This window comes from Ursus maritimus, unplaced genomic scaffold (assembly GCF_017311325.1).
Source record: "Ursus maritimus isolate PB19 unplaced genomic scaffold, ASM1731132v1 scaffold_2, whole genome shotgun sequence".
Classification (NCBI taxonomy): domain Eukaryota; kingdom Metazoa; phylum Chordata; class Mammalia; order Carnivora; family Ursidae; genus Ursus; species Ursus maritimus.
This window is the reverse complement of record NW_024424452.1, coordinates 76,577,411-76,704,718: the sequence shown is the minus strand read 5'-3', so window position 1 is coordinate 76,704,718 and position 127,308 is coordinate 76,577,411. Positions and strand designations below refer to the sequence as shown.

Sequence of the window (127,308 nt, the reverse complement as noted above, 5' to 3'; positions counted from 1 at the left end):
CCCCCCCCCGTGCCGTGCCCCTGGCCCCTGTGCTTCACCCCCCGAGGCAGCCCGATGACAGGTGCCCCACCAGCCTACCCAGGTGCCTCCCAGCTGTCTCCTGTCCCACGCCTCCCTGCCATGGGGGCCTGCCCTTTTATCGGCAGCCTCAGAAACCCGCCCCCATCACCACTACAGAGCTTAACCTTTGCATCTCGTTGTCCACATCTAGTCTGTCCTTCCCCCAACAGAGGTGGTTTGAACACACACCCACCGAGACCTGACTGCATCTCCAGACAGCGACTGACAGCTGAATCAGCTGCTGCCTCGCCGTCGTCTAACCCGTGAGTGCCCTATCCTTGCACACCTCACTGTTCACCTATCAGGGTTACTTGACAGGATGTCAGCCCTGGGCCTGGCACTCCTCCTCGGGCTCTGATCCTCTAAGCGGGGGTGGGGGTGGATTCCAGTGAAGGGAACAAAGGTCCCTTCACCTTGCAGCTCTGAATTCACTCGTCTCGCAGCTCCGCGCCTTCCTCATTGCTACACGCCAAGTACTTCTCTCACACCAGCATCCTGACGTGTGCACCCGCGCGCGTGACCTCCCACGCAGATCTGCTCCTCTCCCTGCGCTCGGTTAACCGACCCAACCACGCAGCGCGGGGGGCGGGGAGGCTGGAGAGGGCTTGCAGGGCAGAAAGACACCGACGACCCACAGATGACTGTGGTCGCTCACGCAGCTCGGTCTTCCCAGCACTCCTTGGGCTGGTTCTTTTCCAGCTGCAGCTCCGCGGAGCGAGGGGGCTGCTGAGGAAGTGGTCAGAGGGCGCGGAGAGCACTTCCTTTCACACAAGGCCTCAGGGCCAGAAGCAAAGCGTCATCACATCTCCTTCCAAAAATCTCTCCTCCCCGCATCCCCTTTCTCTAGTTTACGGGCACATTGCGTTGTCCATTTTTTCACATTCTCCTACACCCCTGTGCCGGTTTCCGTCCTGGTGGGGGATCCCTGCGTTCACGGTCAGGGAGTTGGGACTGGGGTGCCTCTTAGCACTTGGCTATGTGTTCGTGCGCTTATTCCCTCTGCATCCACCGTGCGCCCCGCGCCGGGCATGCACCCTGCCCTTGGCCTCCACGCAGGGTGGCCATCCAGGGTAACCAGCTGGAAATCTGAGACGAAAGACCTACCCAGATGCACTGAGTGTCTCGGCTGGCAGCCTATCACTTCCCCAAAGAAACTATCTCAGAGCAACTAAATATTACAAGTGTTACAGTCAGAGGTTTCTTGTGCCCAGATGTCTCCTTGCCTGCCTCATGCTCTCCACGCTTCTGGCGTGCAAGGGGCGTCTGCTTGCAGTTGGCGGTGAGCAGCTTCATGCACAAGGTCCGTGCACACCGGGTAGTTGGTTGACTGCGTCCCAAGACACAAAGTCTGGTCCACACTGAAGTTATCCACCTCCTAAGTCACATCTCTCATCCTGAAAGAAAGGCAGACGTTATTGTCACCCATAGTCTTCTTTGAATCAGACAGGAAGACTCTTTCTTTCATTCAATCCGTACGGTGCCTAAGTTCTGCCACCGCCAAACATGGGGAAGGTACCACCCACATTATTACGGATGAAGCGTCAGCTAGCGATCGGCTACTACAAAGGGAACGGACTATACTAGAGAGAAGGCATCCTGCCCAAAACCTAACACTAAAGACGAGAAAACAGAGACCCAGGGAACAAATGAATTAGTCAGGCTCACTCGGGTTGCGAGTGGCAGAGCCAGGGCCAAAACCCCCATTCTCCTGACATCAGTCAAGGCCAGCTGTGTCCCGCAGCAGGCTGGAAGCACCCTGACCTCCCCAGAGAGAGGGCTCAAACCCCATGACATTTTTGTTCAGTTCAGACAAAATGTGATGTTCTTTTGTCCCCAAGATAATTGGTTTTAGCAAATTTGTCCCCATCTAAAAGTAGAGATTGTGCCTCTTGATTGCTTCACTGGACTAGAAATAGTGAGATGGTATTTGCCCTCTTGGGGATTGTCCTCCACAAGAAAACAGCCTACTTTCTGAAAACAAAACAAAACAAAACAGACAACCACCCCTCTTAAAACCCAGGTCCTATATGGACCAGAGGGGAGTGAGGATGGGGGGCCCATTTGAAGAGCCCAACCCTTACAGCTTAGATCGAGAGACACAAGTGTTTCTATATGAACACTTACACGTGGAGAGGGTACCGAAATCCTCATCCGTGACTGCACTTGTCCACTGAAGTGGAAACTCGCCCTGTCACCCCTGCCCCATTGGCAGTAACAACAGTCCAATTTTCTTTGGTGGATCACCTGCCCTCCCTCTCTGTCTACGTGGTTCAGTCACAGCTAATCCCACCTGGATACCCTCCTGCTTAATCAGGAAAACCATGAGTCCTGGGGCGCCTGGGTGGCTCAGTCGTTAAGCATCTGCCTTCAGCCCAGGGCATGATCCCAGGGTCCTGGGATCGAGCCCCGCATCAGGCTCCCTACCCCACTGGGAGCCTGCTTCTTCCTCTCCCACTCCCCCTGTTTGTGTTCCCTCTCTCACTGGCTGTGTCTCTCTCTGTCAAATAAATAAATAAAATCTTTAAAAAAAAAAAGGAAAAGAAAAGAAAAGAAAAGAAAAGAAAAAAGAAAACCACAAGTCCTGCTGGCCGCAGTAATTGGAGCTGAGAGATGGGCAAAGACAGATACTTGGTGACATCCTTTGACTCCATCAGGGCCTTAATCTTGGAGTTCTACCCCTACATTTTATAAATTGTGGAAGCTATAACATTTTCTTTTCTTTTCTTTTTTTCCTCCCTCCCTCCCTTCCTTTCTTTTTCTCTCTTTCTTTTTCTTTCTTTCTTTCTTTCTTTCTTTTCTTTCTTTCTTGAGTATAAGCCTGTTTGAGTTGGATTTCTGTCACTTGCAACCAAAAGAGACCCAATGAACCCACAGTAAAGACACTGAGTCAGAGCTCAAGGAGAATGAGAGCTTCAGTAAAGGGCATTGACAACCTTTTGGGCCCCTGGCCTGAGTCCTGTGGCTCCTGAGAAAAGGAAAGGTTAACCCCACCCAAACGGGGGTGGGGCCCTAAGGAGGTGCCCTGGTGCCAGAGCAGAGCTCACCAAGACAACAGAGCTCATCCTGAGCTGACATCTAGTCCTCCACCCACCTGACTTTCCAGTGAGATTCAATGTGAGAATATGAAACAGCTTTTGATGAGGTTTTGCCTCCTCTGACTCCCACAGGGCTTTCCAGGTCCTCGGAATATAATTTTTAATTTAAAGGCACCCAAAGACGCCAATTTCGGGTTCACCACCAGCCACATTTTTTTCTCTTGCTGAAACCCAAGCTTCCTCTGTTTATAATAGACATCTGATCCAAAGTCCTTCTTTCTCCGTGACTGCTGTCCGTCCCTGCGTTCACCTGGCATAAACAGGGAGGACAACAGTTCTTCAACAAAAGCACAGTATTAGACCTTCACAACTTACTGCACGTCCTACTATTTGAGTAGATGCTTTGATTTCTTGCTGCCTTTCCTGGTTCATTTCCTGCTAATCATCAGTCCTCCCTTCCTATCTGGAGTTGGAGAGAGGGGGCAAGTTACAGACTCATGCGCCACCACAAAGCCAGGAGCTAACCAGTCATTCTCCCAACTTCCATTGAGCATCAGGCCCTGCAGACCACTGTGGGGATACAACGGAGCCTAAGATATCCCCGCTCCTCAACGATTCTACCCAGCAAACCATCAGCGGGGATCTTATTTGTAGCTCCTCGATTACAACATGGCTGCAAAATTATGGGCAGGCTAAAGACACAACGCATTTCTGAAGCTCATGCTGTGCTGCGTGCTCTACCAACCTGACCTGATCCCCTCCAAACCCGTGTACAGCATCCGGCAGCTCCATTCCCACAACGTGACCAGCACGGGCTGTCAGTCACCAGGAGTGGGCAAGGGAAAGGGGCGAACGTCGGTATCCTTGGTTCTCCCCTCCATCCTCGAACTCCTGGCGCCGAGCTCTGCGCTGCCCCCATCAGGGAGGCAGAGAGCAGGCCAGTCCTCGTGCAGGTCGCCCAGTCAGAAAGATGGCACTAAAGCAGAAGAGTCTCCATGGGACAGTCACTGCAATGCAAGACCAAGGGTGACAAGCACTCCGGGTGCCTCCAAATTAGTACCGGGAGAAAAGTCCTATTTGGAGTGAGTTTGGGGGAACGGACAGAAAGGGGGCTTGAAGAATCAGCTCCTCTTGTTTATTTTAGCTTTATGTTTAAAAACACACAAGCATAGGAAAAAAGCTGGCAAACAATTCATGAGAAGTTGTAATCAGGTTTGCGAGGGACTCTCCACTGCTCAGTGTGCTCAGAGGCCCCTAGGGAACTGTCCCTGAGCCACAGCGCCATGGTCCTCCTCCTCCAGGCCACCGCCAGGGCTGCTCCTGGGCGCCCTTCCCCACAGACGCCCCTGGGGCACACGCTCCCCAGCAGCCCGGGCCTTCCTCTCCCCACGCGGCTCCGAGCCCAGTCACTCTCTTTTGGGGAGGCTCTGACACAGCCTGAAAGTCAGGATTTCCAGAGATGAGACACATCAGAGGCTGCTGTGCCCACGGCCCTGTGAGGGCTGGGCTGAGAGCTCGAGCGTTCCGAGCGCAGTGGAACATGTGTGTCCCGCCCGCCAGCGAAAGACATCCAGCCCTCACCTTGTTCCATGCGGCGGCCACGCGGGCAGGCGCAGAGGGAGCCCCAGCCCCGGGTCTTCTAGAAAACCGAGCCAGTGTCCAGGCACACTCGCCGGTGTCCTGAGAATCTGAGCCAAAGGAGACTTTTCACCACTGGAAACTCAGGCAGCAGGAGCCAGATGGAGGAAGCACCGCAAACATGAAGTCAGAGATACGGGTCTGAGATGGGGCTGTGCCGGGAGCAGCTTCTGGCGTTTGATGTTTGTTGATCGTAAATCCGCATCCTGTTTGCCTCAGTGGCCTAGCGTAAGTACACTTGGGTTCAGTCTGTACACACAGGAGATACGTTTTTCATCTCATGCGTGTGAATGTGTGCATGACTATGCAAACACGAACTGCAGCTCTAAATCTATGAGTTGCAAATAGAATGAGTACATCAGTGTCTTCTCGCCACCAGGTGAAGTTTGGCTCCCTGACTCACTGATAATATAAGACAATATTTCACACTCATTAATAACGTGCCCCTAAACCAAAGGACGTAAACGATGACCTTTAGCTTCGTTTCCCAAGTAACCACAAGCACAGTTCTGTGCTTGGACAGCAGAGGGAAGCACTTTTCTTACTGGAAAGGGAAAGAAGAAAACAGGTGGGGAGCCTTTCTCTCCCACCCAGCAGCTTCCTCCCTTAAGATCTTCACAAAGAGGACGGTCCATTGAGCAACAAAGATTTATAGAAAATTTAAGGAGATACAGAAGCCCTCAATTTATTGTTATCTGGTGAGAGTTACCAAAAAGTAATACTAGCTTAACAAAGAGTTATAACCTCACAGTAAGAGTAGGCACAAGTGCCTTGGGAGCCAGGAGGAGGGTCACCAACCTTACGGGGCAGAATGCAGGGTCAAAGAAAATATTGCAAGATTGTGAGGCCCACACTGAGCCTCCAGGGATAGGTAGGTAGGAAGCAGCTGGGCTGCAAGGGAGGGAGAGTCGTTCAAGGCAGACGGAAGAGCACGACAAAGAAGGCATGTCTGGCAACCTGCCACGCTAGAGCTCAGCCTACTTTATTCTTCTCACTGACACTCAGTGCCATCTCACGTTTTATACGTTTATGTGTGTATCAGCTTTCTCTGCCACCTGGAATATCAGTCCCCAGAGGGCAGTGACTCTGTTTTGTTCTCTGCTATATTCCCAGCATCTAGAACTTGCTTAGCATTTAGTATGGATCAATAAATCTTGGTGAATGTATGGATGTGGGAGAGGAGTGAAAAATGAAGCTGGGAAGTCAGGTAAGGTGGCCCCCACAATCACAAGGGCCTTGCATGCTGTTCCTGTGAGTGTGAACATGACCTTGGAGATCCAGCACAGTGTTTAAAACCAGGAAGCCCACAGACCAAACACATGAGTGTTTTGTTGGACCTATAGCATGTTTTTAAAATTATATATTAATTATATATATTAATTATATATATATAATTATAAAATATATATGGCTTCCCTTAAAATGCAGTGATTTGGGGCCTGAAGTCTTGCAAGACAAAGTTGGTAGTGCTGATAGCAGGTGGTCCTTTAATAAGGCCTGTGCTCCAAAGGATACAAACATAGAAGGGGCACCTGCACCCCAATGTTTATAGCAGCAATGTCCACATGAGCCAAAATGTAGAAAGAGCCCAGGTGTCCAACAACAGATGAATGGATAAAGAAGATGTGGTATATTTATACAATGGGATATTATTCAGCCATCAGAGAGAATGAAATCTTGCCATTTGCAATGATGTGGATGGAACTGGGGGTATTATGCTAAGTGAAATAAGTCAATCAGACAAAGACAAATACCATATGATTTCACTCATATGTGGAATTTAAGAAACAAAACAGATGAACATCAAGAAAGGGAAGGAAAAGTAAAATAGGATGAAAACAAAGAGGGAGACAAACCAGAAGACACTCAACTACAGGAAACAAACTGAGGGCTGCTGGAGGGGAGGTGGGTGAGGGGATGGGGTAACTGGATGATGGGCATTAAGAAGGTTACATGATGTAATGAGCACTGGGTGTTGTATGCAACTGATGAATCACTAAATTCTACCTCTGAAACTAATAAAAATAAATAAAAATAAAAATAAAACATCAGGCCTGTGCTCTCCAGTTCCCCTCAGGCTCCTCCAGTGGCACATGTCTTGCATCAGGCCTTCCTTCCTCACCTGTCACCTGCCTGCTCCATTGAGATACATGGGTTTCAACTACTGGCCTAGGTTCAGAATGTCTGGTTTAAAAATCCCACCATGATAGTGAGTCTCCAAAATAATCCCCCAATATTATTTATGTATTTACTTCCTCCACAGTGAACCCGAGCTGGTCCTATGAAGCTAATAGAGTGTGAGGGAAGTGACACTGTGTGACCCCCGAGGCCACTTCATAAGAAGCCAGTCACCACATAAGAAGTCTGGCCACCCCAAGTCTGACCACCACCTCATGCCGTGAGGAACCCTAAACTAACAATGTGGAGAAGCAGTATAGACAGAACGATGGCTGGACAGTCGCCAAGTGTTCTAGCCCTCCCCTCTGAGATGCCAGACCTGTGAAAGCCATCTGGGACACCCAGGCCAGCCACCACCCACCATCCACAGCCACACGAGAAACTCCAAGAGAGAGCCATCTAGCTGAGCCCACTCAACCCACAGAACCACGACAAACAACAACAAATTATTTTAAGCCACCATGTTTAGGGTGGCGTGTTACACAGCAATAAACAGCCACATGCCCGCATCACCACTTACTAGGAATGTGGCATCGGGCATGTTATTTAGCATCATTAAGCCTCAATTTCTTCAACTTTAAAATAATGGCGATAATAGTACTAACTTCAGAGTTTTTTTAAATTCAAATTAGACCATGAATGGAATGTACTTAGCTTTAAAGCTGGCACATCTTAGGTGCTTGATAAATGCTAATCATTATGTTGTTGTAGTTGTCATTATGATTGTTGTTGAAGTCTCTGTAGCGGGTAGTTATCTCTCAAAACTGGCGTGCCACAAAGGGAGCAGAGGCAGGGAAGGTGCCGACGGACCCGGGCAGGTAGGGTGTCCACGCCGAAGAGAGTGTGGTGCATATATCTGGATATCCCAAACTCTGAAACACTAGGCGGTTGGCTATTTACTTCATTTTTGTGTCTATATTAAGGATTCTGGTAACTCCTATCAAATCACAGTTGATTAATTCAAAACCCACTCAAAAATATTGAGCACTGACTCTATGTCAGGCACTGTTCTAGGTGATCTGGGGATAGAGCAGTGAACAAAACAGATAAGACCCCTGTCCTCAGGGAACTTCTTTCTAGTGTTGAGGAACAAATATCAAACAAATAAGAAGTAAAATATGTATTTCCCTTAGTAAAATACAAAGGGAAAAATAAGTAAGGGTGATAATGAGTGTGGCCTGGAAGAAACTGGGTTGTAATTGTTAGCAAGTAGGTCAAAGAAGGCCTCCCTGGACATGGTGAAGGTGAAGGACAATACTGGGGTGGGGAGGGACCATCATACAGAAGGATCCAAACGTTAAAAAAAAAAAAAAAAAAAAAAAAAGCTAGGGCTCATATTGTTACATCTGATGATCATTAATCACGCTGGTGGATATATACGTTTTCTCCCAATGATTCCGCAAGGCAAATGTTATCCTTAATTAGTCACTTTTTTATCCTACTGCGCTATATATCTTTTTAAGCTACTTTAACTTCTTTTTTGGAACAAGGGAAGATGATGTATTGGTCAGGTTAAGTTAGTAACAAACAATCCCCAAGTCACATTAGCTTAACACAATAATAGTGTATTTCTTGGTCACGAAGGTCCCTAGTGGCTGGACTCCACAGGCCTTCATTCAGGGACCCCGCCCACTGAGCACAGCAGCCATGTTGCCAATCACTGCAGCAGGGAGGAGGGAAGACGGAAAATTGACACCCGCTCTTAAATGCTGGAAGACCCAAGTCACTACTTCTCTCCTATTTCATTGACCAGAGCAGGTCATGTGTGTGTGTGTGTGTGTGTGTGTGTGTGTGTGTGTGTGATTATACTAAGTGCCTAAAAGTAAAAGGAAAGAGCTGTTAATGAATACTTTAATATCTCCCATAGATGGACCCATGGAGAGATAGAAATGATAGATGATAGTAATGATAAATAATAGAGAGAGAGAGAGGGAAAGAAAGTAAATAAAAGGAAACCGAGTCTTAGAAATGCTCAGCAATTTGCCTAAGGTCAAGCAGCGTGCAAATAGCCAAGACAAGATCAGAACCCAGATTCATTTGAATTTCAAATTGGCCCCAGTGAGACTGCTCGGAATCTATGGCACTGAACGGAGTTCTTTGATATCCTGTCAGATGTTAGCAACGGAATGTGCCTTTCTGAGTGGGTGTTAAGTTTCTCTCTGAATTTTGTTTTCATGAAGCACAATTTGAGAACCTCTGCTCTTTTTCCAGCAAATCTTAAAAAGTATCCTTATTCAACTATCACCACAAAGGACCTCAGTCAGCTCAGCAAACACTACTGTTTCATGGGATCTGAGTTTGAGAATCAGCAAGGTGAAAATCTCACTCCGGGATATTTCCCAAAACCAGCAACCAATTCTCCCGTTCTCCAGACACCGAGTTGGTGTTCCACAAGTGATTTCAATTCTGACACTAACTTTCCAGAGTTAGTGCAGACCTCACAGCCTAATGGCTCAGCCCGGCAAGACGGGCCCCCACTTCCGCTAGGGCCTACGGCTACCTCAAGGTGGGTCACTGAATGAGCTTGTTTGCATTCCGCTTCGTGGTTGCTGTGGGCCTTTTTGCCTTGCTCGGGATTCCAGGGCTCCAGCCTGTTGCCTAAAAGTGACCTCGACAGTGGGTGCGTGGGTTCTCTGACATCTTCCACTGGTTGAGCTGTGGAGATTGGTATATGTGTGTATAATACAGGCCTGCAGTTCCTCTTTCAAACTGGGAAGTTTTCAAAACTCACTTGGCAGTGAGCCCTAAATTGAATTCATTTGGTGACAGTATTTGACCTCAATGGTCATGAGGTTAAGAGTCTTTATAGAGAGTTTTTTTTTCTCTACTAGTGTGAATATTCATGGAACTGTCAAAATGTGAATTTTGATCATGTCAACCTAAAATTGTCAGGCGGCAATAATTAGGAGTGTTTATTTTGCCTCAAAATACTGCAATTTGGAGTACACAGAATTGGGAAGCAGCCCTCACAGTGACTTTTAGGGAGCAAAAGTCAAAGGGTTTTTAAAGCAAAAAGGGAATGCTTGCATACATTGTTTATAAAGATTTTTTGATTGGTGCTGGTGGCAGAAAGCTAACTTTGACGTGACTGGTTGCTAAGGCTGTCACTAAGCAAAGTCTCTTACCACAGCAAGTTGCAAGTGTTCGGGCTGAGTCCTGGTAATTTCTGAGGTTTGGCCCAGTTCAAATGTTCATGGTTCCACCTCCGTTGTAAAACCACTTGACATAAGTGACCCCGTTTCATTTCACCATTCACAACCAAATATTAGTTTGATCATGGAAAGCTGGTCCAGATTGGGGTATTACGTCATAGCAAGAGAGGTACTGTGTTATCTTTGTAAAATAGAAGCATTTAAAAATTTTGAAGCACATTCGGCCCCCATGATTTGAATCAGAAACGATGGCCCAGATTGTCATCTGTCCTGCTAATAAAACTGTCCAAGAACTGTGCCAGTTGAACCAGTCTGGAGCCAGTATTCTCCCCCTTGTAGGGCTGTCTTTTCTTACCCCCTCCCCCCAAGGCCGAGACAAGGGGGGGTTATCCTACCTGCTCTCCCTTATCAGTCAACGATGTTGCTGACATCCTTCTCTCTTATTTATCTTCCTCTAGGGGAAAAAAGAGGTCCTTGTAATTCTCTGTTGCAGTTTTACAAGCTCCGCCTCATGGTTTCCTCTTTCTGTTGGTCTCTCATTTAATAAGCATCCTTGTTTGTGCCATTCTTCTCTGTCCCTGCAGACAGCCTCCTGCCCCACAGGCTCTCTTTGTATCTGAACCAGTGGAGAAGGAAGGGTCTCCGCAGATGGTGTCTTCCCATTTCTTCCTCACAAGAGTAATCTGTGATTTATTGCCAGCATTTTTTAAACAGCCAGATGGAAAGGGTTCTGACGTGACTTTTCCCGTGTCCTTCGGATCCGTCTTTAGAGAGATGCGACACAGCATCGAAGGGAGGTTTCACCCCTCTCTTCCCCTGCCCCCCCAACCCTGCTTGCCCCCTACGATGGAAGGACTTCAAGCACGCTGTATCACACTCAAGGTTTTAGGAATGACAGAGCCCTCGTAAAGGGATGAAAGTCAAAGACCCCTAGACAAAAAAGAGCAAACTCAGCATCTTGCATAGAGTTTCAGGTTTCTCAGGTACCCTCTGCCAGGCCCAGATTAAGAACTTCCATCCTGACCAGGGATTCTCAAAGGCTAGGGGCCCTGGGAGGTCCCTCCGATCGCTGGGCAGGGAGGTTCAAGTTCTGCACCACGCTGCCTCCCACTCTGAGACACACACCCGGCACCACCAGCTGAAAACATTTTGAATAACAAGAAACAGATCCCACGTGTGTCTTCAGTCTTGCATTATTCAAGAAAAATAATCCCTCCAGGTGGTTTACCTCTTTGATGTGAAATCTTTTTGCTGTAAAGGAGAGTCATTATAGAAGATGGAAATTCTCCTGAGATAAATTTACCTGATCGGGATTGACCCTGTCGTTGACTCGGACTTCTGAACTCAATCTCCTTGGTCATTTGTGTCCTTAGTTTCTTGCATGCTGGTAACTATTTAAAAACTAAGTTTTTCTCTTGTATTTACTTTGGAATTTTTTTCTCTGTCCTCTATGGAGAAAGGCAATGAAGAAAATGAGAAGTGACTCACTTTTCTCCGTCCCTTGCCTAAAAGAGATTTAAAATACCTACAGCGCCCAAAGATTTTGGAAACAGAAGTTAATTCAGTTGATTTGCCCAGAGTAGAACCAATAAGGACCCGTAGGGGTCCACAACCACAGCCCAAGCCTCCGTCCTTCATCCCAGTCAACCACCCTCTCAGACATGAGTCCACGGTCACAAGGACTAGACGATACTTTGGAGGCCCCACATCTACTAATTAATCTCCAAGAGCAGAAAGCTCATGATGGTGCTTAGTCATGGCATCGTCATATGGTAAGAGAAAGCCAAGAGGAGATATAAGAATCCGGTGACCTTTACTCTGGGAAAGAAACTGAAATCCATCTGGTCAATGACCAGCTGTGACTACGAAGCTTGTTGCACCCTATGCCTCTGGGCTTTTTAGGGCTCTTTCTGGAAGAAAGACCCTCCTGATGCCCGGTCCTAACTCCTACTCTTCCTGACAATGTCCCGCACCCCTGCTTCCCTGGCCTGGTAAACTCCGACTCACTTCACAACACAGCTCAAAAGGCAATTTCTCTGTGAGATGTGCCTTGCTCAGGCAGAATTAAACCCTCCTCGTCCCTACGGATGTCCATCACGGCACCGCTAGGTACTAACTATGATATTATATTGATGGCCGTAAGTTTGCACTCCTTTGTCTACTCTGCGCGTAGACCATGAAGCTCCTGAGATTAGGAACTCTGCTTTTTCCATGGAACAGAACACGTAAAATAGCTCTGCCTGGAGCATTTGCAATTTGTTCTTGGGGAAGCTTTGTAACTGCAAAGTCACCCAAATGAAGATGTTTCCAACTGAGATCTTAACTGGGAGTACTTTAGCTAGGATTTTGGGGTGAACTATGCATCTCTTTTGGCCTTCCTCTAGGACTTCAGTTTCTCAGGAACGTCACAGTTGTAGTAAGGAGGAGTCGACACAAGCCAATGGTTGTCATTAGACTATTATGATTAATGTGAAATAGGGTACGAGTAGAGAGAGGACAGTGGTTAGAACTCAGTTTCTAAATGTGCATTTGACGGTCTTTGTCTGAAAGGTATGGGTTGTTGTTTTTGGAAGGCACATGTGCGTGCACAAGCATGTGGGTGAGTGTGTGTGTGCACGTGCGTGTGAAAACACACGTGAACTTGTCCAAGCTGTGCCCTGGGAGATGGGAGCAGAACCAGCCCAAGGCAGGAGGCCAACTAGGTTTGACCTGCTCTTCTTCTCAGCCACACCTGGAAGAATACAGAACAAGACCTGGCACAGCTCAGTGGCTGCTGGACGGGGCCTGCTGGCCCCCCTGCCACCACTGCCACCACAAGGGTCTCTGGATGTGAGAACGCTTTATTGGACTGTGAAGATTTTAAAGGACTGGGTTGCGATACTCGGGAAAATTTTGAAATGGGTCGGGCAAAGATCTTCTTTTAGGCCCCTTTGAACTCAGGGTTATAAATGAGTTACTAGTAGGTAAGAGTTGAGAAAGAGCCCCAGGACCTCTAAAACACATGATGAAAGTCAGCAAATGACAGATTTGGGGGAAATTAGTCCATCTAATCCCCAGTTAACGCAGGTACCGGTTTGGGAGTTTGTGTGTCTGTAATCGCTCTTACAAAAGGTAGGAAATACATTAGCAAATAATGCTCCTCAGTAGAAATCTTGAGAACAAGGAATCATTCCCCTAAATTTCATTGTCTTTTAGTATGTGACTCCCCTTTCACAAATACTGCAGAATGGAAATACAAACCACAGCCACTTCTCCAAGACAGGTTGACAATTTGTCATAAATAACAGTTCGTGAATCAATTCAGTCACCACAGGCTCGACTACAGGCTTGGACTCTGCTCCTGATAACATCCAAAGAAGCTCACTAACCTTTACCATCAAATAACCAGAGGAGAGCGCTCTAATCTGTGCTATAGTGAACATCAAAAACACTCTAAGATGTCCAGTGTTATTTATTTGATAGAACGATAATTAGGCAAATCAGCGGTGTGACAGAGTGAGGCTTGGATAGGCCACAGGGCCCTTGGTAAATATTTCAGGTATTTCTGAGCGACTCAATGAGCTCGGTGGCTCTGGGTTACAGAGACAAACCGACCAGAGCTAATGAAGCCTGGGTGGGGCTCACACAATACGTGTGATGGGTGTTCTGGGGCAGTGGGGGGAGTCTTGGGGGAGAAGGAGAGCCACAGCTTCCGTTCTCTGCTAGTCATTGTTATTTTTAAAGCAGAGCCTCTTTGATGTGAGGTACGTTAGCATTTCATGGTCCTTCAATATTCTTTTTCATGTGGGGACTTTGAGTCATTTTTATACTTCCTCTTTTAAAGTTCCTTAAACCCCAATAAATACGAATACCGATTGCCTGCTCTTGGAGAAAACAGACTTTCTTTACCACTGATATAAATACTATTCATTTCTCCTCATTGCTCCCTGGTTCTTGGAATTGGACTGTGTACTTCCTGACCCCTTAAGGTTAAGGGCTGTGGCAGCCCCTGCCTAACCAATCATGTTCATAAAATATTTAGTTTACCTCATTGAACAAAACACCTCTTTGAAAGAAGGAGTCACGTATTCTTATCTGATAACTACATGCTAACATATTCTTGGCATATTTTTTTCTAAATTGGACCTTTCTCTTAAAGAACTTACTTCAGGCTCCCAATTCCTTGGAGTAAATCAAAAAAATTTTTAAACTGAGTTATAATTGACATATAACATTATATTAGTTTCAGGTGTACAGCATGATGATTTGATGTTTGTATGCTTGCAAATGATCACCATGATAAGTCAAATTAATGTCACCTTACATAGTTACAATAAATCAAAAATTTTACAATTTTTCCATTAAGAAATTTGGTATTCATAATTTTTTCAAAGAGTATTACAGATTTGTTCCCCCCAAGAACTATTGCAAAACATAACCTTGGAACTTCTATGATAACTACTTTAGTTATCATAACATTTTTTTTTTAAGCAACACTGATAGGACAGATACGAAATGCAACATTCTGTCCCAAATAGGTATAGTTAATGCATTTCTGAGTCTTCAGTCTCACCAGGCTGTGAGTACAAAATAAGGACTCTACAGGACAGGTCCAACCAGCCTAAGGCCAGAAAGTGGTGCTTCTGTAAGTTCCTCAGAGGGCTCTTGGGCATTCTCAGGTAGTGTCCCCCATGTCTCCACCAGGAGGCGTTACAGCTTGGTGGTTAAGAGCCTAGGTTTTAAAGACAATTATATAGTTTCACTCATTTATGGAACATAAGAAATAGCAGGGAGATCAGTAGGAGAAGGAAGGGAAGAATGAAGGGGGATAAACAGAAGGGGGAATGAACCATGAGAGACTGTGGACTCTGGGAAACAAACTGAGGGCTTCAGAGAGGAGGGGGGTGAGGGATTGGGATAGGCCGGTGATGGGTATTAAGGAGGGCACGTATTGCATGGTGCACTGGGTATTATACGCAAATAATGAATCATGGAACATTGCAACAAAAACTAAGGATGTACTGTATGGTGACTATCATAATATAATAAAAAATTATTATAAAAAAATAAGGTCCTACAGATAGACGGGCTTAAATTCCTGCTCTCCTACTTACTAACTTTGTGACCTCTCTGTGCCTCGGTTTCTTCATTATAAAACCACACATTAACAGTACTTATATAGATTGTTAAACAAGAGGATATGTCTACAGTGCTTTAGCGTGGTGTTGGCACCTAGTGAGAGGAGCCTCTATGAGATGGGACGCTTTCGGCGTAACACAAATATGTAACACATAACCAGTTGAGAATGGCTTAAACATGAGAAGGATTTATTATCTCATTTAATAAGGAGTCCCAAGGTAGGGTGGCTCCAGGATTGGTTGATTCAGTGGCTTATTTCCAGAATTTCACCACTTATCCATACCTAAACTAGTCACCAGTGAGGTGAATGGCTTTACCATGATTGACTTACACTGACGAAGATTTACACCTGATCTAGGAATATGATCACCTCCCCCAGGAGTATGTGGCCCTGAAGATGGGCGAAGAAGGAGCACAAAAGACTGGTGACCGAGTCCTACCTAGAAAATTAGAAAGTGCAGAGACTGGCTTGCTGAGTACTCTGATGGTTTGAACAAGGAGTCTGCAAGCTGTTGGGACTGAGCAGCATTCCCAGGGGTTATGGCTGAGGATGCATGTTTTCAGAGACAAAATATGTACCACACATGACAGTCATCTGGCAGGGGTTGGATTGGTGGGACTCCGGTGGGACTGAGAAGAATTGTTAGAGTTCGGGTGTGAGGGGGAATGAGCTAGAATAGGAGATGGTGGTCAGAAGCTAGATGCTTAAAGTTGGTATTAAAGATTATGGATATTGGTAGTGACAGAAACTAGGATTTAATCATTGAAATAAGTGGCTGATATAAGCTGGAGATCAAGATCTTTGGAGAAAGAAGGGAAGGAACTGAGAAACTAGAAAAAAATAATGTAAGGTTGACATTAAAATCCTCAAGAATTGTGACAGAGGCATTACTGGAATGACAGGGACCCAGGAATGAAGATGAGAGAGGACAAGAGAAAACAGGGGTTTGTTTGCAATAGGGAGAAATAGTGGATGGTATGGTTTGTTGATAGAAGATTCAGAAAGTGAGTTTTAGGGCATGGAAGATTAAGGGGACCACCTATCTAGTCTCTCTCTAGGCCGTGCGGTGTGAAGGGTGGAGGAGAAAGTCAACCTCCTGGAAAGGGATTCAAGGGAAGTAGTTTTGACTAGAACAAGGAGGTGAAAGGAAGGTTGAAACAAGTTAAAGATTTAGGGAATTTTATTGACGATTGATTTTGAGTTCCAGAGGGCACGACGGAAGTGATTAGGAATGGTGAGGGAATATGGAAGAATATTCCAGAAGGAAGACTGTGAAAGCCACACAGAGCTTCTTGCAGTGATAAAATTAACAGGAGTCAAGGGCATATGAAATTTGCCTTACTGGTTTTGAGAAAGAAAGTTGTGTCAAGGCTTTATACTGAAGGGTAGAAACAGGGGACAAGATCTTCCCAGGAGTCCTGCAGTGACTTAGTGACCCTTGTGATGAAAGCACTGAGGGTCTTACTCTGAGCACATTGAACTTAAAGCTCCCTGCTGACCTTGCTAGTGGTGGTGTAGACACTGAGGCTGGAGAGAATAGTCCTACACCACGCATGAGCTCCTTTCTTGACCTGCTGGTAGATGCTCAGACACCAGGGATGAGACCTAACTCTGAGCGTCCAGACATTAATAGCTAACACTGAGTGCAGCATATGCTAGATACAGGACAGTTTTACATGATCCTCAGAATGAGCCTCTGAAATAGGTGTTATACCTGTTTACCGATGAAAAATCTGACGCTTAATGAGATTGTGACTGATTGTGATTTGCCCAATGTCATTGTCAGTAAGAGATGGAGAGCAAATATGAACCAGGCAGTCTGATTTGAAAACACCTGCTCTTAAATTGTATGGTACACCATCTACCTGCGGAACTTTTTAAACCATCCTGGGTTTAAAACTTGCTTTTTATCCCTTATTCATTTAAAAATCACAAATGCAGTATTTACTCAAAGAAAACAAAAGCACTAATTGGAAAAGATACATGTACCCCTATATTAATCGCATTATCTACACAAAGATATGCAAGCAACCTAAGTGTCTATCAATATAGATGAATGGACCAAGATGTGAGATAAATATACACACACACAATATGAATATATATACAATTACACACACACATAATGTAATATCAGCCATAAAAAAAGAATGAGATCTTGCCATTTGCCACAACATGGATAGGTACCTAGAGGGTATTATACTAAGTGAAATAAGTCAGACAAAGACAAATATCTAAAAAACAAAACAAATAAGAGAAACACACAAATAAAGACCCATAAATAAAGAAAACACACTGATGGTTGCCAGGAGGGAGGGGAGTGAGGAATAGGCAAAATGGGTGAAAGGGAGTGGAAGGTCAGGCTTCCAGTTACAGAATAAGTCACAGTGATGAAAAGTACAGCATAGGGAATATAGTCAATGGCAATGGTATTATAATGGCGTTGTTCAGTGACACACTACGCTTATGGTGAATATAGTCTAACATATAGATTTGTCCAATCACTATGTTGCACACCTGAAACCGATATAACATTGTATGTCAACTATACCAATAAAAAAGGGGAAAAATGATAAAAATCACGAATGCTTGTTTGCTTAGACTTACCACTTTACGTATTATAACATCAGGCATTTGGTGGGCTTTAATATGTGCTTTATAAAAAAAAAAAATGCAACACAAAGTTGGTAGTCCAGGGTGTATGACCTTACAATTCCAAGTGAAGAACTCTGTTGCAAACAAATATTCTAAAGATTAATCTTTAGTAATAAAGTGGAGTATAATGTAGAGGTCATGAATACATTCTCCTATAGGATAAATTTTTTTAATGTCTTAATGTTAAATAAATGGATATTTGTGGGTTGGGGTAAAATTTAATGACAGTATCAACACATCACTAGAAAAGCTGTCAGTGCCCAGTTCAGTAGCCCATATGCTAAAGCTGGAATGATTCAAAGAAAATATGCATGGGCTCTTACACAAGAAAAATATGCAAAGTCATAAAGCAGTATGTATTTAAAGAACCTAAATAAACAATACAACCAAATGAAACTTGACTGGACACTGGACACCCCCCCCCCAAAAAAAAGTGTATGTATGGGGACAACTGGAGAAATCTGACTATGGACTGTGTATTAGATTATGGAATTAACATTTTTTTAAATTTTATTTATTTGACAGAGAAAGAGAGAAAGCACAAGCAGGGAGAGTGGCAGGCAAAGGGAGAAGCTCCCCGCTGAGCAGGGAGCCCGATGTGGGGCTCAATGCCAGAACCCTGGGATCATGACCTGGGCTGAAGACAGACGCTTAACCAACTGAGCCACCCAGGTGCCCCTGGAATTATTAACTTTTTTTAGGTGTGATATTAACTAGTATTGTGGCTACGTAGGTAAATGACCTTATTCTTAGAAAACACATGCTTCCAGGACCAGGGGGATTTATTCCTGGGATGCAAGGGTGGTGCAACATTCTTAAATCAATCAGTGTGATAGAGCACATTAATAAAAGAAAAAAATCATATGATCCTCTCAGCTGATGCAGAAAAAGCATTTGACAAAATAAAGCATCCTTTCTTGGTTAAAACTCTTCAAAGTATAAGGATAGAGGGAACACACCTCAATAACATAAAAGCCATCTATGAAAAGCCCACAGCAAGTATCATTCTCATTGGGAGAGCTTTTCCCTTCAAGTCAGGAATGTGACAGGGATGCCCACTCTCACCACTATTGTTCAACACAGTATCAGAAGTCCTAACCTCAGCAATCAGACAACAAAAAGAAATAAAAGGTATTCAAATTGGCAAAGAAAAAGTCAAACTCTCTCTCTTCCCAGATGACATGATACTTTGTGGAAAACCCAAAAGACTCCACCCCAAAATTGCTAAAACGCACACAGCAATTCAGCAATATGGCAGGATACAGAATCAACGCACAGAAATCAGTTGCATCTCTACACACTAACAATGTGACTTAAGAAAGACAAATGAAGGAGTCGATCCCATTTACAATTGCGCCAAAAGCCATAAGATACCTAGGAATAAACCTAACCAAAGAGGTAAAGGATCTCTACTCTAGAAACCTCAAAACAGAACACTTATGAAAGAAATTGAGGAAGATACCAAGAGATGGAAGAACATTCCATGCTCGTGCATCGGAAGAATAAACATCGTTAAAATGTCTATGCTGCCCAGAGCAATCTACACGTTCAATGCCATCCATATCAAAATACCACTGAAATTTTTCACAGAGCTGGAACAAAACAATCCTAAAATTTGTATGGAACCAGAAAAGACCCTGAATAGCCAGGGGAATGCTGAAAACAAAACAAAACAAAACCCAAAGCTGAGGGCATCACAATGCCTTTACTTCAAGCTCTATTACAAAGCTGTGATCATCAAGACAGCATGGTACTGGCACAAAAACAGACACATAGACCAATGGAACAGAATAGAGAACCCAGAAATGGACCCTCAACTCTATGGTCAACTAATCTTCGACAAAGCAGGAAAGAATATCCAATGGAAAAAAGTCTCTTCAACAAATGGTGTTGGGAAAATTGGACAGCTATATACAGAAGAATGAAACTGGACCATTTTCTTACACCATACACAAAGATAAACTCAAAATAGATGAAAGACCTAAATGTGAGACAGGAATCCATCAAAATCCCAGAGAACATAGGTAGTAATCTCTTCAACCTCAATCACAGCAACTTCTTCCAAGACACATCTCCAAAGGCAAGGGAAACAAAAGCAAAAATGAACTGTTGGGACTTCATCAAGATAAAAAGCTTCTGTACAGCAAAGGAAACAGTCAACAAAATGAAGAAGCAACCCACGGAGTGGGAGAAGATATTTGCAAATGACATATCAGATAAAGGGCTAGAATCCAAGACCTATAAAGAACTTCTCAAACTCAATACCCAAAAGACAAATAATCCAGTCAAGAAATGGGCAGAAGGCATCAACAGACACTTCTCTAAAGAAGACATACAAATGGCCAATAGACACATGAAAAGATGCTCCGTATCACTTGCCATCAGGGAAATACAAATCAAAACCACAACGAGATACAACCTTACACCAGTTAGAATGGCTAAAGTGAACAAGACAGGGAACAACAAATGTTGGCGAGGATGTGGAAAAAGGGGAACCTGTTGGTTCTTACACTGTTGGTGGGAATGTAAGCTGGTACAGCCATTCTGGAAAACAGTATGGAGGTTCCTCAAGACTTTAAAAATAGAGCTACCCTATGACCCAGCAATTGCACTACTGGGTATTTACCCCAAGATACAGATGTAGTGAAAAGAAAGGGCACCTGTACCCCAATGTTCATAGCAGCAATGTCCACAATAGCAAAACTGTGGAAGGAGCCATGATGCCCTTCAACAGATGAATGGATAAGATGTGGTTCATATATACAATGGAACATTACTCAGCCATCAGAAAGGATGAATACCTACCATTTGTATCAACATGGATGGAACTGGAGGGTATTATCCTAAGTGAAATGAGTCAGTCAGAGAAAGACAATTATCATACAGTTTCACTCATATGTGGAATATAAGGAATAGTGCAGAGGACCACAGGGGAAGGGAGGGAAAACTGAATGGGAAGAAATCAGAGAGGGAGACAAACCATGAGAGTCTCTGGACTCTGTGGGGGGATGGGGTAACTGGGTGACGGGCATGAAGGAGGACACGTAATCTGATGAGCACTGGGTGTTAGGCAACTAATGAACCACTGAACACTACATCAAAAACTAATGATGTACTATATGTTGGCTAATTGAATTTAAATTAAAAAAAGAAAGAAAGAAAGGGAAAGAAAGAAAGAGAAAGAAAGGGAAAGAAAGAAAGAGAGAAAGAAAGGGAAAGAAAGAAAGAAAAAGAAAGAAAGGGAAAGAAAGAAAAAGAAAGAGAAAGAGAAAGAAAGGGAAAGAAAGAAAGAGAGAGAGAGAAAGAAAGAAAGGGAAAGAAAACACATACTAAAAAATACATAGTATTTAGGGGTGAAGGGTCTTCATGTCCCAACTAACTTTCAAATGGTTCACCCAAAAGAATGTGTGTATTGTGCATGTATGTATGCAAATAGACACGCACACACAGAAAAAAAAAAAACAAAAACTAAAAATGTTAACTGCTGAAATTGGGTCCAGTGCACAGATATTCAACTGAAATTTTTCAAATTAAAAAGCTGGGGAAAAGCATGAGGTTTTTAATAAATTTAATAAATGCAGATTTTTTAAAAAGCAGTATTTCTAAACTGTGATTATTCCATTTGCCATGATCTAATGTAGATTTGCTCAAGTAGGTTAACAAATACCTATTCCGTATTTCATGTATGTAAGCTTATATATTCAACTTGGGAACACCTCTAAAACTGGGAAATTAGTAAGTGGTAAAAGCAGCACACCAACCAGAGACAAGAGCTGAGAAGGCTGCCGCCGAGGAGCAAACAGGCCTTGGAGGGGCGGGGGCAGTGGCAGGCAGTAGAGATCTCCTGTTTTCCCGTATAAGGCTTATTAAAAAGCTATTTAATTCCTCAAATTATAATATGTGTAACACAGTATTTTTAAAAATCCAGTTAAAAGAACCGTTTTACTTGGCATCTTTGCTCTTACGATCCCTCAGTTTCCTTTTATTTTATGCTGTTTTAGTCCTTATCGTTAGAAGAAAGAAAACGAGGCTATCAAGCAACACTGAAAGCCTGTTTCGTATACATGGCTTTGCTTCTTCCCAGGCACAAATCTACAATTGGCAAGGACTTTTTTTTTCTACTCATGTAAGTATAATCTCAGAGAGGAAAAATAAACCCTAAATGGTAAAATGTTATGCTCTGGCTAGATGTGTAAAAGTTGAAAAGTAAATTATAAAAAGCATTACTCTATTTAGATGTGGGAAAACTTAAAAATTAGTAGTCCTCAAGATGATACCTGATAAGAGGAAAACACATGCATGTTTTCTACTAAGTAAAGATCAAAAACTCTCATTTTAGTGTTTGAAATGGTGAAATTATGACTGTATAGGGACAAAATGTTTATGTGTAAGTTCAGTCAGTTTAGAGTTGGCCGAAATGTGATCAATTATGTAATGAGATGTTGCCGTATTTAGTTTTTAAAGTGACAAAAACTTCACTCTAGGTTCCGAGTAATAGATTTGTAAGTTCTCCCTCAAAGAACAGAAGAGCCAGTAATTAATAAAGACAAGTGTTCAGATTTATTTGGAAATTCACAGTTTCTAATGGCACTACAGCTCCGTAGTTACATACTGAAAGTCATCTTTCCACAACACCGGGTGCTGCACGCAGATCGGGTAACTTCCCGCTCGCCCTCTGCTCTCATCTGGACCTCTTTTCAATGAGTTTCTATACAATCAGGCCCTCTTGCTCTGAATGGCTAATTGTACAGACTGGAAAAAAATTTAAATCATCTAAAACATACTGTTAACCTAAAAGCAGCAACTTAAACAAACAAAAAAGGCTTTAAATAGGTCACATTACAAACAATACCCCCAGAAAGGTATTAGAAAAGTTTAAAAAACAGTTATTACTAAAAGTGCTCAATAAGTTATAACTTAAATCTTACAACACAAAATGGTCAATTCTCTCCCTTTCAAAAAGAAACTTCCCACTTTCACGCATTACTGTACAAACACACACTAAGAAATCATTTTATTCAAATAGTCGCTGCCAATTATTTTTAAAGAAAACAGAAGACAAAATAAGGACAGACACATTGACATCACATGTATACCTCTGCACATTTGTAGCCAGGACAAAGCAAACATCAAGGAATAATGATCCCTTTAGACTTGACCAATTAGACAAGGCTTGACAAACTCACTAGCTGGTTCCATGCATATGTACATAGGCAGCGGTTTTATCATATGAGACCTGGACTCATTTGACAAACCTTCAAATATTCTATTTGTGGTAACAGGAAACAATTACCTGAAAGTCTGGAGGATTAGTGCTTATTGTGAATGTTTAAAATGTAGCTAACGAAAACCCTTACAATGATTAAATGTGTTTAAAAGGTGAATTTATAAAAAATGTATTTGCAAATACCAGTCATTTGCAAGAAAAAATCTTGTAGGCTTTTTTCTCTTTGAGTTAGTAACTAGAGAAAAACGAGTGTGAATAAGTTAAATGAAAATATCAGTATCGCCATTTACCTAAAAGAACAGACAAAAATTCCAGCCAGTTTTTGTTTCAAGTGAGTTTGCTACACAGAGGTCTATTTGGCAAGTCTGCAGGATCTTTACACTGTCGGAACCTCATTACCGAACTTCAGGTGCAGATCACCTTAAAGCCTTGTAGTGTTTGCAGCTTCAAAAAACTAACAAAGTTATAAAAGAAATCAAATGACAGAAAAAGTTCTCCCTCCTCTTCCAGTGGCATTATAAATAGACAAAAGGCACATAAATATGGGAAGGTGCAAGAAATAGGAACAAGGCTAAAGGAAGAGGTTTAGGCTCCCATTCCTATCCCACCCAAAGGAACTGGGCTTCCGAATTACATTTGTCCCAGTAATTAATCTGTGAAAAAACATCTTTATAAAATGTCTACCATTGTCCTTGTAGGAAGTGATCAGCCTTGTAAAACTGCAGCTCATTAACCAAGATTGACACAATCCCACCTACTTTTTTAAAAAGGCAGAAACCATAATTTCTGAATACTTTTCCCATTAATATTTTCTCCCTCCCCCAAACCCTTCAAATACCACAGACTGTTCTTCAAAGAACAACAAAAAGTCTCCAGTATGAAAAGTTCTATTCATTTTAGATATGTCCCGAGACCGCTGTGACACCAAATGTTCCCACGGTGATCTCTTTGTTTCCTTTGATTATGTCATGCAGGCTCGGCAATGATCCTGACTTAGTCTGTATTAGAGTTTTTATCAATTTTCCTTGGTCTTGGACTTTAGATCGCCTTCGTTTTAAAGCCCTCTTCTCAGTTTTTGTCTTTTGGGACTGTCCATTGCACAGACTTGTGCAAGCTGAAATGCCACAAAAGTAAGACTCTTCTGACTGTGACGATGTTTCTGAGCTTCCTTCAGACGGAGGTCCCTTGTAGGAAGAGTGATAAACTTCTCCCATATTAGAAAAATCTCTCTGGTTCATAAAGGGCTTCTTTCCTTTTAGGTCTCCATTGGCTACAGGGTGCAATGGATCTGCTGGCTTTATGGTTTCAATTTTTTCAGTTTTGTACTTGCAGCGTTTCTTCTATAACAAATTTTAAAACAAGGTAGTGATGAGACCTCCAACCGTTACCTCATCAAAACAGCTAGAGAGCTGAGCTATTGGAGGAAAGTGCCAACTCCCGGCGAAAAGTAAAACAGTATTATGAACAGCATAACACACTGCTATGTTCTGTATAGATATTACCATTACCTTCTCATTCTGTAAATGCTACGCAATCAAACTCTTTACTTAGCTGCCATCTCTGAAAATAGATTTAGGGGGTGATAACATCTGAGTACTTACTAAGCACCAGGTATAATACTAGTTGCTTTCATGTGTACTTTACTTACTGAGACGTGAGTATTTTATCTCTGGTTACTAAATGAGAAAACCAAGGTCCAGAGGTCTGGTTCTCCGCCCAAGTTACAACACAGTAAGTGGCCAGGCTGGGATTGAATCCTGGGCTATTTGGCTCTAAAAGTCCAAGTTCTTTCACCTAGAGATCATTATCTCTAGTCAAAATGAGTACAACTTACTTAGAGGCAAAATGGAAAAGGCGCAGGCTTTGTAACCAAAAAGCCTAAGTATATTTTGAGTTTTACCACTGATTTAATGGATCATTCAAAGATGACATAAACCCTCTGAGTTTCAGTTTTTTCATATCAACTTGGGGATACTACCACCTCCAGGCTGCTGTGAGGAATACAGGAATAGCACACACACGCGCTGATACTCAATAAATAAGGACTACTAGCCAGGGGTCAGCAAATCTTTTCTGTAAAGGGCTGGGCAATAAATGTTTTAGGGTTTGCAGGTCACATACTGTCTCTCTTGCATATTCTTTTTGATTTTACAACCCTTTAAAGATGGCTCCAGGCTCATACAAAACAGGCTACAGGCCAGATACAGCCTGTGGGTCACAGTTTCTTGACCTCTGTAACATTTATTTATATCATTACTACGACTGGAAATAAACAGTACGTTTAAGGAGCACTTAAAGATCCTATCAAACCTTCCACCTAGTTCCTCATCTTCTATCACATAACACACCAATACACTTAAATAGAATCAAAATATTACCTTTTTTTCTGGAGAGAACTTGAGGGGTTCTACGATGTACAAATCACTTGGGTCTACTATAAGTAAGAGAAAATATAAAGTAGATGTGAAATGTGAAGATTATGCTATGATAAACACTATTAAAATATTATGCATTGTCCCTTAGTGATTATTTACCTAACAGATCCAATGAATTTATAATTATACCAGATTAAGCATATATTTACGCATTTTAAATTAGTGAAAAGCGACAAGGTGGGAGACTATAACATTCTTATTTTGGGCTTTATTGGTCTCCTTCAAATAATTTCCGTAAGTTTTTAACTGACAGCTAGCCATCAGCTAACACAGTAAGGCTCCTTCTCTGGGCCCAGCCCTACCCTCTTACCTGATGAGAAGGATACCACCACCAGGTAAGCTAATAACAAACCTGTAAATCACTTCAGTATTTCCCTAAAAGACTAAGCTACACTGTGTCACGAATGTGGGTTAATTATGTGCAACAAGCAGTTGTGACCAGGTACAAATGCCAGTTAAAGGAACATACACATAAAAAAGAGATTTAAGAAGTCTTTTCTAATTGTATTTTACTGGGACCGAAACTATGAACGCCAAAACCTAAAAACAGCTTGAACATGCAATATAAATGACAAAGTAATAATGAATAAACACTTCTGGCAAGGTGAGTAAATCAGAAATATTCCCTTTAGGTTTCTAAGATTTCATTACTTTTAGCACATTAAAGACAGCTGTATACCACTCCCACACTGACAAGATAAATGTCTTGACATTTTGACTGACAAGATAAATGAGATTTCAGTCCTACTGAATCCATTAAAAGTAAACAATATGTGGTCTGACACAGCCAGAAGTTTATAAGCTACAAAATTCACTATGAAACTTCATATACTGCAAATAGTTTACTAATAACATGATTCAACCAATTATACTTTGTTTACATTATGTCCTAGAAATCTGTTGAGAAAGTCATCAAATATATAAAAATATCTAAACATTCCTCTAAATAGCCATTTCTAACAGGTTACTAATCTCACTCAGATTGATTTAAAAAAAAAAAAAAAGACATTCTAGGAATGGTTAACTGTTATTCAGATCACCCTCCATACTGAAAGCAACTAAATATGGATTTAACCAGTTACGAAACAACACATGTTGGCAAGGATGTGGAGAAAGGGGAACCCTCTTACACTGTTGGTGGGAATGCAAGCTGGTGCAGCCACTCTGGAAAAACAGTATGCAGGTCCCTCAAAAAGTTAAAAATAGAGCTACCCTACAACGCAGCAAGTGCACTACAAGGTATTTACCTCAACAATACAAATGCAGTGATCCAAAGGGGCAACCATACCCCAATGTTCATAGCAGCAATGTCCACAATAGCCAAACTATGGAAAGAGCCCAGATGTCCATCAACAGATGAATGGATAAAGAAGATGTGGTGTATACACACACACACACACACACACACACACACACACACACATTATGAAATACTACTCAGCCATCAAAAATGAAATCTTGCCATTTGCAACAATGTGGATGGAACTAGAGGGTATTATGCTAAGCGAAATAAGTCAATTAGAGAAAGACAATTATTATATGATCTCACTCATATATGGAATTTAAGAAACAAAACAGAGGAGCATAGGGGAAGGGAGGGGAAGATAAAACAAGAAGAAACCAGAGAGTAAAACAAACCATAAGAGACTCTTAATCATAGGAAACAAACTGAGGGTTGCTGGAGGGGTAGGGATGGGGGGATGGGGTAATTGGGTGATGGACATTAAGGAGGACACGTGCTGTGATAAGCAATGGGTATTAGATAAGACTAGTGAACCACCTCTACCTCTGAACTCTACCTTTGAAATTAATAATACACTATATGCTAATTAATTGAATTTTTAAAAATCACTAAAAGCACTGAAGAGCAGCCAAGATTAAGTAGGTAATCTCTAGACCATATCTGAAGTAAAAGTAGGAAGCCAGACAGTGAAGTGGAACACAAGTCATTTTTGTCCTCACAGCATTTGCCAATGCACGAGTATGTGAACTTTAGCTCTGATGGTATCAAGAGAATGAGTCAGAAATAAAATCCCCAGACCCACCCAAAGACACCCTCACTCTCCCCACTGTAAGCTAGGACTCTAAAGAACTATCCTCAGAGAAAGAATTAACCCATGCAATGCAGAGACTTACAGTCCAAATTCCCATCATCTGGTGGTCCAACTAACCTCATGCCACTAACATGAAATATTCCTGAATATAAAGCAAACACAATTTTTTTCTGGAATAAGGACCTACCTTCTAGCTCTCTAATTATCCCTACAAATAATTTTTCAAAGGGAAAGACCAACACACAATGGTAACCAAGCACAGAAAGACACAAGGCATCTTGAGCAAGAGCCTGCAGACATAATGAACAGATTCACAAAGACTTAAGATATTAAAATTATCAAACATAAGATTACAAAGACAGTTATACTTACTATGTTTAAATAAAAAACAAGCTTGAAAATATCTGCAGGAAACATAAAAAAAAAAAAAGGGACCTAGATGTTTGAAAAAATACTAAAAACAACTCCTAGAAATAGAAAATATAATAACCAACATTAAAAACTCAATGGAAGAGGGGCGCCTGGGTGGCACAGCGGTTAAGCGTCTGCCTTCGGCTCAGGGCGTGATCCCGGCGTTACGGGATCGAGCCCCACATCAGGCTCTTCCGCTATGAGCCTGCTTCTTCCTCTCCCACTCCCCCTGCTTGTGTTCCCTCTCTCGCTGGCTGTCTCTATCTCTGTCGAATAAATAAATAAATAAAATCTTTAAAAAAAAAAAAACTCAATGGAAGAATTTAACAGCAGACTACAAATAGCTGAAGAATGTATGGTCTGGAAAAGAGTTCAGAGGAAATCCCTAAATATAGCACAGAAAGGCAAAAAGAATGGAAATAAGAAGAGTTTAGGGGGATAAAGTGAGAACGATGGTAACAACGAGGTAGAGAGAATGTTTTTGGGGAAAAAATAATGGTTAAGAATTTTCCAATATTGATAAAAGATACCAACTGAGAGCTTCAAAGAGCCCAACAAATTTAAACAGGAATAAAGAAAAAAAGATAATGTTTCAGCATGAAGGGAAGTAATGGCAAATGGAAAGTCTCAGAAAGCAGACCTGAAGAATTGAGAAATTGGTATATATGTGGATAAATGTAAATGAACATTAGTGTAAAAAAATAGTAATAATATACCTTGTTGAATTACAACTAGGCAAAAAAATAGAATTTAAATACACCAAACAGTAACATATAAGTCAAGTTGGGGATAAAAGATCTTGGTACTTATCCAAGAAAAGGAAAAAGTATTGATTAACTTCAGACTTCGAAAAGTATTTATAAATTCTAAAGTACGAGAACATGTCAAAAACACACAACTTCTAATGACAGAAAAAGAGAAGAAGCTCTTCCTAGCTCCAACAAAAAATCTCTTTAGGAAAGGGAGAAAAAAATATAAAGAGGTAACAGGTAAAAGATATGTGAATACCTTTATGCCAATAAATTTTAACATTTGGATGGAATGGAAAAACTCATGGAAATTTTTAATTTAAAGTGACAAAAAAATCAGGTTCCTATAACCAAAACTCCTCTTACAAAGACAACTCTGGACCTATGTGACTAATAATTCAAAAAAGAAATAATTATAATCTTAAACTCTTCCTGAGAACTGAAAATAAGAGCGCACTGCCCATCTGATTTTATAAACCTTACACACCAAAACCCAACAGTGTGAGAAATAAAAAAACTACATGGTAACCTTATTCATGAACAATAGGTAGCAGAATTCCTAGAGTATCAAACAGAATTATGTGAAAACAACAATATGCACACAAAACATACACATATAAAAATATATCATGACCAACTTGTATTTATTAAGACTCTAGAAAATCGATTAGTATAATTCATTTTAACAACAGATTAGAAATGATCATCTTAAAAGAAGCTAAAAAAAGTATTTGGTAAAATAAAACATTCATGGCGGAGAGGAATTATTAGTAAACTGAGAGGAACTTCCTTAGATAATGGGTATCTACAGAACATCTACGACAAATATAATACTTAACACTAAAAGTTTTCCCTTTAAGAATGGGAACAAGACAAAGGTGCCTATCAGGTACTTCTATTCAACACTGCTAAAACGTAGCCACTGCAGTTAGGGAAACAAAGGAAATAAAATCTATAAGGATCGGAAAGGAAGAAACACAATTGTCTTTACTCTCAAAAAGTGTGCCTGTATTCATAGAAGCTGCCACTCTGTCCTAACAACAAGTAAAAAGCTAAAAAACTGAAGAATCAACTCTTCTTTTAGATCCTTCATAGTGAGGTCACAAGGCAAACTACTGTTCCCAAACTCAAAAGACAGGCAGATACAGAGAATCACAAATTACCTGGGCAGAAACCTCTGTGGGAACCAGTGCCCGTGTAGGAAAACCTGAACCATTAATTGATAAATTGCTGGATGCTCAGTGTGGATAAATCTGTAAGTTAAAAAGTCCAAGGAGGACAGCCAGTCCGAGGGGAGCATCCACGCTTTTATGAGTTTTACCTCCAGGAGCTCTACCAGGTTCTCACCATTTTGAAATATTCCAAAGTATTCTGTTCTTCTTAACAAGGCCTGACTTCAGAAGAACTATTTTAGTAGAGCTGCACCTGCTGGTGTTCTATCGGAGACTAACCTAAGGGAAAGGGGAAACCTGAGCAGCATGGGTGAAGTTTACAGTCCAGGGACAAAGGCCTACCAAAAGACTGAGACCTAATTACAAGAGTCCAGAACACTTCCTCTACCACCACACCTCACCACTACATTATGAAAGGTTTGTTTACTGCAGTTCCTTTAACCAAGTACATCATGTCCCACCTTTCAACAAAAAATTACAAGGCATTTTTTTAAAAAAGCAAAGAACACAGTTCGAAGAGACTAAACAAGTATAAGAACCAGAGTTAGATGACAAGAATGGTGGAATTGTCAGACCAGAATTTTTTTAAAATTATGATTAATATGCTAAGGGCTTTAATGTAAAAAAGTAGACAACATGCAAGAACAGATGGATAACATAGGCAGAAAAGTTCTTAATGAAGGATAAAAAAGAAACGCTAGAGCAAACACAGTAACAAAAATGAAGAATGTCTTTGATGGGTTCACTGGTAGACTAGACACAGCTAATCAAAGAATCACTGAGCTTTATGACAGGACAACAGAACTTCTGAAATTAAAAAGCAAGAGAAAAAAGAAAAAACTGCAGAACAGAATATCCAAACAGTGCAGGTCAACTGCAAAATGTATAACTTATGAGTAATGAGAATACCAGAAGGAAAGAACGAGAGAAAGGAGCAAAAGAAATATTTGCAGTAATAATCAATGAGAATTTCCCCAAATTAATGTCAGACACCAAACCATAGATCTAGGAAGCTCAGAGAACACAAAGCAGGATAAATGCCCAAAATACTACAGCTAGGCATATCATATACAAACTTCAAAAAAAAAAAAAATCAAAGATACAGAGAAACTCTTGAAAAAGAAGAAAAACACAGCTTACCTAAAGAAAAGCAAAGACAAGTTACATCTGACTTCTCAGAAATCATGCAAACAAGATAGTGGAGTAAATTATTTAAAGTATTAAGAGAAAAAACACACTAATCTAGAATTCTGTATCCTACAAAATTATCCTTCTCAGACAAGCAAAAAATTGAGGGAAATTTTGCCAGGAAACCTGCCTTGCAAGAAATGTTAAAAGTAGTTATTCGGAAAATTGGAAAACAATACAGGTCAGAAACAGAGATCTACATAAAGAAAGGAACACACACACACACACACACACCCCTACACACGCACGCTTATGCAGAAGTAAAGTGAATGACAGCAATGATAAGGGATGGATAGAAAAAATTAGAAATATTTTGTTATTACAAAATAGCTGTACTACCCATGAAGTGGTACAGTGTTACCTGAAAGTGGATTTGGACTAGTTGTATATGTATATTGCAAAGTCTAGGGCAACCACTAGAAAAAGTAAAAGAACAACATATGCTATGAAAGGAGAAAATATGGAATTATACACATGCTGAATTAAAAGTACAAAAGGCAGAAAAAAGTACAAAAGACAAAATTGGAACAAAGAGCAAGGGCAACAAATACATAAACAATAACAAACAGTAAATATTAATCCAACTATATCAACAATCACCTTAAACCTCAATGGTCTAAATATACCAATTTAAAGACAAAGATTTTACAAGTGGATCAAAACACATGACTCAACCAGGTGTTGTTTGTTTACAAGAAACCTGCTTTAATTTTTTAAAAAAATTATATAGTGTTATATTAGTTTCAGGTGTATAGTATAATGATTCAACAGCTCTATACATTACTCAGTGCTCATCAAGGTAAGTGTACTCTTAATCCCCTTTGCCTATTTCACTCACTCATCCCCCACCCATCTCCCCTCTAGAGGCAGCCATCAGTTAGTTCTGTGTATTTAAAAGTCTGTCTCTTTGGTCTTCCTCTGTCTGATTTATTTCACTTAGCATTATACTCTCCAGGTCCATTCATGTTGTTGCAAATGACCAGACCTCATTCTTTCTTAAGACTTTGTATACACACACACACACATCTTACTCCATTCATCTATGGATGGACATTTGAGTTTGTTTCCATATCTTGACAATTGTAAATAATGCTGCAATAAACACAGAGGTGCATGTATCTTTTTGAATTAATGTTTTCGTTTTCTTTGGGTAAACAGCCAGTAATGGAATTACTGGATCATATAGTAATTCTATTTTTAATTTTTTTGAGGAACCTCCCTACTGTTTTCCCCAATGGCTACACCAGTTTGCATTCCCACCAACATGCATGAGGTTCTTTTTTCTCCATATCCTAACACTTGTTGTTTCTTGGGTTTTTGATTTTAGCCATTCTGACAGGTGTGAGGTGGTTATCTCATTATGGTTTTGATTTGCATTTCCTTGATGATTAGTGATGTTAAGCATCTTTTCATGTGTCTGTTGGCTATCTGTATGTCTTCTCTGGAAAAATGTCTATTCAGGGTCTCTGCCCACTTTTAATTGGATTATTTGGGTTTTTTTGGTGTTGAGTTTTGTAAGTTCTCTATATATTTTGGATATTAACTCCTTATCAGATAGATCATTTGCAAATATCTTCTCACATTCAGTAGGTTGCCTTGTCATTTTGTTATGGTTTCCATCGCTGTACAAAAGCTTTTTATTTTGGCATAGTCCCAATAGTTTAATTTTGCTTTTGTTTCCTTTGCCTAAGGAGATATATCTAGAAAATATATCTAGAAAAATGTTTCTATGGTCAATGTCAAAGAAATTACTACCTATTTTTTTCTAGGAGTTTTATGGTTCCAGATCTCACATTTAGATCTTTAATCCATTTTCAGGGTTTTTTTTTTTTGTGTGTGTATGGTGTAAGAAAGTAGTCCAGTTTCATTCTTTTGTAGGTAGTTGTCTGGTTTTCCCAGCACCACTTCTTGAAGAGACTGTGTCTTCCCCACTGTATATTCCTGCCTCCTCTGTCATATATTAAATGACCATACAGGCATGGCTTTATTTCTCGGCTCTCTACTCTGTTCCACCAATCTGTCTATTTTTGTGCCAGTACCACATTGTTTTGATTACTATGGCTTTGTAGTATATCTTGAAATCTGGGATTGTGATACCTTCAGCTTTGTTCTTTTCCAAGATTGCTTTGGCTATTTGGGATCTTTGTGGTTCTGTACAAATTTTAGTATTATTTGTTCCAGTTTTGTGAAACATGTTGGTATTTTGATCGGGATTGCATTAAATCTATAGATTGCTTTGGGTAGTATGGACATTTTAACAATATTGGTTCTTCTAATGCATCAGCATGGACTATCTCTCCATTTGTTTGCCACCTTCGATTTCTTTCATCGGTGTTTTTTAGTTTTTAGAGTACAGGTCTTTCACCTTCTTGGTTAGGTTTATCCCTAGGTATTTTATTATTTTTGGTGCAGTTGTAAATGGGATTATTTTTGCAAGAAACCCACTTTAAATATAGATTAAAAGTACAGGGATAAAGAAAGATATACCATGCTAACACAAATCAAAAGAAAACAGGATTAGGTATATTAATTTCAGACAGAGCAGATTTCAGAACAAAGAAATTATCGGGGATAAAGAGGAGCATTTCATAATGATAAGAGGTCAATACTTCAAGAAGATATAACAATCCTTAGGGTGTATGTGCCTCACAACTAAGTCAAAATATCTGAGGCAAAAATTGATAGTACTGCAAAAAGGAAGGAACACATGAATCCATTATTATGGCTGGAGGCTTATAATGCCCCTCTATCAGAAATGGATAGATCCAACGAGCAATCAATAAGCACACAGCTAACCTCAACAGTACCAAAATCTACTGTATTTCTATATACCATCAATAAACACACACGCGCGTGCACACACGCACACATGCCCGAGATACCATTTACAACAGCCATCAAAAAATATTCTAGGAATAAAGCTCCCAAAAGTTTGACCTTTTTGGAGTAAACAGAGATATGCTATATCCTTCCCAAATTGATATGCAGTCAATGTGATCTCAAATTTTGTTTTTGATGAAACATTTAAAAGATGATTCTAAATTTATATGGAAACATGAAAAGCCAATAATGGCCAAGAAACCTGAAACAACTGAAAATTCATATAAAATTTTACATTGGAATTCCTACCTAACAACCAAACAAAAAAAATAAATAAATAAATTCCAGGTAGATTAAAGACCTAAAAATAAAAACTGAAGTAAACATTTAAAAGAAAATATAAGAGAATATTATCCATAAACTTGGAGCAAAAAAATTCTGTTTAAACAGGAGATAAAAAGCACTAACCATATGGGAGAAAATTTATATGTTTGATTACTCTAACATTAAGAGGAGCTTCTCTTATTTAAAAAACTCTATATAAAACACAAGTTTCAGAGCGAAATAATATATCTGCAACATGATTAATGACTAGGATCGAAACCTTAAAAATAATTATAAACCAGTACAAAAGAGATAAACAACCCAACAGAAGAACAGGCAAAAACCTTAAAATTGCCCAGGAAAGTCAAATGACTAAAAGGCGTAAGTAAAGATGTTCAACTTCATTAGTAAGCTGATTATTGGTTTCATTTATCTGGTTAGATAAATGAAAATTACAACTTTACTGAGGTTAATGAACACTTTAAAACCTGAGAATCCTAAGTGTTTGTTGGCAAGAATGCAGAATAATAGAAATTCTCACAGCACTGGTGGGAGCACAAACTGTTTTATGACCACTTTGGAAAAGCCTGCCGTTATCTGATGACTTGCATCTGCAAGCATACTACCAACCCAGCAGTTTTACATCTAGGTAATACTCCTAGAGAAATTCATACAACTATGTTCCAGTACACAAACGAATGTTTACAACAGCATTACACAGCCTCAAATTCTAAGCAACAGAATGGATAAACACACTGTGAATTAGCTACTGAAATAGTATACAATATTGAGATGGGATGCAATCATGTATATGAATCTCCCAACAGAATGTTGAAGAAGACAAAAAAGTTTACATGTGGTATGATTCTATTTATCAAAAACTCAAAATCAGGCAAAACTTATATTATACTGTGAGGAATCCAAACAACGATGGTAAAACTATTAAGAAAATCAAGAATATGATTATTTCAAAAGCCAAGATAGCTACCTCTGGGAGAAGCAATACCAAGAGTGCTGATCTTATTCTCCTTGATCTCAATGTTAGTTACACAGGCATTCACTTTATAATTACTTTCCAAGTTGTACATTTTAGTTTTATGCATTTGTGTTTTTGTTTCCCTTATATTTCACAGTAAAAATGTGTTGCAAAAATAAAAACAATTTTGGTCCACCTGGTTTGTCAACAAAAGTGAGAGTTGCAAATCAAAGTATAAACCTGATGAAAAGAGAGGAGGACACTAAGAGAAGAAAACTTATAATGAATTAATATAGTTACAACATGGATTATCTAAGCCCCACTATTACCTCAAATACTTAGCAGGCAAGAGATTATGTAATTTGTCAATTTTGTATTAATTCATATCAACTTTGTACAAAGTCCTAGCTTTATATAAAAATAAGACATGGAGCATTACAACCAGGCCACAGAAAAATGACTGTAAGAGACTACTATGAAAAACTGTACTCCAAAAAATTGGAAACCTAGAAGAAATGGATAAACTCCTAACAACACACATCAAGAATGAATCACGAAGAAAGAGAAAATATCAACATACCAATAACAAGTAAGGAGACTGAACCAATAATCAAAACCTCTCAACAAAGAAAAGCCCCAAACTAGACAACTCCATCAAAGAATTCTACCAAACATTTAAAGGAAGAATTAACACCAATTCCTGAAACTCTTCCAAAAATTTGGAGAGGGAACACCTCCAAGCTCATTCTATATAGCCAGAATTATCCTGATACCAAAGCCAGGCAAAGGCACTACAGAAAAACTACAGACCAATATCCCTAATGAATACTGATAAAAAAATCTTCAACGAAATATGAGCAAAGCAAATTTGATAGCACATTAACAGGATATTGCACAATGACCAACTGAGATTTATTTCTAGAATAACAAGGATGAGTCAGCATATGAACATCAATCGACGTAATATACGTTAAAAGAATGAAGGACAAAAACCACATGATCATCCCAACTGATGTAAAAAAAGCATATGACAAGATCAACACCTTTTCATGATAAAAATACTCAATAAATTAGGAACAGAAGGAAACTTCAACATTATATTAAAGGCCATTTATGAAAAAGCTAGCTAACATAATAATGATGAAAGACTGAAACCTTTTCCTCTAAGATCAGGAGCAAGGCAAGGATGTCAGCTCTCATCACTTCTGCTCAACTTAGTAGTGGAAGTCCTAGCCAGAGCAATTAGGCAAGAAAAGGAAATAAAAGGCATCCAAACTGGACAAAAGGGGGGCGCCTGGGTGGCTCAGTCAGTTAAGCGTCATACTGCTGATTTCGGCTCAGGTGATGATCTCAGGGTTGTGGGACTGAGCCCTGTGCTGGGTTCTGTGTTAGGTGTAGAGCCTGCTTGGGATTCTCTCTCTCTCTCCCTCTCCCTCTGCCCAACCCCCCCACCACCGCTGGACAAAAGGAGTAAAATTATCTCTGTTCAGAGATGACATGGATCTTATATGTAGAAAACCCTGAGAATTGCACACAAAAACTGTTAATGGATTCAGCAAAGTTGCAGGATACAAAATCAAAGCACGAAAAACCAGCTGCACTTCTGTACTTTCAACAATGAACAATCCAAAATGAAAATTAAGAAAACAATTCCACTTACAATAGTATCAAAAATAATAAAATACTTAGGGATAAGCCTAAGAAAGTTGTATACGAACAAATAAAAAAAGAAGACACAAATGGGAACACATCTCATGTTCATGACTGGAACACTTATTGTTAAGATGTCCATACTACCAAAATGATATACAGATCCAGCACAATCCTTATCAAAATCCCAACAATATATTTTGTTGAAATAGAAAAACATATCCTAAAATTTATATCGATTCTCAAGGGACCTCAAATAGGTCAAACCATTTTTAAAAAGAATAATAAAGTTTGAGGACTCACACTGATTTCAGAACATGTCACAAAGCTATAGACATCAAAACAGCGCAGTCCTGGGATGCTTGGGTGGCATAGTCGGTTAAACACATCAATCCTGGTGTCGGGCTCTACGCTCAGCATGGAGTCTGCTTAAGACTCTCTCTCCCTATCCCTTTGTCCCTTCCTGCCACTATCTCTCTAATAAATTAATTCAGCTTAAAAACAAAACAAGATAAAACAGTGTGGTACTGGAGTGCCTGGGTGGCACAGTTAGTTAAGTGTCCAATTCTTGGTTTCAGCTCAGGTCGTGATCTCAGAGTTGCTCCGCACTGAGCAGAGTTTGCTTAAGCTTCTCTCTCCCTCTCCCTCTCCCCTGCCCCACCGTTTTCTCTCTCTCTCAAATAAATAAATATAAACAAAACAAAACAAAACAGCGTGGTACTAGCATAAAGGCTGGTAAGTAGACCAATGGAATAAAGGACCCAGAAATAAACTCTCATACATACAGTCAAATAATCTTCAACAAAAGTAATAAGACCAGTCAATGAGGAAAAACAGTTTCTTCAACAAATAGCCCTGGGAAAACTTGATATCAACATGCAAAAGAATGAAGCTGAACCCTACCTTACACAATATACAAAAGTTAACTCGAAATGGATTAAAGACCTAAATGTAAGATGTAAAACTATAAAATTTCTACAAGAAAACATAGGGGAAACTTCATGACATTGGAGAAATTAACAACAACAATGAATATTAAATAAAAAAATTTTAAATTGGGCAAAGAACATTTCTCCAAACACGATTTACAAATGTCCCCAAAGCAGAAGAAAAGATGCTCAACATCACTATGTCAAGAGCCAGAGGTCGAAACAGTGGCTATCCCGGGAGGGGATGGACAGTGATTAAAAGAGCACAAGAAAGTTGCAGTGATGCTGCATAATGTTCTCTACCTCAGCCTGGGTGTTGGTCACACAGGTGTGTTCATTTGGTTTATGAAAATTCATCAAGCTTTACATACCACAATTACATTTTCTTACACATAACAATTAAAAATTCTGCTATAAAAGAAAATCAGCCAAGAGAAGAAAAGAAAGAAAAAAGCAGGAAGAAAGAAGAGATTTACTAGTCCTACATAAGCACACATGTAATGGGTTAACTTTGTGAAGCTTTGTGATAACAGTAAACCAGAGATGCTCAGCAGTGATTGCTCGAATGATTTAATGAACTGAAACATGCTGCTGTTAACTAAATCCTAAAGAAATTGAGAAGCTAATAATTAAGAAAGCAATCCTAATTGAAATATACAATTAACTTGGTTACTTTAATACTGCTATAAAGTAAGTCTCTTAGTAAGCGCTAATTATAAAAGAACTGATATAGAAAAATAGCCACTCAGTACAAATTCATTCTTTTAAATTTAAGTATTCATTGAGTGTTAGACAGTGAAATGCTATTATAGACCCTGGCCTGTAAAAAAGAGATAGACTAGATTTTTTTTTTTCCCCAGAAAGTGCCTCGCAGTCCTAAACTAGAGACAAAACGGGTCCTACCTGTATAAGAAGAGGAGGCAGAAAAGCACAGGACGCTATGGGAGCACATTCAGGTTTTCCAAATCTGTTGAACTTTCTCAAACATCCCTTTCTAAAAAGAAATACTTCTAAACAGGAGCATGTGCAAACAAAGCTACCAATGGCTAATTAAACTAAGCCCCCCTTCCCCACAAGGGGAAAGCCCCCAAAGTGGCTTTGACATAGCACAAACACAAAGGTTACTTATACCCATTATTCCATTACAGATGGTTTCGAACACAACACTGACGTTATGCTTATGCCAGAAGTAAGCTAGATTCGTATTTATATATATATATATTACACAAAAACTACCTTCTTTGCCAGTTAACTGTAGAGATTTGGATCTGATGAGTGGGAATGAAGTTCTCCTTTTCAAATTCATATCATCATAGGAAGAGAAACACCTAAAACATGAAGAAAAATCAACACTGGGCACAATGAGAAAACTACATATAATTTACTCTGCAGTTGGGGCTTGATGGAAGCTACTGAGAATTGAACATGCCACAGAATACTAATCTCTAATTAACACTCCAGTTATTGCTATTACATGAAAAAAAAATTAAGGCTCGTTCTCTAAAAGGTCTATATTAAAAGACCTATTATCTTCCCCCTTTGAATTCCACATTCAAGCATCCACAACCAAAATATTTCAAGGGTTTATGCATTTCCTATTAATGTTTTCTTTATTCCAGTCTACAGAACCTTCCAGATACAGGACTATCTTGCTAGTTCCAATGATGTTTTAACACTGCAATTTTAAGATATCATATGGGGAAAAGAAATTATGTAAGTATTCCCTTATTTAGTCAAATTTCTCAAAAATATAAAAAAAAAGTAGTAAAAAATGTGAAATAAAATGCTGATACTACCTTTTAGGGCTTGGATATTGATTACTTTTAGGAAGTTTAGAAATATAATCTCCATCAAATTGAGAGGTGTTTCGACAGCGCTGCATACAAAGCATCAGTCCCAAGACAACACAGAGAACCAAAGATATGACAAGATAGCTTTGTCGATCTGACACCTGAGAGGAGAAAAGGATTTAATTATTATATGTTTTATATATTACAGTAATATTAAATATTATATTATATTTTGTTATTATCATTTAAAAATTACATTAGGAAAAATACAGTGGGATATAAAATTCAAAGGGACAGATCATTTTAAACATTTTTTAATGTGTTTCAAAACCATAAAATGCAGGGCAAGGTCTTAGAAAATGTACTACTGAGGTAATGTCTTACTCTTCTTTTCCTCCCCGCAAATCTTTGAACATTTTCAAACCTATGGAAAACTTTTTAAAAATAGCAATGAACATATTCATGCCTTTCACCTATGTTTACTGATACTTAACATTTTGCCACATTTGCTGTGTTTTTCCATCTGTACTCTCTCCTACTTGGGGAGAAAAAAAAAAATCTTGCTCCTGCCTAGTCTTTGCCATCTTGTAATACTGAACCACGAATCACCCAGTTATTTAAGCCAAAAACATGAGGGTCTTAGTTCCTCATCCCACACATCCCATCTTTCATCAAGGCTGTCTTTCTCTTAAATATTTCCTGAATTCAACAACTCCACACTGTTCTCGACTTCTAAAGCCCTAGTCCAAACCAACACCACCTCACCCAGGCTACTGCAACTACATCCTGAATGGTCTCCTCCCAACTTCTGCTTTTGCTGTTCCCTAAGAGGCAATTCTCCACAGAGCAACAAATGGGGTTTCTCCAAGTATTATCAGTGAGATGACCCCTGCCATTCTTAATTCTTTCTAATGAGTTGCAATGATTAGAATAAAATTCAAACTCTAAATTGCCTATAAAGGCCTACATGACCAGTCCCCACCACACCCTGAAGGTACTTACCCTACTTCCCCTCATTCTTTTTTTTTTTTTTTTTAATTTTATTTATTTATTTGACAGAGAGAGACAGCCAGCGAGACAGGGAACACAAGCAGGGGGAGTGGGAGAGGAAGAAGCAGGCTCCCAGTGGAGAAGCCAGATGTGGGGCTTGATCCCAGAACGCCGGGACCACACCCCGAGCCGAAGGCAGATGCTTAACGACTGCGCCACCCAGGTGCCCCACCTTCCTTCCCCTTATTCTGCTCCAGCCATGCCAACTTTCTTTCTGCCCTCACAGATATTACACTGTTTCTAATTGTGGATCCTTTGCCCTAGTGCTGCTATTAACAGGTTTGTTCTGACCCTAGGTTCCTTGTGGCTGCTCTCCTCTTGAGCACTCATGTTCTAATGCCACTGCCTCAAATAATCCTTCCAAAATCACTCTAGCTAAAGGAGCAACCCATACCACACCACTCCACACAATTTCATTTTCTGTCCCACTGTCCTTCACATATATTTACTGTATGTATTCCCTCTCTCCCCTAGAAGAGAGGCTCTGTGCGGCCAGGGACTACTCACTGTTGTATGCCCTAAGGACTGTACAGCTCACACCTATATACAATGGATGCTCAATAAATACTTATTAAATTAATACAATTTTTGCTTTGTTAAGCAACTCAACAAGGCTTTGTGAACTGAAAACGAAGCATCAGTGGTTTGCAAAAGGCCTAATAGAATTGCTTTATAATCATATTTTAGGTAAGACCTAAACTATGAACGCCCTGTTTTCCAAAAAATTATATATTTCCAAAACTTTAAAATGCCACATTCTGGTATTCTGAACAAGTTCTCTCTAAGTGACAATTTTGCTTGGTTGAAGTTCTTAGATACCATGTCCTTAACAAGCCTGGCTTTAGGACAACCTCTATATATGCAGTGTGTCTTACAATACCAGCAGTAACAATACCTCGCGTTTTAGTTCTGCCACTGTTGTCGACAAGTTTGAAACAAGCTGTGTCATGTTGGTCAATTGTGCCTGTAGTAACTGGATGGCTTCAGTTTGCCGCTGATCCTATGATAAAGGAAGAAATATTATTTTTGTGTGTGTGAAAGTTTCATCTGTACATTAAATACACTGTAAGTTCCAGTAAAAATTATGAAGTTCCTCAAGAAAAAAAATAGGAAGCTTTTAATGAATGAATATTGCAAAGTATGATCAGAAATTAAAAAAAAAAATGAATCTGAGACTATTGAACCCTCCTTCCCCCACCCCTCCAAAAAAAACATTTTGCCATTTACTGCTACCATGTGGATCACTAACAGACATTAATAAATTACTTTCCAAGGTAATATGAGCTCCACATACATAAACCAGTACATGGTCAGCTGTATGCAAAAATAATCACTTTGTCAAATATGTATTTTTAAACCAAAGCAGTCAGCACAAAAATATGTTGAAAAATTTTTCAAAAACGTTTTTGGATATAAAGCAGGCTCATACCAAGAAACTTTTAAAAGTTCTATTGCACACTAGGATGGAACTTAGGATGTCACATTGTCAAAAACCTACAACGGCTCATCTAGTCAATGATAGAATATCACCAATGAAAATAAATTAATCAAAACACCCATCTTTCCAGCTCAAGCTTTTTAAAAGTTTTATAATCAACAAACATGTCTTTATGTAAAATACTTGCATGCATATTTTAGGGAATTACGCATCATAATCATGGTCAGGAACCTCTATTAGGGAGACTGTACTGAAAATTTCAACTTACTACTGAACTTGGGGAGGAGGAAAAGAGGGCAGAATACAAAGAAAATCTAACACTCTATTTAGGATCATGTATGAAATAGCTATATAACCATTTATCACTCTAGATCTGTTTTTCAAATTTAGATTTAAGTAATAAGTTTAGGGGTGCCTGGATGGCTCAGTCATTAAACGCCTGCCTTTGGCTCAGGTCATGATCCCAGGGTCCTGGGACTGACCTCACACTGAACTCCCCACTCAGCAGGTAGCCTGCTTCTCCCTCTCCCTCTGCCTGCTGCTCCCCCCCCCTCTATCAAATAAGTATGTAAAATCTTTAGATAAATAAATAAATAAACAAAGTTTTAAATCTCAACTGTGTGTGTGTGTGTGTGTGTGTGTGTGTGTGTGTGTGTGTGTGTGTGTGTGTGTGTGTAAGGTAGGGGGGTGGGTTGGGGGAGGTGAATGCATAAAACTGCAACAGAAAGTTTCACTAACTTCCCTTACTGCAATACACTGTGGTACTTTCTATCCTACTTCATCTGTTTAAAATGCTGAACCTGACTCAAACAGTTTCTTCTGACTCACATTTGACAAACACTGATAAATTCCAGATTGTTATAAACATTTAAAGAAAAAACTATGAAATTTAATGAGTTAGTTAACACTTCTAATCAAGATTTACTTCCAATACTGTTAATAATACACAAATTATTTAAAAGTATTTAAGTCTTTGAGATGGGAAAAATAGAGGGGAAATCATTTTAACCATTAAAATTAATGAAGAACTAAATTACTGTGTTCTTGAGTCAGAAGACAATATTGTTAAGATGTCAATTCTCCGAACTGATGTATAAATTCAACAAAATCTAATCAAGATGCAAACAGGTTGTTTTTGTAGAAACTGACAAGCTGATTCTAAAATCCATATTAGCCAAAACAATTTTGGAAGAGATGAACAATGTTGGAAAATTCACACTATGTGACTTCAAGAGCTCCTATAAAGCTACAATAATCACAACACTCTGCTCTCAGCATAAACATAGATGAACACAACAAAAGAGAAGCCCTGAAACAGATATATTATGTATATATGTGTGTGTGTTGAATTGATTAATATTTATATTTATCACAAGTGCAAAGGAAATTCAGTGGAGAAGGGTAGTCTTTTCAACAGTGATACCTGAATAAAGGGAAATTCTCTATCTACCTCCCCACCAAAAAACTTTGATCCATACTTTGCAACACGTAAAAACTAAAATAGATTATAAGCCTAATGTAAAACGAAAACTATAAAACTTTTAAAAGAAAACTGAGGAAAAATTCTTTGTGACTATGGGTTAGGGAAAGATTTTATAGAGCAAAGAGAAAATAAATAGGCTTTAACAAATTAAAAACTTGTCTTCAAAAGACACTTTGAGGAGAATGACAAAACAAATAATGAACTGGGAGAAAATATTCACAAAGTATACCTCTAATAAAGGACTTGTATTCCAAATACATTTTATATAACTCTCAAACTTCAATTAAAAAAAAACACTAAAGGAGGAAATTTGTATGGAACCACAACTGGATTGTGTTAGGAACTAGCAGTAAGATGCAACTCCCTCTGAAACCTCAGGCCTGCTCAATTTATCTCACCATCCCCTAGTCCCAGATAAAGTCTAAGAAAAATATAAAATTTCTTCATCATAGTAACATAGTGTAAAAACTTTTAATAAACATCTGGATATTTCAATACTGAAATTGTGCAATACTGAAATTGTTTCCTTAAAATCAACAAGACAGGGTAATGGTCAATACCACGAGTTATATTGCATCACAGGAAAGAGATGGGGAAAAAAAGAAATGAAAAGGTACAAGGATTAAAAAAGAAGAAACAGAAATGTTCTTATTTGCAATCAATTAGATTATCTGTGTAGAAAACCACAAAAGATTTGCGTTTAACAAAAGCTGCTTAAAAGAAGGCCACTGTACTTCTACCACATATATGCAAACTTGGAAGTGTAATAGGAATAATGCTCAAGAAAATTTTCTCTAAAGGAGATATAGATGCTAATAGCTAGGTAATTTCCCAAGCATGACATCATATAATAGGCTTATCATCACCTATCAGGAGAAAAAAATGAACCAACACTTCTCATCCTTCTTACCAACAAGAGCCTACTGAATTCAAAAGAAATTTATATAAAAAGTAAATAAGGGCTGAAGATGACCAACCTGCTCCTCTGCTATTCTTGAAGTATTCTGAAGTTTTACTATTGTTTTATTGAAAGCCTTTTGCATTTCTTCCATTTGTTTTCGGTACCTGTGGAGTGAGAAAGGACTTATTAGCTTTAATTTCTTACTTATTAACTTATTACTAGAAACACACTTCTGATTTCAATATGTGAGATAAATCTACTTTTTTGAAAATAACTCTTATTGAGGCCTGGAACACTTATAAAGGTAAGATAAAGAGGTCCCTTGAGGTATTTGCTACCTTAACATCAATTCTACACATCTCACTACTATGTAAGACTAGCCAATTATTTTATGACAAAGGAGCTAAGAATATAAAATAGGGAAAGAACAGTCTCTTCAATAAATGGTGTTGGGAAAACTGGACAGCCACATGCAAGGACTGAAAGTGGACCGCTATCTTATACCATACATAAAAGTAACTCAAAATGGATTAAATTGAATATAAGACCTGAAATCGTAAAACTCAGAGGAAAACACAGTTTACAGTAAGCTCCTTGACATTGATCTTGGTGATGGTTTGTTGGATTTGAAACCAAAGCAAAAATAAACGAGTACACATCAAACTAAAAAGCTTCTTTAATAAAGGAAACCATCAATGAAATGAAAAGGCAACTTGCCAAATGCGAGAAAAACTTTGCAAATCACGTATCTGACTGGGGTCAATAGCCAAAATACATAAAGAATGTATACCATTCAATAATAATAAATTAAAGAATCCAATTAAAACACTGGCAGAGGATCTAAACAGGCCTTTTCCACAAAGTCATACAGATGGCCAACAGGTACATGAAAAGATGCTCAACATCACTCATCATCGTGGAAATGCAAATCAAAATCATGAGAGATCACATCACATCTGTTAGAATGGCTATTATCAAAAAAGATAAGACGTAACACATGTTGGCAAGGATGTAGAGAAAAGGGAACCCTTGTTGGTAGAAATGCAAATTGATGCAGCCACTCTGGAAAAGAGTAGGGAGGTTCCTCAAAAATTAAAAAGAGAACTACTATATGATCCAGCAACTCCACTTCTGAGTATTTATCTGAAGAAAATGAAAAACACTAAGTTGAAAAGATATATGTACCCTCATGTTCACTGCAGCATTATGTACAATAGCCAAGATATGGAAGCAACTTAAGTGTTCATCAAAGAATAAACGGATAAAGTAAACGTGGTATCTGTATATAATGCAGTATATTCAGCCACAAAAAAAGGAAATCTTGCCATTTGCAACAACATGGATGGATAGACCTTGACGGCATTATGCTAAGTGAAATAAGTCAGACAGAGAAAGACAAATACCAAATGATCTCACTTATATGAGGAATAAAATAATAATAATAATAATAATGACAATAATACCCTTGAACTCATAGATACAGAGAACAAACTGGTGGTTATCAGATGTAGGGAGAAATGGGTAAAGGGGGTCAAAAGGTACAAATTTCCAGTTATAAAATGTATTAGTAATGGGGATGTAATGTACAGCATGGTAACTATAGTTAATAATACTCTATATTTGAAAGTCGCTAGGAGAGCAGATCTTGAAAGTTCTTGTCACAAGGAAAAAAAATCTTTTAACTGTGTGGTAATGAATGTTAACTAGACTTATTGTCGTGATCATTTCACAATATATACAAATATCAACTCATTATGTTGCATACCTGAAATTAATGTCAATTATACCTCAATTAAAAATAAATTAATAATTTCTGTGGTTCTCTTAGCGGGGCAGTTAGGGTAGGGAGCAGCAGGTAGGGGTACATTTTTTTTAAAGATTTTATTTATTTGAGAGAAAAGAGAGACAGCATGAGTGGGGGTGGGGGGCAGGGGAGAGGGAGAGAGAGAGAGGCAGACTACACACTGAGCAGGGAGCCCGATGTGGGGCTCAATCTCAGGACCCCGAGATCATGACCTAAGCTGAAGGCAGACACTTAACCAACTGAGCCACCCAGGTGCCGCAGGTAGGAGGTATTTAAGTGGTCAGGCCTGCACGTGCACACACAATTTGCCAATAAACTGTCTGTATGGATTAGGAGGAAACCCATTAGGATATAATGATAACCTTAGTGACATCTCATTAGTAGCATTTTGATTTAAAACAAGTAGGGAAAGGAAGTGTTTCAGACATTCTGGACATTTGGTGCCTACGTGGTTGCAAAATGTTGGAGAAGAAGCCCTGAAGACACTGGACACTTAAGGGATAAAAAAGAGTAAACAGGTATAAAAAAATGGAAAACTGTGCCTGGGGTCCCTAATCACTGCATAAGCACACTGGCACTTATGAGCAAAGAGCATAAATTATCACAACTAGAACTAGGATTCTAGGACTTCTTTGAAAGACTGCAAATGTTGCCTAATCATCCAGTTCAGTCTACTCTAGTCCTCACTGATTTAGACTCTTAATTATCTTGTCTAGTTCCACTAAAAGCTTCAATATCTAATGTTCTTACATATATTACATATACAGTATAGATATATATACATGTTATATAACACTATAATTCTCACATGAGTACTGTGGGAACCAAACAGAAAAGTAGCTAAAGTTAAGCAACAGAAGAAAGGAGAAACCGATTAAAGATAATTCAAACTTGTCACCCTAATATATAAAGATATTACATCACTCAGTACTTCTAAAAAAGATAATCAATTCTTTAAGTCATTGATCAACATCAAAGTAACACTCTCTCCAACTAAAATGGTACTGACTACTACCATATCATGAGATAATTAATCCTTTCCTCCTCTACTCAGAAATCATACTACGCTACTTACCTTGCAAAGTAGACTGTGCTAATTGATAATAAAACTTACCTTTGGCTAAGCTCCTCCAGATAGCGACCACTGAGAGACATGTTAACTTCTAAGGCTTTTATACGATTATTAAGTCTCATAAATACTGACTCCTTTTGGTTTGATCCATGTACAAGATTTCCATTAGTGTATCCTAGATCTGTCGAATTTTGCAATTCAGCATAAAAGTCTGTAGCTGTCCTCTGTAGCCCTCTTAAAAGGGCATCTTCCGGAGACTGATCTTCCTCTCTCACTTCAGGTAATGAAGAAGAATCCACAACAGGAGTCAAAATTTGCTTTGGTGTGTCAGCTATGTTCACTGTGGCTTCCCCATCTTCACTGTCTGGCATAGCAGCTGTGTTTACAGGTGGCACTATTGTTTCAGATAGTTTTGTGGTAATATGCATGGAGTTTGTATCTTCTTTTACAATATTATCCATTACTTCATTAAATTTATTTGTTTCATAGATCACAGCTGGCTTCTCTATAGAACTAAAACTCTCAGACTTTTTTTCCGTCTCATTATCAACCTCAACAGAATTTTCTTGAGGGATCACTTGAGATGGTGTAGGTCCTGCATCATATTTAATAGGCTCAGACACTTCTGTTTTAGATAATGAATGGATTTCTGGAGTAACATCTAAGAGAAGAGACTGAGAAAGAGTTTGAGGATGGCTTGGTTCAAGTTCAATTGCATCTGCACTGTGATTAATCAAATCACCTTGGTGCATACTACTTAAGTCACCTGGAACAATAGTTTCAGCATTCTTTTCTTTTCTCTTACTGTCCAATTCTCCACTTGGAGGTTGCAATACTAAAACATCCACTGATTCTGCAGGAAGTGGTAATGGTGGTTGAGCCGACACGAGATCGTCTTTTTCTTTACTCACAGCAGTTCTGCTACGTTGCCGATAAAGAGCAACTCTAACTGAACACCATTTATATACGTATTCCGAAAAACTAGAAATACAACAAATTGTGGTCAGTTCACTGCAAAATATTTGTGTCTCTGATTCAAACCAGGGTGACGATTCATCCTCCTGTTCACCACTACCCAGAAGGGTCACTGTAGATGGACTTGCCTCCTCTTCTTCTTCTTGAACCAGCTGTACAATTGGACTCTCTTTTGGAGTATCTGGTGACGACAGCTCTGTCTCATGTATGTGTCCTTCAGCAGTCACAAACCTAGAAATACATATCATAATTACATATCATTTTAATTAGAAATCTAAAGTTAAAATTATGCTAAAAAGTCAATGTATCATACATCAAATAAAAGAAAGACTAGAAATATAGAAGAAACTGAAAATTTTTGGATGAATTTTTCCCCTTCAAGTCATTTTCATTATAAAAACAAGTATTATTCAGAAATGGTAACAGAAAGATCATTTATCAAGTGATCAGCCAGATGACTCAAATCACCATATTTACTAAATCAAACTTGCTTTTTAAAAACATCTATTTAAGAATTGCTTATATGTGGAGTCTAGGAACTAGAATCTGGGATTCTTAATATATGAATGCACTTTGTATTTGAATATACTTTCAAAAGATAGCTAGATTTCTCAAAGAAAATTTTTCTGTGGATGACTTGAGGAATTCCAGGGTAGCATTACACATACACACACGATTATCTGCATGGCCTCACCAAAACAATCTTACCATCATCTGGGCTAATTTTCTATTATTTAAAGCCAAATACATAACAACACTAATAAAAGTCCGAGCTAATAATAAATAGTGCCCCATCTGTAACTTAATCCCATCTGCAGGATCTAGAGCATGTATGTAAGGTAGGGGAATGTGGAAGATGGAGCTGATAGGGAGAGCTGTAAATTATAATGTCTGTGGTTCACTCCAAGATAAAAATAAATTTCCAGGTGAAGCCCTTACAGCACAAAAGGTACAAACTGAAAAAATAAAGTCATTTGAATACCAAAAAGAAACATCTTCATATATAATTTTCCTACCCTGAAAAATTACAAAGAACGCTAGGAAATGTCTTTGAATAAAGACTAATATCATAATAGCAAAGGTAGGAATAAAATAGTATCTAAAAGCTAGATTTTCATCTTGTTGACAGTAAGTAAAGGGACAAAACTAAAAAATAATTAGACTATGCTTCTCTAAATAGATGATATAGAGATGTATGGTCTCTAATAATATTTCTTACATCTTTACTGCTTACTATCTACAACATTAATATGACAGTAAAAAGGAGCAGTGTCTGAAGAAAGGGAGGGAGAAAAATTAAAGTGTATTAATTTGGTACAAATTAAGTCATATACCATCTGTATATGCCCTAACTGGAGCTACACTTTAAAAAACTCACACTTGGGAAAATAAAATAAGTCATCTTTTCATAGTAACTTTAACAGTGACACCCTATCATGGATTCTTTCATTTTTATTTATTTTCTTCAAAGGATTGCCATATAGCCATCAAAAAGAATTTAAAGCAAATATAAAGAAACATTAAATTAAATAGTAAGCAATTATATTAAAAAATCTATTAAAATCAAACTAATGGAGAAAAGTAAAAACTACATTAGCCTGATGTGGTATCTTTCAACAAATATTCATATGTATATATGGAGGGGAGTATATATATGTATATATGTGTGTGTGTATACATATATAAAGTGAAACCAGTTTCCCTTAGCTCTGAAAAAAAGACATACTATGTGTTGTTAACTGAAGAAGCCTAGTTCTAAAATTGGGACTAGCAGTCACAGCTCCACATAATTAGAAACACCAAGAATGTCCCTATCCTAGATTTCCTAGGACCTTCTAGGAATCAATGCCACAGAATGCTATATTCTCTCTCTAGTCATCCAATAAATAAGAATCTTCAGTCACTTTTCAAATAAACACAGAATACAAATGTGTCACTGTGCCCTTCAAAACACAAAAATCTCATTTTTCAGTTAGTATGGTATTTAGGAATTACAGCTCAAACCATACCCACTGCACATTTCATTACATAGTTCCTGTTCAAATATCTCATCCTGTTAAGCGGAGTTCTGAGAGAAGAGGCTTTCAAAATTTTACAAAGTATATCTAATGAAATACACATAAACTTATAATAACTATATGCAATTATCCAGTCTATGAGCTTATCTGCTACAGACAAGAAGTAGAGGTGGCAAAAAACCTTAATCATCTCTGGTAGAAAAGACAGAAAATGAGGATATTTTATGTTAACTACATGACAGACATTCCTGCCCAAAGTGCCCCACTGCAATTCAGGGGAAGACCTCTATGTAATTCAAATTAGGAAAGTGAACACTGTAAGAGTTTTCTGTGAGACAAACATAATAATTTAAGAATCACTGCTCTAGGAATTTCAGTCACCCTTTAATAGCTTTCAAGGCATAGCACAGGTACTTAACGCTTTAAATTTGAACTTAATAAATGCAAGCTTTTAAAATTTGTCCTCAAACCAATACCTGAAGAATTAGGCCAATTATGTGCAATAAGAAAAAGATTCAGTGTTGTGAATAATAGAAGTAATATATACTATCAAAACAAACATTTGGTCTGGAGTGAAGTGCATTCCTGGTACTCAAAAAGCAACTCAAAAGATATTTTAAGTGGCTGTGGAATGCCTGCCCTATGATTCAGAGCTTTCTATAGATAATCATTTCACACATAAATCACAAGTACCTTTCTATGTACTAGTACACTTAGCTCTCCATTTTAATAGAACTCTAATATCATAATATAACTTACTCAGGTGATGGAACAGGAGTTGAAACAGGAGCTAAGTCAGGCATTTTAGGTGCAGCTGTGGCAGTGGCATTCTCAGATATACTTTTATTTCCTATTTTAAGAAAGATACCCATGTTGAGTTTAATTTTAAAAAGCTATACCATGAAGATATTTCACTATAACAAATAAAGAACTTTAGTTTCTGGGGGAGAAAAAAAAGTCAAATAGGTTGCTACTGCAGACTTTATTTTCTTCCATCAAAGTTCTTTCAGAAAGAAATGATCATACAAAGTCAGAACTACAAATAATGCATATTCTTTCTCAACTTCTCAGATAATTAGTCAAATGACTATAAATTTTGTGTAATCTTATGTGATTAACATGCCTTCTAGACACCTAAAGGAGTTACTAAAAAGAATCAGAAGAAATGTATGGGTCATTTTAAGTTTGCACTTGGAACTAAGTATTTTCTAAGAACAAAAAAAGCAAGATGGTTTCTCCTTGCTATTAATACTCATATTTGGCATTCTGTAGGGGAGAAAAATCACTTTTTAAATTGAGTAGTTATTTAATAAATAAAAGCATGCATGAAGTACCACTAGAAAACTTCAGGAAAGAGATAAGGGGTAAAATTACTTCTACAGCAGGAAGAGTCAAAAAGAAATTCATGAATTTTATTAAACAGGATCGTATTGTAAGAGAGAACTTGCGAAATTCAAATAAACAATGAATAACAGAAGACTGGTAAGTCCCTTTGATTCATTTCTATATTTCTAAATGAAAAATTAAGTTCCTTGGCTTATTAATTAATTTTCCTAACTAGAGTGGAGTATCAGATATTTAAAAGACCCAAAAAATGATTAAGTACCTTCTGTCAGGTCTTCAGTTTTTGCTCCCAGAATATTAGCGGCAATATTCACCATATTTAGAATGGCATCTAAAACAAAATTCAATCAGAAAAAAATACCAATACACCTAAAAATTCTTATATAGCTTAATATCACAGTCAAAAAACCATTTATAATGGTTTTTTTGCATTTTTTTGGACTAATTACCTTTTTGTTCATCTTAATATGTAAGTCCAATATAGGACACAAATTTCAGTCAAAAAGTATAAAACATAAATCTGAATTCTTATGTTCAGAAGGAATTTAAAACTTAATTATACTTTTATGGTTAACCTTCCCCAAACCTCCTGCTAAAACACTATCTTCAGCATATTACAAAATTCAACTAAAATTCAACATATAGCCTGTACTGGGACAGGGAAAAAAATGGGACAACCAAAATTATATTTTAAGAAAAGCTTGTTTTTCTTCAAAAAGTTCCTACAGTTAAAAACAAAAACGAAAGAGCTTGAAGAAGTTTTTCCTAAACAGGTGATTTTTATAGATATAAACAAACAAAATGGAAAGATTATTATCCAAAGGAGAGCAGGAAAATTTTATTTTCAGCTATGAACTTATTTATTGATAATATGGTTAAATTCCAACTTAATACTGTACAGAATCAAATTTCTTTGATAACTTTTAATGATTTTAATGGATGACACAAAATCTTTTCTGAACTGGGTAGGTATGGGCATGGGCAGGTTAAGTCAAAGTCATAAAACTCTCGGTGCTGTAGGTAAAGCAATCTGCATACCTGTGAATTCTGCCTCTCTTTCTAAAGAGGATACTTGGATGATGAGTAAAGTAGTATAAACTTTAACATCTGAATAAATAGGCAGAGACACATGAGTACCACAAAATACCTAACTCCATAAAAAGCTGGTGCTGAGAAAAGGTGGCTTCCTTCTATGATGTAATTTTAAGGGAAATTAATTTCTATCCCCAGCCTAATCTCTAACATTACACTATAAGTTAATTCACCAGTTATCAGGCATTTCTCCTATTAAAATATTAATATCTGGCAAGGGCTACATATTAAGTCTCATCAGTTAGTTCTGTCTTGTTTTCCTTTCCTAAGAGATTCATAGGGTTCTCATCACACTTTCAGTGAAAATCATAGATGTGAAAAGTAGGAAAGGCTCTAAGGGAGGAATAGCTAACATCCTATCTAGAAAATTGAGAGGAAGCCAAGCACTGTCACCTGGAGCTGATCCTGTAGATACATGTTTTATGGTAGGAGAAAATAGTTAAGAAATTTTGGACAGTTTAAAATGATAACTGGTAGTTATAAATTTCGATCTTTACAAAGTACAGGAATGGTACTTTGTTCCAATCATTGGTATAACACACAAAAGCTTTGTACTTGCTTTGTAAATGTCTAGGATTATAGGTCAACCTTACTCTTCCTTTGACCAGACAAACTGGTAAACAAAGACGCAGCATTGATTCTTAGGCTAAAACATGAGATTAAAAACAAGAAGGGAAACACCGTATTTTCGCACAAACTGAGATAAAGTAGCAATGGAAATTCTTTTAATTCCGCATAAATCCACTTTTAATGTCAACCAATACTGCAACAGTATCTGATCTTCTACTTAGCCTGTCAGCTAAAGTTCAGTCAAAATGGACTGCTTCACAGAATCCAAATTCTGGAATCAAATCTATACTCTAAAGTCCTTTGTGCTTCAAAGCGCAATCTTACCTCAGATAATAAATTTTTTGGCATTTATATTTTGGACATTTATTGTTAAAGAAGTCAAGAACAGAACACATCTGTGGATGTCTGTAAAGAAAGCAGCTTTAGAGTATTATTTTTTAACCTAAAGAAGATTTACACCATCCTTCATTTAAAAATACTATTTTATCATCATTTTCAGGGGGCTACTTGGTAACAAAAGCAAAATTTGGCAAATTTCTAAATTCTCAGTCCATCTAAAATATAATTTAGCTTCTGTTCACAGAACACTGCCAAAAGTCTTATTTTGTCTTTTGAGAGAAAGCAGCTTTGTGAATATTCTATTCTGACCATTCCCAATTTGCATCCAAACACATGATAGCTTGTCACAATCATAATGTGGCTACTAAAAAACCTTTTGAATAGGCTAAGGTAATAATTTGGAATATAGTACCAAACTAGACATTTGTACTTAATTTCTCCCAGATCAGCCAACTCCTTTATCTTTGAGCTGGGCACTATTCATCCTATCTCATTCTTTAAGGAATGAAATTCTCCCCAGGAGCCATCAACACGTTATACTCAGTCTCCAGCACACTACAGTGGCTTTTGATATGGAAAACAAACTACCTATGCTACAACATGACAAGACAAGCCAACAAAATAACTATTTCCTCCCATGTGTATTTAGATACCTCTGCTGCATGCCCACCCGCATTCTCACTTTTCCTTCTAGGTCTTTAAAATATGTACATTCATAAAAAATATTCTGATGTCAAAGAACACAAAAACTGTATTTTGTCTTAAACACATACACAGAAACCTGGCCTTTAGCGATTCTAACAAAATGCAGACCGTATTTAGGAGTAAAGGCAGACCTACAAGAATATCAAAGTAGAGAGTGGTCTGGAAAATCCACATGACAAAGTACAAGGAAATCAGAATGATATTAAGAATTTTTTATTGATATAAAATATTTGAATGTTCTGGTTCAAGATGTAAATAAAAGAATCAAGCAGAAGAGCTGCCATAACTGGCATAAACACAAAGTCAAGAATGCTGCTTTCTCTAACATAGTAGTTTTTCCTTTCTGGAAGTTAAGAAAATTATATAATGTCAAGAAGGTCCAAATATTCAGTATGTATACTCTCTGACAACCAAGTTCCAATAGAATCAATGTACTCTAGTGATATATATTTCCTGTAACTACTAACTGCCCAATACCAAAAGGAAAAAGGAGTTTCTATTAATATTAAAGCCACAAGGGAAAAAAGTTGGGGAGGTGGCACCTGGGTGGCTCAGTCAATTCAGTGTCCAATTCTTGCTTTTTGGCTCAGGGTTGTGAAACCGAGCCCTGTGTTAGGCTCTGTGCTGGGCATGGAGTCTGCTTAAGATTCTCCCTCTCCCTCTGCCCAAATTAAAAAAAAAAAAAAAAAAAAAAAAAAAGATTAAAGCCACAGAATTCTGTTTTGGAGCCACTATCTAAATTTGTAAAGTAAGCCAGGTTCAAAATTGGCCAATTTCAAGCTAATTCATAAAGCGTGATGATGACAGTCAAATTCAGATATTTCAGTACCAGAGACTAGCTCTTTGTCCTGATTTTACTCTGTTATTTACTCCTTAGACGTTATACTACCGGGGTGGTAGCAAAGTCAGGCTTAGAAACAGTCCCAGACTCTTCATAAGGACAAGTATAGAATACAACTGTGTTAGGTCATATCTATAACCTTTATGACACCAAAGTCTTATCACTGCCAGCTACCACTCCTCTCTTTTTTCTGAAACTTCAAGAGATGGAGCTCTTTTTAAACCCTACTTTTTATGTTTAGGCTTAGCTGACGTAAACAAATTCTTTCAACACTAGAACACTGAAAGGTAAATAGATCCATAAAAAGAAAAATAAATGATACGCTACAAAGAAACACATCTTTGAGGAAAAGATCCCAAGTGTAGGATATAAAGAAGATTCTTTATCTAATTAATACAAATAATACCTTGATCACATAAGTAATTACAAATAGGGAAATGACCTCCATTGTGTAAACTGGGTTTTGTCTAGGAGTTAATTCCATAAGAATATAGAAAAAGAAACCAAGAATATCAACAGGATTTTCCTTTACCTAAAACTATGGTAAGGCATACTTCCCTAAGGTGCCCCTTCCTCTCCAGCAACCATCAGAAGCTAGAGATCTTTCAGTCTGGGGCTATTTTCTGACTCCATAAAATAATGACGCTTCCACACAGCTAACTAATATAACATCATTGAGCTATGATGATTACTACATAACACAGAATATTTAATACAAATTTAAGGACATGAATAATATTAATATCCAGATAGATAAAACAGCATCATGTTTTCACTCCTAAAAAACTGTATCTCACAGCAGTGAATGAAGAACCTATTTTTAATATTATCATCAACTAGATAGCTAAGAATCCTACTTAAAAGAAGTCACTAATATATAGAAAGTCAGTTGACTAGCAATAGAGTGAAACAAAGTATATTGAGCTAATACGCAACAAAGTTAAATATTACATAAAGGGTTCCTCTTCTACAGGTATTTTTAGCATTCTTCTTCCTATGCCTTAAAAAGCCCACTGAAGACTAGTTTTCTATGGAGAGGAAAAGGGGAAGAAGGGAACGGAAAAAAGAAAAGATGAAAAAAAAAAAAAAACAGAGCCAGCTCCTAGCTCCATATACTGTAGTTATACAAAATGTCTACCTAAGTATATATACTACTGGTTGAGTAACCTTAAAAGGTATAAAGACAATGTACACACGAGACTGGGATTGAAGCAACTCAACTCACTAAGAGCAACAAGGGAAAGGCACAAGAAATTAGTCATCGATTTTATGACGATTTACTTTTATTATATTCAATCATTAATCTCCAAATAAAAACAAAACTCCTTCCAGTATTTTATGTTATGAATAACCAAAAATAACCATTAAAATATACCTACCTGAATTATAACAATAAAAATAAAGTGTCAGTTGGTAATGGTCTTTCCAAGAGTCTCCTTAGCCAGCTTACCACTAGGTTCAGATAATAGGCTGGCACGACAAAAACTAAACTACTAGTATCTTAATCATTATTTCTTTAGTTTACGAAGAGTATATTGTTATTACTATTAATGTTACTTCTTGAGAATCATTATTATTATGGATAAGAACAGCCTTATATTTGTAAATAATTAGGAAACTAACCACATCTGTAGATAAATGATTCCTCGTTTGCTAGGATTTCACTGATGCATACTACCTCTGAAATACCATTCGAATTCCTTTCCCATCTAGTATGACTACCCAGATACTTCTACTCATATGCTCTGGACCTCTTTAGTAAGATCCCCAAGTAAAGTCACAGCCCATTCTTCTAAGGAATTTGCTTAAAAATATAAGCACTTAGTTAGGGTAGAAGAACCAACCTGTGCTTGCATTTTTTCCTCTCCTCTTTCTTTTCATCCACGCTTCCTATTTTATTTCTATGGAAATACATTTCAAAGCTAGTATCTTTGATTTCAACTCAAGTTCAATACTGGGAGAAGGAGCTTCCTAAACTATATACCACAACAAAATACCCACATATGTCAGGGAAGAAAAAGCTGGGAAATATTTTAATAGTCTCTAGGAAAATCTCCAAATACTCACTTGTAGCAGAACCAAGAAGATTTTTTGAGGATTTATCCTCCCCAGTATTATAATCCAGTGGATAATCTATTTAAGGAGAAAATGAAGGTAATTACACTGAGAACTATCTCCAATAATATGTTTAAAAGCTCAAACTATGTCCTGTCAAAGTCAGCTGACATTTAAAGCATACTTTATAATAAATATTCAGTATACATCTAAAATGTGTTCACAAAAAGAAAATGAGATTCAGAAGCCATTTATCAAACAGATGTTGTAAACCAAGGAAAATAATTTCACTGCTTAACAAAATTTTAATCACATTTATAAGACTTTATCAAGTTTTCCAAGTACTTTGCCAACCCCTGGTAAATGTCTTCATTTCACTTATACGAAAATTAAGGAGAGGAAAAATTTAATTTTTTAGGCTATGATTTAAGATCTCTTAAAACAAGGACTTGATTAAGTAGAAATAGAAGGTGTCATAAAACCTTCTCCTATCCCTTCAGGCTATTAAACTTTAAAAAACAAAAAAATATACATAATAGTCACATGTCTTAAAGTCACTTACCATAGTCCTCATCAAATAATTCTTGACGTTCTGACTGATACTGGGAATCAGCAATCTCCTCATATTCTTCGACCATGCTAGTGCCAAATACCCTATTAAAAACAATTTAATTAAAGACTTTCAAAACAAAAACAGAGTTGTTAAGACTCATCTCTTCATTTCTTTCATCATTTTTTGAGGGCCATTAGCTTTTGGACTCCAAAATTACGACCTTCTTACACTATAGTCATCCATCCATTGTTTCCATTAAAATTTTATCTAATTAAGGCATTTAAAAATGTGATGGCCAGTTTTATTAGTCTAAGAATTTTCCATATACTATCATCACAGCAAAATAGCAAGCAAGCTAGACCAGACACACATAATGACTATTTTTTCTTAGAGCAAATTTTTATATTTTTCTAAAACGGATTCAAGAACAAAAAGGGTTTAACAGCTTATATTCTGTAGTGTTAACTTTACATAATAGAAAATTATTTCTTCACTTTAATTATGCTGGGATTTTTGTGTACCTTTTTTTTTTTTAATAACTCGATAAATGTCTCTTGTTCTGTATTACCTTATAAGGCTTAATGGACAAAAGTGCTCTGATCCAAAATGTGATACCAACTCTACCTAAAGAATAAAAGCACAGTGTATGTGAGATTATCTAACAATATATTCGGTTTCTTTCATTATAACATTTCTAAAAATAAAGTCCTCATTTCCCCCAAAAATCAATAATTGTAAAGTTTTGCTTTTTTGCCATGCAGTAATATGCCATGCCCTGTTATTCAATATTGCAAAAGAGAAGGTTGCTAACCTTTATGTACTTGATGAACATCTGAAGCAAGAGAAAGGAAAAGAAAAAGAAATCAGTTCCAAAGTCTGGATAACATGCCATAAGCAACATTTAATATTTGTAAATTATATTGTATAATTATAGAAAGCAATGTACTGTGATGGATAACATTGTAGTACTCTTATTTCTTTGCAGAAATCAAATCAATGATTTAAATTTTTACCATCACTAGCTAGAAAGTATAATCTAAGTGTAATGAAATAAATTAACTTTAAGGTTAAGCTGAATAACCTAAATTTCATTTCTGCTGTTTTATTTATCTGTCAGAAATAAAAGCATTCTAAAAGTAATAAAGAGTATCTAGAAACAAACTGTGGCTTATATTAATTCAAATATTATAGATATGTATCATGTATATATCTATATATATATAGATACATATGTGGATATACACATGTACATACATATTGATAAAAAGATTAACTAGGATAATATAAAATAATATTTATTCTTGTACCATATCGTATACAAATTTTTTAGGGAAAACATGAAGTTTTAGAATGCTATGTTATTTCAAGTATAACTTACAGAACTGAAATATATATCTCAATCCACTTTTAAAATATAGGCTATTAAAAAGTAGACTGTACATCTGGGTTTAGTTCTGGGATAAAGAAAACCCAGGTAAACTTACATGTTTATCAACATTAGAATTAGAATTAAATGTTTTTTGCTTTTAGAATTAATGCTACCAAAAAGAACTTATTAGAAAAGTCATCATCAAGATGCTCTATAGTGTTCCACCATAAGAACAACCAAGAAGGAAATGGCACTTTTTATACTACCAATAAATTACGTTCTGCCATTATTAATAAAGTAGATGGTATGAAGAATGATTCTTGGAACTATTTCATTAACATGTGGGTTGCCTTAATTGTAGAATTAAATACAATTGTATCACCTGCCAAATAATTTTTAAAATTTTTCTTTATCACAGTGTAGAAACTGCTATATAAAAAGGTCGTTAGACAATTGTTTAAAAAAATGGAAAATATACCTTCATTTTTCTGAATACTGTTGAACCATTAACTGAGAATATCAACTGTATTTTAAAAATAGAATTTAGCATTTTTATATTGAGACTAGGAATACTACAAGTTTACCCATTCATAGAAGCCAATTTAATACATGCTTTAAAAAGACACAGACAGTATAATCCCAGAAGACAATCAGGTAGCTTTAAAAGTTCTCACATTTAAAGAAGAAAAGATAGAAATTAGAGCTGCTCTCATTCCGAAAGGTCATATTATAAACACAGTGGTACTTTAAGGTGTGCTATTATTTTAAAGAGAAAAAAAAAAAGAGGGGAAGAGAGGAGTAGGAAATTCCTATATTTTGTCTAAAATCCAATTCAAGAGTGGTAATTCTACTTTGGTAGATAATTCCATCTCTACATTGGTGGAGGAAGCAGCAGGAATACTGAACGTAAGTCTTAAAAAGTTTATCTGAAATTGGTATTTGGACAAAAAATACTGAATGTACAATAGAAAAGGCAAAAGATATCAGACAAATAATTGGATATTAAAATTAAAACAATCTAAGAATCAGATTCTAATAAAAAAAATCAGACCTGCTTTAAAGACTTCAGTGACTAACAGTGATTTGGGCTTTGAAATAAAGACATGATACTATGAACATAGATGACATTTTACATAAAGACTCAAAAAAAACATTAAGACAATATTTGAAATTTCATCAGAGCTGCAAATATCAAAAAAATTAGCCTAAGTTTCCAGTTATACAAAAGGGAATGTATTAATACTTGTTTCATAAAATAATAAATGCAAGTGAGAATCATTTTATCAAAAAGAACATTGCATTAAATTTCCTTTTAAGTTTTATGATTTCTAAAAAGGTGGGGTGAGGTATAAAAAGGTATGAATAATAGGTATGTTTTCATTATAAAACATAGTCCTGTAGGTATTAACATTACCTTCACATATTTTGCATACATCTGTTCATCTAAAGGGAAACTCTGGACATTCCTCTCATCTCTACCATGAAAAGTACCCAGCTTAATCCACTTATTTGTGGGATATCTAGGAAATATAAATATGAACATTCTTTTTAAAAAATCATAAACCACATATTGAGAGGTTCCATCACATCCTCAAAATATATCGTTTCTTTTTTTCCTCTCCAGGTGCACACACTCAACATAGTTTAAAAAGGAGTAAAATATTGAGTTGAAGAAATGCATTTTCTTTTCCAACTAAACTCTTTCCTCTTCACAGGGAAAGAATACCTTGCAAAAATCACACCATTATCAAAGAGAAAACAAGAAAGGAAGAAGACAAAAAGTAGGACCAAAACGGCTTCTTGGGCTTCCAAGTAAACTAGAGGTTTTAAAACAGAGAGTAGCCAAGAGATTGTTTTGGAAGGAGGTACTACCAAGTGTGTGATGATATAAAATATAAATAAAAGTGCTGGTGGAAAGGGAAACAGAAAAAATCCTTTACCATTAGACTGGAATTTCACAGATCTTACATAGATGTCCCCCTCTTTAAAAGAAAATCAAACATAAAAGCCTTAAAGTATTATTTTTGTTTACTACAGTGTTTTAAAAATCCCTCAAAGTAATGGAGTACTCTTAAAACAAAAAAACACTTGTCAAAGCCACGTATGTCCACTTGACATGTAGAAAATTACAGGTTAGAGAAAAAGAAGTGATCTGAGCAAGGTTATTAAGTGAAAAATGGATGGAATTCAAGAGGTCCTGAGAATTAATTTCAGTAACTGCATATATGCAGTGCAGAGTGTGAGGTGGAAGAAGAAAGAGGATGGAAAACCATTAATGATCAACAACAGAAGAATGGCTAAATAAATAACAGCATTCTACATGCCACATCAGAGACACTCGAAAAGTATTTATTGAATGAGTACATCCCTCCAGTGGGGGGAATATATAAACTATTCATTAAAAATGGTATACTGAATGTATAGAATTACTGAATCAATATGTTGTACACCTGAAACTAATGTAGCATCATGTTAATTATACTCAAATAAAAATTTTTAAATGGTGTGTTTAAAAGACAAAAGGATATTATCAGGATATAAGCAGTAAAACCTGATTTTTTAAATAGAATTAGTAAATATATAAATATACAGAAAAGCCTGGGAGGAATATATTAAAATGCTAATATTATCTGACTGAATAGATTTTTATACTTTACCAAATTCCTTATGTTAATTCTTTTATAAGCACACACACATAACAAAGTTTTGAAAATATACTTTAACAAAAATATACCTCATGATATATAAAATGAAGTATTCATGAAAGTTTTTAATAACTTTTTTAAAAAAGTGTCTGGCAGCAACAGAGCATAATAATAATTAAAAATAAGGACTCTGAAGTCATACAGATCTAGGTTTGAATCCCGATTCCCCAATTCGGCAAGCTATTTAACCTTTGTCTGTTTCCTCACCATATAATCATATGATAAAGGAACATCATATGATTATAAATTTAATGAAAGTAAGTTGATTAGCAAGTACCTAATTCTATAATATTACTAATATTCTTACAAAATGATACATTAAAAAATAAAATAAAGTTTTAAAAAGTGACCTATTTTAAAATTTTTATTCTGGAGATCCAACATAAACTTGTAGAAAGCAGCTTTAGAATTTACCTGTCACTGATAGAAACCAAGAAGTCTTTAGGCGTTGAAGAAAATAATTCATAATTTGCAATATCAAGCTGTTTTACTTGAATTGGTTCACAAAGTTCAATAACAAACCTTTAAAAAGAACATAAGACAATTATTGAAATAAGCCAACCAAAATAATAGTTCATGTTAAACATAAACAATTCACATAAACTAGACTTCCATTAAGTTATTTTCCCAAGCATATCGTTAGTTGAGGGGGTGGGGTAACTATAAATAACACAAGATATTGCTTTTGTCCTACAATATTTTTTAAAATATTTTAAAATATTTTTTTAAAAGGTTCTTTTTTTAATGACAAAGAACACTCTTGGAGAAGGAATGACTTCACTAAGGAAAGCTAGCAAAAGTGTAAAGTGACTAGTCTAGAGGGCAGTTTGGCATATATACATGGTCTCAAGGAGTACCACAGTCTTTGATTTAGCAATACACTTTCAGAAATTTATCCTAAGGACATATAGCTCCAAACATTCACCCCTGTATATACATTGTAATATAGCAAGGCACAGTTTATAAGAGCAGGGGGAAAAAGTCAACCCCCACCTCTTTCTTTTGCATACAATGTTCTCCATTTCTAAGACATGAGCTATATATCAGAAAGAATAAGCTTTCAAACAAATGTACTACCAGGTATAAAAAGTGAATTCAATGTGATGAGCACTGGGTGTTATACGCAACTGATGAATTACTGAACTCTACATCTGAAACTAATGATGTACTATATTTTGGCTAACTGAATTTAAATTAAAAAAAAAACACGAAAAAAGGGAATTCAGCAAGAAGATTTAACAATTCTAAAACTTGTATGTACCTAATAGCCTCATAATATATAAAATATAAGCAGTTATGTAATTATTCCTCAATTAGTTGATGTTAAAATGCTCTCATTTTTCTTGCCTTTTTTTTGTTTTCTTAGAAGCAGAGAATATTCTATGCAAATCACTAGAAGTACATATAAAAGTTGACAAATTCAGTTTCAATATGCTTCTTTTAATTATTTATAGGTCAGGAATTGTAAAAGATCAGAGATCTAAACACAAGAGTAGTGTGATAAAACACCATGTATCAAAATTTAGTTGATACAATTAGGAAGGAAATTTATAACCTTAATGTGTATATCTGAAAAAAAATTAAGTTCAACAGACTAAACTTAAAAGAAAATATAAGACGATAGAGTTTCAAGCAGGAATCCATAAAACAGAAAAAAGACATGATAGAGGGAATCAATAAACTCAAACTGGTCTGTGGAGAGAAGACATATAATAAAATATTAGGATTTTTTTTTAAATCATTAAAAAAAATAAAAGAATACTACAACAACTATATTACAAAAACTTTGAAAATGCATTAAAGACAAATTCCTAGAAAAATAAAATTTACCAAAACTAACTCAAGAATAAATAGGGGCGCCTGGGTGGCACAGCGGTTAAGTGTCTGCCTTCGGCTCAGGGCGTGATCCCGGTGTTCCGGGATTGAGCCCCACATCAGGCTCTTCCGCTATGAGCCTGCTTCTTCCTCTCCCACTCCCCCTGCTTGTGTTCCCTCTCTCGCTGGCTGTCTCTATCTCTGTCAAATAAATAAATAAAATCTTAAAAAAAAAAAAAGAATAAATAGTAAACCTAAACAGTCTTATAACTATTTCTTTTAAAAGTAGTTTGAAAACATGTCCATCTACTCACACCAATACAAAATGGAACATGCCCAAGCTTATTTATAGTAACACTGTCTGCCACAGGAAAAGATTAAAATACCAAATATCCACCATCAGAAGACTAATTGAATATTGGTAAAACCATATAATGAAACATTATACAGCTATCAAAAAAAATGAAAAAGTTTTCTATGAACAAAATAGAAAGATGACCAGATCATGATCCCAGGGTCCTGGGATCGACACCTGCATTGGGCTCCTTGCTCAGCGGTGAGCCTGTTTCTCCCCTGCCTGCCCCTCCCCCTGCTTGCTTGCTCTCTCCCTCTCTCTCTGTGTCAAATAAATAAATAAAATCTTTAAAAAAAAAAAAAAAAGATGACCAGATATTAAAATTTAACTCAAGGTAAAAAACAGTGTGTATAATATATGAAGTTCTATGAAAAGAGGGAGATCAATAAAAATCTACATTTGCATTTACATAAGAAACTAAAAGGATACCTAAAAATTTAACACTGAATAAGAAGATGGATGACAGAGATTGGAAGAATATCTCTCACTGTAACTTCCCTACCCTTCTGAGGTACCTTTTTGGGTTTGAACTATGTGAACATATTACTCAGTTTTTAAATTACACCCTTAAAAGAAAATTAGTATCTTCCCACAGGCCCAGATAGTTTAATAACTGAATTCCAAACTTAGAAGATACCTAATGGTACAAGGTTAGAAGCAATGCCTTCAAATTAAGGAATAAGATGACACTCACTGCCTACTATCTCTGTTTCTATTCAGAATTTTCTCAGGGACCTTGCCAGCATGTAATGACAAAAAGAAAGTAAAGTACAATGAAAAGGATTTTTAAATGTTTTTAAAAAGAAAAATCTGTAGGGAAGCTATAATTTTCTACACAGAAATCCCAAAGAAAAATCTATATATTATTAGAAAAAGAGAATATAAAAAGATAGCTAGATATGAGATCCATATACAAAAAACTGGACATCTATATACAACAAAATGTAATTTTTAAAAAGATTTACTTATTTATTTGAGAGAGAGAGAAAGCATGCACATGAGTGTGAGCGGGGGGGAGGGACAGAGGAAGAAGAGAGAGAATCCACAAGCAGACTTCTCAGCTGAGCGCAGGGCCCAAAATCAAGAGCTGGCCCACCAGGTGCCCCAAACCCGACTAGTATTCTTATGAATGTTGTTCTAAATTCTTGTTCAGGTACATTCTCTGTTAACTGTTTTGAGCAAATCCCTGGCTGTGATTTCTTACTGATATTTCTTTTGGGGAAAATTCCTCCGTCTTGTCATTTTGTCTAGGTTTCTGTCTTTTGCATATTATGAAAGCTTGTAATGTTTCCTGTTCCTGAGAGTAATGCTATATTAAGAAGGGGTCATACACTGTCCAGGGCCTGGCACTTCAGGAAGTGTTTCTGGTGTATGCTGTGTGCACTCTGCTGTTGTGTTTGGCTGCTCTTCCCTACAGGTCAGTCCTTTGCAGAATTCCTTCTTGCTTGCAGTGGGGAGTGCTTGGACCCTTAACTAGCTGTGCTTTGATTTGTTTGTTAAGATAAGCCTGATTTTTTAAAAAAAATTTACCTAAACAGAAAAATGGGGAGGGAAGAATGAATCCCTCCTACACACCATATAAAAAAAATTCCACTGGGATCAAAAACCTAAAGGCAAAAGGCAAATTTTCTATAGAATTAAAAAATTTAAGATATCCTTTTTTTTCTTTTGTCAGAGAGATCTGACATTTAAAAAATCCAAAATTATAAGACAGGTAGGTTCAACTACATTGTTTATTCAGTAGTTCCACACTTTACCTCTGATTTACGACGTACCTTTATCATGAAGTTTCCTTATAAGCATGGGTTTGTTTCTGCACTCCCTGTTCTGCACTCCCTGCTCTGTTCCATTGGTCAGTTTATCACCACCTGCAGTAACACTATACTTTCATTAGCTTTGTGGATCTTAGTATCTGGCAGTAAGTCTTTGCATCATATTCCTCAGGACCATCAGAATAGCAGAAGCCATTCTTCTGCTTCTGCTTTTTTCTTATTAATCTCAGACTTGTCCTGTTGAATTCCCCAAATGTCACGTCAAATTTTGTTTGGAATTTTACTGAAAATTCGGATGACTCAGATACTGAGTTTTCTTATGTATAAACAGGACATACCCTTTTTTGTCTTTTAATGTCTTTCAGTAAATTATTTTTAAAAATTTTTATGAAATATTATATATCTTGTTAAATTCATTTCTGGGCAGCTACTTGTTGCAATTGTAAATATATTTTTAAAAATTACATTTTGTTGGGATGCCTGGGTGGCTCAGTCAGTTAAGTGACCAACTCTTGATTTCAGCTCAGGTCATGATCTCAGGGTCCTAGGATCAAACCCTATGCTGGGCTCCATGCTAAGTGGGGAGTCTGCTTAAGAATTCTCTCTCTCCCTCTGTTCTTCCCCCTGCTCCCATGTGCCTTCTCTCTCTCTAATAAATTAATTTTAAAAAACATTAGGTGGGCTTGAAAAAGCATAGAAGACACCAGAGAAACCCTTGCTGCAGAGGTAAAAGACCTAAAAACTAGTTAGGCTGAAAAAAAAAATGCTACAACTGAGATACTGCAGAACTGACTGAATATAATCACCATGTGGATGGAAGAAACAGAAGAACGAATAGGTGATATAGAAGATAAAATTATGGAAAATAATGAAGATGAAAAGAGGAAGAAAAGAAAACTAGTAGATCATGAATATAAACTTAGGAAACTCAGCAATTCCACAAAGCACAGTAATATCCCCATCATAGGAGTCCCAGAAGAAGAAGAGCAGGAAAAAAAGGCAGAAGGTTTATTTGAAGAAATTATAGCTCGGAACTTTCCTAATCCGGGGAAAGAAACACATTCAAGTCTAAGAGGCAAAGAGAACTCCCCCTCAAAATCAACAGAAACAGGTCAACACCAAGACATATCACAGAGAAACTTGCAAAATACAAAGATAAAGAGAGAATTCTAACAGCACCTAGGGACAAAAGGTCCTTAACCTACAATTGCAGACACATAAGTTTAGCAGCAGATCTATCCAGAGAAACTTGGCAGGCCAGAAAAAAGTGGCATATATTCAATGTGCTAAATGGGAAGAATATATAGCCAAGAGTACTCTATCCAGTAAGGCTGTCATTCAGAATAGAAGCAGAGATAAAGAGTTTCCAAGACAAGCAAAAACTAAAGCAGTCTGTGAACACTAAACTCGCTCTGCAGGAAATATTAAAGGGGACCCCTTGAGAGGAAAGAGAGACCACAAGCAACAAAGAGTATAAAGGAACAGGGATAATCTACAGGAACAGCGGCTTTACAGATAATACAATGGCACTAAATTCATATCAATAATTGCTCTGAATGTAAATGAACTCAATGCTCCAAACAAAAGACAGAGGCTATCCGAATGGATTAAGAAAAAAAAAAAAGACCCATCAATATGCTGCTTACAAGAGACTCATTTTACACCCAAACACGCCTGCATATTAAAAGTGAGGGGGTGGAGAACCATCTATCATGCTAATGGACATCAAAAGAAAACTGGAGCAGCCATACTTAGATCAGACAAACTAGATTCTGAGATGGAGAAGGGCACTAAGATCATTATAAAGATGTCTATCCAACTAGAAGATCTAACATTTGTAAATATTTATGCCCCCATCATCAGAGCAGCCATATATAAAGTATATACATCAATTAATAACAAACTTAAACTCATTGATAGTAATACAATACTAGAAGGGGACTTGAACACCCCCGCTTACAGCAATGGACAGATCATCTAAGCAGAAGATCAACAAGGAGACAATGGCTTTGAATGACACAGTGGATCATATGGACTGAACAAATACATTCAGAACATTTAGTGCTAACCTAGCAGAATACACATTCTTCTCAAGTGCAAATGGAACATTCTCCACAATACATCACATAGTGGGTCACAAATCAGGTCTCAATCAGAACACAAAGACTGAGATCATACCATGAGTATTTTCAGACCATGACACTACGAAACCTGAAGTCAACCACAAGAAGAAATTTGGAAAGACCACCAATACATGGAGGTTAAATAACATCCTACTAAAGAATGAATGGGTTAACCAAGAAATTAAAGAAAAAATTTTTAAAATACATGGAAGCAAATGGAAATGAAAACATGACAGTCCAAAACCTTTGGGATGCAGCAAAGGCGGTCTGTCATGAGAGGGAAGTATACAGCAATACAGGCCTTCCACAAGAAGCAATAAAAGTCTCAAATACACAACCTAATCTTACACCAAAAGGAGTTGGAAAAGAACAGCAAATAAAGTTCAAAACCAGCAGAAGAAGGAAAATAATAAAGATTAGAGCAGAAATAAATAATACAGAAATTTAAAAAAAATAGATCAACGAAATTAGGAGCTGGTTCTTTGAAAGAATTAACAAAATTGACAAACCCTTAGCCAGACTTATCAAAAAGAGAAAGGATACAAATAAATAAAATCGGTAATGAAAGAGGACAGATCACAACCAATACTGCAGAAATACAATTACAAGAGAATATATTATGAGCAATTACATTCCACCGAATTGGGCAACCTGGAAGAAATGCATAAATTCCTAGAAACATATAAACCACCAAAAATGAACTGGAATAGAAAACCTGAACAGACACATAACCAGCAAAGAAATTGAATCAGTAATCAAAAATCAACCAACAAACAAGAGTTTGTTGGGCCAGATGGATTCCCAGGGGTAATTCTACCAACCATTTAAATAAGAGTTAATATCAATTCTTCTGAAACTATTCCAAAAAAATAGAAATGGAAGGAAAACTTCCAAACTTATTCTACGAAGCCGGCATTACCTTGATTCCAAAACCAGACACAGACCCCACTAAAAAGGAGAATTAGAGAACAATATCCCTGATGAACATGGATGCAAAAATTCTCAACAAGACACTAGCAAATCAAATCTTATATTAAAAGAATTATCATGATCTAATGGGATTTATTCCTGGGCTGCAAGGGTGGTTCAATATTCTCAAATCAATCAACACCATACACCACACTAATAAAGGAAAGGATAAGAACCATATGATCTTCTCAAAAAATGCAGAGAAAGCATTTGACAAAATACAGCACCCTTAACTTGATAAAAACCCTCAACAAAGTAGGGGTAGATACCTCAACACCATAAAGGCCATATATCAAAGTCCCACAGCTAATATCATCCTCATTAGGGAAAAACAAAGCTTTTCCCCTAAGGTCAGGAACATGGTAGGTATGTCCACTCTCACCACTGTTGTTCAACATAGTACTGGAAGTCCTAGGCTCAGCAATCAGACAACAAAAATAAAAGACACCCAAATCAGCAAAGACGAAGTCAAACTTTCACTCTTCGAAGAGGACATGATAGTCTGTGTAGAAAACCTGCAAGATTCCACCCCAAAAATTGCTAGAACTGATACATCAATTCAGCAAAGTTGCGAGATAGAAAATCAACGTACAGAAATCTGTTGCATTTCTATACACCAATAATGAAGCAGCAAAAGGAGAAATAAAGGTGTTGAGCGCATTTACAACTGCACCAAACACGGTAAGATACCTAGGAATAAACTAATGGAAGAAGTAAAAGATCTGTACTCTAAAAGCTACAGAACACTTACGAAAAAATTGAAGACACAAAGAAATGGAAAAACATTAGATGCTCATGGATTGGAACAGTAAATACTGTTAAAATATCTATACTACCTGAAGTAATCTATACATTCAATGCAATTCCTATCAAAATAATACCAGCATTTTCCACACAGCTAGAACAAACAATTCTAAAATTTGTATGGATCCAGAAAAGACCCTGAATAGCCAAAGTAATACTGAAAAAGAAAAGCAAAGCAGGAAGCATCACAATTCTGAACTTCAAGCTGTATTACGAAGCTGTAATAATCAAGGCAGTGTGGTAGTGACACAAAAACAGACACACAGATCAATGGAATAGAACAGAGAACCCAGAAATGTACCCGCAACTATCTGGTCAACTAATCTTCGACAAAGCACGAAAGAATATCCAATGAAAAAAAGTCTCTTCAACAAATGGTGTTGGGAAAACTGGATAGCAAAATGCAAAAGAATGAAACTGGACCACTTTCTTACACCATACACAAAAATAAATTCAAAGCAGATGAAAGATCCAAAGGTGAAACATGAAACCATCAAAATCCTAGAGAACACAGGCAATAACCTCTTTGACCTTGGCCAGAGCAACTTTTTACCAGACATGTTGCCAGTGGCAAGAGAAACAACAGCAAAACTGAACTATTGGGACTTCATCGGGATAAAAAGCTTCTGCATAGCAAAGGAAACAATCAACAAAACTAAAAGGCAGCCTACGGAATGGGAGAAGATATTTGCAAATGAAGTATCAGAAAAAGGCTTAGAATCCAAAACCTATAAAGAACTTATCAAACTCAACACTCAAAAACCAAATCATCCAGTTAAGAAATGGGCAGAAGACATGAATAGACACTTCTCCAAACAAGACATACAGATGGCTAACAGACACATGAAAAGATGCTCAACATCACTCATTATCAGCGAAACACAAATCAAAACCACGATAAGATACCACCTCACACCTGGGAGAACAGCTAAAATTAACAACACAGGAAACAACAGATGTTGGTGAGGATGACAGAAAGGGAAACCCTCATGCACTATTGGTGGGAATGCAAACTGGTACAGCCACTTTGGAAAACAGCATGGAGGTTCCTCAAAAAAGTTGAAAATAGTACCTTGTAACCCAGGAATGCACTATTAGGTATTTACCAACAGGATACAAAAATATAGATTTGAAGAGGTATATGCACCCTGATGTTTATAGCAGCATTATCAACAATAGCCATACTATGGAAAGAGCCCAAGTATCCATTCAAGTGATGAATGGATAAAGATGTGTGTGTGTGTGTGTGTGTGTATACACAATTGAATATTACTCAGACACCAAAAAGAATGAAATCTTGCCATTTGCAACAACATGGACAGAACTAGAGTGCATTATGCTAAGCGAAATAAGTCAGTCGGAAAAGACAAATACCATAGGCTTTCACTCATATGTGGAATTTAAGAAACAAAACAGATGAACATAGGGGAAGGGAAGGAAAAGTAAGATAAAAACATAGCGGGAAGCAAACTATAAGCAACTCTTAACTATAGAGAACAAACAGGGTTGTTCGAGGGGAGGTGTTTTGGGGGGATAGGCTAAATGGGTGATGGGCATTAAGGAGGGCACTTGTGATGAGCACTGGGTGTTATATGTAAGTGATGAATCATTAAAGTCTACTCCTGAAACCAATACTACACTACATGTTAACTAACTTGAATTTTAAAACAAGAATAGTGAAGAAAGTTTTGAGGAAGATGAGGTAGAAACTTAATCTACCAGACATTAAGACCTATAAAACTACAGTAAGACTGTGTGGTTTTAATATACCTTAAGGGGATTAACCTACTTAAATCAGGTGAAATCAGTTAAACGTACTCTGAAGTTCAATTATACAGTGAAAAGACACATACGTAAATAAGCAAAAACTAAATATGCAGTAAATGCATATACAGAAATGCATGCTGTTTGGCAGAAACGTTAAAATACAAATGGGTAGCTATGACTTCATATAACTTCATCCCAGCATGTCTCTGCTTGAAATACAAAATTTTGAAGCATAAACACTTGAGCTGTTACTGACTATAAAGGCTCCTACAAATAAAAACAAAAATCTCAAAATAACACTTTAATTATAATCTCAGATAATCATTTCCTCAAATCCAATTTATAACATAAGGAAAAATAAACTTTTAAATTATCCTTAATACCCTTAAATAATTTGTGGTGTAAATGTACCAAAAGGAGTGAAGGCCAAGAATAGAAAATAAGCATTATCTTTAAAGTTTAAAGAGTTTCTCTTCAAATTAAAAAAATCAATATATATATTTTTAGTAAATCAATATGATGGCAGTGATTTATCTCAATTCTTTTTTGAACAGCTGCTTTTGAGCAATTAAATCAATCTAATAAAACTGTTGGTATATCACACATTATTTTCCTCCATAAGTCTGTTCCCTTGCCTATATTCTTAGTTAATGGCAGAATCGTAGATCCAAACAGGAGTCAAAATCCTGGGAGATTTCCTGGATGACCCTCTCCACATCCAGCAACTAACCAAGAGCTGCCAATTTTATCTGCTATAAGTATCTTTCATATCCCCCTCTCTTCTGTATCTACACTGCCAATTCCTTAATTAAAGCAGCTTCCTAACGGGTTTCCCTACTCCCAATTGCATTCTGCTGTAGGCCATCCTTTGAGGACAAGCCTTCTTAAAACACCAGTGAAATCATTATCACTTCCTTACTTAAAGCAAACAATTCCCTCCACGGTCTTTAACAAACTTCAAAAAATTTTAAGCTAAGTATACACAGCATTGGATGGCCTGGTTATTGGTAAACTAAATCTCCTGTCTCCTCCTCCATGATTACTCTAACTATACTTTTTTTCTTATCATGACTAAAATAACTTCTTCAGGTTGCTTCTACTTATAGCTGACCATAAGATATACGCTCCTTTTAGCACTATTCCCTTATTCTTATACTTCCTAAATACCTCTTCCTCATCTGTGACTTCCTATGAATCTGTCAAGCTTCAGCTCAGGAATTACCGCTTCTAGGAAGCCCTCTCTCATCCTCTCTCACAGTTACATATCATCTCTGTTCCTGTAATAACCTTTCAGCAATATTTTTTATATTATTTCATAATTATCTGGCTGGACCTATTTTTTGTCTGTGGCTGTGACCTTCTTAAAAGGAAAGGTATTGTCTTCAATTCTGTAACCCAGAATTGTATCTGTATCCCTAAGGTAGGTACAGTACCAGCACCTATCAATCATAAATGCTTTTTAAATGACTACAAGAACAAATCAGTCTAATCCTAACATAAAAGCTTAACATAATACGTACACACATAGAATGCACTTTATTAAATTTTATATTACTTACCAAATTTTAGTGCTGCAAGGATTCAACATATAAAGATCCATATTTTCTATAAGAATAGCAGATGTGCTCTATTTTAAAAAGGGGGAAGGGAATAAATTACTTAAGGAAAAATATTTCAGCTCTAAAGATATCTAGGATTTCTATATTTTTAGATCTTAAAATACTAAGATTCTGAAACAGTGATTTAAGAAGAAGGCATAAAAATGGCTAAAATTTACTGGTTATGTCTATAGTGTTAAGTTAGCCTTATAAAAACATTTTAAATTAAATGTCTGTTACTATAAAGGAAAAATGATGTTCTAATAGCTATTTTCTTTTTAAAATTTTAAATAGGTTTTAAAAGTTAAAAGACAGGATCAATGCCCTTCAGTGGATGAAGAGATAAACTGTGGCACATCCAGACAACAGAACATTATTCAGCACTAAAAAGAAATGAGCTATAAAGCCATGGACAAAACTTAAATGCATATTACTACATGAAAGAAGCCAACCTGAAAAGGCTACATACAGTATGAGTCCAACTACATGACATTCTGGAGAAGACAAATCTATGAAGATAGTAAACAGATCAGGGGTTGAGGGGAGGGAGGGATGAATAGGTGGAGCACGGAGGATTTTTAGGGCAGTAAAAATACTCTGTCTGATACTATTATGATCGATACATGTCATTATACATTTGTTTAAACCCATAGACTGTATGATTAAGAGTGAACCCTAAGGCAAACTACGGACTTCAGGTGATAATAATGTGTCAGTGTAAGTTAATCAACTGCAGCAAATGTATCACTCTGGTGGGAAGTATGTTGATAATGGAGGAGGCTAAACATGTGTGGGGGTAAGGGATACATAAGAAATCTCTCTACCCGTCTCTCAATTTTGCTGTGAACCTTAACTGATCTAAAAAAACAGTCTTTGAAAGAAATAAAAAAGGTGCAATGTATCAACCAATATAACTAAGAATTCATCCAAGAAAATGTCTTTAAAAGCATAATCCTACATTTATCAGTGAATCAGAAAAATAGCTCATGTTAAAATATAGTTCTCAGCAAACTGCTGCCTTTAATAAAGTACTAGTGTCCTGCAGTATAGAAGAATTTTACAGTTAAGTACCTTGGCTTCTGGATTAGCTGCCAAAATTTTGGCACCACATTCTACTGAGGCATAATTATTTCGATTTTTCTGCACTTTTTTTGTTGCATGTAGACCTCCATTAGAAGATGGATGCATTGACTGACCTGCAGACAAACCTTATTATAAACACATACATATGATGATTATGATTAAAAATACTCCCAACAAACAATGATCTCAAAAGCAATAGCTGATGTATACTGAAGAACAGGTTTTAATGCTTAAGAGAATAGTTTTTAAAACCCATTAAGAAATTCAAAATACTTTACCTCATTGGCTTTAAAATACACCCCCAAACCAAATTAACTACAAAAATTCACATTAGTTGATTTATGTCTAAGTAATATAATTCTCAAAATGAAGCTTATCCATGAGAATCAAAATATTGTGTATACATATTTTATTAAGGATGAATGCTGTCCTTCTAACATTAAGAATTCTTAACTCAGACTTTCTTTACGAAAAGAAACTGTAATACCTCGGTCCAACTCTATTTACAGTTTAAACCTTTATCACTCAAAACTTTCATTCATATTCCAGACAAGACCCCAAAAAGCAAACAAAAAAATAACAGTTTCTGTGCAATGTTCCTCTTATAACCTGAAATGAAAACTACTGCTCTGCCTACTTTATCTTACTTTTTCCTCATTTAATAATTTACAAGAATGGATTTTAAGACTAAAACTATATAATTATACACAGGTAAATTACATATGTTGATAATTATACATCTTAGTAACTTTTGCCTTTAAAAAGTTTTCAAAAGTTTCATTTTATTTTACCAACTATGGAGAGAAATGCATATTTAAACCAGGTCCTAAAAAAATAATTAACCAATTAATTTTAAAAAAGGAATCACAGAGCTTCCATACTTTTTTCTTTTTCTACTTCCATAACTTTCTTCTTCCATTCATCAAATGTTGGTATATCTTCTGGGTCTTTGGGACTTGTTACAGATGTATGGTCAATTTCCCCTGGTTTTGTATAATCAGAACTCTGAAAGAAATGTGAAAGAATACAGAGAAAACAGATTAATAAATTATAAAAGTACAAATGTTTCTGTGAAATTAAAGTCCAATTTTATAGTTGATAGACAGTATTTCCAAAAAAATGAAATGTAAAAAGTTTTAAAAGTTGAGTTTCTCTTGCAAAAAATTGAAATCTACCTAAGTACAAGGTGTATTCCTTCACAGTAGCAATATAAGCATAGGTTGTAAAAACAATCTATATTATATCCTAAGCAAACAATTACTTACACATAAAATTGTACAAATTAATAAATACTATAGTTGTAATGCATCCATCTTAAAATTTAAGTTAATGGGGCGCCTGGGTGGCACAGCGGTTAAGCGTCTGCCTTCAGCTCAGGGCGTGATCCCAGCGTTCTGGGATCAAGCCCCACATCAGGCTCCTCTGCTATGAGCCTGCTTCTTCCTCTCCCACTCCCCCTGCTTGTGTTCCCTCTCTCGCTGGCTGTCTCTATCTCTGTCGAATAAATAAATAAAATCTTTAAAAAAAAAAAATTTAAGTTAAAATAATACAGGCATTAAAGAAAGCTAACTAATTTTATATGTAGCATATCGTTTCTAAAAGATCCTTAACACGAATTACCATTCACATAAAAATTTAAGGTGGATTTAAAAACGTAAAGAAACACAAGGAGTCTAAAGAAAAACAAAGCTTTTTAAAGAAAGTACAGAAAAATCTTCATATATAAAAGGATTTAACAAGGTGAAGAAAGAATAAATCATTGAAAAAAAAGGCTAATACATTTGGCTGGATTAAAATTTTAAAATTAAATGTACCAAAAGACCATAAACTACATGGTATAATAAACCACAAGCTGAAAGTAGTTGCAATATATGCAACCAATAAAGGATTACTACCAACTACAGACTACCTACAAATCAATAATGGAGGAGATGAACAATAAAGTCAGCAAAGAAAATATAAAATGCTCAATCTCAGTAATTATCAGGGGAATGCAAATGAAAACCAGAGACACTGAATAAATTAATACCAATCTGATGGAGTTTTAAGTGTGGCATGTCTGTTGAACCATGGGACATCTATTAGACTTTTGAAGGGGATTCAAAATTTAGTAATATTAAGGGTGCCTGGCTGGTTCGGTCAGAAGAGCATGCAACTCTCAAACTTGGGGTCGGGGTCCTGAGTTTAGGCTCCACGCTGGGCGCAGAGATTACTTAAATAAATAAACTTAAAAAAATTTAGCAATATTAAGTAAAGATGTGCATACCTTATGACCCAATAATTCCACTCCTATGTATAAATATGAGTGAAAACATGCACATGTGCCTAAGAAAATACACGCATGAGAATGCTTACTGCAGCACTGTTTGCAATATCAAAAAATTAGAAACAACCTAAATATCCACTAATTGAAGACCAGATAAATTGTGGTAGTGAAATACAACACTGTAAACATGAATAGACAAATCTCAAAAACAATGGTGAAAATGATATTTAAGGCAAGAATGATACCATTTTATATTACTTCAAAATATGCCAAATAATAGTATGTACATGCTGTTTATAATAATGCAGTTTTGGAAAAAGTTTAAAAACACATTCTTAAACACACACACATATGCTGAATTTGACATAGATGTTCTATCTGAAGAGGAGAGAAGACATATAACTGGGGATAGGCACACAATTTAATTTGTAATTTTTTCCATAAGCTGAATACTGTATATAAAGATGCTCATTCAATTATTTATTTCTGTACTCCTAAAACAATGCATAACATACTTATTAATAGTTCCCTGAGAAGTGCACAACATCTATTTAGATAGCTTACTCTGATAAACAGCCCAAGTCTCATACAGTGTATATGTGCTGTATATAGTAGGGCACATTTTTGAGAACAAATACTAATACTATCTTAAAGCATACTTCTAAGGACTGATACTAGCATATTAGAATTACACTAGTTTAGAATCAGAAATACACTAGTTTATTAGAATTACACGAATACAAATACCCATAATCTCCCTCTAGGAAGACAGCAGATTGGCTCCATACAACCTCCACCTTGGAGGGTTTTGCAGGACAAGCTAACTGACTAAATAAAGTATGTGGCTATTAAAAAAAAAAATAGCAGAAAGATTAAAGAGCTAGTATTACCATTAATTGAAAAATTAAATAAAAACCTAGTTTGAACACAATGAGAAAATAAGCAAAAAAACATGTATTTATAAAAATTAACCTACCTGAGTACTTAAGAATAAAACCCAAATACTAACAGAACAACAAAAGTAGAGGAACATACATACATACATTCATTGAGGCTCAGGCAAAGCAATCACTATCACCTCTTAGCAACAAATCAGAGAACTAAACAATACAATAAAAACTCTTGGTAAAACGCTGTCTCAGTATGACAAACACTGTCTTTCAGATTCCTGAGATAACAGGGATAACACAAAGATCTTGCATCAGAAAAAAAAAAAACTCTCTGGTCACGCAAACTTAACTGGGAAATATTATCCTGAACTGGGCAACACACAAAATTACTGGATATTTCTTAATGTGCTCATTATATGATAATTTTTCCAGGATATTAATACAGTTAAAAATCACACCGTTTTGCCTGTTAGCACAAACTCACAAACCATTTTTATATCCTAGGTAATGAAGAGCAGTCTCGGCCTGCTAATGGTTAAGGAAGACAAGCAAAACAGCAACAAAACTGGCTGCCGTGCTTGAACTTTACATCTGATACTTAAATACCTCCAAAGGAGACATTTTTGTAATGTTTGTCTAATTTTATTTATGGCTGTGGACAACTGAACTATAACATATGCTTGATTTGGTTTCATTGGGAAAATTAGTTCCTTCAAGACGGTGGACTATGAAATGCTGAGCTCCTATAATTGTAAGAAGCATCATAAAAACAGCTGGTACAGTGATAGTAAAATCTCCAGAAGGAAGTTTAGTTAGTTGTGAGTAGAGATTCACTGAACATATATGAAAGAGAAGGTAGAAAACAGAAGATTCAAATTAAAAAGGAACAAATGTGGACGTGGTACTCAGTACTTTGAACTACTCTTTGATTCTGCATGGTTTACTTTTGTTCAGTTCATGGGTGGACTTCATCTCTGTTATTCAGTTATTTCTTACCTGAAGGAAGACTAGACTTCTCTGTCAACACGTCTTCAGGAAATTCTGCATTGGCCTCTATATGAAGTCAAAGCAGAACTCAAAAGGAGAAAAGAAAGTAAAACTGCTACCTGGGGATAGTGTAACTGTAAAAATCATACTCTTCAATATAAGCTGATCTAGGTGTATTCTGCACACAAATAACAAAAGGTAAAAATGTCTCTAAAATAATTCTGGTTGAAGAGTCTAAATTTAATAATGTATATGGAGTTAAACTGATATTCTGAATTTAATAATCAGAGCTTCTTCTATATAGCTCTCCAAGAAGCTGCTTAAATAAGGACTTTATGTATCTGCTACCAAACAGTTGACAGTAACAGAAAACCACTTAATTATATAAAGACAGTTCATACTTGGAACAACTGTATGTATAAATAATATACTGGAAACAGTACCCAGGAAGTAACCAGTTGCTGTCAGGGAGCACAGCTCACACACCTCAGTTCCATAGTCCTCATTAACTACTTAATCCCTGATTTTACAGCAAACATGTTAGCAAATTGCAAGATCAGCTGATACTAAAAATGCATATAATAAAGTAGGAAATAGTGCAGGTTATATACCTACCTCATTTTTTAAATTATCTGAAGTATTCAATGAAGATTTTGGATCACCACTAGCCTGATCACTTGCTGAAACTTTTGATTCAAACTCTGATTTTGTTATTTTTCCTTTGCCATGTGAAGATGACACATTTTCTATATGCTGGCCAACAAGGCTATTTGAAACCAAAAAGACATATTAAAAAAAATTAGCTGAATAACAAGTTTATGTAATCTAAACTGTTAAAATTATCAAGTACAAAATAGAGCAAGACACTCGCAGAAAGGGATTTGCTTTCTCTCGATCATAAAGTGGAATTAAGCACACACCAAAGTCCATTCAAACATGATACTGCTATTACACAGAATTATACAAAGGGCAAACAACAGCTCACACCCACCTTTCAGGTGGACTGACAAAGGAAGGCTGGTCAACGGGAGCATTGGCTTCGAGGGCCTCACCAACATCACAATCAGTTTCAGATTGCTCAGTTTCACTTGGTTTGGCTACAGGAATAGTACCAGATTTTTCTATTTCACTAAAAATAGAAACAAAAAAAGACAATCTGGCAATTCAATGAACATAATGTGGCCTAAGTTAAAAACTGTATTAGTGATTTTCAAAACATAACCTAAACCAGAGAAGAATGCTTTACAGTTCTACAGGCTGTTTTCAAGAATTTATTTATTTTAAATCATGTAAAGTCAGCTGCTGACTCTTGATCTGTTAATGGCTTTGGCTGTTAAATACATAATTACCAAATTTCAAAACAAAATATCATAGTCTAGTATTTGGTCTCATAAAAAATAAGATTTTATATTTATGTATGTATGTATTTATTTAATAGAGAAAGAGAAGGGGAGCGCACTAGCACACCCAAGTGGAGACAGGAGGGGGAGAGGGAGAGAGAATTTAAGGCAGGCTCCACGCTGAGCATAGAGCCCAACTTGGGGCTCAATCTCATGACCTTGAGAGTATGACCTGAGCTGACATCAAGAGTTGGATGCTTAACCACTGAGCCGAGCCACCCAGGTGCCCTTAAAATTTATTTTAATTGCATCTTCTCTAATGTTTCCTCTCTGTCTGTTGGTATATTCTACCAGTATTAGAGTTGATGCCTATAGTATCAAAAAATAATCTATTATCTCAAAACATTTCACTATGTTAAGGCACTTTTAGAATTTCATTTTAAAAATACACACCCTCCCCTATTCACTTCCAATTCACTAAGCAGTCATGTTCAGTATAATGGAAAAATAAGATGTACTGTTCAGATATGTAATACCTAGCCTTAAATTATTTCTGGAATAAGTATTTTTAAATTTTTAAATACTATCATTACCTCTAAGAATGTCTTCTATTTCCTTACCTAGGATAAACACCTAAATGGCAACTCTAACATCCTCTACCCCAGTCCCTTCCGTTCTTGAGAAGAATAAGTGTTTAAAAAGTGCTTGTGGTTAAAAAAAAAAAAAAAAAAAAGTAGCGATGATAATATTAACTGACACATATATTATTACTATGTGCTAGATATTGTCCTATCCACTTTATATATATATATATATATATATATATATATATACTAATTCATTGATAAAGGAAATGCTTAATGTAATATGACAGAAGGGAATTTTGTTCTTCGCAGTGTTGCTGTAAGGACTAGGAAAGTCCATAATAGATTTTCTAAATTAAGGAAATCTTACAGCTATGTATTCTGAGCATTTATTATCAAGTTTGAAAAAGGTAGCTATTTGCAAAAAAACACAACTATGAATGGAATGCTGCAGTAATACTTGATGGAAATGAATTATCTGACATTTGAATCTTTGATAATTACAGGGAAGATAACTCAAAGAAGTAGTTTCTTAAACAAGTAGAACCTCATTTTATGTGATGTAGAGATTTCACGGTTGAGGTCTAATCAACTTCACTGAGTTCGGGAGAATACTCATATCAAAAGATCATTACATTAAAATAAAATAAAAATGCAAAACACAGCCATCATAACTTAGGTCTGCTATATAGCCTAAACTTCAAATCTGAGTTTCAAACTGCCTTATCTTATAAAGACATTTTTCTATCATTACCTAATGAGATTCTTTTTTTTTTTTTTTGAAATGACTTACTCAAGCTTTGAGATTGGAGTGATCTCTGAGGTAGATGAGCTGGAAATATTTTCAATGTTTTCACTGCCCACAACTACACTGGAAGAATCTTCATGTAGATCAATTGTAGGGAGTGTCTCAATCACAGATGGACTTAACTTTTTTGACTCCATATTCTGTTTAAAAAAAAAGTCAGTTCTATTAAATGTTGAGATTAATAAATTATCTCTTTAGCTATACAGGATTTTATAAAAGTATGTTTCAAAAGTGACAGTATCAACAATGTACTTCTATAAAATCCTATCTTCCAACATTAACCCCCAAAGAATACATGTCATATTAAAGTACAAGCTCTAGACATTTTTCATGGCATTTCACAAACTAGGACAAAGGAGCTTGCCTTTCTTCTTTCCTATTTTCTATCAGGACCTACATATATTTCTCTCTTACTTTAATTAATGCTAGTAGCAACACAGAAATCATATTTAAATATATAAAACAGTACAACACACACTCCTTGCCCCAGAGCAGTTTAGAAGATAATGCGCACCAATAAACAACAACACAGGGCATGTACGAGTAACATTACAATGCAATAAATGATTCTCACTAATACTTCAGTCCTTGGATGCTCTGGGCCATTCACTCCTCCAAAACACAATCTGAAATCTACCTAACACCGTTCGTATTTGAAACCTCTATCAGCACATTCTCCCCCACAACCAACCCTAAATAGAATTAGCCATTCCTCTTCCTCTATATGCCTCTACTATTCTCTGTATAGACTTAAGACAGCATCTGTAACACTTCAATTGCCTTATTTAGGTCTCCTTCTCTCTGAAAAGTATAGTATACTTTTCAAGTATACTATAAATGTCTTGAGTAAGAATTATGTTCTCTTGATTTTCATGTTCCCTGGCACATAGTAGACACCGAATGCTTATTAAGTGAGTATCAAGTGAGAGGTACTCATGCTCAGGTCAAGGAAAAGAGAATCTATAGACTATTATGGACTAGAAGAACTAGGACTTTGAAGAAAAAAAGGACCCAGTATGGGAGCAGAAAGAAAACATACGGTATAGAGTCAGAGGAATATAAAATATGATCATTTAGGGAATTATTTATACTGAAATGAAAAATTCACAAAGGAATACAAATAGTTTGCATTTTATGGTAGAGGCCTTGAGAAAAGAAGTATTACATTATTATTGAATATTATATTATCACTTTAACACGTATTCAATATTTAAAAAAAAATCAATGAGATATTTTACTTTTTTTTTTTTATTATTTTACTAAGTCTCCAAAATCCAATATGTATTTAATACTTACAGCAAGTCTCAATTTGGACTAACTGCATTTCCAGTGCTCAATAGCCAAATGTAGCTAGTGGCTACTATACTGAACAGCACAGGTCTATAAGACACAATGAGCACTTCGAAGTATTTGAGCAAGAGTACACCATGATAAAAATTCTAGAGACTGAACAATGGCAGGAGTGTTTGGGATTGTCATATAACTAGAAGGGCTACAGAGAACACTTTCTTACTCTTACGTACAAACATGTGACAAACATCTTCCAGGATCCAATAAAATGAAACTCACTATTTGTACTTAGCCCAATTAAGTCATAAAATAGCTCTAATTTTATTTAAAAAAAAAAAAAAGAATTCTCCCTCATTTTGAGCTGAAGTTTGTTTTTGTTAATATTTGAGATACTTAGTTTTTCCTTAGTTCTTCTTCCTCCAGATCAAATATCCCTAGTTCCTTCAGCTATTCCTGATATTAAATGGGTTCCAGATGGTACAGCACTCTGGTCAGCTTATACTCTGGTCTAGTTTTTAACATCTTTCATAAAATCTGATGTACAAAATGGAAAATAATATTGAGAATGTAACATAAGAAATATATAAAACATATTTTAACCTATTAATTCATATTCCACACTGAGTGACATAAGTTTGGTATCAAAATACTTTGTTTTACATATGAATACTTTCTTTTGTTGTAAGTTAGAAAAAAATTGCCAACATCTAAAAATCTGGAGACAAAGATCCATTATAGTGAGCCAAAATGGACTCTAAGAAATGAGAACTTACACCCAAACTTTTACTACAAAGAAAATGGTCACATTTATTATTGATAATTTTACATTTTCTCAAAAGCAGTATCCTTAGCAGGTGAACAGTATTAAGGCCAATTGCACAACAGTTCAAAAAGAAAAAGTAACAATACACAATATGGTGACCACACAGAAGTTTTCTATTTTGTGAAGTAGTTTTAAAAGACGTATCATTAAAAACCAAAGCAACACAGCTTACTTGTACATCCACAATGTAGTCATCTTTTAATTTACGTTCTTCTGGAGGAATAGGTAAGTTTGAACCCACTTTTTCCGATAATTCGGCATTGATAGGTCCCTCTCTTTCATCCTATATTGTAACAAAGAAAAAGGGAAACCAATAAAACTGTTTCACAAAATAGTCTTAAGCAATATTATATATTTTATAACACATCTGACTCTACTTTTTTTGTTTACATGCTTATTGTCCATCATCCTGCATTCCCTTCCTTGCTACCACACTTAAAATACACACTAAATGAGTTCAAGACCCTCTATTTGATTTCTTAATAAGCACTTTGGTCCTACCACACAGCACGATGTGTTAGGCACACAGTAAGACTTCAGGAAATATCTAATAAATGAATGTACATATAGCTCTTTGTATCATCTCTCTTTTGACACTGACTTTCAAGTTAAGATTTCAGATACCTTCACGTTTAAAAGTATCTTCCAGCATATAAGTTTCATAAAAGCAAATTTCATATTCTTTGGTTATCTAAGACTTTATAACATATACCAGATACCTAAATATTTGGTGAAAGAATATATTTTCCCCCCGAATGCTTTGCTTATATTCATTCTCACATTTAGTCTTCCAATTTTTCATCAGAGATTGGATTGAAGTTTTACAGACCATGGGTAAAAGTATAAAACTGTATTCTTTTTAAAGAGATATTCATCAACAGTCTTCAAAATTTTAAATACTCCATCCCAGAAATAAATCCAACATAACTCCAAAATTTGAATATCATGCCAACCCCTCCAAGTATACAATTATAAGCTTATGTTCACACACATGCACACACACAAGCCCACGTGCACACACAGCTGAGAAACAACGCAAAAGTCTGCCAATAAAGAAATATATCATAATTTAAACAAGACAATAAAAATGTAGCCATCGCAGTACAGCAACATGAAAAGATGTCTATGAGATATTACTGGGGCAGAGGGGGAAGTCATTGTAGAATATTTATAATATGACATTTGATGGAAAATAAAATACTAATTTGTGTGTCATATATAGATACCCCCAAAAAGCAGTCTCAATGTTTTCACAAGAAACAATTGTGGTTCCTTTGGGGAGGGGAACAGGATATAAATATGAATATTTTATAGTCAGTATAAATTACTTCTATACAGTGATCCCTGAACAGTTTATCCAGGGGTTAGGGGTACCAAGACCTACCACAGTCAAAAATCTCCATATAACTTTTGAGTCCCCCAAAACTAATAGCCTATTGTTGACTGGAAGCTATACCAATAATAAGTAGTCAATTAACACATATTTTGTATGTTATATGTATTATACACTGTATTCTGACATTAAAGTAAGCTAGAGAAAAGAGAGTGTTAAGAAAATCATAAGAGAAAATACATTTACAGTATTGTACCATAAAAAATCTGCATATTATTGTACCCGCACAGTTCACAAACCCATGTCATTCAAGGTTCAATTGTATTTTAAAATATATATATTGATGGGGGGAGCCAAATCTAGTCAATACATTTATTTATTTTTATTTATTTATTTATTTTAAGTAGGCCCCATGCCCAATGTGGGGCTTGAACTCAACGATTCTGAGATCAAGAGTCGCATGTTCTACTGATTGAGTCAGCCAGGCACCCCACCTTTTAAAAATGATAAAATAATAAATGATTTAAAGACCGTTTGGCTGGTTTTTTGGACTCCATTCACTCCACCCAATTATACTTAAAAAAAAAAAAACTACATAGCCACTGATTGCACAGTCTCCCTATAAGCCTCAGTTCTAAGTTTTTACTTGTAAGACTGGGGTTTCTTTTTAAACCTTTTAACTATTTAGACTATTAAAAAGTGAACCACTGGTTTTCAGTTCTCCGAATAGCTACTTTTTCTCCCTACTCTAAGACTAATGATATTATGACATTCCAAGAATAAACATATAAATATCTCAGGGATAGCTTACTTTCAGAATTACCTGAGTAATTCTTCATATTACAGCAAGGAGAATTATAAATCACCAAAAACTATGCCAAAGTATTTTTGAAATTACTTTTATTCCAAATGTTCTGAGGAAGTCTTAAAAAGCTGACACACAAATTACATTGTCAACTTTATTTAAGGTACCTTTTTCTGGAATTGTACATCTTCATTTTCTAGTGCACAATTGTCATCTTGAGAGTAATATGATGAAGCTGAAGAACTCTCTTTACAACATACACGCCAACTGGGAAGCCTGTAAAACATCACCATCACCAAAAGAAAGAAAGAAGGAAAACTTGTTAAGACAACATAATCCCTACTATGGGCTAGAATTTGAGGCAATAAATAAATAGAGGGCTCCTACCCTAATGCCCTCAAGAACTTAACAATTTAATGAAGACAAATGTATGTAAGACAAGTATTTTTATTTAATGCCCTAAAAAAAAAACCATAAACTGTGTTATCAGCATTCCAAGTAAGGCATTATGAATTTCATGAAGGTATAAAACAATAAAGATTTCACAAAAGGAGTATCTGATAATTATCACAGAAGGAAAAGAAAAAGTTTTCAAGGAGTTAACGTCCTTAGAAAGTACCAGATGTCAATAATAATCTAAATTTTACTAAATATTTAAGAACAGAGAACTCTAAAGCTGCCTAAACTATTTCAAAGCATAGAAGCTAAGCTTCCAAATAATCTTGATATAGGGAACAAAGTAGTGATATCCAAAATTAAGAGAAATAGCACACACAAATGAATACTACAGGTTAATACAAATTATGAAATCAGACACAAAAATTCTAAATAAAACAATAAAAAAGAAAGTCTCTAGGAACACACCAAAAAAATAATATACCACTGTTATGATCAAGTAGAGTTTAGTTCTGATATTCAAAAGTGGTTCAATATAATAAAATCTATATATTTAGTCTACCATGCAAAAATATCCAGGAAAAATATCTTATGATTATTCCACAGTCACTGAAAGACATCTGATAAGCTTACACATCCATCAAGATTTTCTTAAAATAGGAATAAGCAGATGTTTACCATGGAAACATATATGCATAATACACAAGCCTAAAAGTCAGTACCGAACTTAGTGAAGTAACCTAAAAATACCCTATTTAGATCTGAAACAAGAGAAAAATGTCCATTATTGTTAGTATTACATAACAGGATAAAAGGTATAAAAATGGAAAAGGAGACAGAAAATAATCATTAATTGCAGATAATAACTTCATATAGGTGGAAAATTAAAAAGAACCAACTTCCTAGGTATAAAATTAAGATTCAAATCAAATCTACTCAAACCACCACCACCAGTTACAAGATGAAACAGAAGAAAAGTCCCCATTTGCAAATGAAACAATAAAATATTAAAATATAAACTTAGCAAGAAATGTTCTATTAGACAGACCTGTTTGAAGTCACCAATATTTGACAATTCTTTAACATTGAAAAAGTCAAATTATACAAGTTAAGCTAATATATACAGAAGATTTGAAAACCATATATTGAAGACATAAAGGAAATTTTTAAGTAGGTAGGCTGACTCTAAAATTTATATAAACAGTAAGAATAATCAAGAAGATTTTGATGTGAGGGAACTAGATGTCTATGAAACCACAGTAATTACAACAATATGGTATTGAGATGAGAGAGGGAGAGGGAATCCCCAGGGTGACTGGAAATAGAAATCCTAGGGTAACAGCTATACAGAGAGAACAGGGAGCAACCAGTCTAAATTGGAGGTTATCAGAAACTCTAGAAGAACCTTCTTTCGGAGGATGAAATTGACAGCACGTCTGATAGGTCTCTGAAAATCTTAAGCACAAATTTATGTAACTGGCAGACAGTTTGTAATTAAGTAAAAAAACCAAGCAAACTTAATAAGTCAAATATTAATTCCAGGAAAAAAGAAAAGTAGTACAGAAAAGGAAAAGTAATCATGTTTAACCACATGGCTCAGCTACAAATAGCATTTATATAAGTCAATAATTATATAAATAATGAATACTAATCTAATCCAAATTATGACAGAATTATATTACCAGCATGTAGTAAAGAGAATCTGATCATCTGCACTAGAATACGTAAAACTGACATTAAAGCAATTATTTTAGAGACAAAGAATATAAAATTAATCAGCTAAGAGATGAAAGTGGTTTCTTTCAAACCAAAATAAATAAATAAATCTTAGAGCTATCTGACTTTCATATGGATATACTACTTTGATAAAATTAAAACTAAAAAAAATAAAGGGGGAGATGAGCAAGGTACATATACATACTTAGTAGGCTACCATGTGTGTACACGTGTACCAAAGGTATTTGTGTGTACATAAATTTCTTTGAAGCATTTTTTTTTAAAAAGCACTACCTTGGTTGCAAGGAGGAAAACTGAGTGGCAGAGTCACAAGAAAAATACAAGAGCATTTTTTACTAAATAATACTCTGTGTCTTTTGAATTTTGAACCACAATAATATATTACTTTTCAAAACCTCATATGGAAACATTACGTTTTTCTTTATTGCAGACTTTTACGTTGTTTCTCATCTTTGCGTGCGTGTGTGTGTGTGTGTGTGTGTAAGTCATCATGTTCACAGTTAGCGTGAAGGCCAACAGATATTAAATTTCATAATCCTTGTTTTTAATATCATATACTCAAATCCTTTTACTCTTAGTTCTGAGTTTTTTGGAATGAGCATCAGTAGACTCAGTAGACTGCCTTCCCCAATGTGGGTAGGCACCATCCAATCCTTTAAGGGCCTAAATAGAACAAAGGGCAAAACGAGGAAGAATTTGCCCTTTATGTTTGTTTGTTTTACTGCCTCATTGCTAGGACATCTCTTCTCTGACCCTTGAACTGGGATATCTCCAGCACCACTGTGTATCAGGACTTCAGACTCAATCTGAATTGTATCACTGGCTTTCCTTGGTCTCCAGCTTTCAGACTTCAGATCATGGGCCTCTCTGCTTCCATAATTGTGTGACCCAATGCCTCATTAACCCCCCACACGCAAACACATACAAAGAAGTTCTGTTTCTCTGGAGAACCTAATACACCTGCCATTAGTATACAATACATTCTTTTTTTTTTTTTAAAGATTTTATTTATTTATTTGACAGAGACAGAGACATCCAGCAAGAGAGGGAACCCAAACACAGGGAGTGGGAGAGGAAGAAGCAGACTCACAGCGGAGGAGCCTGATGTGGGGCTCGATTCGAGAACGCCAGGATCACGCCCTGAGCCGAAGGCAGACACTTAACGACTCTGCCACCCAGGCGCCCCCATTAGTATACAATACATTCTTGACCTATCTTCCCTATTCCACCTCTTAATTATAGCTTTATCAATGGTATTTAAATACCTCTAACATTATCAGTCTCTACTTAATAACAGATGCTAGTACAACTATAAGAGGTAACCATAACCTTCTTTTTATAAGTCTAAAATAGATAAAAATTATCACCAATTAATAACTTTCAAGAAATTTTAAGCTACCAAAGTATAAAACACCTTAAAAGCACTCCAAGTCTGCTGAACAAGAAGGGATCTCTACAATGGGAGTCCTTACTTTCAACACATTCCCCAGGTGAAGCAGATATGGAACCCCCACTTTAAGAACAAGTAGATCAGATCATATTGGGTGAAGGCACTTTGCTGCATCATTAAATAGGTCTAATTCCATGCTATTAAAGCAACTTCCTAAAATTGCACTATGAAAGTGCCAAGCCTGAAGAAATGAGTTTCTAGACTTAAGAAGCTCAGCACCAGAAATCACATCAAGATCAATAGCGATCTTCACATTCTCCCACAGTTCAAAATGAGTGATAATTCTGTTACTTTCTATTCGTTGATTCTGTGTATATCCTCACTTACATTTAAAACATAAATTCTTTGAGAACCAATTCCTAACCACTTTAACCCCACCCCACAAAGCCAAAACTAGCAAAGTATAAGGTGGAGAACTGTTTTCTAGCATATACCAGAAGGAAATTCAATCATTTTTTTTTTTACTCCCCTCCCATCACCACCGTCATCTCACCACTACCACTCCCTCAACTCACCCACACAACACCTGGTCACACACATAAACTCAAAAAAAGAGAATCTGGAAACCAAGAGGATATTTATCCCTTTTTGTCAGCTCCTCCCTACCAAGGTGGCACGGATTCATCATTCATAAAGAAAGGTATCAACTTTCAGAGTAGATGTAATTAAAGGTCTTTAAAAAAGCATATCTGAGTGCCATTTAGGATACTGAGCTTTACATACTTTAGTGAAACAAGAGTCTCATACATGACAGTATTGTGCTTACTGAAAGTATTCACTAACATCCAGTCTAAAAGCCTTAGCAGTCACAAGTAGCAGTAGTTATAAAGTGTGTGTGTGGTGTATGTCTGTGTGTGTGCATGCTTTTCAACAAAAATGACCGCCTGACACCTGGAGCAAGAAAAACGTCTAAAGGGTTAAAAACAGTAAATCTATAATAAAATGAACCAAAGTAGAGTCTACATGCTGAAAAATCATCTTTAAAAGAAAACCTATGTTAAGCAGATCTTAATTTTACATTTTTCTTTACCTAAATTTGGAAAAGGAATTTTTTTTGTAACTTTACCTACTTATTATCTTATCAAGGCAGTAGTGCTGCAAATGTTCTGCCAAATTGTGATTTCCTTTTACATGTAGCTAATGTTTTAATCTAAATGATACAACCAATCAACATATTTAGAAAACCTAGCAGAGGTACATGGCAAATAACCAACAAATAATCAAGTGATTTCTTCCTCCAAACTTATTAAAAACCATTTTCTTTTTTTCTTTTTTTTTTTTTTTTTTAAGATTTTATTTATTTAACAGAGAGAGAGAGACAGCCAACGAGAGAGGGAACACAAGCAGGGGGAGTGGGAGAGGAAGAAGCAGGCTCCCATTGGAGGAGCCTGATGTGGGGCTCCATCCCAGAACTCTGGGATCACGCCCTGAGCAGAAGGCAGACACTTAACGACTGAGCCACCCAGGCGCCCCTAAAAACCATTTTCAACTAAAAATACGTCTATGAATATGTTCATATATATACTGCATATGTAGAATATTCTTATGGAAAACAAAATGATTTTCTGGGTAGGAATTTTGAGGGTAAGAGTGGGAAGGGTAAAAATACCATCAATCTAGCTTTGTGTTCTCTAGCTTTAGGTTTTCCTTAACAAGACCCCCCCCCAACACACACACAAAAACCACCCAAACAGCTTCTCAGTGACTGTCTAAAAAATAGGACAAGTCAGTTTTATTTATACAAGTAACTGTACATTTAAAAAAAAAGTCTTGCAAACAGAGGACCCTGTTATAAAATATTAGCACTGTTCTCCAAAATTTTAAACAGTAAGAAAAACTCACAACATTAAATCAATCAGCAAATTTCATGAAAAAATAAAACAAAAATGAAATCAAATTTCAGCTGATATATAGTAACAATGATCTAATTTTTAAAAATTTATCTAAGAGCTGAAATTGCCACATAACTTCCTCAAGACCTTTAAATATCAAAGAATTCAAAAGCTCTGGCCTTTAGCAAATAATTATTAGGGTCTGATGAGAGGCAAAAAGTAATAAAAATAAAACTTAAGTTGAGATAACATCCCAAGAATATGCCTAGTGTGTGCATGGCTATCTTTCATGGATCTTTTTTATTATTTCCTGATAAAGTGTTTTAAAAAGTTATACCCTTTATAGGTAGATAGATCAATCGATCTCCACTACACCAGCTATGTAATGGTGCAAAATTACAATTACTACTATAATTTACAGGCAAGAGGTTTCAAGTCATGATCACTGCTGTTGAGTTTGGTACTCAGTATAACTATTAATGGAGGAAAAAAGATAAAACTTCATAGAAGGGATGTAGTAGTGGAAATCTTTCCATTCTTTCAGGAGGTCACAATAATAGAGGTATCTGGCAAGGATTTGCAGAAGTGCATAATATTACAAGATAATTCAACTGTGACAATTTGCTAGCGGGCCTAGCATGATGGTTAAAAGAATGCGGACTATAATCACACAGCCTGTAGGATCTTGGGCAAGTTCATTGAACAAACATTTATTTCTCTGTGCCTATTTTCTCAAAATAGTAGTATCTATTTCCTGGGACTGTTGTGAGGATTTGATGAGATAGCTTAAAGCACTTGTAATTGGGACAGCACAGGGTAAACACAATATTATGCATTATGCTTACTAAAACAAAAAATATTTTAGATTCTAGGAAAAGGAATAAAAATAGGTATTTTTGCCTAAGAACATGATTCGGTGAGAATAACAAACTGATACATAATGTTAATTTTTACTTCTGAACTATCCCAAATACTTCTTTCATCCTCTTGCCCACAGCTGATCAGATACAAAAGTATTATAAACTGTCTTTGACACTTAAAATTTTATCCTATCCTATAACTTTTAAAACCTTGAACAAATAGTTACATAAAAACACACACACACACACATTTTGGAGATTTCCTTCTATTTGCACATGATTTCTATGTCAGTTTACTTGATTATGTTGTTAAATGTTGGGTTCTGACCTTGACATGAACAGAATTACACCGCGGAATTTAAATCAGTGGGTAGTTAGGTTGGCATCCTGCACGTGGAAATAACTCCACAAAACTGCCTTAAAAAAATGTGTTCACTCTTAACTTTTATTGAAGCATTTATAAGTGCAATTATAGGACATATTAGTTTAATATTATACCACCACCTGATCCTTCCCCCAACAAAAATTGCTAGGCGGAGTTTTTATATATGACATAAAAAGCATGGCCCGTGTTCTGTTATCAATGTTAACTTCTTAGTTTTGACAAATGTACTATGGTTATGGGAGATGTTAACATTCAGGAAGGCTGGGTGAAGGGAATATGGTTAACTTTTTGCACTACACCTTTGCATACTGTCTATAAATCTAAAATCAAACCAAAATACAAGTTTCTTTTAAAAATAAGCACAAGCCATGAAAGAAAAAACTGAGAAACTGAACTTCAAAATTAGAAACTTTTGTTCCACAAAATATACTTATTAAAACAAGGCGGCAAGTTTCAGACTGGGAGGAAATTTGCAAAGCATGTATTTGATAAAGGATTTGTATCCAGTGTAAAGAACTCTCAAAACTCAATTAAGAAACAACCCAATTTTGGGGTCGCCTGGGTGGCTCAGTCAGTTAAGCATCTGCCTTCGGCTCAGGTCATGATCCAGGGGTCCTGGGATAGAGTCCCGCATCAGGCTCTTTGCTCAGCAGGGAGCCTGCTTCTCCCTCTGCCTGCAGCTCTCCTGCTTGTGTGCATGCATGCAGTGCTCACTCTTTCTCTCTGGCAAATAAATAAAATCTTTAAAAAAAAAGAAAGGAACAACCCAATTTTTAAAAAACAGGCAAAAGATTTTCACCATCATATCACCAAAGAAAACATATGGATGGCAAAAAAAAGTGAAAGATGCTCAACATCCTTTGTCATAGAGAAATGCAAATCAAAACCATAATGAGAGACCACTACATACCTATTAAAATGGGTAAAATTCAAAAGACTGGCCTAAGTGTTGCAAAGAATATGGAAGGACTGAAACTTGCATATACTGCTCATGGGAATATAAAATGGTAGAATCACTTTGGATAACAATTTGGCATTGCTTTAAAAGTGAAACAGGGGCGCCTGGGTGGCACAGCGGTTGAGGGTCTGCCTTCGGCTCAGGGCGTGATCCCGGCGATCTGGGATCGAGCCCCACATCAGGCTCTTCCACTATGAGCCTGCTTCTTCCTCTCCCACTCCCCCTGCTTGTGTTCCCTCTCTCGCTGGCTGTCTCTATCTCTGTCAAATAAATAAATAAAATCTTAAAAAAAATAAAAAAAAAAATAAAAAAATAAAAATAAAAGTGAAACATACACTTACATATGATCCAGCCATTCTACCCTTAAGTATTCACTCAAGAGAAAGGAAAACACAAAAGGTCACAGCAGCTCTATTCGTAATAGTCAAAAACTGGAAAAACCTCTCAAATGCCCGTGAATGGGTACATGAATAAATAATCTGTACTACATACATGCAATGTAATACTATTCAGCAATAAAAAGGAATGAACTTGAAACACAAAACACCCTTAAAATAATTCTTCTGTGAAAGAAGCCAGGCCAAAAAAAAAAATAGTATACAGTGTATGATTCTGTTTACATAACACAAAAAATGCAAACTAAACTACAGCTACAGAATGCAAATCAGTGATTGCCTAGAGGAGGAAGCCAGGAGGAAGGGATTATGAAAGGGCATGAGAAATTCCTGAGGGTAAAGGGGATAATGTTCACTAATTCTTGTGATAGTTTCATGGATGTATACATATGCCAAGACGTATTAAATTGTACAATTTATGTAGTTTTTTGTATGCCAATTATGCCCCTGATAAAGCTGTGTTAAGAAGTGCAGCAGAAAGAAATAAGATTAACAAAAGGCTAATCATGATGGAAGCTAGGCAACAGGTGCATGCCTATTACACTCTTCCTTCTATACTTTCTGACATATCTTTAAATTCCCATAAGAAAAAGTTTTGGAATTCTGTCCATTTTTACAATAGAAAGAAAATAATAATTCAATGTTGTATTTACTTTCTTTTTTTTTTTTTTAAGATTTTATTTATTTGACAGAGAGAGACAGCCAGCGAGAGAGGGAACACAAGCAGGGGGAGTGGGAGAGGAAGAAGCAGGCTCATAGCGGAGGAGCCTGATGTGGGGCTCGATCCCATAACGCCGGGATCACGCCCTGAGCCGAAGGCAGACGCCTAACGACTGCGCCACCCAGGCGCCCCTGTATTTACTTTCTACATATATTATTATAATACCTGCCTGGGTACAGTTGCCAGAATAAAATTCTTTGAAATGGACAAAAAGCATATGGATAAATTATAAACTATATGGAACTTACAAGCAATAGAAAGAATAGCAATTGTTGAGCACTCCATTTTAATTTCATATTTATATTAATGTTTATCTTTTTTTGTTCACTCTCCAAAAAAATAGTCTTACTATGTATTAATAGACTAAATACATATTCATCTATTTTAATGACAAATATTTGTTATTTGCCTATAATTTCCACAAAAGCTCTTTTAGATATGTCTTAATGGTTACTAAATCTAAAAAAAAAGTACTACAATGTGGAAGGAATGAATGTTTGCATCCAGATGACATTACATAGTTTTTTCTTGAAGGAAGGTTTTCAACTGGAATGTATAGTGACTGAAGTTTTTCTGGCAGTGGGAACCTAGTAGCAGTCTAATACTGCTAGGCACTGCGCTGTTTTAAAGGGTATGTTACAACTATATATTTCAAAAAATAGTGATTAAGATTAAATGTTAAGTAAAAGGTGTATCAATTAGCTCTTACTGAAGGCAACAGGAGAAGACTCAGGAAATTTTTTCTAGAGAATATAGCAACTGAATTAAGCCCTGAAGTGACAAAAAAAGATTTCATTAAGACAGAAAGTATTCTTTAATGTAGAAGTGATTGAGGAAACACCATTTTTTAATACCAATGGCTTAGAATGAGAGTGTTTCACAACTGCCAGCTCAGAAATACTGACCTAGCTACTTTAAACAATTACTTTTTATAATCTTATCAAAGAAATTTAACAAAATAATGCAATAATAAATTCCAAGACGTATTAATGTGCAATAAAGAATATGCTAATATGCAAATGAGCCAAGCCTAATAATTGCAGGGAGAGGGCAAAACTAAACTGGAGTCTGTCAAACTTTCAAATGGTAGTTAATGTTGTTCCCCTCTGAGTTATACTGAAGAAACTAAATAAGCACTTAAGACTACCAATACTTAAAAGATACTATGTTAGATACAGAGGCTTGTTAGGAAATGTTAGGCATAATTCTCAATTCATTAAAAATTTGAGTAAAGATACATTAAGAAAACATGAAAAAATAAGTAGCAATTTTAATTAAGTAGACAAAACTTAATTAAATTGGTAAACGTGTCACTAAGAGATTTATTATTTATCTTAGTAAAAAGATTATAAATATATATGCACCCCAAAATATCTCTTCAAAATATATAAAACAACCAAAGCTACAAGTGAAAACAGAATAATCAAAAATTATGGTAGCCTTTTTTTTTTTTTTTAAGAGCGTGGTGGGAGGGGCATGGGGCAGAGGGAGAGGGAGAATCTTAAGCAGACTCCACGTCCAACATGGAGCCTGACACAGGGCTCAGTCTCAATCGCTGAGTTCATGACCTGAGCAGAAATCAAGAGTCAGACTGACTGAGCCACCCAGGCACCCTGGTAGCCTATTTTAAATTATCTCTTACAAAATAATAGACAAAAACTAAGGAAACATAAGATTTATATTATATATAAGAAACAAGCTTGATCAAATATATAGAACTTTATAACAAATAAAATTAAACATGCTTTTCAAGCACACCTGGAGTATTTCCCAAATACTGACCATATACTAAAACTTCAGAAGACTCAAATTCCAAAGACTGAAGATCTAATAAACTATACTATCCAACCATTTTGCAACAATATTTGAAGTAACAAAAAGCCAACAACATTCTAAGTCTAGAAGCAACAATTATGCAGCAGAAAAATCCTTCCGTTAAAGAGGAAACAATAAGGAACATTATAAAATATTATAGTGAAGGACTACTGGTCAAAATGGGAGGGATGCAGATAAGACAACAGCGGGAAAACTATGCTTCTAAACACACTGGAAGACAAACTCGGGGAAAAAAAAGAGCTAATATTTCAACTCAAAGAGATAACCGTGTGAATAAAAAAAAAAAAAAAGGAAGGCTGTAAGGACAGAAAGCACTGAAATAAAGAACAAGAAAGGCAAAGATTCAGAAAACCAAAACTTGATTCTTTGAGGAAAATGTTAAAAAGATAAACCTCTGCCAAAACCGATCAAGAAGAGTTGGTGATGGGGGCGCCTGGGTGGCACACAGCGGTTAAGCGTCTGCCTTCAGCTCAGGGCGTGATCCCAGCGTTCTGGGATTGAGCCCCACATCAGGCTCCTCCGCTATGAGCCTGCTTCTTCCTCTCCCACTCCCCCTGCTTGTGTTCCCTCTCTCGCTGGCTGTCTCTATCTCTGTCAAATAAATAAATAAAATCTTAAAAAAAAAAAAAAGAGTTGGTGATGTGAATTAACAAAATATGGTACAAAAACATGAAATAACCACAGATAAAACAGATTTTTAAAATTATAAATTATTACAAACTATACAAATACCAATATATTTGAAAAGTCAGAAGAAACGGATTTCTCTAGAAAAATAGCAAAATTGGAACAAAGTATAAAACTAATGAAAATTAAAGAAATTTGAGTGGATTAATCAATACCTCACATAGAGAAGGGGAAAGCCCAAACCAGGTTTTTTTTTTTTTTTCTTTTTTCACTTTTTATTTGGGAATTTCAAAGTTTCAGAAGAATTGCCAGCATAGTACAAAGAACATACACAAACCATATCAACCTATTGGTAACATTTTGCCTCATTTTTTCCATGACTTGTCATTTGCTCATAGCATACTCTGACATCTTCCTTCTCATACTTTCTTTCTCCCTCTCCATATAATTTATCTCTATGTTAGTATGTATTTCCACAGAGTAAGGATATTCTCCTACATAACCACAGTGCAGTTCTCAACTTCAGTTACACTGACATACTTTTTTAACCTATCATCCATATTGCAGTTTTGTCAATCAACCCAATAATATCCTTATAGCATTCCCCCTCCACTACTCCCAAGTACAGAATTGAGTCTAAAATCATGTCCTGCATTTATCATGTGTCTTCAACCTCCTTTAACCTGGAATAGTTTTTGGCCTTTACCTTATGTGGCACTGATATTTTTGAAGAACACAGTCCTTTTATTTTTAAATAATATGGTCCTAATCTGAGGTTTGTCTGATGTTTCTTCATGACCAGATCCAGGTTATGTATTCCTGCCTGGAATCCTTCAATAAGTCATGTTGTATCTTTCTCAGGGTATTATATCCAGAAGCATACGATACCCATCTGTTTCAGCACTTGCAATTCCACTTTTAGGTACTTCTCAAGAGAAATGAAAACTATGTCCACAAAAAGGCTTGTATGAAAATGGCCCCAGTACCTTTTATTTCTAATAGCCAAAAACTGGAAGCAGCCCAGATGTCCAACAGCAACAGAATAAAGAAACTATAGTATATTCATAGAATGTACTACTTCCAATAAAAATAAATTAATTACTGACTAATGAAAGAACATGGATAAATCTTGGGAACATTATGCTGAGTAAAAGAAGCCAGACACAAGAACATACTGTATAACTCCATTTAGATGAAGTCCAGAATTAGCAAAACTAATGCACGGTGATAGAAATCAAATCACAGGTTGCTTCAGGGGATTCACTAGAAAAGGACAAGAGGAACATTCTGGGGTGATACAAATGTTCTATATCTTGATGTGGGGGCAGGTTACACAAATATATATATTTGTCAAAACTGATCCAATGACATATAGAGCTAATATATGTGCATTTCACTGTATGTAAATTATCTCAACTTAAAAATTTAAGAAACAGTAAAGTTTATATTTTCCTCCCAGCAATAACCAAAAAGAAAATAAGCTATTAACAATAACAAAAATTATAAAACAATTTAGAAATTAACCTAAGAAAAATAATACACAAATATTTATAGATAAAAAATTTTAACTCTGGTAATGATCATACAGCAAAGAAATAAATACACAAAAAGCCAGTATGTTCACAGATGGATTGCTGGTGACGGCAATGTAAAGATAGCAATTCATCACTCAAATATAATTGTTATCAAAATACCTGAAGGATCCTATTATTCTAAATATGATACAGAAAAAAAGTGGACCAAGAATAACTAAATTAACAAAAAAAGTAAAGGCAAGTGGTGCACATTGCCAGATAATTAAATTTATTACAAAACCATTCTAATTAGACTACAGTACTGGGATAGCAAAGCACAAGCAAATGGAACAGAATACACTCACATGCATTTATTAACATACAGTCTCTCTTTAGAAGCAGCCACACACAAAGTGCTCAATGAATAAATGAAACTATGAGGCTAAACGGGGGCATCCGCCACATCATTAACTACTTAAAATGCACTTTAATGATGACTCTAATAACTAAAGCAATTAAAAGTAAAAGTGTTAAATGAAAAGAAGCAGAAAGAATGAGATTAATAGCATTATATAATTTATGTAAAATTTTATAACATATAAGCAAAACAAGACTATTTGGGAAGAAAACACATCAAATAAATACATGAAGGCTGACTGGAAAGGCTCAAATATACTCTGGGGTAACTGCCTAAAATAGGGAAAAGAGGGGCGCCTGGGTGGCGCAGTCGTTAAGCGTCTGCCTACGGCTCAGGGCGTGATCCCAGCGTTCTGGGATCGAGCCCCACATCAGGCTTCTTTCTCTGCCACTCCCTCTGCTTGTGTTCCCTCTCTCGCTGGCTGTCCCTCTCTGTCAAATAAATAAATAAATAAAATCTTTAAAAAAATAAAAATTAAAATAAAAATAAAATAAAATGGGGAAAAGAGGAGTGAAACTGAAGACAGAAAAGAGTAATCATGTAAAATAGAGTGAAAAAAGGGACCTATGCAGAACTCTGCATCGAGTATGAGCAATGCAATCCTAAGCACTTGATGTCTTGGGGGAAAAAAAGTTATGTTTTTATTTTTTTATTCAGACTTTTAGATGAAAGTCTTAATCTAATTTTTACAAATAAAGAAGCTAAAGCTCAGAAATTAACTTGCCCAAAGTCATTCAATTTGTGACTGCAAGCCTAGATTATCTTTCTCCAAAGCCTATGATCTTTCTGTATTGCTGTACTTCGTATTTAATATTCTCTGGTCAACAGATAAATGAAAAGTAAGAAAATAACACCAATCTGTTCGCTCAAGAATTGATGGTATTAGTCAAAGCTAATTATAGCATAACAAAAATACAAGAACTATCACAAAAGAGGAGTAACATTTACCTCAGATTTAGATAGCGGAAACAAGAGAAATAAGTTTTGTAGCATAGTGGCTAGGGCACGGACTCAAGATCCCCAAGTGTTATTCCCAGGTCCTCCATTTATTAGTTGTATGTTCTTGGATAAATTACAAAATCTGTGTGCCTAAATACTGATACTCTAAAATGGAGTTACTACAAAGCATGCGGTGGCTTGGTCAGTTAAGCTTCTGACTCTTGATTTCGGCTCAGGTCATTATCTCGGATAGAGCCTGGTGTTTAGCTTCACACTGAACATGAAGCCTGCTTGAGATTCTCTCTCTCTCCCTCTGCCCTTCCCCTGTTGTGCGCACTCGCTTGCTTGCTTGCTCTCTCTCAAATAAACAAAATGGAATTATTATGAGGAAAATAAAATGATGCGTGTACTGTGCTTAGTCAGACCTAAATTATGCACTCAAATGTTAATTGCTGTTATCGGCTATTGTCCTTTCTACCTTCTTTTACTTATCAAATTCCAGATTAGTATAGACTTGTAGTCTCAATTTCTTCACCTTCTACTTAGCCCTCAGCCTGCTGAATTCTAATTTCTGTCCTCATTAAACTACTGAAATCAGTATGGTAGTAGCAGGATTTACCTTTTTTGATTTCTCTGCTGTGTGTGGTACCTTTGGCTACTGCTTCCACTTGAGATCCTCTTCTCCTTAGGTCTGTCAAACTACACAATTCCACTTCCCCATCTCTCTGAGTTTCCTTTGATATGCTGCTTCAGCAGATTAAATTCCGATGCTTCCAGGGTTCTGTTCTCAGTCTTCCCTGTACACCTCATTTAAAAGTTGAATCTCCCTTCATGTTCCAAGATGTCTCCAAAACAACTAAATTCAAACCTGAACACAAAAATCTTCCTTTTCCAAATCTCCTCTTCCTATACCCTTGATCTGTGATACTATCCACCCAGTCCTCAAGTTAGAAACCTGCAAAACATCTATACTACTCCTTTTCCTTCATCCTCCCTCCACTATCTCCAGTTTACCTCAAATTTCTATAATCCATTTCTCCATCCTGTTATGACTGCCTAAACTCAAGTCCTTATCTCTTACTGAACGGCAACCTCCTAATAGAGTTCCCTAATTTCTATCTTACCACCTCTGCAAATTAACCCTTCACACTGCCAAGAACCTAACACAAATTCTCAGAATACTGTGCTCCTGCTTAGGACCTTTTACCAACTCTCCATTACAAAATTCAAGCTTCCTTGCATATTTTAAAATATCTAAAATTCTTCTATTGCCTAAGTCTTCAGCTTCATAATTTCTTCCACTCCCTGCCTCCCACTTCATGCTTCACTAATACAGAGCTACTTGCAGTTGTTCCCTGAACACATACCATGCTGTCTCATGCTTCCAAGTCTCTGGCTCATGCTTCTCCCTCTTCCGAGACTGTTCTTCCCCTGCTCCCACTCCTCACCATCCAAAACCTGACTAAATTCTTATTCTTTTTTATGGGCCAGGAACAAATTAGGGACTAGGACACATTCCTGATTTCCACAATCTGGGGTTTGGCCACAACCCTTTGGCATATCTGAGCACTTACTACAACCCTGAACTGAAATTAACTTTGTTCCTCACCCAACACTGAGCACCTCTAGAGTAGAGAACTTATTGCCCTGTTCTCAGCACGGTGATCTCCTGAGCTCTTCCTTTGACTACGGATTGGAACAGCTTGGATAAGAACTTAGAAAAAGGAGGGTGCCTGGGTGGCTCAGTTGGTTAAATGACTGCCTTCGGATCAAGTCATGATCCTGGAGTCCTGAGATCGAATCCCCCATCAGGCTCCTTGCTCAGTGGGGAGTCTGCTTCTCCCTCTGACCCCTCCCCCAAATAAATAATTAAAAAAAAAAACTTAGAAAAGGGAGAGAGCCAAGTAATCATAGAATTTATGGTAAAAGAAAGAACAGAACTGGGAAATAAAGAATTGCTTCTTAAACACAAGTACAAATCTAATCCGTAGCATGGAAACATGGTGTCAGCCATTCAATTACAGCAGTGTGGTTAAGTAATGTCCTGCCCACATCCCCCCTCACAAACAAAAAAAGGCAATCCATGAAAGCTATCTATGAACCATAAAGGCGGGAACTTTCAGGTAATAGTGAAAATTACGGTTTTTTGAATGTAATCATCCAGAAATTTGAAAAAATTAAAAGAAATTCTATGAAGTACATACAGGGAGATTTGTAGGAAATGGGTATTGTAGAAGCCACTTTGATCAAAATCCACGAATGACCAAAAGATCATTGGGCCTCCAGCTGTTTACTTAATAAGCACTCTACTTTCTTTCCATCACAATGTACTAAAAGACAGATACTCTTCTTGATGTATTATCAGCTTGGGGGCTCCTTTAAGGTTGCTTCTCTCTGAGAAGTCTACCTGCTGATCACTAGAGGTCACACTGTGCTCGTTTCTCCTCCCAGTTTTTGTTCTATTTGGCTGCCAGAGCAGTCTCCAATCAAATCACACGGAACTGCAGAGCTTAGGTGAAGAAAACTCTGTATTCTAGTGTTAGCCTCTAATCAAATCTTTGAATTTCAAAAGTTCTGATCTTTAATATTCACTCTGATGTAGGACTGGTCTTGTTTTCTCTTAGCTTAACTATTCCGTATATCAAAATCTATTAGAGGATTATTTCACTAAATTTGCCTATAATTTCCAGGATCCAGCATGGGGTAGCACTTATTTAACAATATGGTATGTTCTGTTTTTACATTTTAACATACCATTAGAAATTCAGCCAATACAATTGTTCTCAAAGCTGCTGAAAATAATCATATACTAAACTTACTTGATAATGATATATTTTAAGAAACTGCATCGGGCGAATTTAGCCTATAAGACCGAAGTCACAATACCTCCTCACTACCTTAATTTTCAACTCAAAACTACAAAGATAGTCACCAAATAAATTACTATCAGGCTAACAGGTTAGTCATGCTATAACAGAAAGCCTATCTAAGAACAGTGAAAAATCAAGCTACAGAAGTAGGTTTGGGCCAGACTTCAGGCCTTTAATGCAAGGGTTTAAATTTTTACTCTTCAGGAAGACAGGAGCCTTTGAAAGATGTTTTAGCAAGAGACTGACATAATCAAAACTGTGCATTAGTAAGATAAATCATGGCACTGTGTACAATGGGTTGAAGCATTTAAGGGTGAGACTACTCTAGCCTCTTCTATCTCTCTGGCTGCCAAACAAATGTGTAAGAACTCATGCCTACCAGCTCTTCAACTTTTTACCAATTACTTCCCTCTTTTGAATATAAGGCCCTTTTCTCAGTTTTCAAGCCTTTCAACCTTATCTGAGACATTTTATATTGCTGCCACTCAAATGACCTCCTTAAACCTCTTCCCACCTTTATTTCAAACCACTCTCCTTCCCTTCAGAGCTTTACTTTGCTTGGCACCTTTCTTTATTCTAAGGTATCTGCAGAAGCTTCATGTTCAGTCAAACTTCGTTTCAGAAATGATTCCCTCTATGAGGACAACTTCAGCCCAATTCTTAAATGCACTGAAGTCTGCATTTTTTTACATTTTTTAAAAGATTTTATTTATTTGACGGAGAGAGAGCAAGAGAGACAGTGCACACAAGCAGGTGGAGCAGACTTCCCACTGAGCAGGGAGCCTGATGCAGGACTGGATCCCAGGACCCTGGGATCATGACCTGAGCCCAAGGCAGACTCAACCACTGAGCCACTCAGGTGCCCCGAAGTCTGCATTTTTAAGTGCCTATATAATGTCTCCACTTGGATCATTCCACTTGGATCATTCCACTCATCTCAACAGCTCCTCCTATTCGAATCCTCTGCAACTCTTCCACTTCTTTTTGAACATTACCAATTCTTCTAGTTGCCCCAGTTAAAAAACAATTAACTTTTCTTCTCTCTTTGAACTTTATTGCACAGATCTGTAACTTTAGATCCTAGCATTTATTCTCTCAACCAGTATACTCCAAGAAAGCAGCTAACTTTGTTTTATCCATCAGAATCCTACGTAGAACGTACCACATAGAAGCCTCAGTAAATATCTCTCGACATGGACATAGACGACAGAAAGGGAGCTCTGAAGAACAAGAGCTTGTTAGAGGCAAACTAAAACCAAGTTCTCTTCTGAATCCTAGACCAATGCTACTTCTACTATATTGCACTGTCAATGGCCAATCTATCTCCAAACCAGATCATTTACTTCCTCAAAACTCTGCTCAATGCACCCTCTTCATTTTTGCTACCAAGTACTTGTTATGAGAAACGTCAAATTTTTTAAGTGTTCATCCCTCCAAGCCTCTCTCTTCTGAAATATTTCTAGCACAATGATGTCAAAATAACATTCTTAGAACACCACTTCTCTTGCTGGATCTTTACTGTCTAATTCCTTGGGTTAGCTTTTAAAACCCATTACAATTCCCAAAATATAGCTTTTAGTTTCTATGCAAGCTTGTCTGCTTGCTATCACTTCCACCTATATCAAGTACATTATCTCTTTTATTCTCTTTCTCCTTGACAAGTAAGTATTATCTACCCACTAGAGACACACACACACGTACACCCCACGCTAGGAAAAGACCATTATTCATATTAGCAACATCAGTACATCTTATTTCAGTTCATGAAACATCTACATTCCAAAGAAGCAAAGTTTATAAGCCACACATCATTTTCTCTGAAAACCAAGTCAGGTCTTTCCTGACAACTCCAGGCCTAATTTTTCCCTTCTTTAAGCACCTGCTAAACAATTCAGCTTTTTGTATGGTTCACAAATGTTCAAATCCGATATCTTAGAATGTTAAAAGCACAAAAAGAAATCTCAGAATTCATCTGATTTGGTAGTAATGACTGGAATGAACAAAATATCCCAAGCCTGAGATAGAATTCCCAACATAAGAATCCTAGGCATATGTATTTTTTTAAAGCTTCATGAATAATTCTAATGTTCAGTCCTAGTTGAGGCAATCCAGTCTGCCCATTTTCAGATAAGAAAACTGACACACGAAGAAAATGTAAAGAAACTTGCCTAAGGCCATCTACCAGACTACTGGCCGCATAGAGTAGTGATAAAAACACAGGTTCACCAGATGTCCATTGACAGATGAATGGAAAAAGATGTGTATATACACATGTATGTACACACACACACACACACACACACACACTGGAATATTACTCAGCCATCAAAAAGAATGAAATCTGGGGCGCCTGTGTAGCTCAGTCGTTGTCTGACTTTGGCCCAGGGTGTGATCCTGGGGGTCCTGGGATCGAGCCCCACATCGTGTTCCCTGCTCCGCTGGGAGCCTGCTTCTTCCTCTCCCACTCCCCCTGCTTGTGTTCCCTTTCTCTCTGGCTGTATCTCTCTCTGTCAAATAAATAAACAAAATCTTTAAACAAACAAACAAAAAAAAGAATGAAATCTTGCCATTTGCAACAAAATGGATGGAACTAGAGGGTATGATGCTAAGCGAAGTAAGTCACTCAGAGAAAGATAAATACCATATAATTTCACTCATGTGAAATTTAAGAAAAAAACAGATGAACATAGGTAAAGGGAAGGAAAAATAAAATAAGATAAAAACACAGAGGGAGGCAAACCGTAAGAGACTCTTAATTATAGGAAACAAACTGAGGGCTGCTGGAGGGCAGTGGGTGGGGGGATGGGGTAAATGGATGATGGTCATTAAGGCAGGCACTTGATGTAATGAGCACTAGGTGTTTTATGCAACTGATGAATCATGAAATTCTACCCCTGAAATTAATAATACACTATATGTTAAATAAATTGAATTCAAATAAAAAGTAAGACCAAAACACAGCCTACTTAAGCTGTGGCTCATTGCTTATTAGCTGTGAGAACTTGGGCAAGTTGGTTAACTTTTTTGTGCCTCTCTTTTTTCATCTTTAAAATGACCTGGCTATCTCAAAAGAGTTGGAAAGAGGATAAAGTAAGTTGGTGGACATGAAACACTCAGAATAGAAATAAGCACCCAAAAAAGGCTCACTATTAATAATGCAAAAAAAGGGTTACAACCAAGCTCTGAGTTAGTTTTATGCCCTTTCCACTACACTAGTATGTATGTGTATTTTGACAACCAGCTTGTGTACTCCCGAGGGCAGAGCTGGTCTTCTGCTTCTTCAGTATTCCCCACCACAACAAATACATTGTTGGTAACTAAATAATATTTTGAATGAATTTTTGGATTTCTATTTCTGAGCCCTGACACCTCTGCCCTCCAAATTATACCAAAGCACCCAGAGGGCATAAAAAGAATTTTTATAACAATTCTTACTGTGAGCAAGGCATTGTTTTAAGCACTTTACATATTTTCTCTTGTTAGATTACAAATACTCTTATAATAAGAAATGCAAAATTAGCTTAGCACCTATAAGCCACAATACATTTTCTAACAAAGCTAGGTGTTACTTCTACATAAAATATGAAACAATTTTAACTAGTGATTCATTACGAAAATAAAGTCCTAAAATAAAATCAAAAAGATTTTCAAAAAATCTACCATTTATGAAGTTTATCCCAAGGGATTAACATTCTTACACTGCAAATACTCGAAAACAATTTCTCATACCCTTGCAACATGTACAATTTTATTTTTTGAAACTATTTAAAATATGGTGTTAAAACCAAAACAACATATAATTGGCACTAAAGTACAATCTGCAACATGTACATATTATGTTTCAAATAAAGAGTTCCATTTACGTATAAACTTCTAAACAAAAGGATTTCATACACCTGTTTCTATTTGAAGATGGCTTGAAAGAATAGCAAAGCACTTAAATTTTTTATAAATTTTTCTCTTCCTTTCATTACAAGCACTAGAATGTAAGCTATACATATTGACCTATTTCTCTATTCAGACAGTTGAAAAAAGTGGAAAGAACAATTTAGGAGTCCATGAACAATGGAAAAATAAAATAACCGATGTCCAAAGGTATGTTAGGTGTTAGTATCTTCTTTTTTTTTTTCATTACCAGCCAACCCAACTACCTGCCTCCATTCTGATATATCCTCAAATGTTTAATAATCTAAAGAGGTCATTATAAAACACATCCAACTCTTTTAAAAATAATTCAAAGGATATTATAAATAAGTAATTTGCCATTTTTTTTATTGCACACAAGTGCTGGAGTTTTACACAAAGATGTACCTCCGTCACACCTTCGTTCACAGACCTTTTCCTATTTAGGCAATCTGGCTTCATCTAACTTGTCTGAAAAGATCTAACACTGTTTTTAATAACGCAACACCTCTTTTATGTACCACATACTTTCTTTGGAATGTATATCCCAGGGCAAAGATAAACTTTTCTTCCCAAAGTTTTTCACATCAAGTTCCACAAAAAAGACTTTTTAAAAAAAACTGAGATACAACTGGCATAGAATAGTATGTTTGTTTCAAGTGTACAAAATAGTAATTCAATATTTGTATATATTGTGGTATGTTCACCACAAAGTACATCCCACACCACAAAGCTGTAATTTTTTTTCTTGTGATAATTTTTTAGATCTACTCTTAGCAACTTGAAGATATACAATACAGTACCATTACCCAGAGTCACCATGCTAAAAACTGCACGCCCAGGACAAGAAAGAATATTTTTAAAAAGTCATCAAAATATTTAAAGAAGAGGGATTACTTTATTATTTTATTTTGAATATTGATTATTTTATTCAGAAAAGAGATTTATGGTCTTAAAAAAAAGTTACAGGAACACAACAAAGAAAATAATTTCTCCAGAAGAAAGGCAAAGTTAGGATTTTCAAGGATATTTCCAATCATTATCTTAAAAATGATAAAACATGCTTATATATTTTTCTTCTATTTCTGCTCACTAAATGCACATTGACAAATGAGCAAGAAACTAGCAAAATTATCAAAGAAAAAACAACATAAGGGGTATAGAAATAAAATCACAAACCAAGAAATATTACCTTTGAAGTCAATGAAAACTAGGTAATATACTCAGAAAAAATACTACTAAGGACAAAAAAGAAAACAAAACAGACCATCTTGATTTAGATATCTATTAAGTCTCTCCAGTGTGACTGCCACTTTAGAGCTTCCAGCCTCCAAAGTCTGTCCCTTCCAATCCACTCTATCCTCAAAGAGATCGAATTAAAAGATCAATCTGACCTCATGCTCTCACTTAAACTATTGCCCTGGCTCATACGCTCAGCCAGGCTAAAAATCAGAGTTCATCTGCATAATTACCAGTCCCTTCAAAACTTGGCTCTAGCCTCCCTTCCCATCTCTCCCCACATATACTCTAGGAATCTTGCCTCTACCTGAAACAAAATTCTTCCATTTTGAACTATCCATCCTGCAAACCATTTATACAGACAAGTACTGAGATTCATAGAAATAACTCGTCCAAGGACATACAGCTAGTGATAGAACCCTATCTAGAATACAAATTCTACCCTTGGTGTTCCTAAAGATCGTTGTAATTATTCTTTGTAATTATGATATTTGTCAAATGTATGAGAATTGTTTAAATATCAGGTTTTTCTCACTAGCTCTAAATATGAGCTTCTCCAAGATGATCCTACTGGGTGCAAGAAGAATAGATTTTTTTTTTTTAGTCTTAAAGAAATAAACCACTCTGATAAGGGATGTTGTTAACAAAGGGGCTATACAGGGTGGGGACAGAGTGTATAGGAAATCTCTGTAACTTCACCCAATTTCAATTTTGCTGTTAACATAAAATGGCTCTATAAAATAGTCTTTTTTTTAATTAATTAAGCTTTACTAAGTTTACTATAAGAATTTATACTTGTTCTCAAGGTCAGCTGGTCACACATCAATAACCCCAGGGACTACGTAGTCTGAAACCTATGGGAAAATGTGGAAGTTCCACAAACCAGGGTTTACTTCCAGCACATTGTGAGGCACTGGCATTTATGTGTGCCCAATTAAGTAGATTTAGAGATTATATTCGTTTTAACTAAACTGACTCTCACAACATGGAGAAGTAGATTTGAAAAAATTCCTGCAAAGACTGCAAAGATAATAACTACACCAGCACAAGTCAACAAGAAAATTGCAGAGCTAAGATTCTTAACTAGTACAAGCTATTCATCAATCACATCATGATTTAAAATAATCTAGTCAGTCAATCACAAAGCTCTCATCAGAAATTATTTGAGAGAAAAAAAGTACCATTAATAGAAAGTATTAGACCGTTCATTTTTCTCATCTTTTTTAAACATCTAATTTATGTAACTTGTTAGTATACTATTATACTAATATCATATTGGCACATGCACATAACTTATAAACAATTAAGCACGTATTAAAAGATGCATGCACATGGTTTTATTGACTGCGGGGGGACACACACAAAAAATTTTGAATATCCACTGCTTAAAGCACAGACCAAATCTTTTTCCTCTTTGCCAGTTTGCCAGGACTGAGGGCAGTATATTAGCCTCCCAGAGATGTCCCAGTCCTAATCCCTGAATATGTTACATGTTAAAACAGTCTGCAGATGTGATTAAATTAGGGATTGAGATGGGGATATAATCCTGGATTGTCTTGGTGGGCCCAATGTAATCACAAAAATGCTTCTAAAAAAGAGGTAGGAGGATCAGTCATTTAGTAGATGTGAAGACTGAAGCTAGAGGTTAGAATGATGTGAGGAAGGTAGCCCTAGAAGCTGAAAAGGTCAAGAAACAAATTCTTTACCTCAAAGACTCGAGAAGGAGCAAGCCCAGTTAAAGACTTTAGCCCAGTTAAGACTTATTTTGGACTTCTGACCCCAGAACTGTAAGATAATAAATGTAAGCTGCCACTAAATTTTTGGCAACTTGTTAACAGCAGCAGTAAGAAATAATAGAAATAATTCCTGGGACATAGGACTTCCACTGACAAAACCAGGGTAAGCTGGTCACCCTATTTTTAGGTTTTCAAGGCCTATAACAACATATGGTACATAATAAGCATGAGAAAAATCTTTGTTGAATAATTTTATAATGAAATATATAGATTATATACCCTATTTATATTTTATGATGAAATATATAGATAATATACCCTTACTATTTTATAAAGACCTGTCATATGTATCTCATTTCATTCTCCTAACAACCCCGTGAAGTGTGAATGAATTTAGTTTTCCTACTTTTAGGATACAAGAATTAAGGTTCAAAGAAATTACATACCATGTCCGAGGACATGTATCTAGTAAATGATGGAGCCATATCTAGAATACAGGCTGGATCTTTGACAACAGTCAGGATCCTCTGCCACAAATCAGGCTGCCTAGATTCCAATTCAAGCTCCTAAACTTAATAGCTGCTTAACCTTGCCAAATTGTTTAATTTACCTATTTCCTTAACTATAAAACGCAAAATAAGGTTAACAATAATACTTACCTCATTGGGTTGTGAAGATTGAATGTACTAAAATGTGTAAAGTATACACCACAAGCTAGACACAGACACAGATGACAATACTAATCATTATTGCTCTGTGTTGCAGCTACAGTACGTTTATGCCTAAAATACTCTGTACTACTTGATAAAGAATCACATAATACATGCAAAAGTAAAAAATAGCAACTAAAATGACTAATAAGATGGAAGGATGGGTTTTGTGTGAAAGCAATCCAAGGTTAGGACTCTAGGCTGAAAAGACAGGAGGAGATGGGAGACATATTGGAGATCTATTAAAGTGTGAGTGTATAAAAAAGGTGATAAAAAACTTCAGTAATATTGGTAGGAGGGAGGAGAATCTTAGAAACTAGAGAACTGTACTATGAACACACAGCACTCATAAATTACAAAATGATACAGCTTAAAAAAATGGATCACAAAATTTGGGGACAATTTATAAATGTCAAAGAGGACAAAAATGGCTACTAAAAGGAGTTTAACTACTCTTCTGTAAACATCTAACCCTACAATGGTTTAACATACCCATTATTGGTAAAGGGGAATGGAGATACTGGGAAATGACATATAGACCAGACTGTAACAAGGATTAGACCCGCACAGTTGAATCAGTGCAGTAATTTCAATATTTCGACTTCCCAAGGAAGAGTGTCTCAAAGACATACCCTCTGCCAATCACTATCAAGTACCCCTCCTCTTCTCAAATCTCATCATCACCCTTCCAAGAAAATCTCAAGCCCAAATATCCTCTTTTCAACGCCCTTTAATGGCTTCAATAAAGAATAATTAAAATGTCCCTAAATTTGGCAGTCCAAACCAATTCAAAATGTACTAAAATCCAATTGTTTCTTAAGCTAAAGTTTCTCAACTTTTCACTCCTTACTTAAACCCTCAACATCCATTCTTCACTGTGAGAGTCAACAAACTTTACAGAACTTTATGACTACTACTTTCAATACCAGGCTGACTGATTTTTTTTTCCTAACAGGTCGTGATCTTCTCACTATTACTAATGAATAAAGCGGAGAAACCATATTGAAGTTAGCCTAAGCAAAAAACAGCCAGAAGTTACACAAATAGAAGCATGGTTAATTTAAATTCACAAACGATTTTAGGAAACACGCTGTAATGTGTGACCTTATCTTCACCATCTACTTAAAATTTTTTAAAAACTCATGTTTAAGGGTACAAATTTTCAACTAATAGATAACTAAGTCCTGGAGATCTGCTATGGAGTATAGGGCATATATATAATGATATTGTATGACAATCATTAAACTTACTATGAGACTAGGTTTCAATTATTCCAACCACAAAAAAGAAATGATAATTATGTGACATGATAAAAGTGGCAACTATCACTACAATAGCATTCATATTACAATACATAAATGTATCAAGTCAACATGTTGTACATCTTAATACACAGGACCACAATGACATGTACACAATGTCAAATATATTTCAATAAAAAAAAATCAGAGATACTGGTACATTTTAAACTTGAAATGAAAAGTGTAACCTCTTTGCCCTATGAGCCATTTCAGAAAGTGCTGGTGAAAAATAACATAATCTAAAGTTGGGCGAGATCAAGGAGAAAGAAGAAAGAAATGATATATTTCCTGTAAATTACCAAGCAGACCCCAGGAAAAGGTGGTTATGAACACAAGGTTTTGGTATCTCTATCTCACCTACAAATTTAAATTTAAAATGGGGTGATTGGACTCATCTCCTGCATGCATGGTACCCAACGTGATACTAAAAAGTAGAAAGGGGGGATGCCAGCGGTCCTATTAAAAGGGTTTGGAATTAAAGTCAAAAGGCCAAAAGCCTTGTTCTCTAACTTCTATCAATCTTTCCACCAGAATTCCTCAGCCTGGAAAGTGTTTTCCTTTTCCTCTCATTTATTATTTTATGTAAGCAACAACTCTACAATTTCAGTATCTTTGGAATCTATTAAACAGAAAAAATGAACACACTGTTGGTGTTTTCCGGAAATAAACAAGAGACTTAGTTTATCTAGACTTTAATATAATAAATAGCAAATCGTTTTGACTGAAGCAGCAGCTTTTCAGTCATCTAACGTCACACATCTTTAAAGAAATTCCACAGGAGGGAAAAAATGGCTTTTCCCAGCATAATGATAGCAATCCTTTTACTGACAAGGTCTCTTTGCGCCTCAAAGACACCCAAATGTGCCAAGGTTCAACAGAAACTCCATAAACTTTTAGGAACAAAGCACTCTTCCCGCCTTCAAAATACAGGACTTATGCTCCCATTACTAAGGGACATTATCCAAGGCACACCACCAGAACCTACTGTACACACTACTCTTAAGACACTCTACTAAACCAACGGCTTTTCATCATCTACCCCTTGAAAAAGTGCTTCATAACGCCCCCCAAAGTTTCCAAGAACAGCAGCCCTAAGTGTACTCGAGGCCAAAGACAGTAAGACATGACCAGAACTACTGCTTGTACATTACTCTCACCCTCGTGACAATCATGCTTTTAAAATCGCACCTCGGGAACATATCACATCCGCCACTCTCTACCCTTATCGCATTATGAAAGCGAGTGGCTGGCAGTAAACCCGAGCAACTTACCTAGCATTTATCTGAGAACTACCCGAACACCCCACCGTCTCCAAGGGCAGAGTAACTGAGTACAAAGACACTCAGGTGGTCCCTTCTACTCTGGCACCTTTCCCTCCCACCTAGTCTCGGTAAATGCCAAAACACACCATGGAAATCGTACAGAACGTAGCCAGGCCAGTCAGCTGGAGAGCCGCGAGGTAATCGGTGTGTCGCTCCGTAAAGGCCTGGGAGACCCGCACCCTAAAAGCCAAGATGAGCTGGGGGTGTGACCTGGGCTGCTCCCTTCTCCCCTCTCGAGAAACTCCCGTATTGTCGCGGCGACTCACCAGACCAGAGAGCACAGAGACAGGCAGGAGACCAGGGCCAAGGCCCGGCGGTACTTCTTCATCTTCTCCTCCTTCTTTCCCCTGCCAGAAGGCGGCACATCCTCCCGGCAGCCGCCACTGCCGAGGCCAAGATGGAGGAGCCGGAGCAGGAGCGAGAGGATGGGACCGAGAGTCCTAAGGGCTGCGGCGCTGGGGGAGCAGCTCCTCCGCGGCTGGCTTACGGGCCGCCCTCTCCGAGGGGCCCACGGCGGCGCCGACAGGGGCGCTTCACAGGAGGACTCCGGGGACTGCCGCTGCTGCCGCAGCCGCCCGCTCGTCCGCGCCCGCCTCCTCCAGCCGCCGCCGCCGCCACTGCCGCCCCATATCCCCCCCGCCCGCCCCGGCTCTCCCTCAGTGCTGCCGACGACCAACGGCCGCGGCGTACTCGTCTCCCAACAGCCAATCGCCGGCGGGGCCGCGCCACCTCACACACCGCTGAGCTGGAAGAAGACGCGTCACCCACGTCCCGCGGCGCTCGCGCCCCCACCAGCCTTCGCGCGGGCCACGCCCCCTCCGACGTCTCAGGCGGAGGAGCGGGAGGGGGAGGACACAAAACGCGAGAGCCGGTGTTGCCGCCGCCCCGCCCACCTCAAAGCCCGCCGGGTCAGTGGCTCCCGTTCAGGAAGTCGGAGAGGAGCCCCATGACCCTCAGCGGTCTTCTTTGCATTGGCCCGCCCCCTCGCCCAGGGCGTGCCGAGTCCGCGCAAGGCCCCTTGGGAGTTGTAGTTTGTCCTCCGGAACGCTCCTTTCCCTTTCCCCTCCCCTCCCAGAATCAGTTTTGATGGAGAGGTCTATAGTTTCTCTTCTCACCGCCAGAATGACCAGCTCTGGAATTGCTATATTCAGTTCTCCTCTTTTGAGCACAGTTCGTGGGATGGATGGTCTAGAATGACGGTGGGGAAAAAAGCTGTAACTAATAAAATTTAAAAGGTGTTTTCCGGGTGTCGATGGGCCCGACCCATCGAGTTAGGTGCTGATTGGTAAGCGAAAAGGGGTGTGCCAAGATTTCCTCTCACCTGATTGGTTGGAGCAGAAAGTCTCTTGCTGCTTCTCCGCCTCGGGGAGAATCAGCGCCGCTGATTCCTGTATTGGGGTCGCCGGGTTTGGTCTGCATTCTGTTGGATTCGTGCTTAGGGTGCACCGCGAAGGGGCCGGAAAGGAAAACTTGGGCTGCCGCTGAGGGAGCCTCAAGTCCGGGAGTTCGCCGAAAGCGAGGAAGGCGGTCACGTACACACGCCTATTGCTACTGTGCGGAGCAAAAGTGTCTGGTTCTCAATCTTTAGTAACGAGCAGTGTGCACTCTAGATTTTTATGCCACGGGGGTCCCTGAAGATCTCTCGGAAGCGATTTCTGCCTGAAATTCCAAAATGCTTGACCTCTTTTCTTCCCAAGCTCCTCTTGGAGCTCTCTTAGATGGCAGAGAGTAGAGGAAGAGGCGTTAGCTTCTGCTCAGAGAAGAGGTTCGGCCTCTGGCCTAACGTGTTCCTTCTTCTGTCTCTGGCGGTATATTCGTTTCAGACCCTGTGTCTCTACGGAGGGATGCTTCTTTTACCAGATAACAAATATAAAAGTATAACTCAGTGGTTTCCTTTTTTTGTCTTGACTGTCGGGAGATTCAAAGCTCTCTTCCCGAGAAAGCAGCCAGATAAATGGGGGCATAGAGGCTCCAATTGTCTGTGCTGTGGAACATGGCACAATGTTTAGTGGGGGAAAAAAATGTTTGAACCAAATATTATTAGAGCATGGGTCATGTATGGCCCATGAGGCCATAGGGGGAAAAATAAAACACCTTGGTAAAATGCTTGAATGAGATGAAATTTCCTTATGAACCTTTTAAGTTGAGTTTATTGGTAATTGTATTCCCAGGGACCTGAATGATTTGACCCATTCTAAGAGTCTTGATATAAGTCAACTGGATATATTATTAAAATTCTATAAATGATGATGTGGGAACTAATTTTTCCGGGAATAATTAGGTAACAGTTCCAATGATCTGCTGATACCACTCTTAGTATGTAACAATAAAATCCTTTCATCTCTATCTGTGCAGTAGGCAAGCATTTGTCTCACTCAAGAGCAGTAGAAAATGATTGAAATGACAGTTAAAAAGAAGGTAGGGACAATAGAAAGATGGTGATTATGTGACATTCTTGACCATGTTGAGCACCCTTTTCCTTTCATTCAGGATAGGGAACAGGTCCTCCCGCCGTGATCCTCAGTAGATTACAGCCAAGAAGTCTGATTAGAATACATGCTTATCCCAAGGCTGGCAAATTATCAGGCACCTTTTCTATTCCCTATCTTTCTCACTCCAAACCACAAGCCCACCCACTACTTTTCTGCAAATCCCTGTAATGATCTTCTGAAATATACAACTGGTAGAATTTTTCTTTCTCTTTTTCTTTCTCTCTCCTCGCCTGTTCTCTTTCTTTTTTTCTTTCTTTCTTCTTTTGTTTCTTGCTTCTTTCTTCCTTTTTCCTACCATTGCGCTTTATTAATATCCCTGTGGCAGGGTTGCCATTCACCTATTCAATCATTAGCTTTCACTATTTCAATCAATAAATATCCTTTTTCTTTCTGCTAGCTTCATTTCCATAGTTTCATGTTAAGGTTTAGTCTTCAGTCCTCTGAGCTTTTTCATTTTTCAATTGGGTACTTCATAATTTCAGTTAATAACTATACTGTTAACTCCCATGTCTATAGCCCAACCTCTCTTCAGGCAGTTGCTAGACACAACATTGAAATATTCTACCATCACTTCAAATTTTCCCTGAATAAAATAGAACTCATCTTCCCCATAAATTAGCTTCTTCACCTGACTTTCTATTTGTGTTAGTTCTTCCTCGTTTTAAGACTTCAGATAGAATAAGAGAAGTTCCATGGAATTGACCTTTGAAAAACTGGATGTTTTTCTACATGCTTATTAAATATAAGGGGGGAAAGTTTGTTATAACTCAGTAGGTAAATATAACAAGAAAATTAGTTTGAATTACAAAATAAATTTAGTATAGATAAATGTGACCATATTTAATATATAACATAGGCCAAAGAATGGCAAGAAGGAATATAGAAAATCGTTAAGACATGAGCTAAGTAACTACCATCTACAACCTCTTAACTATACCACAGTGGTTCTCAACCTGGGGCAATTTTTCCCCTTGGGGAAAAAATGGCAATATTTGGAGACACTGAGGAAGTGCCACATCGAGTGGGTAGAAACCAGGAATGCTACATCCTACAATGCACAAAACAAAAAATTACTTGGCTTGAAAAGTCAAAAGTACAAAGCTTGAGGAAACTCTGCTATAACAGAATCTCCAATTCAGTGAAACCTATTAATCACTGATCACACACACAATAACACATGTGCACTGCAGATGCCAACATTATTCTGGGTCACCAAGAATTAAACTGCCAGATGAACATGAGTTCTTCATTCTTCAATGTTGTCCAGAAACTCTGGACAGCTCAAGTCTCTGCCCTGATAAAGATCGGTTACTCTGGGACGCCTGGGTGGCTCAGTCAGTTAAGCGTCTGCCGTCAGCTCAGGTCCTGATCCCAGGGCATCGAGCCATATTGGGCTCCTTGTTCAGCGGGGAACCTGCTTCTCCCTCTGCCTGCTGTTCCCCCTGCTCATGCTCTTGCGCGCGCTCTCTTTCTGATAAATAAATAAATAAATAAATAAATAAATAAATAAAATCTTTTTTTAAAAAAAGTAAAAGATAATAATTTAAAAAATATGAGTGTTTCTCAGTAAGGAGAAGTATTTTTCAGGTACTCTTGTTTCAATGATATGTATGTGTGTGTACATGCATGCTTGTGTGTATAATATAAATTGTGGGTGTTGATGAGGGAACGAAGGCAAGATGAGGACAAAGCAGAAGCTGACACCCTGCAACCCCCCCCCCCATGGGATGTATGTGACATTCCTCAGGCACTCCTGGCTGCCCGACAGTCAACCTATAGATACCACAATCTTGCAAGACTTAAGTCTCCCTCAGTTTACAAATGTCTTAGTAGTTTACAAGAACAAAGCTATCAATAACCTAGCTTCCAGAAGGGAATGTATGTAGACACAGTTAAATTTCCTTACTACCTACAGCCCATTGACAAGCCTTGGAAACAGGCAGAGTGACATTCCTCTAGGAACTCAGCTGCCTCCATGTTAATACTTTGCTAAGGGCAAAAGGCAGTCCTAGCCTGACCCCCTCCCCTCCACCGAGATCCTGTAAGTCTACTTTAACGTATAAAAATTCCTTTGGAAACTTCCTTTATCTCTAACCGCCCCCTCCCCCCAGATATGTGTTGGCAATCATCCCCCAAGCATATGGCCCACCGATATACATCTGAAGGGTCCCATGACTAAGGTTTTAGTAGACAGTAATAAATGACCTTTTCCCAACAGTAGCTAGCCCCCTCAAGGTCCCGGAAACCTTGCTTCCAAAATTCCTTAGAGACGTACGCTATCCCAACTTGAGGGTATATAATGGGCCATTCCTCACAACCCCAGTGCAGCAGCTCTTTCTGCCCACGGGTCCTGTCCCCGTGCTTTAATAAACCACCATTTTGCACCAAAGACGCCTCAAGAATTCTTCCTTGGTCCTCAGCTCCAGACTCCACCCACTGAACCTCACCTATATCCCACAACCTCATCAGGTGTCACATGATTTTAGAGGAAAAGAAAATTTTTTCTCTTCTGAGGAAATTATCAGGGAAGACTTCAAGGAGAAGGCAGATTTGAGGTTTACCTTAACAGATGACTAGGATTTTCACAGAGATGTGAGGAGATATTTCAGGTAGCGAGAACAATAAATCCTAGAATCTAATTAAAAACTACCTCAACAATTATATGCCTTCAAATTTGGTCTGCTTGACACTTGGTATTCTGTGTTTGAAATAAACAGTGATGGTGAGCTCTAAGCAAATAAAATAAGTAGATATTTATTAAACTCATAAAAAACACCTCACTTTAGGTCATATGATGATTTTAAAGAGCAGTCAAGACACTGAAGAGCATTAAAATAACAAAATGTGGTGCGAGTACAAAGTGATCAAAGTGAGTTCAGGATAATTAACTTGGGTAGAGATCATGCAAGCGACATGCGCCATTACTTCTGCCTACAAAACCCCATAAAACAACAGGAAAGGGTTTGTTTGTTTGTTTGTTTGCAGATAAAGCCACAAGAATGGGGCGAGCAGATGAGGGACCAGAAGAACAAAGCTTTGAAGTTGGAAAGCAGATAGTTAGGAAATGACTTCCGAAAGTAACCATTTGCTGTCTTCCAAGGCTAATCCTGGTTAGCCCCTGTTAACAGTCCTGGCATAATTAATAATAGTATCAACTTCAACTTTCTTTTTTTTATTTTTTTTTCAACTTTCTTTTTTTAAAAAGATGCATTTATTTATTTGAGAGAGAGAGAGCCAGTGGGAGAGAGAGAGAATTTTACTTTCAAATGTGTTCTGGTTTGAAAAATAAATAATATAATCATCCTCAACACAGCAGACATGAGAAAACTAAATCCTAATTTAGCAATAAGAAATGGCCAAAAAAAAAACCAACCCAGGTTTGTGATACAGAATCCCCAAACAGCTCATTCAGGAAATGACACCAAGTACTCCTGGAGGTAAGGTTAAAGTTACATGTGTTTGGTGGTGGTGATAGTGGGGAAGGGTTTCCCTCCACTCTGATGAGGGAACAGAAGGCAAGCTGAGGACAAAGCAGAATCTGACACCCCACAACCCCCCCTCCCCCCCAATGGGATATATGTGACATTCCTCAGGCACTCCTGGCTACCCTAAAGCTAAGGGAAGGAAAGGAAAAACAAATACTTAACTTTTGGAGGTCACAATCCTGCAGGACCTGAGTCTCCCTCAGTTTACAAATGTCTTAGCAATCTACAAAACAAAGCATTTCTATCAATAACCTAACTTCCAGAAGGAAATGTAAATACAATTGAATATCTTTGTAACCTGCCGCCCCTTGACAAATACTTGAAGCGGGCAGAGTGTAATGTTCCTCCAAGAAGTTCCCAACTATCTTCATGTTAATACCTTGCTAGAAGGAAAAACAACCTTAACATGACAATGGCAAGGCCTCTGGTATCCTGTGAGTCTTCTTTAATATATGAAAATCCCTTTGAAACCTCCCTTTTCCTTACCTCCCCCAACCCCATAGTATATAATCAGCCACCCCTCACAACCCAGCCACCCCTCACAACCTCTTTCTGCCAACGGGCCCTGTCCCCGTGCTTTAATAAACCACCTTTTTGCACCAAAGATGTCTCAAGAATTCCTTCTTGGTCATCGGCTCCAGACCTCACCTCACCAATATCCCCAAACCACATCAACTCTACATGTCTAGATGACTACTCCTCTCCTACCTCTAGCAAAAGACTGGATTTATTATCAGGGGAGGATTGATTGGGAATTGATACCCTGGATTGGGGAACACCTAGCATAATTTAAGGCAGGAATACCTGAAAAAATAAGAATATGTGGTTGGGGAAATTTGAATAAGGACTGATCATTAAATGATAAATTATTATTTTTTATTAGATATAATAATGCCATTGAGGTTATATAGAAAATGCTTATTTTGAGGAAATTTATGCTGAAATATTTAAGAGTGAAATGTCATGAGAATGGCGTCTTACCTTTAAAGGTTCAGAGAGAGGGGGAGAGCAAGAAGAAATGCGGCCAGGTGTTAGCCATTGTCAAATCTAGGTGGAGGGGATACAGGTGGCTATTGTACTATTCCTTCAACTTTTCTATGTTTTAAAAAAATTTTATAATAGCAATTTGAGGATAGAATGAACACACACTTGGTTCTGAGACCCCAGCCCTTTTCCGGTACTGGCAGCCAGTCTCTCCGCCACCAGGCAGGAGATTAGAAGAATCTTCTCTGGAGAATGTGATTATTCTAAGAGGAAAGACCTAAATGATACTGCCACCTGAGTTTTCTCAGCCAATTCACACCATGGAAAGGTCATAGTCAAGTCCAGCCATGTGCTCCGAGTATCCAATAATCTTTTTAGTGCCCTCCTCTTAAAAGGAACAGACAACTGATGATGACCAGCCAAAAAGAAAATGCTCTAACATCTAAAACAAGCAGGGACATAGAAACTTGGAGTAGAAGAGAAAGACTATGCAGTAAGAAAGAGCCTTAAAAAAAGAAATTCTAAGATTACCAGACTTTGCTACCATAAGACAGGAACAGGAGACTATAAAAAAGGAACAGGTCAACAACAACAACAACAAAAGATCTTTTATACATTAAAGATGTGAAAACAGAAATTTAAAAACTCAAGAGAAAAACTGGAAGATAAAATTGAAGAAATTGTCTAGAAAGTGGACAGAAAGACAAAGGACTAATAATGAAGGAATTCCAGGGTAGCTATAATAGAAGAAGAGCGAAGACATAAGCAACTTTAAGACATTGTCCTTGAGTTGAGTTTCCAGATTGAAAGTGCCCTAGTCCAAGTGCCCAGCAAGCTGGATTAAAATGATCAAGCAGGCACCTGGGTGACTCAGCCAGCTAAACGTCTGCCTTTGAGGCTCAGGTCATGATCGTAGGATCCTGGGATGGAGCCCCACCTCGGGCTCCCTGATCAGCTGGGAGTCTGCTTCTTCCCTCACCCTCTACCCCTCCCCCGCCCCGTGCTCACTCTCACTCGCTCACTCTCTCAAATAAATAAAATCTTTTTTAAAAAATGATAACAATGAGGCACATCTTTGTGAGATTTGAGAATATTGGAGGCAAAGAGGAGATCACAGAAGTTTTAAAGATAGGTGAGAACAACAGACTATGTCCAAAGAATCAGCAATGAGAATAGTTTAGGACTTCTCTACATTTAGACAGGAAGTTGAAAGGCAGTGGTGCAATGTCTTCAAAATACTGAAGGAAGGCCATTTCCAACCAAGAATTCTATGCTCAATGAAGGCCATCAGTCAATGTCAGGGGGAATAAAGCTGTTTGGAGATAGGAAAGATCTCAAGAAGTTTACCTGCTAGCCACCATTTCTCAGGACAGGAAATTTTGCTCTACTGAAACAAGATATGAAACCAAAATAGAATACAGGAAACATGAAGTCCAACCCAGAAGAAAAAGGTGAGGGGGATCCCTAGGGTGATAGTGAAGGAAGAACCCAGCACCGAGGCTGAGTACCCAGAGTAGGAAGCAGCCACTGTGGATTGGAGCAGATCAGAATCGTGAAAATCATTATATGGATCAAGTAATTTTCCCTTTTCGTATTCCACAGGAAGACCATGTGATATTAATGTGTATCAGACTGGAAATCGTTCAAGGATCTGCGTGAACCGACATTCAGGTAAACTGGTATCCAAGAGCCTTCACTGTTTCCATCCACCGTGCACCTCTCAGTTCCTTACACTGAATTCACTCGAACAACTTAATTGAGCTCACTGGGAAAGTCCGTTCCCTAGGAAAGCATTAAACACGAATCATTTCACATCACCAAATAATTACGGAAGGGTAGCAGTGATGCTTTTAGCGGAGGCTGAGAAAATGTTGAAAACATGGAGTATAGAAACGTTTTGTAGGAGAGCTCCGGAGCCACTTTTCCCATGAAGTCTTTTTCCGTTGTCCAGCCTTCTGCAAGCCCTCCGCTTGGTCAACTTCCCGAGCCTGGATGATTACCTTCTTATTTGCCCGGCAGTTAGTGTCCTTCCCTGGGGGGGACGGGAAGTGTATCTTATTTCATCTCTGTATGCTCCACAGCATTTGGCATTATTCTTGGCACAAAGGAGCCATTCGGTCAAGTGTAACTGTGAGGGTGACCATGACGGTGATGGCGGATTCATGAAATGGGATATTTAAATGTCTCGAGCATCTTCTACACAGAAGTAGAGCTTTTATGTGCATTCTTTCATTTAAAACTAAAACAGACCAAAGAACCCCAAGTCTAGGGTTGAGCTATACAATCCTCAGTATATAACGTGTGAGATGGCATCTGAAAGTGTGACTTGTTTTGAATGTTTAGAAATATTCGACCTTAATTGGACTTTAGTAGGATTGTCAGTAGTTACAGTCCCATTTCCCAAGATACAATGGGAAAGAAAAATTAAGGAGTTTGAAAGGGAAAAACGCTTATTTTGAAGAATAGGGGTGGAGAAGAAAGTGATTTGTGATCACCATAAATAGAATTTAAATTTTACATTCTTTAAGATAATTTTGGTTAATTTTAAATACTACATGTTTTAATTTTTTTAAAGTAGTCCCTACACCCAATGTGGGACTTGAACTCACGGCCCCAAGATCAAGAGTCAGATGTTCCACCAACTGAGACAGCCAAGCACACTGAAACATTACATTTTTTTATCTTACTTTTTTTCAGAACCTAGTTATAAGGTAAAAAATTAACGTGATGCATTTATTTGCACAATAACAATAAACTATATCTACTTTTCAGTCAGAGACTCACATTTGCTGAAAAAAACCTTAATATGTGGACAGAATATTTTGAAATAATTTTTTAATTAATTTTATTTTATTAATTTTTTACAGTACAATGTTGTCAATGTAGATTTGATTTGTGAAAGGTGCACAAAATACTTACTGAGCTGTGCTTCTATTTTTCTCTTACCCGTAGAAACAGTTCTTTGGGTTTTCACTCCTCTTTGGTCAACTGCAATTTCTCCTAAATCTCAAATTTCCCAGATTTTCCTTTTAATAGAATCCTCTGTGAAAGTATGAATTCCTAAACAGAATCAGAATGTTTAGGAGAAGGACTGGGAAATCTGTACTTAATGGATGACTTTTATTGTCAGATAAATGAGGAAACACTGTTCTAAAACATTCCTCTCAGGGCGCCTGAGTGGCTCAGTTGATTAAGTATCTGCCTTCACCCCAGTCATGATCCCAGGGTCCTGGGTTCGAGCCCCATCTGGCTCCCTACTCAGCGGGGAGTCTGTTTCTCCTTCTCCCTCTCCCTCTGTCCCTCTCCCTGCTCATGTTCCCTCTCTCTCTCTCTCACTCTCTCTCCCAAATAAATAAAGTCAATAAAAAATAAATAAAACATTCGTCTCTGGGCTCCTTGAGACATTATTTTCACAAGACTAGATAAAACATCTCCATTGTTCTGTACTAAAGGTGTGGCTGCAGGAAAACTTGGTAAACATTATTTATTCTGATCTCATTCAGTGCTTAAGCTGTGCCACCGCTCTGACTGACAACTCACATTCACATTTTAGGGTGAAAAAGTGAAATTTATTATAATAATAGTTCTCCTTTGACTCCCTCACCCTGACAAGGAAACTTTGTGATAACAGAATATTTTTTCACTTCACCTATGCTTTTCACAGACCTAAAGTAGGCACATAATATGTATACAATACATATTTCTTGAGTTGAAATAAATCAAATTGTATATTAGTGACAAAGCTGATGATAATTATGTTGGCTTAATTCATTTTATTGTTACTTGGAGGTCATTCTGCTGTCTTCTGCCCACCAAGACCCAACTACTATCATCCAAGATTTCCCATTTGGCAAAGGTGAATGGAATATACTAGAAACTCCTACAACCAGTCCTCCCTCTCTCGTGTACTAGCATTCCTTCTCTCCTGCTTTTTCTCCCCAAGCTTCCTATGTTGAGTCTGTTTTGTCCTCTAGCCAAGTAATGACATTCTAGCTTTATTTACAAATATAAAATGTCAACTACAATGAGACAGGGACGCTATCTGCAGAACTTTCTTGCCTTGGTCAGCATATTAATAAACTAAATAGTGGTTCCCAGGCTATAAACCAAACCATTTCATTGATGAAGGTGGGACCTTACTTTCTCTAGTGGGAAAGCAACTTGCAGCAAACTCTTGGTATCACTCAACCGTGGAGTTTCTTGCCATCTGAAATAGCTCTGGGCCTGAAAATCTGTGGCTTGTCTGGCCTTTTCAGCAATAACTGGGGGCAACCGACTTAGCTGCTGGAGAAAGTGTGACAATGGCTTCGTGATAGACTGTGTTTTCCAAAAATTCTCACCAAAATTTATCCAGTCCCATATCCTAACCTTGTCACCAGCCCTCCCCCCCACCCCCAAACAAGAGACAGAATCTATCTGTCCTCTCCTTGAAACTAGAGAGGGCAGCGTGGGTTTTGGGACTCCCTTGACAAAGAGAATGTGTCAAAAGTAAGGCTGTGTGATTTCCAAGGCTTAGTCATAAAATATCATAAAAGGAGATACGGACTCTGCTTGGATCTCTCTTTCTTGGGCACTCACCCTTTGAACACAGCCTGCATATTATAAGGAAGCCCAGGTGACATGGAGAGCTCACATGTACATATTCTGACCAATAGCCTCAGTTTCTATTCCCGTCGACAGCCAGCACCTCCTGCCAGCGGTGAGTGAATGAACCTTTAGAGGATTCCAGCCTCCGGCTGTCAAGTTACCCCAAACCATTTAATCTTCCAGCTGAGGGCTCAGACATTATGGAGCAAAGACAAATCATGCCCCTGTGCCCTTCTTTGTACCTGATCCACAAAATCCATATGCATAATGAAGTATTGTTTTTACACCACAAAGTTTTGGGATAATTTTATCATGAGGAAGGTAACTGGAATAATGACTAATTTGATAAAAGGAACGAATACAAAGGCTACCTAACATACTGAACAAAGTATTAATCATGGAAATTTGCCCCCGCATTTCTGTGAGAACAAAAATAATAATCTTCTGGTCTGTGGGAAGCATAAACGAGGAGAGAGAATCCTGCCTTCCCACCAGAAGGTTTGTGAGCAGAATGCCAATTGGAAATTGGTGCATTAATTTTTAAAGTGTTATTAGATACTATTTTTTAAATACTAGTGATATTTAATTTGGAAAATACAAACCCCAAGAAAACAATAATTCCACTCTTCAAAGCCAACCACAGTGAATATTTTTCTGTATTTCTTTTCTTTCTCGAAGCATCTGGTTTTAAACATTATCAAGAGTCCATTACTGATAGAACATTTTAATCACACGTACAGTCTTTTCATCCACTGCTTAGCTTAGTTCCCTCCATCAGAAGGGTCCTTCCTGTGCTTCTCTTTCCTGCCCAGCTGAAACTCCTCCTCCTCTGGGAAGCTTTCCAGGACCACCCAACTCCCAGGACCACTCAACACACAGAGACATCTACCTCAAAATCATAGCACTAATTGCCAACACTTCTTGCTATGTAATCACATATTGCCTCATGACATTTTATGTATTTATCTTTTAATGTCTGTATCATTCATATAATCTTTGCCATTACACTTTATCCCCCCAACTAGATTGGAAGAGACTTCAGGGCAGAGGCCAGTTTTTTTACCTTTCTAGTCCCTACACCATTAAATATATATGTAAAAATACTAAATATTTGTTGAAAGAAAAGAAGAGAAAGAAAGAAGGAAGGTTTTACTTCTAATACTTTCCACATTTATTTCAAAATTCTTTCATCTCAAAACAACACAAGTTGTTAATAATCATAAATTTGGCATGTGTATGGCTATGAATATATATTACAGATATCTTTCAGATTTTATCTGGAAAAGGTATTACAAGGTTTTTAATTTTTCCATTATTTTTCACAAACATGTATTTGTTACATATTATAGAAGCAAGCTCAGGTATTTAACGCTCATATTTTATTTACAGAGGATATTACGACAACATCCTAAGGATCTGTATGGACATGATTAGACAATAAAGGCTCTTGGAGGTTTTGTTTGATGTATCAAAGGCTTCAACGTACACACGCACTGCAGGATGAGATGGAGACTGTCTGAAATTGTTCTAATACCAAGTTAGAACTTTCAGGAAAAGGCTGGAGGAGGAAGGGAGAAGGACATAAACCATTCAGCTTTTTGTTTTGGTCACAGACATACAGAAGGAGCCCAAAGCAGCACTTAGGATGCTAAATGCAATTTAGAGGACATTCTGGCATTTTGAGCATAGAGTGTGTGTGTGCGTGTGTGTGTGTGTGTGGTGGTGGTGGTCTTTCCATATTGAAAAGATGTTTTGTAAATATTGAACTGGAGTTTGGAAGGTCTTGGTGAGTTTCTAGCCTCTGTTAAGACTGACATTTGTGGGATGAAGGCCAAAACGGAAAGAATGGAAAATTAATGCAGCCATGTGAGAGGCCTAGCAGAAATGGGTTCTATAGGATATGTGATCATGACCAGAAGGTGTGTTTTATTTTCATCATTTCACTTTATTATCCTCTCTGTATTCATCATCTCTGCTCCCACCCTCTCAGTCATGCTGTCTGCCTTAGGTCCTTCACTAAGACACACGCACGTACACACACACCCCACTTTTTCAAAGCCTGCTTAATTTTATCAAAAGCATCGTATTTGGTTTCAGCTCCAGTGTGTTTTCATGGTGAAGATTAACCCTTGCCTGACTCTTGCAGGAGTCGAGAGGAGAAAGGGAGGGCTGGAACAAGCTGAGCTCCTCGAGGGAAGCAAAGGAAGGATAGGCCTAGGCCTGGACCCCTGAAGGGCAGATGTGTTTTCTTGGCACAGGAGACAGCTGAGCCACTGTGTGCATGCCTGTCATGGTTCAGGTGCGGCATGGTGCTTTCTAGACAGTGGGAAGGACATACAAGCTAAGGTCTGGAGGCAAGCCCCATCTACCAAAAGAAAACCAAGTTCCGCTTACCTTGACAGAAGGCTACACACATGTTAGGGGATTGAGGGGGTTGTAAGACAAGGCTAAAAAGGCAGTTTGGGGCAGATTACAGAAGGCCTCTACTGCCCCATCAGCTCCTTCCACTTCTGCTCTCTCCTTGTCCAGGGACAGCACCCTGGGAAGAGCTGTTTCTATTTCCTTCCAAGGAGAAGCCAATACAGATTCTCGGCTGAAAGCTTGAGAAAAAGCACCTCCTGAGTCTTCTTACCTCTTGAAGACCAGCACGTGGGTACTGTACTGGAAGAAAGCTTATTTTCCTGACTGAAGAAGGGTTTCCTCCCAGAGAAGAAATTAGTCATCAGAGAACTAGGAAACCCAACGAAACTTCCTCTGAGGTCATCAGAAGACTGAGACATTATTTCTTTAATCTTAATGTTCTCACAACATTAAAAACCTGTCCAGATAAAAGGACGTAGGGAGATAGGGGTAGCGGGAGAATATGAGCAAGGCTCAAGAAGAGAGAAAGAGGAGAGAAGGAGGAGCTGGAGGAGAGGAGAGTGAGGGGGAACTTGGCAAGTCCTGCTGCTTTGCAGTCATCCTGCTGACCCCCATGAAGCCACCTCTCTGTCCTCCCTCATGGTCCAAGAAAAACGATATTCGTAGGGCTGACCGATAATGAAGGAGGCCCAAAGAACAGTGGAAGAGATCCTGTATCTTTCTCCTTCCTTGTGGATTTTAACAGCAGCAATGAATGTGCAGTTTTGGGTATGATTTTTTTTTTAAAGAAAAGAGAGATTTATTAAAAATGTAAAAACTAGAAGCTGAGTTGTGATGGGAGCAGTGATAAACATACCACATCATAGGAAATAGGCCTAGTCCCAGCCTTCCTGTTGCAGTTGCTTAAGAAACTGAAAATGCATAATCAGGAAGCTGTCCCTGGGTTCTTCCTTTTGTACCAG

The 127,308-nt window shown here is 37.2% G+C and overlaps 1 protein-coding gene across 2 annotated transcripts; it reads right to left on the bottom strand.

The window, feature by feature from the left end:
- Nucleotides 1-22,374: 22,374 nt before the first annotated feature.
- On the bottom strand, nt 22,375-112,909 carry SUCO (SUN domain containing ossification factor). 2 transcript variants are annotated; one of them, XM_040636221.1, is made up of 24 exons: nt 112,704-112,909; nt 85,456-85,564; nt 83,323-83,433; nt 81,023-81,177; nt 79,297-79,434; nt 78,921-79,071; nt 75,044-75,167; nt 74,151-74,275; nt 73,041-73,108; nt 62,291-62,398; nt 60,586-60,691; nt 58,614-58,634; nt 58,371-58,426; nt 57,812-57,903; nt 57,262-57,327; nt 51,910-51,978; nt 51,063-51,153; nt 47,353-48,516; nt 44,511-44,598; nt 41,508-41,612; nt 39,569-39,723; nt 39,009-39,100; nt 25,443-25,498; nt 22,375-24,404 (listed from the first exon to the last, which is right to left on the bottom strand). In XM_040636221.1, the coding sequence occupies exons 1-24, from the start codon at nt 112,763-112,765 to the stop codon at nt 23,961-23,963; spliced, it is 3,756 nt and encodes a 1,251-aa protein (XP_040492155.1). In that variant the 5' UTR covers nt 112,766-112,909; the 3' UTR covers nt 22,375-23,960. The 2 variants fall into 2 exon arrangements, with proteins under 2 accessions (XP_040492155.1, XP_040492156.1); XM_040636222.1 differs by lacking the exon at nt 58,614-58,634 and having other exon boundaries at nt 74,151-74,287.
- Nucleotides 112,910-127,308: the final 14,399 nt, after the last annotated feature.

What these genes read in the sequence shown, in the direction of transcription:
- SUCO (XM_040636221.1), bottom strand. Translation starts at nt 112,765, where the DNA reads ATGAAGAAGTACCGCCGGGCCTTGGCCCTGGTCTCCTGCCTGTCTCTG. An exon ending in CAGATAATTTAAAAAATGAG is followed by an intron (nt 75,168 to 78,920) that starts GTAGGTATATAA and finishes CATTTCTTTCAG; the next exon opens with AGTTCTGATTATACAAAACC. An exon ending in AACTGAAGACCTGACAGAAG is followed by an intron (nt 51,154 to 51,909) that starts GTACTTAATCAT and finishes TTCTTAAAATAG; the next exon opens with GAAATAAAAGTATATCTGAG.